The sequence below is a fragment of the Dicentrarchus labrax genome, unplaced genomic scaffold (genome assembly GCF_905237075.1).
Source record: "Dicentrarchus labrax unplaced genomic scaffold, dlabrax2021, whole genome shotgun sequence".
Taxonomy (NCBI): Eukaryota; Metazoa; Chordata; class Actinopteri; family Moronidae; genus Dicentrarchus; species Dicentrarchus labrax.
The window spans coordinates 10,494,268-10,638,446 of NW_026136721.1; the positions used below are offsets into that span (position 1 = coordinate 10,494,268).

The window sequence follows — 144,179 nt, forward strand, 5'->3', positions numbered from 1 at the left end:
TTTAATAAAGAAGACAGAATTATATTCTCTGACAAATGACAATGCTATAGATCTTTATCTAAAAGCACGTCATAATCTCTATGAATACGGGGAGCGCGTCAGTAAGCTCTTGAGCCATCAACTCAAACAGTCAGCGACAGCTGGTTTTGTATCTGCGATAAAGGATGGGGAAGGCAATATAGTTATGGATCAAAGGGACATTAATGCTCAATTTAACTCTTTTTATGAAAATCTGTAAACCTCAGAAGCAGGTGACAGGGAGTTGGTGGAGAATTTCTTCAGTAAACTGGAAATGCCCTCCTTAGACAAATTAGACAAATAAGAATTGGAAAGGAATATAACCCTAACAAAGATTAATAACGCAATTAAAAAAATTAAACCCGGAAAGGCACCAGGCCCTGATGGGTTTCCAATAGAATTTTTAAAACATTTGGTCCTAAATTAATACCATGCCTATTGAAGGTATTTGAAGAGGTCCTGGGTAAAAAAAAAGTCCCCGACTATGACACAGGCTTCCATCTCTCTCTCTTAAAATTCTTTATACGGCGCCTCAAGCTCAGGACTTTCCTTTCTCTGTTAGTGAGGATAGCTTTACTTACTTGGGTGTTTGTGTCACTTACAAGTACAGGGATCTGTTTGACAGCAGTTTCAAAACGGTGTTTAACAAGGCCAAACAGGACATGGAGAGATGGTCAACCCTCCCATTGTCACTTGCCGGAAGGATCAACTCAGTAAAAATGACTTTTATGCCCAGATTTTTATTTCTGTTCCAAGCAATACCAGTCTTTATCCATAAATAATTTTTTAAGGACTTAAATAAGTTCATATCTACTTTTATCTGGAATAAAAAAGTACCCCGAATACGGAAGGAATATTTGGAAAGACAAAAACGAGAGGGCGGTCTGTCTCTACCCAATTCTTTGTATTATTACTGGGCGGCCAACATCCACAAACTGATGTTCTGGGTCTCTGATGTGTCAGATGAGGAATCTCCGGTCTGGTGCCAAATGGAACAGTATTCAAGTAATTCTGTTCCACTTAGCTCTTTAATTTGTTCCCGACTACCCCTAAGTAAACGTTGTTGGACAAACAACCCAATCATTTCTGGCTGTCTGAAGATATGGTCGCAGTTTAGGATTCATTTTAAGCATAAACAAGCTCTTATCACCACCCCTATTCTAGTAAACATCAATTTTGCCCCATCTCTCACAGACCCATCTTTTCAATTGTGGCATAGGAGAGGGATTAAATGTGTGAAGGACCTTTTTAAGGAAGGGCACTTCATGTCTTTTGAACAGTTGAAGAAAGACTTCAGTATCCCTCAATCAGATTTCTTTAGATACCTGCAGGTACGGAGTTATGTAAAAACACACTTCTCTTTAACAACCCCTCAAAGTACATGGATAGATGAATGTTTGAACATGGATCCAGTTGACAGAGTTCTGGTGTCTGTGTTATATGATAATATCCAGAGAATTGCCGTCATACCACTTAATCGTCCAGCAAGGTTATGGGAGGAAGAATTAAGAACCACCATATCAGATGTAAACTGGCAGGCAGCAATTACATTGGTACACTCCTAATCAATATGTATTCGACATGGGTTGCTGCAGTTTAAGGTTCTGCACAGATTACATTTATCTGCAAGTAAGCTAGCCAAACTCTACCCTTGGTTATGCCTGGAACTGACTCTATTTTGGACAGGTATATATGATACATTTTCATATATGTGTGTAATAAAGTTATTAGTCCCAACCCATTAACTGCATTATTTGGGATCGTCCCTCAGGAGACACCAATAACAAGACACCAGGCTGAGGCTGAGAGAACAACTCAAGTACTCTGCCCGGGGCACTACCCATAGATACTATGAAGTTTGGCAACCATTGCTATCCTATTTCGAGGATGAACTCCCTTCCCTCAATACTCAATATAGTGTAGCCTAAATCTAACCCCCCCATACATATAAATGTGTGTATATGTGTATGTATAGCTACCTTGTGTATACTGAGTCATTTCTGTTTAATTTCCTGATTTCTGTTTTTTTTCTCTTTTTTTCTGGCGTAGGCGTTGCTGATATAAGACTATTCTGCAGAACCCTGGATTATGACCAATGACGTTTCTTACTGGATAAATATTTTAAAATACATTTCAGTCATTTGCAGGAGTGAATATGATCAAATTGCTGTTTTTCTGGGTCAAGATTTCGCCAGTGTGTTTACATAGAAAACTCAGAGTTCACTCAGTAGGGTGCAGATCTCAGTCAGGCAACAGATGGTGAAGCACCAACTGCAATGCCACCACAACTGCCAAAAGCGAAAAAGGGTTTAATATCCAGAATATAATTTTTTTTATAAAGTCATGATATCACACACTTTGGTACAGTAGGTGACAGCATGCACCTTAAATGTTGGTTTGTAGTCCTCTAGTAAAACCAAAGGTGAAGGCTCCTTTACATTAAAATAGTGGCAAAGATAACAAAAACTGGGATTTATTCATCTCGCTTTGTGCCTAACTAACTGGTGGATCACAACCTTGCAGACCAAACTTTTTTATTGTCAGTTTTTAAGGCATGACAATGACCAAAATGTGGCCTCCAACAGAATGGGTAAGCCTAGCAGTTGTTGATCATGTCAGCAGGCAATATGAAACAGAGCAGTCAGTAAAATATGTTTTTCAAATATGACATGTGAGTCACCACAACCACAAGAGGTCCTTGAACAAAAAATATGAGGCTTTTGGGTCCAGTAGTATGTGAGATTAACAGCGGACATATACACACAGACACATACATGACCAAACGCATGATCCCATACAGGCTTACACACAGTTCACATTGCCTACCTGAGCAGTGCATGACGGCCGCCTCGCTGAGCTGCTGCGGCTCTCACCCCTGAGGTGATCACATCGAGAGCTTTTCTGCTGCGTGGCCAGCACTATCTGTCTATACTAAGTCTGCCTTTCATAAATACCATACAATAAAAGCCCTGTTAACATATGAATTGATTCTGTCCAAAGAAACGTGAGGGCTTTTTATCTTGAACGGATACAGGAGGTGTTGAGTCTAGCTGGGAACTGCTTGTGGAAAAAATAAGTGAGACCTCGACTCTCTAGTGAAGGGTGGCTGCAGCCGCAGCTTGAACGCATGATTCATGCGGGAGTGTGGCTGCTCTAGTTTGTTAAAACGGGCACCGAAATAAAAAACAAGACATTCTGCTACTCACACGTGTTGCAGAAGCAGGCAGTGTGAACTGGGCTTTACACCTGGTGGAGATAACAACAGGTCTTGTGTTCTCATGCGCATTGTATGCTGTTGGCATCCCATAGAAACTGAATATGGGTGCACTGTGGGTCGCCGCTGTTTCAACTCACTATGCACACAGTAGATCCATTGCAGCAACAGCAACAGTTAAAATAACAGCAACTAAAAGTAGTTTTCATCACAAACATGAGGCTCTACACGAATCACACAGGTGCTATATTTTTCATTTAAAATGGAGAATATCGCTGAAAGGTGACAACGTCCACAGATTAACTTGCTACAAAGGCATTGGTACCTTGGTATTGGATATAAATCATGAGGTGCAGCATCATCCAATATTTACATTCTTAAATCCTCGGGATACTGGGATGATGAGGATTTACCACAAGACAGACATAACAGTGACCCTCACATTGTCATTTTATTTTCATACCTTGCCTGATTGACAGTTTAATGGAGACCATCTATGCTGACCCAGTAAAAACACTAATCTGGAGCTGCCAATGTGTTAAAAGAAACACCAAAAATTATTTTCAAATGCTTTTGACCCAGGAGTTTAGAGTAGTTAAAGGGTACATGTGCCAGAAATTAAAGGAAAGGTTAAAACAGCCAGTTTAAAGTCAGAGAAAAGGCTATGCACAAAGACTGCAGATGTTGTTGTCCTTTTGAGAAATTGCTTGTTTTCCCCCGTTTGAAGTATTGGTTATGAGAGTAAATCTGACAGAAAATTACCTTACTAAAAGAATATAACTCCAACACGTTGAGCGACTGAAACAGTGATGATCACATTAAAGGAAATCAAGCAAAAATATTCAGCCAATTCCTTTCAAGTTGATATGAAAATGGATTGTTGCGAAAAAGAAAAAAGGGGGCCAAAGAAGTCTTTTCTGGCTGTTAAATTGGATGTGCATATGACAAATTTCAAAGGCTGTCAAAATAAAAAAAAGGGGGGGAGAAGAAGAAAGGGTTGGAAAAAATACATTTACATCATAAATGCACAGGTTCCCTTTCAATAGGCCTCTTCAAAACTCTGTCAGGCTTTTAATGGTAGGCAAGTTCAAAGTGGCACTAGACTCCCACTGCTTCCAGAGATAGAAGTAGAACAGCTGTGTGTGTGTGTGTGTGTGTGTGTGTGTGTGTGTGTGTGTGTGCATCCGAATGTGGTCACACACACACACACACACAGTAGCACATGAACTAATACCTCTCCCCTCCTGTCCCAGACCCTCACACCACACCCCCTCTTGCTACTTGTGCTATTGTGTGTGTACATTTGTGTCATTGTACGTGTGTGTATCTGACTGAATACAGAGAACTGATAGCAGGCACTTCTTTGTCGCTCTCATTGTTCCCTTTCTCCGCCACTGTGATCACTCTTCTTTTAACCCCCCTCTACCCTTTCCTTATCCACTCTGTACCACTTTCTCCGGTCCCATTCACTTTAATTTTCTGTACGTGATTTCTCCGACTCTGCTTCTCTTCCGCTTCTATCCCTCCTTCCTCCGAGTTTGTCCTGGACTGATGGCGAGGGATTGCTCGAAATGGTGTCTTGGGGAACGTTGCAAACATTCTGAAAGCGCTCCGGATCCCAGTACCAGCCAGCACCAGCCAACCAGCCATGCCCCACGGTTATATCCCTGCATCAAAGCCACAAATCTTCCCCTTTTTCTTTGCCTCCCTCCCCTTTCTCTGTCTCTTTTTCCACGGTGGCACTTCCAGCGGCTCCGAATGTTTAAACTTCATATATCAGCCTCATTACGGAGCCTCAAAGCCTTCCATCGATTCTAAAGGCGCTCATTTGAATTTTTAATCACACGTATGTACGAGTGCTGCGCTCAGCAACTATCCGACGCAAGCGTGCACACACACACCCTGGCGTTCTCATCTCCGCTCCTTCAGCTCTTTCAAAGTGCTCTGCCTCTGAAGTTTTGGAGTTCAAACTTCCACTTAGAAAAAGTCTCTAATATTGCTCCGATGAGTTTGAATTTGGACTGATAAGCGCGGGCACACAGTTCAGACTCCATTGTGTGCACAGTGGCATTGCTTGTGGGCGGCAGAGTGCTTGGCTCGAGTTAACAGTAGCATTTGATTGCCTAGCCGAGGTGTTACTTTAGTGTTACTGTTCTCTTTGATGTCAAATATGTAGTTTGAGCGTAAAAAATATTATATATAAAATATACACTTACACATCACTCAGTCCCCTTGGTAGATGTACTGTAGCTATGTAGGGCCTACTCACGCTCAGTTACCATGTGCATACAAAGTCCTGGCTAAGCTACAGAGAGACTTTGTCACTCAAGCAATAACAGGGAGAGGGAGAAAGAATCCTTTAGATCTTCCTGCAAGAAGTACACCTTTGAATCTGAATTTCCTTGCAAAAAAAAAAAAGCGCTTTGAAAATCTAATGCATAAACATTATCTTCTTTCCCCCACCCTTCTACTTCTTGCTCCCTCCATTCCCTCCCTTCACCTAAAGCGCACAAGCTTCTGAGCGACTTTGGAAGAACTTCCCTTTTTTAGAGTGCTCAGTAACTTAAATAAGAGGCGGTCGGGGATTTGGATATTGTTATGTCTCATCAAAGGCAGAGATCCTCAGCTATCCTCCCTTGCCTGTTCTCTTGCTGTCTGTCAACGCCCAGTCTTCAAGAAAGATGCTTCTGCTCAAGACTGATGTACTGTAATTTGATATATCCCCCACTCCATCTCCCCTACTCTGGGGTTTTTTGAAAAATCTTTGTTAGGGCACAAGCTAGCTCAGGGGAGTGCAGGCGAAGATGTTAGCACTGGTTCAGTCAGTTACTTATCCTATTTTACCACGTAATAAAACACAGTAACCAATGAAAAAGGTTGCCCTTGGTTACTCTGCGTACAGTTCATGTGAAAATACATATTTTTCATGAAAACACAAGAACCACGTTGTTTTAATGTGAAATGTATGGCTTTCTTTACATGATTTTTTTTTTCTCCAGAATCACTGAATATTGTACTTGCAGAATTGCCAGCAGAAAGGAGAAAGCAAGCAGAACTGCCGTGGCCATATGGATCACATATTTCAAGTAGCAGGAAAGAATTATAGCTGGCATTTGCTGCACTCATCTCTCGACCCGGTCAAAAGGTTTATGTGTGTTTGCAACCGACAGCCACTCGCTGCTGTCGAGCGGCAGACAGTTAAGTGTGTTCCTTCCTGCCGTTGTCAGTGTTGGCTTTACTGCCTCTTGCAGTTCAGAGCGTCACCAGAGCTCCTAAGTTCAATAGATCATAATGAAAAGCTTCATGGTAGTGCAAAATCAAACGGGGATTCCATTTATTGAAACCCATGCAGGGACTCCATCTCATTGGCTTATAGTCACTGAGTTTGATTCAGTGAATTCTACCCATATGTTATCCCCCCCCTTGCATGCTCTCTTTCTCCTTTCCACAAAACCGCTCGTACACCCCTCACCCCCAACCCCCCTTCCCTTTGCACCTGCTGCTGTGAACAGCAGGATCCCAGTGTGTGTTTCTGTTCATCCCTCGCTTTTCTCCCCGCTCTCACCACTCCATCCCTCCATCCCTTTCTTTCATGTGTGCTCTGCTGTCAAGCCCAGCTGGATCAGGCCTGCCAGTCTAGTCACATGCAGTCTTTGTTGGTGTGGAAACAAGCAGCGCTAAACTACTGATAGTAAACCGGCAAAGCCTGTATCTCATCCAAGGCCTCTTATTTCTGTGTAAGACGTTAGCATTTATGTTGAATTATGAAAAAGTGCATAGTGACTTAGTTTCATAGTTAATTTTTTGTTGCCATTGTGCTGCAGTTACAGTAATGTTCTACATTTTTATGTATGTACAACCTTCATGGCACATAACATGGTTTATATAGAAAAGAAATGTAGTCTAATTTTGCCTCTCTCCCAGTACCTCTCCCATACCAGTACCAGACAGGTCAGAAATCTGGGCATAAGAGGCTTCTTGTCTCAGGCTGATACCGAAAAACTCTCCTGTTGGTTGGGCTATTGCAGTGTCCTCCCTTGTTGGTCTGCCTAAAAATTTGTTTTGTTTTGCTGATACAAAATGCTGCAGCGAGAGTTCTAACAAGGAAGAACAAATTACATCAGTTTCAGAATGTATTAAAAAACATTACTTCTATAAAGCCTACACAGTCAACTCCACAGCTTGTCCACAACACCTCTCTGACCTCTTAGCTCGTCTGGCTCAGGCATTCTGGATTTTTCCTAAAACTGAAGTTGATGAAACAGCTTTGCCTGATTGCATTAGATGTGCTCCAACACTAATACGGTCCACAAGCAGACTGAAAACATTCTTTCTCTCTGGTGCATTTGAGTATTTTGATTGTTGTTTTTGTGTTTAAACTGTATTTCACTGTTACAGTTATTTGGCATTTGTCTACATGTATATATACATACATATAACATACATAATGACATACATACATGACATTGTGACGTGGAGTGGGTTGATGGGAGTTGTTGTCTTCATTGTTAAAGAAATTACAGACTTCTCTTTTGAACATTGTTGGAAATATTTGGGATAACGTAAGTACACAACAAAACATATAACATAGGTGTAGTCGCTTTTAGACATTCACATAATTTGGAAATGTTGCATATTATATCTTTAAGCAGTTTTTTTAAAATCAATTTATTGTTCAACGCTACATATCAAGTCACACCAGTGAAAAAAGAGTCACATGAAAAAGTCATAAACTGTGTGAGAAATGAAAAATGTGAAAAAAAGTCAGCCAACATCACCAGCTGCGTGATGCTGCACTCAAAACTGACACTAAAACATACACGTTTTAGTTCACTGGGGGTCTGAGGGGTGTGTTAGCACCCAAGTCAGGCCTTGCAGAGTACAACAATACAATGTAATAAAGGATGACATCATTATGGGCTAAGATCAAACAGCAAGCACTGATCCAAATCACACACTCATCAACAGGTGCATGCTGTGTCTAGCTAACATCCATCCCTCCATTATTTATAACAGCTGACACTGGGCGAAAGGCAGGGTACGCCCAGTTCATCACAGGGCTGATACATAGAGACAAACAACCATTCATGCTCACATTCTTATCAATTACCTATTAACCTGCATGTCTTTGGACTGTGGAAGGCAGCCAGAGCACCCAGGGCAGCAATGCTGTAGTCAGGACCACCTTTGTCAAGTCTGAGGCTAGGACTAGTCGAGTTCAAGTCCAAATGAGAGAGAGAAAGTGTTTTCCATTGCCAGTGAGATGGGTTTTGGCAGCCAGACAATCAATGGATTTTTTAATTAAACCAATACCTGTTGTCTGAACAAGCACCCTGCATCAATGGTTTTGTTTTTAAGGACGCAGTTACTTCAGAAAAAACATATTGCTGGGCTCGGTCGAGACCAACTCCAATATTTGGTCAGACCGATGGCCAATCTGAGACAAGTTCAAGTGTAAGTACCAACGAGTCAAAGACAGGACAATAGAAAAAACATCTCAAGTCTGGGCTCGGTGCTACAGCACTGACAGGGAGAGCATGCTTTTATGCCTTTGCAGTGTGGTTCTCATGTTACAGATAAAACTGACAAATATTTTAGGGGTAAAATCAAAAATCTCTAACAATCCCTCACTGTACAGGGCAAAAAAGCGTGCACAGCTACAGCAGTATGAGCTGAACCTAGAGCTCTGTCTATAAACTGACCATTTGCCTTCGTTTTTTCCTAACCAGTATGTTTGGAGGTTTGTTTTACAACCTGCACTGCTCGTGGTTCTCACCTTGTCTGACCTATTTCTAGTGGTGACATGGGGTCAACTATCTGTTGCTGCCACTTTAACACACAGGTCTTTTTATGTTCCCACACCTCATTCAGGAGAATCATGCCCACTGACACACGCAGACTTTCAAACTTCATCCTAATTCCTTGCAAAACATCTGCCACTTTCTTGATGTTTCATTTACATTCGCAGAAAAAAGAGAAAAACATCAAACACTTCAACAATCAGCTATCACTCAATTAGTGCTCGACAATTTTTCTCTCATGCACTCCGCAAGGAATGTGTGGAGGGTGTTGAAGAGGAGCGGCAAAGTCTTTGAAAAATCATACTTTTCCCTTTATCGCTTCATCTCATAGCAAAACAATTTCTTCCTATTATCCTCACAGCAGGGGGTCCACTGTCCTGTAAAGGTGTACCGTAACACTTTATAGGCAGAGAGGAGAAGGCTCTTTTATTCTTTGCACCTTGTACCCCGGATACATTAAACAGAATCAAAGACGACATTTACATACCATTTGCGTTTCATGTTTGAGGAGTTGAGACAGAAACAGCGTTCATCCTATGTGAAAGTAGGGATGCTTTGACTTTCTGAACTTTTGCAGAGAGAGAGAGAGAGAGAGAGAGAGAGAGGAGGGAGGGATGATTGAAGGATGGGGAGGGAGAGAGAGAGGGAGGGACTAATAATAATTACTCTCAAAGTTTTTTAATGCATTTTTTTGTCATCTTTGTCACCACTTCTCCTTCTTATCCAACTTTACCGTGAACATGTCATAAATTAGTGACAAAAAGCCTTTGAATGAGATTCCCCCTTTTTTCTGTAATCGTTGTCTATAATCCATCTAAACATTCCTCGTGTCTGGAGTACTTCATTATATACTCGACAGGCGGCGCGACACATTAGCATTTCTCTTTGCTTGACTAATGTATGAGATTATCTAAAAGAGAACGTGACTCCTACAAAATGAGATCATCATGCAGAATTGATGACTTTTTGTTTCACTTGGTGAACATCTCTGCCTGTCTTGGTGTAAAACATGTTCATTGTTATTATCACTACATATCAATAACCCCATAACAAGGTTTGGCTACTCATGAAGCACTTTCTAGGATTCCATATGATCAAATACAGCTACACATCTGACAGCAGATGTCCATGTCTCCTCGTAGATCGTGAATTTGTGTCTTCTGATACGATCACGTATTGCTCCCCAGCGGCCTTGGTGTTATTTTAAAGCCTGTCATTTATGAGCTGGTGCTCTACATTTTCCATACGGAGTGTGCCGTTATGTTTACATCCCTCCAGCTGTTTGTGGATGGACGTTCAACATCAGACGGTTGCACAGGATTTCCCTTCAGTCCTGCATTTACCTTATATAAATACAGCATTTGAGAAGGCGGTGTGTCTCTTCTTTAAACTTTCACTGGATAGATGAGGTGGTGGGATTCATTCACGCTGTTACTACATGTGTTTCATATGATTTCACTCAGGCTATAATATACTGTAGACATACTGTACTGATTCAAAGAAGTAGTGGATTATAGAGACTGTTCTTTGGGATAAGCTGCACAGTCAGCTTTTAAATTTCATCCCACACAGTCTATGCCTTCGATTTGATAATACTCCATTTTTCAGCTTTTGAAAATAATATATATATGTTTTCTTTTATTTAACTCTAACACTGACTAACACAACTTTTTTTGGCAACTATACTCCTATATGATTGAATGCAATCCAGTACAATAGCCCTGCCACATATTCTTCCTTTATACTGGTCAATTTCTGTTAAATTAAACTATATGTTTATAATTTCTCATATTAAAATGTGTTTCTAGTATTCTTCCCCCTTCGTGTTTGTAAATGGGGTGGCCAAAACAAGAGAGACACCTCTCAGTATAATGCAGTCCAGTTCAACCCCACTGCAAACTACATACTCAATGATCAAATTAATACATTCACTACTACTACTCTCACACTTTCAATCAAAACTATTCTATTGGAGTGCATGTTACTATGAATGAATGGATAAATCAACAGAGACTTGACACCGGCCCACAATATGTAGCTAGTTGATTTTGTGAAGATATTTGGTGGTTATACTTTTGAAAGCACAGATTTGTTTGACCAAGTTTTGCCAAGATGAATGGTGCATTGATGCACTGATGTATAAACTGGGAAAACAAACTCCCCACTGGAAGGTAGAAATACATATTTTCAGAATAATTTTAATTATCATTCTTCATTTTAATGTTTATTGTTTATTGCTTATCGTCTATGATTGAAGTCCCATCAACACAGACTGTGAACACCACATGCTTTGAGCTGCTCTGAAGCCTCTGATGCCACAAGACTCAAGTCAAGTTGCTGTTCAAACTGCAAGCAAAAATGATAATGTAACTTTGGCATTAATTAATAAAAATGATGTTCACTGTAATGGCTCACCTACAGTAAAACACATTTCAAGTCTCTGCGGATTTATTGTAATAAACCTTTCTCACAGCAGATATTCTGACTTGTCAAAGCAGGAAAAGTGCAGGTGTAACTACAGTGAAGTTAAACTAAGTGGAATGCTGATGTTATTAACTGCACCTGTGTTTTCCTGCTATGACTTGTCAAAATGTCTGTACAGGTCTACAGTCAAATAAAATGGACTGAAACCAATGGCTGCCTGCATAATAGCAAAAATGGTTCCCACCCCAAACCTGTTGATGTTAGATAATACTGTGCTGCACTGTGGCTTCCCACTGCTCCTGAACAGTTGAGATAAGTCAGATGTGCAGGAGTATCATAGTATTACTTATAACAAACTTTCAATTTGGAACGGCCATTTTCTCTCCCAATGCAGTACCTGTTGCTGGGTATGGAAGCCCAAAAGGTTCAATATTAAATAAATTCAAATTTTGGACTATTGGGAAAAAAAGCCATTTTGAATTAAAGGATTATTTAAAAGGGGGTATTTTGAAGTTTTGGTGGTAAAATTGTATTACAGTATACCATTTAGAAATCCTTAAGGTTTGATTTAAATACTGTCAAAAACACAGACTCTCCTCTTTCTGGTGGATCGATCATACTGGTTCTAATATTGTTTCTTTTACATGCTCTCAGTTTGGATTGAGTATGTCTGTCTTTTGTGGATCTTTTTCCGCTGGCAACTTCTCTTTTTTAGAGCACACAATGTGAAATTACTTTTCTTTTTCTTTCTCTGACTCTCATCTCATCTCCCCTGTGTGTGTATTTCACTCACTGAGTCAAGTTGCAGTGCTTATCGGAACGCACAGATTGGCTGCGTAGCATCACGTGAGATTAACACATGCAATTGGCCTGTGAGTCTTCTGGGCTGCTAAAGCAGTACCGTGACGGTCAAAACAGAAACACTCTTCAGAGCGGTGTTTTTCCCATTGTGCCATAGGGTCCGCCAGCAAGAATCTATGGAAGATTCTATCTTTTGATTATTCTGTGGGTCATAAGTATATAAAAAAAAATAAAAGATAAAAAAAAAAAGCTCTGAAAACCCACTGAATGCAACCTGTTAATCACCAAACAGCGGACTGTTGTAGAAGAGCGTTTAGCAGGGAGCTACTTATTATTCTCAGGAGTTGGTGGAGAGTGAATATTAGATGAAGATTTTTCAGGATGCTGAAATTCTGTTAATTCTATCTGTAAATACCTGTATACAGTGATTATACTGATAATATATCAAATGTTGTGTTGCCTCCCGGTGGCCAAAAACTCATGATAACTGCTGTTGCCTGCGCTGTCATCTGAACATCTGAGGGTTACTGAGGGTATAGTTTGTGTCACCACCTATCCCATCATGCCATGCACATAGGGCATGCTTCTTGTAGACAATAAATGGAAGAAAACATGCTTGCCATTGTGAAAGTGCACCTGCTTTGCAACCACAGTAACCTTGACTCCTCTGTCCTCATACACTAACATTCGTTTTCATTCAACATTCAGCTGAGACTTTAACCCTCCACCCTCCGTTTCCACTTTCCTCACCCGCCCCCTACTCCTCCTGATATTTAGCCCCTCCGTCTCTCCCTCCATGTTCCTCTCTCCTTCCTTCCCTCCCTCCCTCCACGTTCCTGCACCTTTTTATCTCTCCCTCACCTCCCTCCATCCCTCCGTTGCCCCCCTCAGGTTTAATGAAGTCTGCTCTTGTGTAATCTTCCTGCGATCTGGCCCTCTCACCTCCCCTCTCTGACTCAGGTGTGTCCTCCAACAGAGAGCCATTGTTCTCCGGATCCTCCGCTGAAGCCTGCCTGGCACAAGCACACACCTGCAACCAACAATGATACCTTTATTCACCTTACACACACGAACACACACACACACATGAACTCTCACACGACACGCCGACACGCAGGGGAACGAGCTCTCCGGCGACATCTGAATACAGAGGGTCTGAAATCACCTATCGTTATCTCCAGTGGAGGAATGAAAAAAGAAAAAGTAGCTGGATGAGGGAGGAAAAGGAGGGAGTGGGGGGAGGGAAATGGCACAGATAACATGGCCAAGTTGTTGTTTGCACAAGCTCGTGTCATATTTGATTATGTTGGACAGAGGATCAGCTGGGCTGGTGCACAAGAGGAGCTATTACACCGCCGGCGACGCACAGTTAATGTTTAGTACATATCAGTGACAGAGACATAACTGTTTGCATTCCCTGGCTCACAGTTTGCTTTCACGTGCTCTCAGGCGATGCGTCTCAAAAATCAAAGGTGAACTCCACTGCACAAAAGCAAGACAGGGGGATTTCCAATACACCTGCTGCAGTTTATGTTTAGCGAAATGGTCAACTAATCCTCATTTTCCTGTGTCTACCACTGAAACCTGAAGTCACTGTGTACCTTAGGGGACAGAATGAGGGGAAAAGGCTAAAAAGAGGGGGGAGGAACAAGGCAGAAGAGCTGAGACATGATAAAGGAAAAAATAAGGGGTAATAGAAGAAGAGAAAGGAGAGCAAAGGAAGGGGCTCTGTCTCTTGTAGCTGAGATGTCACATCGGCATCACCTGTTAACGGGTGCAGGCCTGCAGGCAGGCTTTTCAAGGTCTCAGATATCAGTGTAGGTGTGTGTGTGTGTGTGTGTGTGTGTGTGTGAGAGAGAGAGAGAGAGAGAGAGAGAGAGAGAGAAAGACAGAGTCAGCTCCCCGTTGTGATAGGATTTCACCTTACCGTATACAGTAAACACACCATATTGCCGGAGGATGACATGCAGACACCAGGTAGAATCTCTCCACCCATCCCTTAGGTTAGATGGTGAGTGTGTGAGGTGTATTTTTCAACTTATAGCTGCACTGTTCTTCATATATTTACCATAACAGACTCAAAGGTGGTGGTGGGGGTTCAAGACAAGGCAAAAAAAAGGCAGATTAGACTGTTAACATGTGTACAAGGTGTGTGGCACAGTGTAACTACAGTATGCAGGAGGGTTATCGTTTTCTGAATATGGGAGTTGACTGGGATTAAATTAGGAGATCCGCTTGTTGCTTCAAACCACAAGAAGTTCACAACCTCAGCTTTCCAGTTCCAGCTCTTTGCCTGAACTCCAATTTGTGGTGGGAACACTGTAAAGTTGTGAAGTATTTTGAGAATAATCTAAGTGGGTTATATGCCTCTCTGACGTTGGAACATGGGGAAAAGGGGTGGGATACGAGTGAAGAGGAGGGGTATGGGTGGGGGGGTGTGGTGGGGGGTATAGGAGGCCTTTTGTAATTCTACATGTGACAGGAGCGAAGCGAGGGATGGAAATAGAACAATGGAAGAAATGCTGAGCTTCTGAGGAGGCCCTCAAAGACTTCCAACTCAGAGGCTGATAAAAGCCCTTCTACTTCATATCCCAGCACCCCCTCTTCTGTCTCTCAGACACACACATACACACACACACACACACCCATACACGCAGCTCTCTGAAGAGAATATCTTCAAGCTTTGTGCGCGTGCAGCTGAGCGACAGATCGCCAGGGTGTGACAACGATGATGGTTTCAAGCTGAGGAGACGTCTTGAAACAGAGTCACGGCAGTGTCACATCCTGATCGTGGCGTGATGAAAGTAGAGTAAACATGGTAAACATGCCAGGAAATTTTGGTCAAAACTCTGAGAGTGAGCAATACAATAGGAGGATGCGAGTGTCTGAAAAGTGAAGCAGTCTCTATCCACAGTTGGGTTGACAGTGGACTAACTGTACACTGTCTCTAAGGCACAGTTTGTGGGTGAATGGGAGTATGATTCCTTTACAATGCAATGTAAGGTGAAAGAAAAAATTTACTGTAATTAGTGCAAAAAAAGAAGTATATATATATATACACATATATAGTATATATAAGAAAAACTGAAGAAAAAAATCTCATAGGAAATCCTTTTTTATACCACGTAAGGGATATGTGGTGAAGACACAATTATAAAAAGGCAGTGAGTTCATATTTAACTAATGTCTGGTGTCGTGAAATGTTGTGTACACGTTTTTAACCCTAATAACATGTAATATTGTGTCAGTGTAGCTCTGTAGTTTGCAGCTATGAGCTCTGAATTCAAGTGCGTACTTTTTATTGTCACAAATGCGATTAAAATTGTTTTGTTTCATTTTGCCTGCATTTTCACTAATTGATTTTCATGTACAGCACAATATTTACCAGTGTTAAGCATGTTACTTAAACATTACACTTACATTATTTGTAACATTCCTTAGAATAGAAAACAAGTCAATGAGTTTTAACAAGCAGTGAGCATAAGTTTCTGAGGATGGTCTTTAAATCTGTGCACCCTTGTATACTTGACAGAAGTTTTTTTGGTGGGCTTCCACACCAGCCACTAATAGTCTCACAAGGTCAGCAACAAAGGATTTGGAGACGTCCACATCTCTTGGAAATCCCTGCAGTCAAAAATGTTGCTTTCAAGAGCAGCCGGCCGTATTATGATGCTGCTATCTGGATTTAGCTGGATTGGTCTACAAGGGAACGAACCAGTCTACAGGCTTGAACTATAATCCAGACACCAGTGCACTCAACAGGCTGTACACACTGTTTGGTACCCAGGACTCCCCGGAAAGCAGTACTGATACTGGGTGGATTATCCTGATGAAATAAAGTGAAGTAAACATTATTAGTAAACAGTAACATTCAGGGACATTTACTGACCGTGAACAGAGAGCCCCTGTGTCTGCACACAACTCTGCATCCTCTGAACCCCACCCAGGTGATTCCTGAATGTGGGCTTACAGAAGCTACAGTGGCTAGCTAGCAACCTAAGAAGACACAACATGTAAATGAGACAATTCGAGATTTACCAGGAGGTGTATTTCTTCTGTTTCAGCAGAGGCTGGCCGCATCCCCAGTCTAAAATGTCCATCAAACTCAACAAAAGATTTTCACAGCATCTCCCGTTCTTCCTAAAATGTGTGATAGTGGGATGTGTTACTTGTTAGCGTGTTTCATGTGTCTGCTGCCTGAGAGTGTATTTAGTGCCTGCACTTCATGCTGTTGCTGAGGAACTTTCTCTCTTCACTTCTTTCTTGGTTTCTTCCTTCTGAACCATGTTGAGAGAGGGAAGCTAATTAGAGTTGTGCAGCCTTGGAAGTTGAGGAGTAGGGGGGATAGTTAGCTGGCGGACTCATGGCGGCTCCCTGTGACATGATTGATTTGGACTGTCACAGCGCTCAGCTGGGTGTCATTGCATGGCGACAAATAAAGGATTACATCGTCTCACGGTAACGCCCCCCCACCAACGCCGCCACCATTGTTCATCCAACATCAAAGCACAAAGGAGGCACATTAGCATTTTTAATCAGAGGCGAGGCCGGGCGCTGTGCAGGCACCCAGCGCTGGATTGTTTCTTTAATCTCTGGGCGCCCCCAATTCTCCCCTTAAAATGATCTCACCCAAAACACTGGGTGCACACACATGCACACAGTCCATCACTACTCACACATTTAGACAAACACACACATTCACTCATATAAAGGGCCATGCTGGGGGTTACAGTGTGACCCAGTGGTGGAAAATTAACGAGACCCATCTGCAGTCAGACTTCAATTAGCACTTGAGAGTTTGCCCTCATTTCACTGGACAAAAGTCTGCGCTTTTTTTTCTAAATCTTTTTTTTCAGCTCTACAAACGAGGGCCAGCAGAAGGGCCAGAATGCATTTGTCCTCCTCTGCCTTGTGTATGGCCTCCCTTGGAACATGCAGATGGATAATTAGGGCTATACTCCTGGTGAGAGGACAAAGATGATGCTAATTCCATTCATAAAGGGGTCTTCCGCTAATTACACACGGAGTTGCTCTCTCTACTGAGTGAACAATTGCACAGATGAGTGGTTAAGGTTAAAGGGAGCAGCGTTCATGTTTGGAATCAAACGAGATTAGCTCTGATTGGTGTGTCCCTTCAGCCCTCTCAGGAATAATTTGCCTAATAAAGTACCTGAACTACGTCTTTCTTTGGAGTCAGCCTGAAAGGGAAAAAATAAAGCAAAACTCTCTGTTGACAATTAAGATGTTCAGGCACAATATCTATTTTCCAATCCTAGATTTAAGCAAAATAGCACAAAGTGAGGGATTTTATTTTTAATTTGGTGGAAATTAAATGGCTCACAGTCTTTCTTTTGTCAGTGTATGGACCTAAATAACGAGTGACTCATTAATCAGGAGATTGAGGAATAAAAGGGAGGAACACAGAGCAAAAGAGAGATTGGAGACAAAAGAGGGAGTGAGAAAAGAAATGTTCTGAGGCAGTTTAAACAATCTTTCTCTCTATTTAATTAATTATATTAATGCAGGACACATCATTGGTTTCTGGACTGATATCCTGCCATAGAGGGGCACCCATCCATTAATTTCACTATACTGTGAAAATGTACTTGCAAAGACAACTCGCATAGAGAAATATATAAATAATCATATATATATATATAACAAATATATATCACATACTACTGTTGTGTGATAATATGACATAAACATACTATTTTAAAATACTTCTTGGTGATGCATTCAAGGACACTCTGACATCCAAGAATTGCTAGTCTCCTGGTACAAGCCCTGCATTCCTGAGTGATTTTGTCAAGAAATCAAAGGCAACAATAAGCAAACATGGAAGCTGTCAAAAGTATACAAAGAATTTGAACGTTTATTGCAGTATCCAGGTTGCTGTTTGTTTTTGAAGGCAATGACAAGCTGAAACTTTTCAAAACAGTCCCAGTTTGCAACTGAATTACACAGTATAACAAAAAATAAATGAGACGAATGCAACACATTTTATTTCATCTTTATTTAACCAAGAGGCCTCTTGAGATAAATTATCTCTTTTACGTGTGAGATGTGACCAAATTGGAAACATGAAATAAAACACACAGTCACATGACAACACACATGGGCAATTTTTAACATTTACATTTAGCACAATAGGACCGCAAAATAGGACCTGAAAGGAATTAAATAAATGCTCTCCTTTGTCTATTTGAAACAATTCCTCATGAAACATTTTTTGAATATGCTGTTTGGATGTGTGATACAAAGGCAGCATTTCCAAATGAAGTAGATTATTCCCAGTGTGCGTAATATAAAAAGGCAGCTTTGCTAAGTACTAAATAGACTCTGGGGGGACATACAATATTATCCATCTAGATCAACTGGTATGAAAGCTGTTAAAAAAAACCACATGCTTCATTGGTAAACAGTGACTGATTACTTGTCTTAAGCCAGTTTCAAATGCCTGTCAGAGTATTTGATTATCTTATAAAAAGGATGAGAAACCAGTGGCTGGAAAGAAATCTTTGTTGGAAAATCATCATATAAACATAAATATATGTGATTTGCAGTGTAAAATATTCAGATAAATAATATTTCAAGAAATAGTGTGTAGGATTTAGTGACATCTAGTGGTGAAAGTTGCACATTGCATCCAACTGAATACCACTAGCCTCTCAAGCATGCAGAAGAAAGTATGGTGGCTGTGAAACTTGAAAAAAAGTGAAAAGGCCCTATTTTGAGCCAGTGTTTAGTTTGTCCATTCTGGGCTACTGTAGAAACATGGCGGTTCAATACGGCGGCCTCTGTAGAAGAAGACCTGCTCCCTCTGTAGATAAAAACAGCTCATACCAAGGTTACGAAAACACAATGATTCTAGAGTTGTGACGTTCATGAACGAACCGAATCTATTGAACGGCTCCTTAACATGAACGATGGGAACCGAGTGGCAGTTGAGAACCGTTCTTTTTCTTTTTTTCATTCTTTTTTTTGTAATCGCTGTCACGCACACAGCATGCACACACAAGCTCCTCCTTTGCTACTCCACTGAGACAGAGAGCATGCACAACAAGGGGAGGAGTGCAGCAGAGTACACGTGGGGTGCTAATTTGATATGCAAATTTCGCATGACGTCATCTGAGTTGTCCGACACAGTGCCTTCACGTGAGTGCGGAGTGTCAGTACTGCAGCTACAATGAGCCAAAAAAAGCGCAGGAGCATTTGGATGCACTTTTCGGAAGAAAAACACGGCAAACCAAAGTGTAACATCTGTCAAAATAATATGTCAAATGAAATCAATATTTCAAAATAATTCAAACTCAGATTGGTGGCATGTCTAAGTTTGAATGATTCTGATCCAAACCTTACCCTATTATTCCTCCCAGTGATTATTTCCCAGATAAAATGGGTTACCCCCAGGCTAGCTTCTTAAAGGACAATTCTGGCGCAAAATGAACCTAGGGGTTAATAACACGTGTACCGAGTTCGTCCGTTTTCTGGGATATGCGAATCGAACGTGACCAGTTTTAGCACAAACCACTAATTACCTTATAACGCTAGTCAACGGGGCACAGAGTAAAGTGAAAAGAAATCGCTATTTCTATACCACTAACAAGACTTTTTATTAAAAAGATAGTTCAGAACAACAGTAGCGTTCATGTATACAGGCGGGCGCCATCTTGGGAAAACAGTCACGCGACCAGTCGAACTCTCTGAGATGTGAAGTGAATCTTTAGCAACAGCAAGCAAATAAAGTTTAGTGTTGCACCTCCCCCACCTAGTTTCTACAAACGAACAGCGAGTTTATAGAATTACGGTCTAGTAGATCTATGACCAAACAAATTCACACATTACCTCATCCAGATTATCCGCAACAGGTCTCTCGGCTCTCGGTACAGCACTTTTCTTGAGGTGATTTTTTCTGGCAGGGTTGGAGGCTTTTCTGGGTATGATGAAGTCGTCCTTGTCGAAATGGTTACTGCAGACGCAGTAGTCCATCTCTCGCAGCGTTTCTACCGGTGTTTCGACATCGACTTGTAATACGACCAGCCACTGCTTCAATGTATCGCTGTCCTGCAGAGGAAGTCTGTGAAAACTTTCCGGATTGTAGCATTTCATTTTCTGATCGCAGGCGGGAAAAGCACAAACACAAACCATTTTCTTCTCTTCTCTTCTCTTCACTATGCACACGTACTGTTCTCCTCACACCTTCTGATTCATTCACATCTCACGTGTACAACGCCTCTTCCGGCAACAACGTTTCACGCGAGATTCACTTCACATCTCAGAGAGTTCCACTGGTCGCGTGACTGTTTTCCCAAGAAGGCGTTCTAAACTATCTTTTTGATAAACTGTCCGTACACTCACAAAGTTCTCAATGCTTCGGTTTACAGGTAGGGGCCCTCATTATGCTACCGTGTAAGTGTGGTGCTATTTTGAGCCTTGTTAGTGGCATAGAAATAGCTTTCTTTTCACTTTACTCTGTGCCCCATTGACTAGTGTTATAAGGTAATTAGCGGTTTGTGCTAAAACTGGTCACGTTCGATTAGCATGAAAACATATACCAGAGAACGGACGAACTCGGTACACATGTGTTATTAACCCCTAGGTTCATTTTGTGGCGGAATTGTCCTTTAAAAATAAATAAATATAAAAATGATCCAATCTTTTGAATGGCTCTTTGAAAGGAACGGCTCCTCAAGATCCAGCTCCCTTCAAAGAGCCATAAATTCCATCTCTAATTGATTCTTATTTTCAGGTGATATTCAATTTCTGCCAATAGATCCACCTAAATGTTACACACTGGACCTTTGAGATCACAAATTAACAGTAAACTAATGCTTCTATCAGCACAGAGTCACATAAAAGACTGACAAACACATTAGGTGAGCTCTTCTCATTCGCAAGAAGCCAGACGACTGCTTACCTTGTGTATACACAGTTTTATTGCTACTTAATGACCTACAACGTCAACCTTCCTTTGGAAACATATCGTTCTTGAAAATTCACCACTTTGGCTCATAACAACACTTGCAAAAGAGGCAAAAATGAAGATCCCAAAACAATAAAAGCAAAGGAGTTTAGTGGGGCGGCTGGAAGAAACAGGACTAATCTGCATGATCATCACTATGGCACGCGCTAGTGATCAAATACGGAGGGGGCTAAATAATAGATCACAATGGGGCTGTCACTGCCTTTTGTTTTGATGTGTGCACTGTGATGAGGCAGAGAATGTGCCTTGCAGTTTAACTTACAGACTACTGCTCATCTACAGTAGTGTGGCACATTTGCCCTGTCACCCAGCGCACATGACTCGATTTGGGAAGAGAAAGGAGCGGGATAAGAGAGAGCTGTCATACCGAGAGACGATATGATCGCTACTAAAATTAGATAGTGATAACATTTTTCTGGAGAGAGACTGAATGAAAGTGAACAAACTGAGGCAAAGGTTGTCTCACCCCACCGCAACTGGTAAGACGACTTTGAGACAGCGACTATGATGTGAGCGGAAATGAAAGAGACAAAAATACAGGAGGGAGCAAACGGGTGCTGATTACAATGTTGAGGAAGAAAGAGAGAAGAGGGGAGGGGAGAAAACAAACTCGAGTCATCATCGCTAATCGTGTTATCATACTTTGATGTGTCAGTGGCGTACACAATGTATTTCTATCATTTATGACTTTTAGTGAACACATGATGGCAGAGGATTACATTTGTCAGTAGGGGAGGGGGCTTTGAAAGAGATATGCTAATTTAGCCAAGGAGCAAAAGAACAACATCAAATATGTACCAGTGAATAGCCAAGGGACTTTCAAGTCTTAATATCCTTCAGAAGTGCTTTATCTTCGCACCACAACCTGCATTTACAGCACAAACAGGAAAAGAGCCAGTTGTAGCTTCAAAGCACCGCTGGTCCACGAGTTTAATTCCAGATCAGGCTCAATAAAGGTTATCAGCTGGACCACTAATGAAACAAAGGCGAGTGCACATATGCAAACGGTGAAAGCATGTTTCGCACCGCCCCCTCTTTCTCTTCTCCTCTGCCTCTCTCTTCTCCTCTTCCTCTCTCCTTCTTTCATGGCAGACGTTTGATTTTGGATTTTTTTTTTCTGTGCCAGCGTTTTAAGTTCTGCATCAAAGTGACTGGAAACAATACGCGACCCGCCTGACTCTGACTCTCTTCTTGCTCTCCCGCAGTCAGCGTTTGGAATCATAGCAGGGTGGTGCTTGTTTGATAGCTTGATAGTCATTTGTTTTGATCTGCGACTCCTTTGTCTCTGTTTGGGTCTGAAACAATAAGAGATTAGAACCCTAGACTGAGGGTGCAAGCGCACAGAAAGAACAAATGCTTTCTTTGTTGTTTTCCTTTCAAGTTTGCTTCTTTTTCGCCACAAATCTTGCAATCTTTTTTTCGCCTCCGAGTGACTTTCTGTGCTCTTAAAGTCCCCCAAAAAGCCTCTCTCAGAGGGTTTGGTATGAGTTTGAGCAATAATGATTTTGAGCTGTTGCATACGCAAAAGGTTGCCTCGCTAACTTTCTAGCACACACTGACAACAGGCAAAATTGGTTCCTGTGGTTCAGTGATGGTATCCCAATTATGAAACCATGAACACAGGGAGAAGGGATGCATGATGTGAGCATCACAGTGAGGAGAGTGGTAATCGAATGGGGACCATATTAAAGATCTTTTTCTCCGTCTTCACCATCAAACATCAAGGCAAGAGACAAAGGAGAACAGGAAGAGAGAAAGTGCAGTCTACCAGTAGAGGCCTTGACTGAAGATGAAAGCTTTCTAGGAATCAAAGAAGCCCCATCACTCATTATACCTTGGTGGGATGCCTCAATCCCCATTCTCCACAGTCACAGCACAGGATGCCACACGAGAGGTGGACAGAGGATTCAAGGTGAAGGTCAAAACTAATCGCAATCCTTTCTTGGAATGACAGTAGTAGAATTTCAAATATTTTGGTTTTTCCAGGTTAGAATACCGGGAATTCCATCCTCACTGGGATGGGAATGATCAAAATGAGAATCACAATGTCCTAGAGAGTGACTAGAATGGCTGAAAGCATTTGGTCAATAGACAGTACGGCTGAGACTGGTGGCTGCAGAAAGGCTGAAGCAGCACCTTCCACTCATATGAAAGAATTCAGACACAGATATCTCTGTCTCTTTACTCAGAGAGCCCAAAGATAAGGCTGCACAGAGAGACAGAGAGCTCCAGTGAGGAGAGCAGGAGTTATGGCAGGGTTGGCAGGGAGGTCAGCGATTTTAATAAGCAGGACACACAATCTGATAAGGATGTGACTCCACATTGACACACTTTGTCTCTCCGGCAATGTGAGGCTCGTCCCGGACAGTCACCTACCCTGCCTCATTTCCTCCCATCATGCCTTCTCCCCCTTCCCCACCTCCCCCCGGTTGTCCCCTCCCATCCCTCTGTTGTTTCGTTTTATCTCTGCGAAAAATAATGAAAGCAAGCACTTGCAACCGCGTCTCCATTGATGTTCGAATACACAACCAGCAGATTCAAAAACACATTCTGGGATCAAAGTAAAAAGGGGAGGGAGGGGTTGGTGGGGGGGGGGTCTTCTTCTTTCCAATGAAATTATGAGCGCAGAGGAGTCTCGGGTGCAGAGCTCATTTGCTAAGACTGTGAGGCAAATAGTCGTTAAAGAATGGCCCATAAGTAGGCATTAAATGGAAATGCCTGCGATTCCTGTGGATTAGCATAAGAACCTTTTCTTGCCAGGCCAGCTAATAATATTCATTTAAAATAAATACATGAGAAACGAATCTGTTTGAAAAGCGGGGCGATTGCACATATTTACTGAAGGGGCCGTCGAAATGAAAGAATGGAGATTCATGGAGTGCTTGGAGGGATGTGGACTTGCGAATCGTCAGTTCTTTGAAGTTCCAGAGACTGGAAAATTAAAGTCTTTACAAAAAATTAGAGGAGGAGAAAGGTTTTATGATTCAGTAGACTTGCGAGGGAACACAAGGCTAAAGATGTCAAGTACTTACAGTTACGTTAAAGGAATGTATTAATCTTGTTTGTCATGATTGTGCCACACTGCAGATGGTAACCTTTGATCTTGACTATACTGCCGTGAGTTTTTGTCCCTGATTCAGCATGTAACTCTATCAATAGATGTGAAACTTTTATTTTGTTAGCAAAGTCTTAAATCTTTGACATGAAAGAGTGAGTTCTCAGTAGTCCAAACACATCAGGCCTCTGTTGCTCATAGGTTCTCTGTTGGTCGTAAGTTCGTAGGCCAAGCCAATTAAAATGACCCCCCTACCCCCCGAAAAACAAACACACCCGCACATACACACTTCCGCAGGGCCTTGTTTATATACCCCGTGTCAGCAAATGTGTCAATGTGTGTCCTGTCTGCGCCGGCTTCTAATGATGCTGGCCCATCATGATGGCCCAGTCAGACACTGACAGCCAAGCGCTAAAGTGGAGGAACTCCAGCCGTTTCTATAGCTACTGTGGAGTTCAAAGGCGGCCATCTTTTTCTGAGCATAACAAGAGAAGAAAGAGGCCATCACAGAGCAAGAGACCAAAGACGACCTCCAGGGTTACACGTCAAACCTGGCCCCCGCGACCCGCAGCCCCTCGCAGCCCCTCGCAGCCCCCCTTACCCCATGGTGTGAAGGCATGGTCCCAGGATCTGTGGCTGGACTGTCAGAAGCCTCAGACGAGGTCAACAGAGCCAGGTAAAGATTCTCCTATCAGTATTATATTAGCCCACTTTCTTAAAGTCAAGGCTTTGAAGTGACACCAAAGTCTGTTGCAAGTATCTCTCATCTTATGTCCTTTTTTCTAAAACACTGCAGTGTCGACATTTCAAGCATCTTTCAGCGTTTAATGTTGAGCCTTTGATTTTTTTTAAGACACTAATTTTAACATCTTCAAGGGAGAAGTGAAGTCTCTGCATTTGGGTTCTTTTGTCTGCTGTCTTCTGCCCTTTCTCTCTTTACGATATGAAAAGATCTTAAAAGGAGAACTTGTTAAAAGGCGGATCTCCATCAAAAGTAATGCAGAATGTGCTTTTTGGTGACATTTTTGCTACTTGGCCATTTTAACACGATGCCTGTCATCCTAGGGCTACTTCTACTGCTCTCACAAAGACATTTTACAAAGCACACAGACAAAGTCTGCATTTCAAGAGGCAAACAAACTTAGATTGGGAAACCTTTGATATATTATCATACAAAGTCGAACAGCAACCAGCAGCCAAAAAAACTCAGTTGTGTTGTGAAATTTGGGGTATTCAGCATTGAGTGCTGAGGCATCTGCTACACATCTGGTAAAGAAATCATCTCAGTGTCTGCGGGGTGAAACTGAATACATATGGATTTACAAATGGTTATTGACGAGGGAGAGGGATAGAGGAGTGAATGTTGAAAGAGAGAAAAACTTTTATAGTTAAGTTTCTATCACTATATCCAATTGTAATGTGAAGACTGGGTAATTAAAGGATCTGTTCTCATTTTTTTAGGGTTGTCTTATTAGAATAGACATGTGTCAGTGACACTATGATAATTCCTCCTGCTCATATGGGCTGTGGAAAGATCCTTACTAATTCATTTACAATTTATCATGTTTGTGTTGTGCTTGTCTATCGCTTGAGTCATTTGTTTTTATAGTTTAGTCAAAAAGAATGCCTTGTCTTTTACTGCAAACCAAATCTACCTATGGGTACAAAGAAAGTAACCTTGAACCATGAGCCTTTAAAAAATGTGTGGAGTGAATTTTACACGTGACATGATAACATAAAAAGTCAACGTAAAGACGTTACCAGATGCAAATTTTGCGCTACACGGCACAAATTGAGCCAAAGATGTGTCTGCACAAGTTGAAAATGACAAGTGGAAAAGACAATGGGTTGAGAGTTCAAGTGAGATCCCATACACAGTGTGTGTGATGCTAGCTAACTGCAGCTAACATGTGCAGTGAAGACAAATAAAGACTGCTTTCTGTCTATATCTATTTCCTGTTTATCCCACAGTATATACTATTCATTGTACATATTATACCCATTACTCTATGCTTCACTGCTTTTTGCACTTCTGCTTAGATGCTACATTTCATTATCCCAGTTCTAAAGTAGGGACCAAGTTGAGTGAATCGACCAAAGCTAAATCAGGCTTCAGGAGGTTCCAGAAGCTTCGTTCAGACTGTCTTTAGTTCAATTTCAATTCATTAAAAAAAGTTAAACTTGGCTCCACTTTTGCCACAATGCGAGGCAAAAGTGGAGCCAAGTTTAACTTTTTTTTTAAAGGAGCTGTGGTGGCCAATAAATTACATGCAAATGCACATTCCTGGTGGATTACTTTGTAATATTTCTACTTTTTACCTCAAAATCTTCGCAACAAAAGATAATGTAACTGCCACTGTGATACCTTCCCAGAGTTCTTTATCAGAATATTATGAACCACTCTACAGTGTTTTTGCATCTGACAAGCCTTTACACTAATGGATCTGTTACTCAAACTGGACTTCCTGTATCGTATTTCATTGTCTCACCAGTATACGAAAAACATGCCCCCACCACCTCTGTGTTGTTTTAACACAGGGCTGTTTTTGGTCTGACACAAATTCTAAGACAGATCATTCCTCGAGGTATCTTCCAGAGTTATTGTCTTATTAGTTTGAAAGTCTCATATTCATGAGGACTGTGAATTTCTTACAGTGTAGTCACATTAGCAAAGGATCAATTCAAGGCCTGCATGGAAAAAGGAACTAATAACTGCGACCAACTCTTTCAACATGCGTATATCATGTAAGTGTTGTATTAAGACTCAGAAAGAATCAAAACCTTCCTTTAAAACTCGTTTGCCTCAACCTCAACTACACACTCTGTAACAGGTGTGATGTCAGTCTTGCCCCTTTCCCATCCTCCCTTCCCCTCTCTGCTCTGTTTCTCACTCTTTTCCAGCCAAGGATACCAGTTTGTATCTATGTATGGAATCATCAAACAAAAGTGAGCTTCACATCACATCAGGTAAAGAAGGCATGCCCGGGCACTTCTAACAGCCTCCCAAAGATGCCTGTTTTAAGTCCTCACAAGAAGGCTGCCTCTCATTGAAGTTCAAATGGATAGCTCTCGGGCACAAGCTTTCCAGGGGGGAGGGAGGGAGGCTTGCTCACCTCTATACCAAACTCACACATCCTAGTAGGGAGCTACGTGAGGGGGAAAAAAAGAAAAGAAAAGTGCAGCTCATGGGCAAAGCAACTGATTCCTTCTTTTCTGTCTCTCAAGTAGCCCCCCCATCCCCTTTTATCACCCAGCCGCACGTCGCTGCCCCCATCCCCTCGAGCCACTACTGCAATGTCAACAAAATTGGGTCTGGGAATGTGGCCGTCTGATGAAAATCAGCTTGCTCAATGGGATCCTCACATGAAAAGAACGGCGCCTCAGCACAGATTTCCGTATCTATCCTTATGAGCCCCATCTATAGTGAAAATGAACTAATTGTCTAGTTATTGGTGCCTTGTTATCCACAGTACGCCCCAGCTGAATGGTCTTTCGCCACAAGGACCTGCCATTGAATAAAGACAATTAAACTACAAAGGGCTCGATTACAACTCTGCCACTTTGATGAGGGAACAATAATTCCGCCAATACCAATCCTTATGAGTTCCTCAGGGTTAAACATTTTGGGGGAAACAGTGTTAAGCTGTATCAAATTAAGTCAGAAGGGGGAAGTTCATTTAATAGCTTAGAACTCCAGATCTCAGTCTAAATATCTTTTCCCATGAGCCTTTGCCTGCTCTGCCCCTCCTCCTTCCCTGCAGAGAGGCCTAATTTTCCTGTTTTCACCGAGGAAGATTTCACGGTTCACAAGATCAAAAGCTTGCATAAGCTCTGCGTTTGTTTACATCAGCCTACACCCAGACAAATAAAGCAATGCTGACTATCTTTCTCTTTCGCTTTCCTGGCTTTCACTCGTCCGCCATCACACATGACCTCCCACCTCCGCTCACTGCACACGCTCTGCCTTTCTTCTCCCTCCAACAGTCCCAGGTGGACAGGGTTGAGAAACCCATTCCTCTGCCTAACTTGGTCCATATTCATGAGGGGATTCCAAAGAGTTTACAGCTGAAGCTAACGCTAAACTTGGACTCTCTGAAACTGCCGTCTCAGTCTGTGAGAGCAGTGACAACTTCCTCCCAGTCTCCATGTGGTGCATTTTGACACAGCCCAAATGAGGTCCTTTGACATTTGAAATGGAAGTGTGACAAGAGGGACAAAAACAACCACCAAATCAACACATGAATAAATAATCTGTTTGCTTTTTCACTGTCCCATTTTGACAAACCACAAGCCATCCTTCCTGAAAGATATCTGTGACTCATTTAGCACTGAACTGTTTTGAATGAACACGTCTCTTTGATGTTTGGCTGAGGTTTGACATGTCTTTATAGTTCTATTGTTTTATAATTTTCCACTGATTGGAGTCCCTTAAACTATAAAAATCAGATATCATGCCAGCAAACATTGTGAACAAACTGCTTGAATATTACATATTGCAATAATTAGTGTGTTTAAAATCTGTAACTTTTACGCACATTATCGCCCTCTGATGGCCGAGGGGTTGTTTTATGTAAATGAAAGATATGAAGTCGCAGAGAAGGGTTAGGCCACATCAGTTGTCAAATTTGATTGTGCAAACAAAACAAATACATAGAATCGAGGCAGGCAATGGCCCAGACTGCAGTAAATGTAACGTGCTCACACAACCTAATTTACAGTCAAGTATGACTCAAGACATTCTCAAGAACTTCCTGAGTTTTAAAAGGATCCCTCATTCCTGGTTGCAAATAAAGTGTAAAAATTGCATTTTATTGGCCTTGCAACATTTCATTTGTCACCAGGCCAATATATTACTCACAAAGTGTTGGCTTCAAAATACTCCTAACATGAAGAAAATTATTTTTTATTTTTTTTATATATTAAATTAAACACATTCAATCCAAATTCAAAGAGCATTGGTGAGGTCACATATTGTCAGAGGGAAAGTCAGGATTCTCATTTTTTACAACTGTTGGTATCACATCTGTTAGATATGTGCATCTGTCATCACTCAGTGTGGTTCCTTCCCCTAGCTATCATCCATATGAATATTAAGCATTATCAGATGCCCCAAACCAAATATTCATACAAAAACTCAGTCAGGGGCACATTTCAAAAAAGTGATTTTCTAGCATTGCTTGCACACAGACACAAAGTGGCTGATACACACAAATTGCAGATATAAATAATGTTTGTTTTGATTTGTGAAATGTATTAAAATGATTTCACTTTCTAGAAAAAACACTGAAACTATGGCATGTGGAAACTGTTAGTAATGTAATTATTGATCCTGTACAAAGGGATACTGTAATTATGGTACAGCTGGCAACAGTATATTGCTAATTAGCATTGGCCCTACACCAGCAACACCTCCCACATTAACTGATATCAGAAACAGGCTGAATTAATGAATCAAAAAACCTTTCACGGAAATAATGTTGGGTAATGACTAGGAAGACACGGTGTGACAGGGACGAATGCCATACATAGTGTGTGTCTGTGTGTCTGTCTCTCTGTCTTGTGTGTGTGTGTGTGTGTGTGTGTGTGTGTGTGTGTGTGTGTGTGTGTGTGTGGAAGGCTGTTTTCAACGCCATGCAAAACTTGTGAAAGTTTGGTGCTTCCATATGTGAAAATACACACATATGCAGCTCTTGTAAGCTCTCTTTTGAACAGTCTTTACTGACACTGTCAACAAGGACAGGTGGGACCCGACAAGCCAGGACTAGCCGTTCAGTATTTCTCTCTAGAGCACAACTGAGTGTCCAGAAACAGTAAATGTGCCACACTGTGTGTTCTTTCACCACACAGAAGACTGTATTAATGCTTTGTTTGTAAGTATAAACACTTTTTTTGCATCCCTGCCAATATATTTCCACTTCATCTACAAGCAACTTGGATAACTGCAAGCTTTTCAGACATCAGAACCATCTGCAGTGAAATTATTTGGTGTCAGTCCCTCAAATCAAGAACAAGTGCTTCTTTTTGACCTTGTGATTTGTGCTTTGATGTTTAACAATCACGAAGGGAGAAATCAATTCAAATGTCATAATGGGAGATATTGATTTTGATAAACAACAATGCAAAACAGCTACAAGAGAGGTTACATTTTAGCTAAGAGGTTTGGTTAAAGGGCCTTAAACTTAAATCATTAACCAAAGTGCTGCAGATAAAGTACAGTAGGTGGAGAGAAAGTGGCTACGCCATAAAAGGTAAACCACACAACCTCTAAAATGCTGTTACATCACAACATAACACCTGGAAGTACTGATTGATGATATTTTACAGTGTAAAAGTATCTAAGGGTGGAATTCCTTCGATATAAAACCAGGCCAACAGGTCCAGTAAATTCACACAAAACCTTTACCTCCCACAATCTGTGGAAATTACGAGGATCTCAGACAAGAATACTTCCCACAGAGTACGTAAAGTCTGGTCTTGAGCAGATTACAAGCCAGAGGTGTGCACAGGAGAATGGAATGCCCCCCTAACTCCCACTCCCACCCCTACAATGCAATTGGACAATATCATGTGGGTAGGGGGGTGGCACATCTCAGAGATAGAAGAGGAAGAAGGGGGAGCAAAGTACCTGGTTCTGGTTCTCATGAAGGCTTTATAACGGCAAGACCAGTGCCAGCAGTTGAGGTGCCCAAGGCGTACAGAGTAAAAGAGTTACAGCAGGGGAGTGTGCACCACTGAGCCTCAGCCAGAGAGAGAAACAGAGCATGTGAAAGAGAGAGTTTGAATTACTTTTTAATAAGCAAAGATGTTCACTTTACAAAACCTTCAGTCAAACTGTCCTTCAAAAGACCAAAACTACAACGTTTCGGCATCAAACAAGAGAAAGCAGTGCTTGTTTAAATGCACAGTATATTTGGAAACAATGTACTGTGTATTGTGTATATATTTATGTAAATATCTTATTTCAAGGAAAAGCCTAACCACTGCCTAGGGAGAAGTCAAACTTGAAGATGATTACGAGAACGTATTTCCCCTGCTCATCGCAGGAAACAAACAGTCCGACTCTGAATTTAACTCAACAAACAAGAACCATATGCTTGTCTTTCCTCTCCCGTCATCCCCTTCCACCACCCTCTTTTCCATGAGAAACATGTAAATACAAAGACCCAGAAACACATGTGGTTAGTCATAAAGCTGCAAATGTAACCCCCCCCCCATCGTTTTTCTTCTTCTCTCTGTTCCGCCCCCAGCCTCGACCTCCTCACCCGAGAAACAAACCCGCAAGAAGGAGGGAAAGAGGGAGAAAAGCTAAGGAACAGGAAAACAACAAAAAACAAGAACAAAGAATGTTGGAGGGGATCACAGCATTGGGAAACTGACTTAATTGCCTGTGTGTGAAAAGCAAAGGAGAAGAGGGACAAGCTGGCGACAGGGAGCCAGGAGGAGAAAAAAAAAAAGACAGAGCTGCTGTGGGCTCCTGCCGACTGCAGAGGCATTTCCTCACAATGGTGGCCTCTTGTCGTGCCAGGGGGTGCATGTTGGCCCATCAGTAAGTGGCATGTGAGATGAAGAACACAAACAAGGAAAGACAGGGCCACTACAGTCCTCATTAAGAGACGACTGGATTGCGCGGCTGTCCGTTAGCTTGTTTGGAGACGGACAGATTCCCTCAGAGGCTGCCATTTTGCGCCCGCAACTTTCTACCTTCTCATCCAACTTAGTCCCTTCCCATCATCAAGGCCGATTAGCCTAATCGTTTGTGCTTAAGGGGTAGTTATCTTCTTGGGTGTTAGATGAAAATGGCTTGCAGCTGGGTTGTGTACAGCTCAATCTCTAACAGGTGCTGGGCTCTGTGGGTAAAGAGTAAACAATGGTGGCTAAGCCCCGAGCTTTGCCAGGCAGAGCGTCTACGATGGGAAACAGTCAGGCTTGAGGGCTCACACACCCACAACCCAGGTGGTTTTCAGAGGTTCATTTAGGCATGTGTAAACTCTTGGTGTGGTTTAACTTGTTTTGGATGGTGAAAATCTATGAAAAAAAAGAAAAAAGGGAAGGTTTAGATCATTTTAGCCACTAAATGATGATCTGGTTTCCATCGTAGCTGAAGGGGAAAAGACATGAGATAGAAGACAGTAGCTTTATGGAATCATTGAATAAGATACTGTGTATGACATATGCACAGTGAAATATTGATTGAGATGATGCAGATCCCCTGCTGCCCCTTTGCCTCTCCTCATCATAGGATACCAGTTCCGCGAGAATCACATGACTGCGTCACATGATGGAGGCTAGTTTTTATCCCTGTGGTGCCTGGGAGGCCTCCAAACCCAGAGTGGCCTCACCACATTTCCCACAGCCGTCTGGGGAATGGACTGCGGACCTGAAGGTATGTGTGAGGCACAACACTGAAGCACTAAGGCTGTCTCAGGATAAAAGCGCAGAGAAATTCCCCAGTTTCTAAATAAGAGCTCAGTTCAATATTGTCTGTGGCAGCCACACCCAAGCAAGACAACATGTATGGATGACAATGTCTGGTCGCTGCTGCAGGTTCTTTGCGGTTTATGTTGGGGTTTTGGAACATAAACAGTTTTTCGAATCGGCTTGAGCTGTAATTTGGGGCAAATTTTGTATATTTAAAATATTGCTTTATCAATACTCATTTTGTACTGGGCTATTTATTGATATATCCTGGTCATCTTCAGCTATCAAAGAAAACACAAATAGGGTAACATGTACATGTGCACAGTAAGAGCAATGCTGAAACAGTTTTAACGCTCAATTTGGTTTAAGCCGAGTTAAACTAAAGTGATAATATGACAATAATAAAATGAAATCACAGATTGGATAGCCAGCTCAAAGTTATTCATCCACACCCAACAAAAGAAAGGAACAACCACAACAGCAAAATGGTAACAAATCTTATTCTAGCAACAGCGTAATGACTTTTTCTTATTGACGCCTGAATGAGAACTGTGTTCTACCTTAATTCCAGCTTTCGTTTCAAATTAGCTTTTGCACTACTGACAGAAAAGTAACATTTTTAAAAGGAACTGCTTGGCCACTTGTAACAAAAAAGGAAACCCAAATCGCAGAAGCAGCCTTTATCTGTGATAGATTTCCCTCTCTTGTCTAGGCCACCAACTTATGACTGGACTTCCATGGCTTCAGTGTGGGGCTGGTTTATTGGTCTCATCTGTCCCAGATATAACTTTATGACAGGAGTATGTTTAGCTTCAAAGCCTTTTCTTACCCCAAACTCCAAACCAGTTCTCTGTTTTCATACCATGTTGCCCGCAATGTAATGTGGGCCAATGTGTTAACAAGACTCAAGGTTGCCATATCTTGACACATTAACATACTTTGTGTGTGCACAATGGCCCAAGGGGAGTTCGGTTCGAGCATTCATGTGAAAAACCACAACGCCTTAATCATTGTATTTTTAGAAATGCCGCTCCCAATATTCAGGATCGTACAAGAAAAGACAAGAGTCTGATGGATTCAAAATACACCACACACCCTCCAAACGGAGGCCACAGGCGAAGCCTTTCGAGGGACTGCATTCCGTTGGGTCACTGAGGAATGTGGACAAAGTTGCGTGCCACGACAAACTTGTGTTATCGGATCATTTGGCCCTTCTTAAGTTCTAAACAATGGCGGTCCGAGCGGTGGTCGGCATAGACCAACTTTGGGCCGCATGGCATAATTCTATCTCTGTTCCTCCTCTTGAGATCTGAGACAGATACCGTCCTGTGGTGTTTACTGACGAAAGAACACTGCTAAATGGAGCTGTGGTTCACCGATCTGTAAATATGGCCCTTGCCAGCCAAATTGTTCCCCTTGTTGACAGTGGTTTGGGCCCGAAGCTCTATCTTGCCCAAAGAACACAGGCTTCCCTTGGGGGTGGTTTGAGACCCGACAGGGGGTAGTTAGACAAAATAGATAATGCCTATCCACTGCTGACACAGAGTTGGCAGAGGTAGAGAGAAAGGGAAAACAGACGGATAGATGCTCCCAAAATAAATGAACAAAAGTTGTCCAAAAAGAGTGCTCTTAAATCGGAGCGGAGAGGGCCAGAAAGCTGCTATATGCCTTTTCTCCTTTGAGTTTGTGTGGGCAGTCGTACAGTTTCTGATTAGTGTAGACATAGAACTTCTATCCATGAGAGAATCAGTTATCCACAATTTCTCAAGACAGTGGGAAAGTTCACCCTTGATCTTGACAAAAAATGTAACAAAATCAGGGTTCACTTACTAGATCTTTTGAGAGCTGTCTGGAGATGCAAAAAAATCATCTTTAAACACACAGCAGTTGTATGACCCCCTCCTCATATAGTTCCTTACTCAGGTCACATGATGATAACTGAGGGACTTCCATTCACTGATGAAGAATGTCAGATATGGTTCAAAGCTTCAGAAAAAGCTGGCAAGTAGACCCAGAATATTTTTTTATACATTTATAATATACAATACATTTCTTTCATATTTTCTTATAACCACGGACCAACAGTTTAGATGCAGATGCACAACCTCTAGTCAGCCAAGTGAAACTCAGATCTGGCATCTCCAACTTGCTGACAGATTTCTTTAAGCCCTCTAGATTTTTCTGAAAATGTGAATATTTGCAATTGCATAATGGATAATCACTCAAAATATAGGTGTCGTTTGGCTATCGATTTACCATGCACACATTATGCAAAATAAGCAGCTTCCCATAACAAGTGCATATACATTTAAATTGTATTGACAGTGAAGACAAAGCCATTTTCTATCTCTATTTTTAACCTCATATCTCGTGCATATAATCTGCTAGGGTAAAGTCAGTTAAAGGAGCAGAGTTATGTACTTGCTCAACAGGCACAGATGCTAGTCAAGGTTATGTTGAATCTAGATGTTCCCTCCAGATAACAGATACCCCCACTACACCCTCACACCCACATACACATCACCCTTACAACAGAATGACAGAGAAACAAGATAGTTCAGGGAAGCTGGAAAGATAAGTAAACTTGACAACACAAGAGAATTGGAGAGTGGGTGAGTGAGACAGAGAGAGAGAGAGAGAGAGAGAGAGAGAGAGAGAGAAAGATAGAGAGATCTCCAGCAGTGCCAGCCGAAAGAGGATCAAGGTGGTTTTGGATGAGTTTCAGAGGTAAGCTGCAGTTAAAGCCCCTAGCTTGGACCGTTCACACGCAAATGCCAAGCCCCACCGCACACATCATGAAACACGAGACAACATTCAGGTGTTTGGTGACAGGAGAGAGGACAGCATCCACTGTTTGGGGTTCATTTCCAGAATACAAATGCCATATCATATCCAGGATCCTTCCATTCTGTGGAGGAAATATGCTCATATTGCATTTTGTGTCTTTTCCGTCTAGTTGATACTGACACTAGAAACTTACTCATGTGCATGTTAACAGATGATTTCCATTGCAGAAAGGTTCCATTTAGCTGCCCGTGGTGACAATATGTTCCTATATGATGAACACAATGGTTTAGTCCAAAATTTCATGTTTAACATGAAATTCATCTGAAGACTGGATTTTAAAAACAAACAGTGCAAACATTTGCTAACTCTAGTGCACAATCAACAGCTCATTTGGACTTTTTGATAATTATTCTCTTCACTTTTTAATAGAAGCATTTTCTAAACTGTCATCAGCATTGAAAATGCAGAAAATATAATAAATGTTGGAAGTATAGAGGCATAAAATCCTGGTAAAACTTATTTAAACCAATCTGTTCTGAATAGTTTTTGGTGAAAATTTTTGTTTCAGATTACCCTTAAAGGTCCAGTGTGTAACAGTTAAGATGACTATTGGGGAAACTTATAAAATAATATCCAGAGGTATGTTTTCATTACTGTATACAGGTAATCATCTTAAAATAAGAATTGTGTTTTTGTTACCTTTTTTTTTTAACTTGTGACACTGTGGGTCACAAGTTTGTCTCTTGTGCTTAGAAAGGGAGGGTTAAGTGAGTGAGTTATTGCAACTACACCGCTAAATGCCACTAAATCCCACACCATGGTCCTATAAAGCCGCTATAATCAATATTTGTATGACTAGGAATGTGAAAGTTGTTGCTCATAATAATGAGGCCTGCAACTCTGAAGTTCCCTTCTGATCTTCAGAGCGTTTTACCATCTTTCAGCTCATCGTTTTGGTTCTACGGCCAACGTCTTACTGCTGTTTTTTTTCACTCTCACTGCTCTCAACAGCCTCGTTTCTAGCAGCAGCAGGAGGATATTTTCAGTGGAAAAGCTCTGATCATTCAACAGTACACTACCTGCTCAGCACCAAACAGCAGGCAGACAAGTAGCTGGTGACCATAGTGGAGCATTTAGCAGCTAATGAACCCTATATTTCTCTCAGGGAATGGTGAAGACCTAAACAGGGGCTAATGGATAGTTAATATTGGACTACATTCATCAAGTGAACAGAAACACAATTCAAAATGAATGCTACTGATCTTCTGTGTCTGCTGGATGTGTGAATAGGCAGCTGTGTGCTAAAATGGTCACGATCAACTTCACACGATCAATATTTACAGTTTGTTGTACTGCCTGCAAGAGGCTAAAAGAAATCCATTCATTTAGGTTTCGGTATACAATACCTGTCAAACTGTCTTAATAAGACATCTGAATTTCAATCATTTTAGCAGCTTGCATTTTTATCATTTGACTATGATTATGATACATTATGGGATAACGTATCATATTATGGGATGCTATAAGTAAAATCTAGCAGTGTAACATCAGTTAAACTAAATGCTTTCTCTGACAATTCCCTGCATCTACAGTGTTGCTCTATCAGTACACGCTAATAGTTTTAGTTGTGATGATGACATATACAACCTTATGTATTGTTTTTTTCATGTCCTCGTGACTTCAGATCCATTAAAACACTGGATATTTGAATCTTCTGGTCTTTTAAGCTAAACGTTTAACATGGCGATAGCCTCCTAATCACTGCCAGCCTCCAATCAGGCCATTTGACCCGTCTCCTCTCTGTTTCTCGCCCTTCGGTCATTACAGGAAATGAAAGTGAACAATCCAACTAGCTTCTCTCACTCTCACTTTCTTTCGCTCTGTTCAAGCCCTCTATCTGGCACCGGGTTCCAGTGTTTATGCATTTACTGAGATTGCTGGCGGGATTGTCAGAGAAAAAGGAGGGTTTATATTTTTTTTCTTTTCTCTCTTTTTTTTTCCTGTGCAATCTCTTGCCTTCAGAAACCATTAATGCCCATTCAACATCAACATCAAGGCACAGCTTTGATGTCTATTCTGGCAACAGACCTCTTTCTTTCTCTGCTGCCTGCTGCTCTCTCTCTGTCTCTCTTCTTCTCTCTATCCCCCTTTATCCCTTCCTCTTCCCTTCGCTCACTCTTTACGGTTACTGTACAATCAAATAATTAAACGGATTGTCGACAAAATGATTTTACCTGGCAATTAAATATGCAAAGCGAGTCGGCAAGCGGTGTATGAGAAGGCGATTAAAAAGGGGCCCACTGCAAATCTACAAAGGCTTCACCAGCACAATAGGCAGCAGCCCCTGCCTGCCTCGCACACTAGCTTAGCCTGGGGAGTGACTGGTGCCTCTTTATACCAGTCTCACACAGCCATGTTTACAATAGCCTCAACCATGCTATGCCAATTACCACAATGCAAGGAGAAATGAATGCCAGTGTTTGGAGAAAAGACGGGGATGAAGGTAGCAGCGTTTGAGACATATGGGGTGTACAGGGTGGCGGGGAAAGAAAAGCGTATGCTGCCAATGAAATCAAAGTTACACCACAGAATTGTTCCCCATTGATGAAAGGATGCTGTGAAACAATCGTCTGCTTCAAATTCAAATTTAAGTTTAGGGAGCGAAAAGTCAAGTTTCCGTGAAGGCAGGAACTTCAGAACCGGTGTATAACCTGCGCTGCACCTCAACAAAGCACCTATTAGGACTGGAATGCCACAGAAAGGCTGAGAGAAGATAGCGGGGGGGGCAAGCTCCTGATGTGCAAGAGAGGGACTGCGACAGTCAATGTCCATCTATCAACGCTTCAGTGGGGAAAAATGCAAGCAATTTTCCTGGATAAGTTTCCCTTCAAAGCCGGAGCCCCAAGAGGCTGTAAAAATAGAGTTGGGGAGAGGCGAGGAGGGTGGGGGTAGAAGGGTGGAGGGTTACACCTGCCCCGTTCCGGACAGTTCAACAGAAACTAGCTGGTTCAGCCTGATTAAACCCTCCTCATTGTAAAGTTAAAACCATGGAGGGATTGATTTTAAGGTTTGGGGAGTATGTAATGCATTGATTATGTGTTGAAGTTTCCCCGCACTGTGCCTTTGATGAAAAGGGTCTGGAAAATTAATCTGCTATTTGCGGTGTTATTGCGGTAAAATATAAACTGTTCAGGGACGGCTGCAGTAAAAATATATTTTAAGGCAAAAAGGAGTGTATAAGAAAGAGAAAACCTACAGTATCTCATAGATGTGACAAGCATTCTCAGCTTGTCTGTTTTTCTTTCTTTTCTTTGCCATATTGCCAGGAACAGCTACCAGGGGAGAAAGAAATGAGAAAATCATTTTGTGGGAAGTGAAAGCTTGTCAGTAATGACTGTTGTTATCTTTGTTACGTGGCTACCTCTGCTTTTTTCCAATTGCAAGTCTCTCTTTATGTCAACAATTTGTATTGAGCTGTACAAGTGAGTGAGCCTGCATGCAGCAGACAGCCCGAGCTCCCCACCATTGAATTATTTCCTTGTATTAAATGATTTCTTCCCCCCACTGCTGAAATAAAGCCAGATAATTGAGGCAAACATGGCTTGGCCCTACGATAGGGGATGCAGGGTGCTTCATTAATGTTTGTGTTGACTGTCAGAGAGTAGCGCTGGTCCTCATTGCTCTTTAATAAGACCAATTAGCCCATGCCCCCATTTCCATGCTTAATGCCTCCCATTTAAGTGCTGAATACAGAACGCGCACATTTAACCACTGAGGGGCTGTAATGCATCAAAAGGTTACAGGCTTTTAGTGATTCCTGTTTACACTGTCAATTAACAGCTTGCATTCATGAATTTAAACTTCTTCTTTTTTCCAGTGGCGAGATGTGTTTTACAGGTTTTCATTCAAGCTGTTTGTCAAAGTACTGGTAATAATGGCCGTATGACGTGACTACAACAATGAATTTTGTTGATCATTTGGTTAGATAAGGGGTCAGCACTCCACCTTCACTCCGCACTGTGCCGTGATCACAGCACTGCGCTACTGCTCCTCTTTAATGGGGACGGCTGTAAGTTTTCATGTTCTTCCTTACTGATAGAGACATGAAGGTTATACAGAAGGCAGGTAACTGTCAAGAATAATTATTGGGAGTATTTAACAACAGGTTCCACAGACATGTCCGACATAGCCGATTCTGTCATTTTCAGTATGCGTCATTTCACTATAGCACAGTATGGAGTGTAATTTCCACTTCTCATTTAGTTAATGTGCTACATTTCTAATTGAGCAACTGATACTGATGCCTTTTAGTGGGTTTTAACAGCATTACATTGGCTTACATGGCTTTTACAGTATGCTTTAGAATTATAATATTATCAGGACCTAGTTTTTTGTTTTTTTGCCCAGTGTGAGGGTGTACAACATGCGACGAAGGTCTCTGCTCAGAATCATACCGGTTAATATGTTACGTGTCATAAACCACTCGGCTGATTGGACACCCTGACACTACTGAGGTTTGGTGTAAAACACTTGATTGGTTAAATAATAATCTAGATTTTCGCTTTTCTAGATTTACATGACTACAAGGATCTCCTGTATCTAACGCATACATATTTATCTAGTCCACTCTTGTCACGTCTAAATAACTGACATAATAGAAATGAACTCTTACTAATGTTGGGAAGTGTGCTGTGCAGTAAGAACTAGCCATGATATGGTAAGATATTAAGATGGCATTCAGAGGTGCTATAACATGTTATTCTGTACAATCATGAAAGAAGCAATTCCAGGCACAACAACTTTCATTTGAAAAATATAAAACTTTAATAAAGGCTACATCTCTCAATAATTACAATAATTATAGGTCCATGTAAATCTTTAAATGAAACTCTTTATATAATGTATAATTTACAGTTTAGATAGAATGAAACAAAACAAAACAAAATGCTGTGGTGTAAAAAAAAAAAAAAAAAAAACATGATTACAGGATATTATTAAAAGCATAAAAATATCTTTTCAACATAAAACCCTTCTGAAAACCAAGGGATATATATTAAAACCCTGAAACAGGGTAGCACATGGTATGGCATCCATGTAGGCACAGGTGCTGTACTCATAAAACACCAGCGATAGTGTGTGTGTACTGTTTGTGTGTGTGTACTGTTTGTGTGTGTGTGTGTACTCTACGTGTGCATCACATGTGTCAGTATCCATACTTCAGAATGCATAATTACAATGTATACAGGAGCTCTGCTATATACGATGTTACTGTAACAACATTCAAAGGATATCGGAGCCATAATTCTTCAATGTTCACTTTTTTTTTCTCTCTTTTTTGTGTTTTTTGACACGCTAGCTGACTTCCTCAAGAAGTCGTTCTCAGTGACCCAAACTGGTTCTTGTTAGCGCAAGTTATTTTGGTGTGCGGGCTGTAAACACTGCCATTATTAGATGGTACAACTTGTGCTCCAGGTCTCCTCTCTGTGTGTATCTGCAACTGTTTCCATTCCCCCCTGTGCAATGCCTGGTTTACAAACAAAGGCACAACAAAAAAGATTGAGCTCTGTCCCCGGACTGAGAGAAATAGAGAGGGAGGGGGAGAACGAACGAGGGAGTGTAAATACTAGTGTGACAAACTTAACATTACAAACTATCAGCAGCATATAAGACTGGGATTGACCATTAGAATAGTGGAGGGAGTGCGCCTCGGAAAAGACCACTGCTAAGGTTGTTAGTTTGGGTCAGACGGGGCTACAAGGCTATGGGAGGTGCTAGGCTAGTGTCACGTCCTTTGTGTAAAGTAAAAACAAACATAAACAAACACTAAACAATATCACCAAAGTTTTCTCCCAACATTCAAAGCAGCTTGCCCATTGGCTGGAAATAGGGAGGGGGAGGGGACACAGGTTTAAGAAGACTTAGAAGGGACAACAGGGAAAAGAGTGGGTTGTTTTTTTTTCAATAAATACTTAATAAAAACTTTCAACTCATGACAAAAAGCATCTATATATATAATACATGTATATATACATATATGCACGTATGTATATGCACATGTACAGACGTTTTTGTAACGATGTTGGAGTGTAACATTAAGAGCAGGTTGGTGGCACTGTATTCAGCGCCCGCTAGTCCATTGCACTCGGCCGGGGAAGCCGGCGTGAACGCACCATCAGTCTCTCATTACATCACAACAAAACAGTCATCTACATCTTCAGTGGTTATATTCAAGAAGAGGCGGGGTCTCCCCCCCACTGGCCTCCAATCATCATCATCAATATCATCCTTGTATTGGTCTTTTAAAGTCTCTCGTGTCATTCCCTTGTGTTTCTAAGGCTGATTGGTTGATAAAGTCAGGGAGGGGCGGCACCTCCTCTGGGTTCGGCATACTTCATTGGCTCGTCTTCCTTCAATCACTCCTCTTGTGCTGGATATATTAACTCTGTTTAGCTTAATATTAAGAAATAGAAAAAAAAAAATCAAAACAAAAAAGGAGTCCAGAGTGTTTGTTAATTACAAAGAGTCTCTCGCTCAAGTTTTTTTAGGGACAGTTTAGCTTTTGGTTGGGCGGGGAAGGGCATCGGTTGGTTGGCAACAAAGTGGCTTTTAGTCCATCCTCTCCACCTTGCCCAGGACCTTGCCCTCGTACATGGGCAACACGGTGGCATCCTCCCACACCTCCTCGAACACGGCACCACACTCAAACTCATCACTGGCTTTCTTGAAGTAGTACCTGAGGAGGAAAAACAAAAAGAGAGGTCCGTGATTAGAGAACGTTGAGCGTAGGTGTACGTGGAAAAAAACATAAAAAATTGAACTCAACAAAAACTGACAGAGTGGCAGCAGGAGTGCATCTGATACATTTCATCGTGTTTTAAAGCGCTTTGAGGCACCTACACGACTACTTCCATATACAGGCTCGCGCACAACTCCCTTTAGTCCAAATCAAACACAAACACACACACTCTGAGAGCCAGAAATGGATCCTGCTCAAAACAACTTAGTCATAGCCTTCAATGCCATCCCTGCACACTTCAAAGGCAGAGCCTGACTCCACATCACACCGCTGCACAAACAGAGTTGAACCCTCCGTTTAAACACTCCCTGTGATAATTCAAGCTGCTAGAAACAGCCTGTTTGTGTGTGTGCTCATCCATGTGTGCTTGTCTCCTCATCCACTTGTTCATCTTGACTGCTGGCCATTCTACAGATGCCTATCTGTCCTGCAAGGTCTTATTAAAGTTGAAGGGTTAATTAGAGGCTGTCTTAAGGCCCCCCCCCAGCAGTGCCCCCTCCCTTTCAGTGTCTCCATGGCTTCTAATTGGGCTGGCTGTCAAATGAAGGGCCTTTCTGTCACACAGGTTGACATTTCAGGTGCCTGAGAGTCTGCCTGTGACTGCAAAAGCACATTCGGTTGCTTGCACATAAACATGCACAAGCCCTATGTTTCTCTCTTACACAGCGCTCGCTATCACACACACACACACACACACACACACACACACACACACACACACACACACACACACACACACACTCACTCTTCGGGCAGCTTTCCGATCACCAGCAGAGAACAGAGGGGAAAAGAGAGAGCAGGAAGGGAAGAAAGCGGGGGGAAGCGGAGCACAGGCCTTCCCTGGCTCGGTGAGTGGGTGTGATAGATTGGATGTGGGCCGAGCCTGAGGGGCTTTACCCTGGGAGGGGGGAGGGTGGCGACCGCTCAGACGGTCTCCTGGAGGTCACAGGTCACCTAGCTAGCCCACTCTTCTTCTTCTCTCAAGCAGAGATAACTCCCGGGGTTAGCTTGGTCCCAGTGACTGTGAAGTCTCCTGGAGCTCCTAATGATTTCTCCTCTCTACTTTAAACCCAGCAAAAGATCAGCAGGAGGGGATTTAATGATAAGCTTTGTAATGGAAAAATGCCTCATTTTGCCCATGTGTGTCTGCGTTCAGGATACAAAAAAAAGCTCTGTGTTTTATGAGCAATCGCTCAGCTTAGAGTCATCCAAACATCACATGTAAGGAGGGGCGTACAAAAACGTACATATAGTTATATTTTCCTTGTTGATTGTAATAACACAAATGAAGGAGGAGGAGGCTGCGTTACCACAGCTGCAAGACTTTCTACTCGAATGTGCAGCATTGTGACAGAGGGGTGATGGCTTTATTTAATCATAAGGCATTTCAGCAAAGTTTTTCTCCGTTGTCAAAGCTTTGCTGCCCAGGATTTTGCCTTTTCATCTTCATTAGTAGAAACCAAATAAATGCATTGCCCTTCTAAATATAATTGGCAGATTTGTTTTCAGGAGAAAATGCTACATTTTCTCTCACAAATAGTTCAAAGTCATCACTTTGTTTCAGAGAGTGAGACTGAGAGAGACAGAAGGAGTCTTTCCATTGGAACATGTTTTATGTGGCAGGATTTTTCTCTCTTCGCAACATCTGGCACCAATATCGTCTGGCAGAGCCGCGGCGTACTGTTCTCCACTGTACCGCTGCCATGTCCAAATTAACCAACTCCACACATTCTGCTGCCATTGAAGCCAGACGCTTCATCCCCACCTCCCCCTCCTCTTTCGCTCGCTGAAGAGTTACGGGATAGCAGGGGTGCAATGACTTGTTTGCAGGCCTTCTTCTCTCTTGCCTAACAAGCAGATGTGGCTGTAAACTAATGTTGATGTCATGGCCATGCATGCTTTGTGTCTTTTCAGTGGCATACAACTTACGCAGTACTTGAACAGTTGCTTGAGCAAGTCTGGACTTCCTGATTTAAATGTCTTCAAACTGACTGGCCATTATATTTTAATTTTAATTTTTTAACTTTCATTGTTTAGGAACCCCCCCCATCATCTGACATCGACAGGAGGTATTTTTGCTGTGTTAACTGCTATCACTCATTAATAGGAGAAGGTGCTTGCGGCATTTGATTTTAATGCCTGATGCAATAGTGTGGAGGAGGAATTTGGGGGCCTTGCAATGGTCTTTGTGCGCAAAATAAAATGTCCCAGGCTTCAAAGCCATATTTATTAAGGCTGCCTTACCATGGAAATCAGTACCAGATGTGAGAAAAAAATTCACTCCAGAACCCCCTCCTCTACCCTCCCTCTGTAAGCCCTGAATACAGTGGGATCAGCCCATTTTTATTTCAACTATTGCACTCCAGTAATTCACACTCCCACTCAGCAGACGAGCATAAACAAGTACAATAACAAATGCACATACATACACAGATAAATAACCCTGCTACAGCATCAAGCCCATCCGAACAGGTGTGAATAAAACATCTATCCGTATACGTGCTAGTGTACTGTGATCTGTGTTAGTGGTTCATATTTACCGGTAGTTGCCTTTCTTGCTAAGCTGTTCCTTGAAGTGTCCCAGGGTGAGGCAGTGGGTCTTCATCATGCTGCGATAAGGGATCTCCTCACCACAGAAGAAGTAGGTGACCACTAGCTCCTTCGACCTGCAAATGCAAAATGAAAACTTGTTTTAAACGGCTGCACTTGTAGGAGAATGGGTCAGATTGTTGAATGTAGACAAAGAGTCTTTGGAGTATTGTTAATTAAGGATGCCAACAGACAGCTGGCCCGCCGAGGGTCAACCAATTAAAACTAAAAGAGGCCTCACAGTCAGGTGGCTGTAGCTTAACATCAAACACCACAACCCATTCAACAACAAATGTATGAAGGGGGCTGATTTGAGTTACCAGGGGCTACTTAAAACATCTTTGTTGGGTTCCAGTGGTGAATGTGTGTGTTGGGAGACGGGTGGGTAGTTAGGATTCCGTATTAAAGCATGTTTAATCTTAAATGATTAAAAAGCGAGAGAAGAGGAGTTCAAAGACATAGCTATGCTGACTCACAACATCTCTCTTTGAAGGCGAGAGCGAGAAAATCTGTGAGGAAGAGGGCGAAAACACAAGCTTGGAAAGAGAGGGAACGCTCAAATAAAGCGTCTATGTGTATGAGAAATGAAGCAGAAAGCTAGAAAGCAATTGAGAAACAAATTAAGAAAACTGAGCTAGAGAAACAAAGACAGGAATTTGTTACAGATTCAAAAGGAGAACAGTCAAATAAGTGTCCCGTACTCGTCTGTTTGGAGTCCGGGGCTGGCTAGAGGACTGCCTCCAGTGGGGAAGGTAGCTGCTGGATGGCTCCTGTCTCTCTGAAGGCTGCTGGCTGCTGTTGATTGCCTGTCAAAATCACAGAGATCAATGACTAATTAATACTCATGTCAATAAAACATGTAATCTGATGTGGGCAATCAAATGTCAAAGATGGGGAATATGTATGATTGGCAGTTTTTGTTCAATATGTTACGCTGAAAGTGTGCCCTGAATATGTCTGAGTTTGCCTACCTCTGTTTTGGCGGCTTGGAGACCTCTTCTAGTCTGCGGCAGGCCTCCTCCAGCTGTGCCAGGGTGTTAGGCGGGGGCAAGGGTGGCATGGCCGGGTCCTGGATGAATGGATGGCCTGGGTGGTGGCCACGGAGGTGAGCCCCACTGCCAATGCCACCACCACCCCAAGAGGAGTGAGTCCGACTGGACAGAGTCTTGGAGTCGAGCGGGTTGGACTTCTTTAGGCCTTGAGTGCTGTTAGGACAAAAAGGGTCAATATATAACACGAGCCGGGAACTCAAGCCACTAGTGTTCTCTGGTACAGATGATGATGAGACGGCTCCTGACGGACACTTACCTGTTTGGCTTGTGCTTGCCCTGCCTCTCACTCTCTAGGATCCACTGCCAAACATTCTGAGAGCGGTCGGTGGCATCTAGGGGAAGGCGCGGTGAAGACACGCCCTCATCGGTGGCCTTGACTGGCCGTCTGGACAAAGTGCTGCAGCGACTGGAGGAAGAAACAGAGGCAAGTTGAGACCAGAGTATGAGCAGCTTTATCACTGTAGGGCCAATGTACAATGCTGACTGACAACCGGTTTGAGTGCAGGTCAGATGTTACACTCACGCAGGGGTGAAGTCGGAATAATTGGCGCCCCCTGGAGGGCAGAGGCACTGCACACGCTGAGCCGCCTCGGCCTCGATCTGCTCCTTGGTCTTGGGCCCAGCGTGGTGATGGTGGATGTAGTGGTGGTGGATGTGCTTTGTGGATGGCCTGCCTGTCATCAGAACCTTAGCGGCCCCAGGATAAGCACCAAAGAAGGGCCCGTGGCCAGAGGACACCACTGCACCCGTCCGATCCGGGGAGCTAGAGCGCGGTGAGTGCCGAACCACACCTGGTGACTGGCAGCCAGGTGTCTTCAGGACACGGGATAGGTGCTCGTCCAGGATAGCCTGGGGGTCTTCCTCGCATTGGCTGCCAGACGGGAGCAAAGGGTGAGTCAAGGAGGTGCTGCTGGCAGGGTCGCCGCTCTCCTCCCGTTCCTCCTCCTGGACAGGGAAAGAAAAAAATTAAAGAGTTATGGCAATTGACAATGCATTCATACACAGTCACATGTGGGTAAGGCAGCAAACAGAGGAATTTATGTCTCAACTTACACCAACTTATATCTATCGTCCTCTGAAGTCAGTGAGAGCAAACGCCTGGATAACTTGATTTGAGTTTCCTTTTTGCCGCACTGTTATCTTCACTAACAGGCTTTGGGTGCACTTCATCTATAATGCAGAGTGTGCCTGTGCTTCACAAAGAGACTGGCACTACACATACTCAGCAAACGTGCCACTGGAGAGTAGCTAAGTGCTAACTATTTGAAGAAACTTCAAGTGTGCCTAGAAACATAAGTTTGAAAGTTCCTCCAGATGAAGTAGTGTAGGACAGAGAGGAAAAGGGAAGCAGTAGCTAAACCAAGACAGACTTTCAAATCCCTTGGTCTTTTCCCTGTTCTTCGACATGTTAAAGCTGGCATAAAGGCTTTTGTAGTGCAATATGGAAATCGTCCTGAGTTAACTTGGATGCAAGTTAGAATTTCCGAGTGACAGCCATGCTTAATGTTGGAAGTGTTGGAACAGGTTTATGTGCATCCATACCTCCTGAATCTGCTGGAGCCTCTCCTCCAAAGAGCTCATAGTGTCCTGCTCTCGCTTCAGCTTCTCCAGCCGGGCTATGAGCTGGGCAGCAAAGGCTGAGGGCTCAACGGGGGTCATCTCCTTAGGCAGCCGGTGTGTCCTCTGCAGGATAAACAACACAGGCGGAAGGACACTTTAGTGTGTGTGCGAGTGTAACTGCGTAGTGTTTCTGACGGATGCAATATGTTGCATTAATCCACTGCCCTTGCCCTAATCCTATCTTGTTCCAAAAAGCCTGCTACTATTCCAAAAGGCCTAATCCAGATGCCCTTGCCCTCGAGCTAACCTGAACCTTCTCCGCCACCCATCCCTCCCCAGATCTTCTCATGCCCAGTGCCCTTGGCAGTGCCAGGCTGCTGGGCGAGGGGGAGAGAAGGGGGTAGTGATGGCGGGGTAGCAGTTGGTCTCGCTCGGAGGGGAGGCCCCCTGCCTGCACCCTCTGTAGCCCGACCAAGCCATCAGCTAGGCAGCCTCTGAAGTCAGCACACTTCAAAGGGCCCTTGTCAAACATCAAACGCACACTAGGGGTGGGAGGGACACGCAGCTTTAAATCTCCGAATAAAAGCCAGATATCGACAGAGAAGAGAGAGTGAGGAGAGGAGAGGGGAAGAAAAAAGGGAGAGGGGGACAAAATTAACAGCATGAAAAAAGAGGAAGAGGATTGAGATGTGCGTTAGTGAAGTGGCAATGGTGGCAGAGAGAGAGAGAGACAGAGAAGGAGGGGAAAGAGGGAGGGAGAGGATAGAGGAGTCAAATACTGGGAAGATCTGAGGGGAAGTAGTAATTTATTTCCCGGCTGCATGCAGGGCAGCTCAGAGGTACTCTAGTCACATTATCCTCCCTTTTCTTTAACTATATGCGCCGGCTTCTCTCTCTCCCTTTCTTACTTTTTTGTTATTTGGCACACTGGCTTTCTTGATTTTGACTCTTTTTTTGTTGTTCCTCTCATCTCTTTGTAGACACGATGAAGGGAAGAAGAAGAAAGGCAAGCAGAGCTGCTGGCAAAGGAGCGCCAGCCCTGCACGGGGCCCCCGCTGCCTGGGGCTGGTGCATCATGGGAGACAGAGCCATCTCCAAATCAGGAGGGAGACATTAAAGGAGTGCAAGTGGGAAAGGAAAAGAGAGAGAGAGATTGAGAGAGAGAGAGAGAGAGAAGAGACAGAGAGGAAGAGAGAAAAAAGGGGGAGCAGGCAACACTATCAAATGCATGCACAAACACACATACACATACATACCTGTGTTTGGATATGAAGACAAAAGAATTTCACATTTCTTTTCTTGTCTCAAACAAATCCACCTCCTAACCTGTGTCAATCTGCTCTAGCCCCACCTCCCTAAACCTTCCCACAACAACTTCAGCAGGTCAACAGAATCTTGAATTCAAAGCTCATACACTGTATGACCCAAATACTAATGGGACCAGATATCAGTAGCTATGAGTAGAGGAAAGTGGAATTGAATGTGCCTCCTACTCATCTGCAGGGATGTAGTTTTGGTATTTATCCAGTTCAAAGAATAATCTTCATGTTGAATTGAATCATTACTATCAACACTGTTGTGATGTCTATTACCGATGCTATAGCCACAGCTGTCATCAATGCATAAAACATATAAAGCTAGGACACTCTGTGACATACTACAGTTACTGAGACAGAATACAAAAGGCACAAGTTTATATTTACAGCGCTACAGAAGCTGCTGGGATGGGGGAAGAAGGGGTGGGGTGGGCTTGAAACAGCAGAAGAAGTTGTGAAGTGGTATGCAAATCCTGCCTTTCATTTACCCCGACTTTTATATGAAAACGAGCAGGGGAATGAAATAGAGTATTCTGACACAACATGAGCTCTGAAAAAAAAAAAAAAAAATAAAGCACAACTCCTCGAGGGAATTAGGGCCCAGTTGTCTGTCAGTGTGTAAAAGTTTGAGTTCAGCAGATTACAAAAAAAAACAGGGAAGCACTGAGACAGGAAGTAGAACTTAAGGAAGTAGGACTTACAGGAAAGTGGGGTAGCGTTATCTGGCCATTGATCTTGACACTGCGATGCATCTCTCGCTGGAGCTGCTTCTTTGTGCCCAGTTTGTATGGAGGGATTCCATCTCTGCAAAGAACAAAGATATTACACGTTTACATTTTGGTTCCTTTTTTGAAGTTGATTTGGTCTGTTTGGTCTGTGTAACCAGCTTTGATCATTTACTGCCACTCATCATGCAGGTCACAATACCTCCACACCAACTGTTGGTGCATTAGCGCCATTAGCCAATCTTTGTGGAGAAAGAGCCCTTAGGAGGCAGTTCATCATTGAAGTGACCGACACAACGCCACCCAGTAACCACCCACTAGGCACATTACAGCTAAATCAAAAGGCCGGGGAGCCCTTGAAGCCAAGGCAACAAAAACACACATAACAAAACACACCAGGACAATGGGAGAGATATGCTAAACATCCCACTGTGGGCTTCAAAAGAAGAGCCCCACTGATAAGATTACATCAGTCCTTGTCAACTCTGACAGTGGTTGTTTAAAAAGCAGTAGAATAAGCGCTAACCTCAGTGGCTGGTTAGAGTCGGAAACTACAACACGCTAGCAAATGCTGCTCAAGTGCTCCTGGCTTTGTAGCTCTGATATATTAATATGAAAATAGAGATGTGGCTAGGAATACTAGTAGTCTCTGGACAATTAAGCATTTATTCTGGGAATCTTATTCTCCATTTTTCATTCTGTGTCTGCTAGCTTTTCCAGTCAGCTGCCACTTAAGCTGGGCCAATTATCTTGGCCGTTTTGGCTGCTCAGAAGTGTCTGACCTAGCCCAAACGCTACTTTTTCTGCTGCCTCTTTGAAATCTCACACTCATGCACATATGCACCCGCTGCCATCTTCGTTTGGCAAGCGCTGTGCTGTGAGCCTCTGATCTCAGCAACATCAAAAGGCTGGTTTGTAAGATAAGGTAATGTTTGAAGTTGGTGCAGCAGCATTCCCCAGCGTCCAAGTAAATCCATAAATAAGATATAAGCAAAAAGAGAAAAAAAATCCCCCCACCCCTTCTTCCACCCCCCCTTCCCAAATCCTCCTCTTCTTGTTCTTTATCTGGGAAATGAGATTCAAATTTGCAGTGTGCCTTTTAACCACTGTAAAAGGACACACTAATCAAATTGTTCCCCGAATGAGAGAGGAAGAAGCTGCGTTTTTTATTAAAATCAGTTAGAGGTGGCGAGAGAGCTGGGGACAAGGACAGCCGAGATCTCTGTGTCAAAGACCTTGGTGAGAACTATTAAAAGAATATGACTTTGACACATGATGCTGTTCAACAAAGACTCCATCTTCTTTATTCATCTAAACAAGTTCGGCAAGTGACATTTCAGAGTGACATTGTCAAGAAGAACAGATAATGGAGCCAAGCTGCCGATATCACCCGTGTTGCAGTAAGCTTCTTGTAAGCGGGGCCTACTACCAAAATCAATGCTTCACAAACTGTACCCTTGAGACTACAACCCATCATCCCTCAAGGCGCAGGAAGAAACACAGGAAACTCTTCAAAAGTAAAACTCAACAGCCCAGAGGAACTTGTGCGCTAACAAGCACCCAAAAGTTGCGCGGCAAAACATTATTCCCACACAAAGCTCGCCAACTTCCCAATCACTAACAATGTTTTTATCAATCCAAACTGTCCCCACCCTGGTGAACCATGTGATGGCTGGGTGCTTTGTCCAGGTTGGGGAAGAGAAAACAGCCTTGGACTCTTTCATGGTTTCATGGGCCCTTACTTTATGGGGATCTCCTATTCAGTTGTGCAAGTCATTTTCAAAGCAGCCAGCCACCCTCTTATCCCCCTAAGCTCCCCTCACCTAACAATAGGCTGAAAGCGATTCAGTTAAGCCCTTTATACTCCATGCACTTTATTTTCTCACTCCCTTGCACTTCGAGCCTAACCACTCCTGCTATTGGCTCTGGAGGGTGGAGGAAAGAAGCTATGGAGGGTTCGGGTGGGTGGAGGTGATTTTTTTTGGGGGTGCCCTAGTCTGGCCAGGGGGAGTTCCTCATGCCTCGTCCCAAGGTCTAGAAATGAGTAACCCCTGTGAAAGCCTCACAGACACATGATCTCAGCACGCCGCAGAGGCCAGTGGCAGGAAACCGACCCACCATGTGAGTAAGCCTCCTTTCATTTGGTGCCAACATTTTTCAATGAGTTTGTCTTGAGGCCCGAATGGCCATTTCCCTCCCCCTCTCCTCCAGCTCTTCAAAGGGAAAAAGCGATTAGATAATATGAAAAAAACAAGTCTGTTGTGGCAGAAGGGTGGGTGGGATGGATACATTTCAACTTTGAGGAAAATGAGGCAACGCCCCCACCCACATCAAGACGTTCTCATTTTTTTCTCCCTTCTCTCCAGCCTGTAACGCATCAGAATAAACTTCAAAAGGTCTTCAGACATAATGACTTTCCCAGAGTTATCTCCCCGGAGGCCACAGTAACAACTACACATTAATAGAGTTACCTGCAGTCAATCATAGACGATAATTAAAATACATTACAGACCATTATTTTGCAACAGTGCAGCCTGGCCCCAAGAAAAGCTGAGTCTGTTGAACGACAATGCCAAATATTTTTCTTCTCACCCCTAGACTTTTCCCTGGAAAGGTGTTGACTGAACTCTGGTCCAGGCACGTTTAGATACTATGGAAATAATAAAATTCACAGAGCTTTGGCCAGGATCAGCTGAATGGAAATGAGCCTTTTGAAGTTGCTACATTACCTCCAAAGCAAGGTGGACTGGAATGAAACTGACCTGCCAACTTTTTGATTTCAATAAGAACTAAAAACACTTACACGCTACTGTCTGTCATGGACATGGAATCATCTGTCGTGGCATCACTGGAGATCTCGCTGTCATTGGCACTGGTGGCAGGGGCAAAAATGTAGCCAGAGTTGACAAAGTAGGGACTGGCAGGGTCTCCTCGACGGTGGGACCTGCAAAACACCCAGGGAAACAGCCAAGTTTTAATGTGATATCTCTCTCAGTTGTGCTGTAAAGTGAAGACAGTGGAGAATAAAGTTTATTTTCTCCATGTTTCCGTTTGTTGTTCATTTGATCAGATTTTAAAATCAAACGTGACAGCTTGGAGTTTGTTTTGTTAACGTTCTGTGTCATTAGAGTCACTATCATGAGACTTTGGGGCCTGAGGAATGTGACAACAGTATTAGAAATGGAGGTATGGGTTCTCTTTTTCTTTCACTCTCTTTCATGTCCCTCCTCCCTAACGTACAGGGGTTGTGTGTTTGGGGGGTGATGGTTGCAGTGGGTGAAGTGAGCAGCCTTGCTGTGTGTGAATGAACAACAGCATTTCCCTTCGTTTTCTCTCCTTTGCTATATCTCCACCCTTTTGTTTGGCCCAGGCCCACACTCCTGCACTTTTCCACTCTGAAACTCCACTCTCTCTTTCCTTCAAGTGTTTTCTCCTCCATGCTCTCCCACTTCTATCTCTCCCTCTCTCTATCATCCAGTCTGGGGCCCCTCCTTTACCCACTCTCCCCTGCTTTCCTTTCTAAAGTCTCCCTCTCTGTCTTTCTACTCTCTCCTGCTGTGTTGCATTCCTGTTTCAGTAGTGAAGGGGGTGGACAAGGAAGAGGGAGGGAAGAAGAGGAAGGGGGAACTTGAGCTTTAGAGAGGGAGGGAGAGAGGGAAAGGGGGAAGGAGGGCCCCTTTCTTTATGAGAATGCCTTCTGCCGGGAGTGCTGAGAGGAGAACCCCAGCATGACTAAAGCCGTAGGCCCCAAGCACAAACCTGACCTTTGGAAGGTCCGCGCAAAGAGTCAGGTATTTAGCACAGCTGGGCTCTCTGCCCCCCCTCCTTTCTCCATCTCTTTTCTTTCTTTCATGATCCCCCCCTTCCTGTCTTTCCCCCTTCCCCTCCTCTTGTCTCTCCCTGTCTCCCTCCAAAGCATGCTTAGTCCCTGTCAGACAGATTTTTTTTTTTCAAAAAGGAGAGATAAAAGTGCTGGATAGAAAAGAAAGAGGAAGGAAAACACTGAGACACACACACACAATCTATGGCAAAGTGGGATCAGTGGTTGAGGCTGCGGAACTGAGCTGAGGATGTTTTGTTGTTGTGTTTTTCTATCACTTTGGAGTTGAGCATTGGAGGTTTCTCAAAAAGAGGGGAAAAAAGGAATCTGTGCAGTGGCAAAATTAGTTCCACATGTTTGAGATGGAAATTGGTTGACCTAAAGAGATGGTGAGGGGCAGGGGGAAAGGGGGAGAGAGCGGGTGACGGAAGGAAGAAAGAGAGGGCTCTCTCCCTCCCACTTTTCTTTTAGAAGAAAAACAAGAATGCAGGGGATCACACCAGGAAACCAGGAGATGCCCACATGTCAACAAACTCTGTGCTTATTGGTTCCTGATGCAACACGGCCAACTGTGCTATGATGTTATCTGACATCTGCTCACATGAAGGATAGAATCCTCAAGGGAGTGTTTAAGTTGAGTTATTAGACTTAATCAATTAGTCATTACACTGTTAAAAAAAAAAAAATCATGCTGGAGACAGTTTTGAATTTCTAGTTTGTTTAGCTAACTTGACAGGGAAAGTACGGATTATCTATAAATTGCACTTCTCCTACAAAACCAAAGTAAAAAGACACTGTCAAACCTCTAAGTAACAATTGCGTCCAGATGTGAGGACAAAGTAGTTGAAAGTTGAAAAACTTTTGAAGTGCCCTTTGATGCAGGCTCATGCATAAAATCCAGTTTTTGAAAATGTTCCTGGCTTGAAAAGATTTCAGCTGTTGGACAATGTGTGGGACGAGCTCTTAAGATAAAAGCCCAAATGCTTTCCACAAACAGTTTTGCTTTCATCTCTGACCAAGAGAACAATATCTCCGCTTGGCATAAGACTGACTGCACAAGTTCTTTTAACTCTGTATTAGCATTTGGTTGGGTTAGGGAGATTTTGTGACAGTGTACAATCTAACTATAAGGCTTAGTGAGTAGAAAAAAAAGGAAAATCCAGCATAACTTTACAATAGCATCATACTGTTTCATGTCGCTGTAACAGTCATGAGGCTTGGTGTCTGAATCCGTGCCTGAACCAGAGGAAGGGTTTCAAAGCACAGGAAACTTGAGCAAGCCAGCAGAGGGCTGCCTGCAAGACACCATTTACTTAAAAGGAAGGCTCAGATCCATTGATGTTTTGTACCCACCCCGCCCCTCCACCCCTCCAACCCCTTGACTAACTGCAAGGCAGGAGGGCACAAATATACAGGCATGTTCCTCTGAGAGCCTTTGATCAAGTGCCTTTATCTCTCTCTGAGGCATTTGTGAAATAACTGCCACACATTCACATTAGTTTCACTAATGAAGGAATGGTGATCACGAGGAGGGTGAGCAATACTAAAAAAATAATAATAATAATGGACATGCACTCACTAAGATGTACTAAGAGGGGCATGCATGCTCTAGGTGAGCTCTTACCTGCAACTGTTCTCCAGCACTTCAGCTGCTGTCCGGATGGTAGCAGTAGCCCTCAGGGTTTTCGCAGACAGTCCAACCACAGACCCTAATGCTTTTGCCTTCAGGTCATTACAACTCCACTCCTCTTCCTCCATGAGAGGAGGAAGGTATCCGCACATCAGCTTGAGGCTGCCGAGACTGCCGTGGTTCATGTACGCCGCGTTCTCGCAGCCCGTGCGCACATATTCGAGGTATATGTCAGAGGTCAAAAACATCTGGTATGCATTCTCTTCCATGTTGGACTGAATTTCCGTCTGCGCCTGGTCAAACATGGCAGAGTCTATTTGTTGTTTCTTAATACTATCCCTTATGAAGGTCTTGGTGGCGGGTTTCAGCTGCTTGGCGACAATGCTGTTGTTCTCGATGTACCGCTTGAAAATAACTTTGGCAACTCGCAACGTTTTGGTATCCTTTAAGTCCATTTGCCTGAAGCCGTTGCAGGCGAACCAAAAGTCCAAAGTGTCCACGCAATTCTCCCGCTCCAAGAAGGTCCTGAAGAGGTGAGCGCCGTCTTGGTCGCCCAGAAGAAAATGCAGAGACTTTGTCCACCGGACTAGGGGCGAGTCCGGGGACGCGCTGCCCTCTGGCTCCCCGAGACCATCCTCGTTCCTCCGCGGTGTGGAGCCGGGAGGCGCGGCGGCGGCGGGGGTATCTTTAACCTTGCTCTGGGCTCTCATTTTGGCAGATCTGCTGGGGTTGTAGCATGACGCCTCTCCCTCCTCCCCCGGTACCGGAGGACGAGGAGCATCTTCTCGGAAGCTACTGCTGATGTGCTCCGTAAGCGCCCTGCTCATGGCTCCAGCTCCGGTTGCCGTGTGAGAGTGCCGTCGTGCCTCCACTGAGCTCCAGCCTAATCCTCCTCACTCTCTAAAAGCAGCGGGGGAGCTTCTCAGCTCCTCTTCACTCTGAAACACAAAGTATTGATCTGATCAAAGCCAGATCCTGCTGAACTTCAAAGAAAGACATCAAGTAAACAGTCCCTTTCAAAAACCCTCGCCGGGTTCACAGAGAAAGGAAATATGAAAGGCTTTTCTCGTTTCATTTATCTATTTATAATCTAAATGAGAGATCAACTGCAGCCTACATTCTCAACGTGCATTCATCTGTCACATCAAAAACATTTAACAAGAATAATCACCTCGCACCGCCTCACTCTTCACCAAAACCATATTCTCACAACTGTGGCTTACACGTGTTTTCCTAACGAGTCCATGTCACAGGCTTCAACTCCAATTAATTCCCAATCTGTTTCGGACGACCGTACCCTACCCCTGTCTGCATCGCGCACACACACACACACACACACACACACACGTTTCCACTCGGAGCCCACACTTGTCCTCACCATCCCAGAAATGCACAGACGAGTGGGAATGCATCTGATCTGCACCACAATGACCTTAAACGCTGTAATGTACGAGGGGTAAAAAGCCCCGCGGGAAAAGCCAGCCGCTCATGCGTAAATGTAAGCGATCAATCGCCTTAATATCTGCCCAAGAAGGCTATTACAGCACATTATTAAAGCCAAAGCCCGGGCAACGTGTCTGAACTACCAACACGGCACAGAGACTTGACATATTTGGAGTAAAACCTCAGTCAGAAGCTGATTGCGATTTTAATCGGAGCCTCAGCGCCAAATCTAAAAGAGACAAGCAGCTAAAAACGGCATAAACCGGCAGCTACAAACGCTACATGATCATTCACACAGTCTCAACAGGCAGTGTAACACGACATCATAAAGTAACCGACTCTAAAATCCGACGGATGAGGGCTGAATAAACGTGCGTAAAAAAACACACACAACATACCATCGCAGAGCAGATCCAAACCAGAGTAAAAACCCGTGAAAAAGTTGAACAATTACTCCATTTACAGCCGAGCTAATGCGGTCCAAAACTCTCCAAACAGTAATCCAGCACAAAAAAAAGAGAGACGACTGGCTATGCGCCGTGCCACATGTGTCCTATCTCACTGCAAAACAAGCGCTGTAGTTCGCTGTACCCTGTCCCATTCAACAACTGACCTCAGAGCAGGCAGGCTCAGTCCCTATGTAGATCACTAGGGGTGTCAAAATCTGGAGGAGGTAAAAGAGGAGGTGGAGGGGGGCTCCGATTGAAGAATACATCCCACTTTTTTCCCAGCTAGAAGACGCACCACCCGACAAATATTCGGTTTTTATCTGTGCTCACACACACACACACACACACACACACACACACACACACATAAGCTTCTTATCTATCTCACCGTATTTCTCGCCCACAAACAAGAAACATAGCCCGCATTTCTCAACTTCAAAGCTCAGCAGCAGCACATCAAAGCGGCCAAGAGAGGGGGCCTGTGGAACAGCTTTCCTACAACTTACCATCCATGTACCCGAGTAGCCTCCCTTTCTGAAAACGTTCAAGTAAAGTAGTCCAACAACAGCCTGTGACTACAACCGCGCTGCTCTCTGCTCTGTCCCGTAATGTCCTGTCACATTGGGACAATGTTAAAGCAGCCGCGAATAAAAGAGAGAGAAGTATTCTCCCTTGGACTTTTCTCCCCAGGTAGTGCTTCAAGAAGCCATGGCAGGCGGTAGAAATCCTCCGGGCTTGTTTCTAAACCAACTGGGCTGAGGGTTTAACTGCGGACTTCAAAGTAGGGAACCGCTGGCCTGGTCCCGGAAGATACATAAAAACACAGCGTCTCATCTTCGCAACAACCGATGACATAAAACCAACTAGAATAAAGATAAAAGGAGGGAAACGGCTGAAAGTGAGCGCATAAATCCCGTTCGACAGCCTATCGTTCGCAAACCCGTCCGTTTAGACGGCCATTAACGTTCATTAAACTTTTCTAGAGAGGGTAAGGATTTACGTGTATGCCAGGACCTTATCAAAGACAGGCAATCTAGAGCCAACTCCCCGAGGCTTTAGAGCGTCAGAAGTAAGTGATCTACCGCGCCAATAGCATTATTCTTACAGTCCGCCTGTTACTACACAAAGTTTCAACAGAAACACAAAGCAAACAAAAGCGATACTTCTGTTGCCTGTGGCCTCTTCGAGTGACAGGAGCGAGTTTAGTGTGTCCACCTAGCTGAGGAGAAAGCCTTATGATAGGGGTTGCAGTCATTGTACAGTTCACTGTGGTATATATGTGTCTGTTGTTGTGCAGCATGATAGGTCTTCATTTTTTCTATATTGGTTCACAATGTATAGGGAGTTTGGGCACATTATCCCTGTGTAATTCCAGTAATATTACCTCAGAATGACCAGATTAAGGGCAGTGACAGTAAAGAATTTGTGGTTAAATATAATTAAAATCAACTATTTAAAACGTATTCTTTAAGTTATGGCCCTGATTTGATAATCCTATAGAGTGTAACTGTCAAATAATTTACATATTAGTCACAGGCTTTTACCCACAAAGATGTCAACCTAACACACTTGCCAGTTCCACATTCAGGGAAAATGGCACAGCATGACATTTTGATTGAAATTGGACAGAGAGCAAAGGCAAGAGCTGTTCTCTAGTCTTTTAATTCACATGACTCTCCTAATGTCATTGTGACAGAATCTTAAAGAGTGGGTTAGACAGTGATCCAATCCCATGGTACTTCAAAGGCTATATTGTCCCTTTGATGTTGGAAATCAACTTTAAAGGAGAATATAATTATATAAGTCAGAGGATTCAAATTCACAAAACTCTCCTGATGGTACAGGACAAGGGAACTAATGAAATCCAACTTCTGAGGTCCCCAAGTGGTGATTAATTCATGTTGCTTTATACATAGATAAATAAAGCCTGCTGTGCATCAGTTACCATGTGGATTTACAGTTGTGTCAGCATCTTTGTCCGTTTGTCCAAATCCTTAGACTCGGCCACATGGTTTAGGGCGACATGTAATCTCATCCAGTCTCATCCAGCCTGTATTGGCCCTGTTGTTAGCTGAGTATTCAGTGACCATAGGACCTTATTATTTTCAATTTACATGCTCAGTATTTTCTCACTGCTTCCTGCAGCCACACTGGATACAAGTTTCCAACTTGTACGTTTTAGTTCTGATACATGCTGCTCAGTAACGTTAACAAACTCTAGCTTTCTTCCACAGTGCGAGCCCTTCTTGTTTTCTTGGTAAAGCAGAGGAGTCCAGTTGATTACATTGACATCCTGCCAACCACTTCCTGCATGCTGTGAGCTTGTCTGATGATCGAGTCCAGCTTATTTCAAATGTAATCTTTGAAGACATTTTCAGTGCAAGGTGTTAAAGCCGTAAACAAAGCCGTATGATAACAGACGGTACAGTCCCTTTCTCTGTCTGTCTCTGTTTGTGTGCACCTAGTGTGTGTGTGTGTGTGTGTGTGTGTGTGTGTGTGTGTGTGTGCGTGACAGTGTGAATATGAAGTGGTCATTCATAGCCACTGTTTATACTGGAGGGCTCTGTAAAACAAACATTGCTGCCACAAATCCAAACAATCCAGCACCCAAAATGCACAAAAAGCCTCCAAGCCTTCGCAATGGGAAGTGCCCGCTGTCTGCGAGATGGAACCCGAAATCACAAAATGGGTCAGCAGCGTTGGCACTGTGACGTTCAAGGGGCATTTGACTGATCAGTGCGGCCCAAATTAAAGCAATGAATATGTAGCCATACTGTTATCTGCACACTAACTTCTTTAAAGCCCGCTTTGAAAGGAGAATTGAGATATAGAGGGGTTATAAAATGTAATTTTTGAAGTGCAGGACAATCTTAAAAGTGGGATATTCACATTCGGGATAAGATGTTATCTTCACTCAAATTAAATTAGGCCGCACATATCACTGAAAACGGAAAAAAAAAAAGTCCACAGACAGTTTAATTTTTGCTGACAGGCAGGAAGCTTCGCTCATGCTTTGCTCAGTCTGCTTTTAATAACATGTAAAGTTCGGGCTAGTCAACTATTCAGGATGTGTTTGTTTTAATGCAGTGATCACCAAAGATGCAGCCAAAATACAAGTTGCTGACTTTTTAAAATTCATTCTGGAAGTGTCATGAGACGCTCAACCCATGAGACCACACCTGTTGACCCTCGAATGCCCACTCTTGTGTTTAGCAGTGACAAAAGAGAGAGGGTGCTGTAAAGTAGCCATAAGAAGCTTTTTTTGATGTTGACCCTGCCCTGACCCCTTTGTTGGGGCCCTAACCATTTCACAGGAAGATCCAAACGCTTTAAAAGCACAATACAGGACGAGAGTGCCGCCACTGACTTGCTATGAAGCCCCAATAAAACGGGGTGACCTGGAGGCTAATTGAGAGCTTGTGGTTGGGAAGAAATTAAAGGCATCTGGTGCATCACCAAAGATTGGAAATGAAGCTCCTCTTTAATTAGAGCCTGCATTAAAGGAAAGTATGCATTTCACTGCTGTCAGTATAGGTGTCGCATCCGGAAACGTGGAAACAAACAGAGGTCTTTAATTATAGTAGTGTGTAGGAATGATTTGTTAGGAAAAAAAAACTTCTTTCTTTCTGTTAGTATTGTACTGCAGAAGTCTTTGATGGTGTATCATTAGTTGCATCAGTCAAACAGTAGGCCTGTGTTCTCCCCTTTTGTCGCTTTTTCATAAGAACTTTTGGATTTGCATCATATCGCAGCTCACAGTATATGTTCCCACAATGTGAACAATAAATTCTGTACAGCCCGTTTTATCGCCCTTCCCTCCGCTCAAATCCTACACTTGTGCTAAAATAGCACAGAAAAACAGAGGAGAGGGTGGCTAATTGCAAATAACCCAATATTTTGGAGTTCAAAGGCTGTGGTGGGTTTGAGTGATAATTTTGGCTGAAGCATCACCATAAACACTAATAAAATTAAGTGCGTCGGAGGGAGGAGGGGGCGTGGCCAGGCGTCCCTTTGAACAGACCCTGTGATCAGTTCCCCCTCTCAATTAGCGTATTGTCCACTTGTCCTTTCAGCTGGGAGGGAGGGGGCAGTCTCCCCCCTAGCTTCCCTTTGAAGTGATTATCCCTTTATCTCAAGCCTGAGCGAGGAATATCTTGGGGGACAATGGCAAATTAAAGCCCATATGGAGAGAAGCGTGAATGTCTGTTTGTAGGCTCAGAGAGAAATAGAAAAAAAAAGAGCGATAGAGAAATAAATAGAGTGGGGAGAGAGAGAGAGGAAAAGAGGGGAAAATAGCATCATTCTGTTTGCATGAGCTGAAGGGTGAGTGGTAGATGTCAACACTCATCCAAAAAAGTAATTTAGGGCTCGTGCCTGAGTTGACACTTGTAGCAGAGTGACTATAGAAGAGCTAAGGGAAAGAAGAACGGAGGGGGTGTATCTGTCATGACAGATGGAGAAAGACGGAGAGGGAGGAATGGAGAGATAGAAGGATGAGCATGAAGAAGAGAGAGGAGTGCAGTTGTCAGCAGAATCAGATGGCGGTCAGGCAGACAGGCTTGAAGAAGATACAATTAAAGTGTGGAGTTAAGACGGGCTTTGAAGTTGGACATGGTACATAACACCCTTAAAGTTTGAGAAGCCAGCCATTCATCCGCTTGTTATGGCTTGTTAAGACCATTCCTTTTAAAAGGGCCAATTTGAGAAAATAAACTTTAATTTCAACTTTTTGAAAAGTCTAAATAAAAGTGACAACAATCAGGTAAGGTTTTCAGCTAGGTTAAAAGAACAAAACAAAACCCAATGGTCATCTCTTAAAACTGGAGTGAGGGATTTGCTAAAGAAGGTGTGGGGGTGCGTGAGGATGAATAATTACTTTCTCTTCCCACTCTCCCTCTTTTTTCTTACAATCCTGTTTTTCGGTGGCTTAAAAGTTTAATAATGTATAGAAACAATGTCTGTGATGCTTGGCCTAATCCGTTTGGGCTTGGCAAACCTTTGTCGTAACCGAAACCCTGTCTGATGTGAACAAATGTTTGCCAAGCCAGCATGCACAGACAGACAGTGTGTGTCTCTTTCCTCGGTGCAAGATAACAAGTACAGCTGAAAAAATAATATAAAACAGCAACATTCTGCACATTACACTACATGACTGCACAAAATGCAAATAACAATAGAAAACTTAGTGTATCACAAATGATATTTATAGTGTAATGACCATTGTTAGCACACTATATACCCCAGCGCCCTGTATAACTGTGTCAGTTGTTCCTGCAGTAATTCCATTAAACAATTTCATGTGTAAGAATTGTTTGTCGACGCATCATGCTCAACAAATCAAATGATTATTCTGATTGTGAAAGCGAGAGAAATGTGTTCACTTTGAGCTCAGTTAGCCATCCTTAATGAGCATCAGACCAATTATGTAGAAAAATGCTTGATATGAAGCAGCAGTCAGGCCTATTAGAGGCTGAACAAAACTTGTTACAGACCAACGCTGGTTTAAACTGACAACGGCTAACTGGCCGAGACTCAGCCTGACAGCAAATCCATGCACTGATAAGGCAAACGAAATAGCCCCTAATGATCTAATGATTCAACTGTTTGACTCCTGGACAAGACGGCAGCGAGAGACAGCAGTGACACCATAAAAACAAACAGACGGTTGTGCCAGTGGTTCATTGTTTAATTTTCTTTGCAGGCAGCCATTGTGATATCAACATATCTGCATCCTGCCGTTTCAGACACGCTCCAGCAGAAAGGCCCGGGTGTCCACACACAGTGTCAGATTCTGTGGCGAAAACCAAACAGTTGAGTGTGTGGTTAGCACTAACCAGACATGTATTTCATCACCTGTGTGAATTGATGCACAGGATTTGTTGTCTTTATAAAAACCTGTTTTCTCTCCACATGTAGCCCTTCCCGCCTGGAGCTGCTTCCCACTGTTTGCCACAAAGCATTTCACAGGGCACAACAACAACACTCACAATCATAAGATTTGAGGTTGATGGGATAAATAAATACCAATAAATAAATAATAAATACCAAAGGGTGGACAAAATACTGCAACATTAAAAAGGTGGTTTGCACATGAAAAAGCAGAACTTTTAAGTAATTAGACCGCAATAACAAAGGCAGCTGCACTTTAAAAGACAACTGACACTTTTATATGTGATTTTTCAAAGCAGCTATCAGTTCCAAAGGGCCAAACTGTCTCTGGATTATAGATACAACTGTTAAAACAATAAAAATGTACAAAAAAGTGAAAGGCTGGAATAGTCTAAAAAATGAGATAATGATGGACGGTAGTCATAACAGAAATTCAAAGAACAGTGTGGATACGTAGGATTTAGTGGCATCTAGCGGTGAAGCTTCAGATTGCAGCAAACTGAATACTGCTCGCCTTCCAAGCATGTTGGAGAAACTACAGTGGCCATGAAAGTCGCGAAAAATGCTAAAGGCTCTTATGGTTTTTCTGTTGGGGGTTACTATAGAAACAAGGTGACCTCCGTAGAAGAGAACCCCTCTGTAGATAAAAATGTGTCATTCTACGGTAACAAAAACATAATTCTTATTTTCAGGTGATTTACCAGTAATAAAAACATACCTATCAATATTATATTCTATTTCTGCCAATAGATCCTCCATCCTAGATGTTACACACTGGACCTTTAAGGAGGTAGCATTATAAAGTAGTACTATACAACCCTATCTCCAGTCTATAAAAACCCCAGAATATGTTGAGCAGCTATGATTTTTAACATCTAGTGTGAATGCATGGCAACTACAGGAACCTGTGTTTAGGCTAGGGAAAAATCATGGTTATGGCAAATAAAGAATGGTTAATGTTTGGCAACTGAAACCGTTACGGTTAGGAAAGGACTGTAAGTAATAAAAAATGTAACAATAGTCACAGTTTTCTTACATAACCCAAACTCTGGTCTCTCGCACGCCATCCACTATCTGCACAACCTTACTCTGCACCTTGCTACATAAAGGGCACACTGCTTCATGCACTGGCACTAAACATGACATTGGACATAAATTATGAGCTTCAGATTAATCCAAGATAAATGAAATTCCCAGTGATAAACAGCAAAACTTTAAACTGAAACAAACTTAGGTAAGTGTTTCTTATTATTTTCTACATAACTTGTTTTCAGGGTAATCATGGATGATACAGAAGGAAACAGGAAGGAGGAATACCTTCTATCCCCCCAACAGGTACTGTTAAGTCCTTGAGCAAGGCATTCATTTGCCACCTTTTCCAGTGAATTAGTTCAAGCTGAAGCCTATCATAAGCAAATTCCACTTTATGTGTTGCTTTGTGACTTTTTCTTTGTGAGTGTTCAGCAAAGTTCTTTATGATAAAAAAAGAAAATCTAGTAAAAGAATCTGGTGTATCAGAGCACAGAGATGTAGAAACACGAGTCTCTGATTATCATGCATACAGATGCAAATTGCCTCAATGAAACAAGAGGGAACAAATACGCTTGTCATAAAATTCCATAATAATTGTAGCTGTCAGCTGGATGTTTTGGCATATGAGATGATTACCTGTCAATCATGTGTGGTGTTGGTGGCTTGGGTTTATTTATCTTAAATGTTACAGTATGTGTGTGGCTCGCTCCGCTCAGCCAACTCCTAATTGATTCGATTTGAGAACAGCTCTCCTATTGATTGTTTAAAACATGGTTTTGTTCATTTACATAAACATGCCTATTCATACACATTACACATACACTCGCGTTTCTTTCCTGATGCTTTTGCTGACTGTGTAGGCTAATATGCACGAAAGTAGCATGTACATATCTAAAGGATACAGTGTTTTACTAATGTATAGTCTGTACAGTAATGATAGTGTTAACCTAACAGACCTAACAAGAAATTCAAAGCCAGGAACAAGATTGATTGAATTTTGTAAGGAACTAGTACTTAAACAGACTCTCATGGTTTTGGTGTGAGTCATACACTTTTAAGGCTGTGCCTCACACCACCCTGACAGTCTCTAAAAGTACCTAATACTAAATCACAAACTGCAATTATAATGAAAAGTCGCCTGAAAAGGAAATTGGGATTTTTGATTTGTGCAGAATATGTTCTAAACAAACACTGAAATCTTCAAACCTCATAGCAATAGAGTGGCAGTCATGTTCTTTCATAGTCTTCAGTTTGCACATGGTGTAGGACTTGTACCGCTGGTAAGATCTGTAAGTTTTGTATTTAGAGAGAGAACGAGAAGAACAATGTCTGAAAAGCAACACCAATGACTTTTTCTTAACCTCAAGTTTAAGACTGTGAAAATGAAGATGTGAGAAAGATCATTCACTTTAGGCAAACCTGGTGTGTCTGCATAATCCACAGTTTAAACTGTGTGCATGTTACTATATAATGTACACACATACGCTACGTGCATGCATGTTTGCTTTATTAAGTTCTAAACATGTGTGTGTGTGTGTGTGTGTGTGAGTGTGTGTGTTCTTGAATGTTTTCTGTAAGGATATGATATTTGTACTAGTTGAAGAGTTAAACCCACCTACTGTGAATAAAGGAAGTCCCGGATACAGCAAAAAGAGAGCAATCATCCAGGACCTCAGCTCTGGCCAGCTGCATATTGTTCGTTTATTCCTGAGAGAGTTTCTAAATCCATAACTAAAACTAAGATAAAAGTGTTTTGACCCTATTGTGAGATGTTTCCCAGTGTCATGCAGCTACTCAGCAGGTGTGCAGAGGGAGGGTGAGTTTCAAAACACTGCACAGCAGATAGGCAAAGAGGAACATCAACAAAGCACTGCTGCTATGCACCTCACTGACTGCTCTGACAACCGACAGGGAAAACATTCCCACAGAGAGAAAAAAAGATGGAGAGAGGGTGTAGAGAAAGAGAAGAGAGATGTAAAGTGAAAGAAGAGAGGTGAGGAGGGTCAAAGAAGAGAGAGGAAGACAAAGGCAGACAATGAAGATGGATGAGAAAGAGAAAAAATATATCTACTTCTTCTCTTCATGTATTATTTCTTGTCTATATGCTTTGACAACACTCTAGATCACAATTTACATGTCATGCCAGAAACAAGGAAAGTGAAATTTGAGGTGTCTTAAGAAGGGAACAGCAGAGAAAGGGAGGAGAAATACAGGCATTGTGGGACAATAATGGAAACAACTGTACATTGTTTGTAGGTACAGCAGCCGTAGAGCAAACAGTACATTCTGTCAGAGGTGTTTGACAACTTTAAACGCCATGGTTTATGTTTTATATTTGAATTAAATTGTACTGTAAATGTACTCATTATTATGCTAATGAAACTTAGAGCTTCTGTGTGGCTTCAAATATTAAATACTTCTCTATAACATCAAATATTCATGACTAAAAAGGAAAAAAAGGTTTAATTTACTAAGAGTTTATCACTCAGAAGCTGTGTGGGCGTGGTTTGATCAGATTTAATTGACAGTGACAAAAAAACACACACAGTTCAGGTGATTAACCAGTAATAAAAACATACCTATCAATGTTATATTCTATTTCTGCCAATAGATCCTCCGTCCTAGATGTTACACACTGAACCTTTAAGGAGGTAGCATTATAAAGTAGTACTATACAACCCTATCTCCAGTCTATAAAAACCCCAGAATATGTTGAGCAGCTATGATTTTTAACATCTAGTGTGAATGCATTGCAACTACAGGAACCTGTGCTTAGGCTAGGGAAAAATCATGGTAAATAAAGAATGGTTAATGTTTGGCAACTGAAACCGTTACGATTAGGAAAGGACTGTAAGTAATAAAAAATGTAACAATAGTCACAGTTTTCTTACATAACCCAAACTCTGGTCTCTCGCACGCCATCCACTATCTGCACAACCTTACTCTGCACCTTGCTACATAAAGGGCACACTGCCTCATGCACTGGCACTAAACATGGCATTGGACATAAAATATGACGTTCAGATTAATCCAAGATAAATGAAATTCCCAGTGATAAACGGCAAAACTTTAAACTGAAACAAAGTTAAAAGTGTTTCTTATTATTTTCTACATAACATGTTTTCAGGGTAATCATGGATGATACAGAAGGATAAATATTATATTCCATTTATGCCGGTAGATCCTCCTAAATGTTACACACTGGACCTTTATCAATCTATGACCCAAAACATTTCTGTAGAGTTCAATCAACACCTCTGATACTTTTTAAGTGAAAATTATTTTGGAAGTTTCAGGATCTAGGAAGGCAGTGTTTGTTGCAAGGTTGCTGGGATGCCCTGTCCACAAATAAGGACTCAAACACTGATGAACCTCAAAAAATACACTACTCAAAGAATCAAAAGTCATCCAGCAAGCTTCAGGCTTATTTTCCCATTCACTTTCATTAATACCCAAATGATGACACAATCTCCAGCCAGCTAGTTGGGATTTCAGTCGGATTGGGCAGGTGTGTTCTGTCCAAAAACCCCCCGGAGCAAAAGAAAAATAGCAGTTAGTGTAGTGTAGTTTTGGAAAAATAAAAATAAATTCATACACTACTAAAACCTTCCTTCTACTGCTGTCAGCCAATAATGCAACGTCTAGTCCAAAAATGTGAGTATTTCAACTATTGGGAAGTCCTAACAGTAGGGCAGGAGAATAACAGACACTGTGGGAGTGAGAAAGGTCAACAGAGTTCACCGAGCCCAGTATTAATGAGTAGCACCACCTTGGAGGGAGCACAGGGAAAGGCCGCCAATCATCACTGCTCCTCCAGCGCTGCTGAAATGTGTCAACAAAGCAGTGTGAGAGGAGCATGCTCCACTATTTGCCCTCCCACACCTGACGATGATGGGATGGATGGAAGCAAAGAAAAAGAGTGTAGAAAGAGAAGGGTGACACTAGAAAGCAGGAGTACAGAGGACCCTCCCACCACCCCTCCTCCCCCTCCCTCCTCCCTCTCAGAATAAAATCCGGTGCCATAAAATGTAAGAGCGGGCAAACAGCTCCTCCCCAGCTTGTCGGGGAGTTTGTTTTAAAGTGGAAATGAGGCTGATGGCGCACTTGGCGATTAGCCCCGCGGCTAACATGAAAGGAGAGGAAAAGACAGCTGCTAATTTTCTCCTTTGACCTTTGGCTCCCGCTGGTATTTCATACAAACGCTGATTTATGGAGGAGCCTAACAGCTCACTGCTACTGGAGGGATTACCGTAAGAGAGAGAGGGAGAGGAGGGGAAAGAGAAAAAGAAGCTGACCCCTAGGACTCACAGTATCTCAATTCATTCATTTCATCTTTTTGTTCTATCTCTGTCCTTTTTACTTCATATGTCCTTCTCCTCTCGCCCATATCTCTGTGTCGATTTTCCTTTGTTTCTCTGTCTGTCTGCCTTAGTGGATTTCCAACTCTTTATCTTTTTCCATCTTTATTTGTAGTCTGTTTCTGTCTGCATTTGTCCTTCATCCTGCACACCCTCCCAGCCCTCCCTCTTGTGCTCTTTCTATATCTATATATCCACTGTGAAATAAGCATTTAGATAGATAGATAGATAGATAGATAGATAGATAGATAGATAGATAGATAGATAGATAGATAGATAGATAGATAGATAGATAGATAGATAGATAGATAGATAGATAGATAGATAGATAGATAGACTTTATTGATCCCAAGCTATTTACAGCACATTAGGTATATGTATGAGTCTGTGTCACACTCTTCATAGATTATCATTACAAACTGGCCTTCTAAAAACAAACCCAGACATCCTGACGCCATGTGCCGCAAAAATGAGAAAGATGACACCCTTTTCTGAGCGGAAGCTCTTTCTCATCCACCGTGCAGTGCCCAGTTGTGAGTCCGAACACACGTTGCGTCCCAGCACTTTAGCTGCAGGGAGATCCCATCAAAGTCAGTTTCATGCAAATCCCATGTATGGATGGCTCCCATGTAAGGAGGCCCTGAAATGCCTCTGGGGCAGTGAGGACCCAGGAAGTGTAGAATGTGTAGCACATTCCCTTCTTCCCCTCCTGTCTCGACACTATTGCCCCTCTATTGTTCCCTCGGTTTTCCAAAGGGGGAGAGAGCCAACCACTGGAAAACCCCCACTTCAAACATTCAGGTTGGATATTAGCTTGAAAATCATAACACAAGTTGTTCCTGTTTTGCATCCAGTGGATCCATTCAGTCCTCATAAGATATACAATTATATTAAACTAAAACTGTGTTTATATGAAAACCAATTGCTCCAGATCCATATGAATGTTTCACTTGAAGCAGTATGCTGAAAATTGTCTTATTAGGTCATTTGGTCTTCATGGCTGATGTGTCTTAAAACAAGGAAAAGGTTTGTTAATGCTAAAAATTTTTGTATTGGGTTGTTAGCACTGTCAAAACGCTTCTGACCTAACCTTATGGATAATGTATCTTTATAAATGAAGCTGCGGCGTGATGACCAGGGGAAACACATCTAGTGGAACTAAGTGAATGGGATTTATGTAGGTAAATAAACTAACAACAGTTTGCTGGTGCTCTTGTGCTGACCTTTATTTCACTAAAATTCAACTTGTATCCTTTTTTATTAGTTACTTCTAATACATTTTTGGGGGAAAAATGAGAACCACTTCCTTTACTTAAGACACTTTTCTAACATTATGTGGCAGACAGTAGTTTTTCAATCTTTGAATCTTGAATGTTCTTTTAGACTGTGATGTTCAGTTTAATAAGCAGTAGTACAATGGTGTGCCCTTTGTCTCAACTTAGACACTGCTCCTAAAATATGTATATCCCTGGATCTCAGTAGAATTTTGTTTTTGTTTTTTTAGAAAATTTCTATAAATGAGCGTCCTCATCTTGGAACAAGACCAGATGAAGCAGATCACAGCAAGAAAATCCCCATAGAGTGCTGAAAACGTACTTTCTTGAAGAAAATAAGACATACGAACTCAGTAATAGACAAAATATAAGCAGCATTGTAATAGCAACAGATGGAATGGCTTGTTAAAGTTATGCGTGTTGAAGGAATGGTTTATTGCTCCCATACAGGCAAATTCTTTTAACATTCAAATACAAAACAAAGCTCAGTTTTAGGAGACAAAACACATCAGTAACATACAAAATAAATAATACCAGGAAGTGAAAGAGTCACAACAAGAGCAGCTTGTCACCAGCCAGACACAACAGCCATGACACAACTTGGAGGCAGATGTGCAGCATGTTGGATGCAAGTAGAAATTCAAAGTAGATACAACTACTCTACCAGCTGAAGGAAGAAAAATGTATCCCTGGGCTTTTGGGCAAGAGATGTGAACATGAAGGACATATGAATTTCCAAAAGCTGTGTAAAAGAGAGCCAAGACTGTGTCAGTGATGTGCTGAAGTGGTGTCACATTCATTTAACAGGGGAAACATTTACAGTAATGGACAGTGGCCAGAGTGATTCTGCACTCATATGCCACATTTCCTGGTCCCATCGTCATTAACTCATTAGCCTGTTTCAGTTCACTCTGATTTAACAAGGCTGTCTCTCTGGTTCCCAGCGTTGGGAAATCTCCCAAATACTAACTAAACCAACAAATATCACGATATTCGTAGTGAATTCAGTTTTAGGGTGGAATGTGTTCCTTTAAGACAAAACCATTGGCAGTGTTTAACCCCAAATTAATAAAATACATACAGTTTATATAATGTACTATTACTAATAACCTCAACACATTATAATCTATATATCAGGGTAATGACAGGGCCAAAATGTATTTTGCTGCCATGTTCACACTGAATGGTTTCAACTGTATCTCTCCCTCGCTCTCTCTCTCTCTCCACCTTTTGTTCTCACCCTCTGGGTTTCATTCAGAGTTCAAGCAGGTCATTAGCAGAGTGATTACAGTGGGAGAGAAGGCATCCATTAAGAAAATGCGAGTGTGTGTGTGTGTGCATGTGCACATGTGCTTCTCTGTGATCACCCTGTGAATGTGTGCATGCATGTGTGTGCCTAACTGTGATCCCAATGTGTGTGTGTGTATCAATCACTCCAGTGTGGGTGACGACGAAGAGCTGTTTGTCTTTCTCATAAAAGGGAAAGGGATCAAAAGGGCTGGTCTACCAGCTGGACCTTCAATCACACTGGGACAACATGACTTTAGAGCCCTGGGCAGCTGGAGCTCTGGGGACTAATGGCGTGTGTGTGTGTGTGTGTGTGTGTGTGTGTGTGTGTGTGTTTGGATGTGTGTATGTGTTGAACCCTTTTAATCAGGGTCCCTGCACATATTCCATCTCCAAATTCCATGCTTATCCTATACTTTAAAGGATAACTCTGGTTGGGTCTTATATTTAAAGTTTTGGCCTATCAGTTAGGATAACGTTGTACTGAGATCTGGCAACATGGCAACATCACTCCAACAGTCGAGTCAAGAAATATGATGATCAGACAGATTTGGAAAAAAGCCAAAAGTTTAGCCAGATTATATAACTAAAGATACAACTGAAAAGTGAGTGAAATGTTGCTAATAATTTATTTTCATTATTGATTCATCAATTTAGAGCACAAAGTGACATCTTCAAATTGTTTGTTTTGTCTGACCAGCAGACGTAGAAGAAGTACTCAGATCCTTTACTTAAGTAAGAGTAGCACCATAAAGGCCTGAATTAAAAATGTTACTCCACTTCCAAACTATTTGTGATGTCACAAATCATGCTGGTAGGCCCCGCCCCTTAATTTTCAATGAGCACAGAGAAACTTTCCACTTTCAGCATATGAATGTGAAATCATCCTTCTATGTCAAACTCTGCACATATAGCATTCAAACAGCAAGGATCAAAAGTAAAAGTACCCATTATGTAAAATGGCTAAAGTAGCATAAAATAGAAATACTACAGTGAAGTATATGTATGTCAAAATTATACTTGAGTGAATGTACTTAGCAGTCCCAAACCTAAAGACATTTAACATTAATTTACTATCAAACCCTGATATTTGAAAACCTGGAATAAGCTCATGTCTGGCATTAAAGTATGAAAAAAACTACTAAATCGTTTCTTTCAATTGAGTAATTCTTGCAGCTTTAGGTCAAAGTTGAATCAAGAAGTCCATCTATAAACTGTGATGGATGTTTACGGACTGGTTTCTAATCATGTTGATGATGCTGCTGTTTTTTTGTTCTTCTTCCTAATACGTTTGGCTAACCTGCGACTTACAACCTGTCTGGTCATCTGACAGTTTGTGGTTATTGCTCCGCCATGTGGTCATGTCCCCAGATCTCCGCAATGAACTTGTCAGTACGATGTTGTTATAAGCAATATGAATGATGACCGAAGATGAAATAAAGTGAAATTATCATAAAGATATTCTGTATGATGTTTGCAGATAGCATGATTGCAGGAATACAACACTAATAGGGGATTGTTTTGTTTTTCGAAACAGCGAATATGACCATCACTGCAGTGGCGCAAGTTCAAGTCTGGCTGAAGACCTTTGTTGCATGTCTTTACCCTCAAGTCCTGTCATTTCTTTACTGTAGGCTACATAATAAAGGCCAAAAATGGCCAAAAAATGCTTGACACAAAAAGAATGACTATATGTCCAGGCTTGAAAGGTTGAACAATTCAGTGAGAAATGGGAAAGAGAAATGGATTATTTGGTCAGCGTGGCTACGTCTATAAATGTAACATGCTTGATCATTCATGTACCATAAACATGCTTTTCAGAGGAATCAAAATGCAGATGCACTGACATATTATTACAATCAAGTTACTACAAACTCCACCACCAAACCCTCAATTTCAATCTCCTCAGCGCGCTCTAAAGCCATGAACATGTACTTACCCACTGCTGCATGTAAGATCCACTCTGATGATGTTTCCTCCAAAATGTTAGCCGCCACCTGTAAGAAACAAACACAAAAGCTAGATTATTTCCCAGTAAACAAACTGCCAATTACAAATCCAATCATGTTTTATAACTTTTAGTAAATCGAATCATCTACTGATGCCAGCACTGGTTGTTCCCACACTCAAGCTCATTTGTTGCTGGCTCCGTAACCCAGTGAGCTGTGGGATAATCTATGATATGGCACTGACTCGAGTGTTTAAAAAAATACTAGCTGCATGTTGTCAAATGAACAGGAATGCACAAGCTACTGCAACCAGAGTTCACCAGCTACACAGATGAGGTGAGAGCTCAAAATCCTTGCACATTCTTGCCAAGACATTCCACAGACATAACTGAATATATTTCCCTTCAAAGCCTCCCCCCATCCCAGCTCTAAAGCTCCAAAATGTCACCCTACTTGCTTTTCTCCCCGATATAAATCACCTCTCTGCCTCACAAAGGAGAGAGGATTTTACCTGGTCGTGTGTAAATGCATACATGTGCATATGTGGGAGTGTATGAATATGTGTGTGCGCATACGTTGAGGCATGTCTGCAGAGTGTTAAGCTCTTAATGTGCCTGTTGTGCCTGCCATGTTGACAGTTTTTGTCTGGAAGCCTTGTCAGGACTGTCCCTTGTTCTAAGAAGATCATTTTAGGCCCTGTGTTTGATTTGATTTTGTATGTTCATTAAACAAAATTATTTTTTTTGTGTTATGTGTTGAATATTATAAAGGGACAGAGTTAAATCACTAAGGGTACATAAACAACGCTTAGGTCTCCAAGCAATTCTGCCCTCAGATGTCAGTCAACAACTGCTGCTAAGTGAAATGGCCCCCTAGCTTAGACGCTGTTTCCACAAATTTCCAAGTTTTATCCTCTGCTTAAGCACAGAAAAATATGCATATTATATATATATTACAGCAATACCTTAAAATCTGACCTAATATCCATCCATATTCTTAATTTGCTTATAATACATGTGCCAAGTGGGAGTCAATTGGAAAATTTCAAATCTTTGTCTATTTCAAGAGTAGGACATAGCTGAGCTGGAGTTGAACTGCTGAACTAATAAATAAAGTACGCCCAGGGAGAGAAGGTACAAAGGTGAAACCAACAAATCTTTGAGACATCTGTGTCTGTTTTGTTGAGCCTGTGACAAACTGAAGGTAACATAACCTGTTGAGGATAGGAGTCGGTGCATCTTTCTCTGTGTGTGTCATGACATCACCAAGTCTGTTCCCAGTATTTTTCGAGGACTCAGTGGGCAAACAGGTTGTGAGACAAGGTTTCAAAAACACAGATCAAAGGAGGAGGTGTGTTACAAATGAGGTGAATTACAGTGTAGGAAAGAGATAACCGGTGTGGCGACTGCACTGCTGCCAAAACCCTTTCTTCGTAACTCCTTCAAAGGTGGAAGAGAGGTTGACGCAACATCTAAATATGTTCCACTGTGTGTTTATATAAGCAGCCCTGTTGTTACCTTGTATGTCCAGTTTTAGTGGAGGTTTGAAGGATTATAATATGTCTTCTGTGGATTTATGACTTTTTGAAGTCAAGATTCAGACAAACCTTTCAAAGACTGTTGTGTAATTTCAAAAAACGCATGGTCACCAAAGCGAAACTCAGAATAGTGAGAAGTTGGTGGAAGCTTTTTGACCCTGCAGCAGTGATAGCTAAATGCATGGAAGCAGCTTGGGAATGGTTTCAGACACATTCTTTAGGCTGCCTTTTTTTAGTCCCTTTGGAATCTGAATGATATTTCAGTCAAAAGGCGAGAGCAAAAGCCTGTGGTTGTGTGGGTGAAATTCGGATACCATCCAATGTTCAAAGCCTTGAAATACATATGCCACACAATGTTAAAGCATTCCTTTTCACAATTTACAATGCATAAACATGATGGTTTACAGAGGCCCAGGGTGATTATTTGCACAGAGGTCTAGTTTCAGCTATTTCAGGTTTTCTTGAGGCTGCCCCACGATGCCGCCCCACAAAGTGATTCTTGAAAGTGTTAAACCATGGGGCCCCCAGCCTTGGTGAACACAAAACACTGACTGTTTAGACTTCAAATATCCAATGCAGATTGTCCAGACTGCACAAGCTACAAAGAGCAACACACGCCTGTATGAAAATAAAATAAACTATTTGGGTATTTATGTTGTTTTGTACCAAAAATGCTGCCCTCCATTCCTCTAATATGACAGCATTTCACACATTTCTGAGTTTTATGAATGAGAGTGGTCTGCTTAATATATCAAGGTAGGCACCACTTCTGTGATTTCATGACAGCAATATATTGTTTCTCATAAAAGAGATGACATATGAGTCACATACTGCGTAAGATAAAGTCTGACAAGGTGCACTTTAAAACTCGACTTTGCTCTGGGTCATGTATTCATGGCATCGTCTTTCTGCACGTACCGAACATGAACTTACTGTCAGCAGCTCTGATAACACAAGAGAGAATGCACCAATTTCTCATTTTTCTAAAGTTGTGAAAAACCTAAGCAGAGCAGCATCTCCACAAGGGCCCCACTGATGTATCATGAAAGACTGTGACTTCTCAGTTTGCATTTGATACGGTGTCTTTTTAGCAGCCACGCGAGAAAGCCAGTTATGGGAAAACTGCAAAAGGGAGCGACAGGACGAGCTCCTGGGCCTTCAGAAGTCTTGTCAAAAGCCTTTCCTTTCTATGCTTTGTCCCACCGATATTCATCTTGCCAGTTGAAAAGTGAAGACGGCAAAAACTTCGGGCTTGAAAAGAACTTTTCAACTTCTAAGAGACACCTCGCAACAGGACTGAGTATTTGAAAAAAAAAAAAAAAAACTGAAACAGTGGGAATGGAAAGGACTTACAGACTGAGAGACATGTTAAAGAATCAGATACCGCGTTTGGAAAATGGAGCGAAGATGAATATGGCATTGTCCTCTGGTGAAAAGAGGAACCAGGCACATACAGAGTGTTGATTCTGGCTTGCTTTGTGTGCCCACATCCCTAAAATCAATTTGACATATCCCAATAAACATGTACTTAAGCATTCTATATATTCTCAGTCTGAATGTGCTTGAGTGTGTGTGTGTGTGTGTGTGTGTGTGTGTGAGGCAGATACAGATAGATATAATAGAAAGAGAGAGATTGTGTGCATGTGTGTGTGCTGATGTGCATATGCTGATGCATTAGCTACAACCATCAATAACATCTTGTTAGACAGAATTCTTCTCAGAACTGTCGTCCTGCAGCATGCTGTTAAAAGTAAAGTTTAATAAAGTTTGATCACCATTTATTTTATCTCAGAGATCAGTGGGGCCTTTCAAAATTTGCCGAGCAAAAACTTTCACTCCACATCTCTTTACCTCAACTCTGCTCGTCTCGGAAAAGAAAGCTGACTTCATCACCGCACCTCGAGAGTTTGACGAAAATGAACGCTAAGCTCTTGAATCCTTTCTTTCTTTCGCTCAATGGCAAAATGAATAAATGATATTCCTCCCTTTAATCGACGCACTCAGCGATAACAAAGAGACTTTGAGACACTTTGAGGACACCTAACGATCAGAAGCATCAGGAGGTGCTCTTCGTTTTCGGTGACGGACAGGCAGATCAAAAAGCAAGCCCCTTAAACGCTTCTACCCACTTTAGAATAATCTTGTTTTTTCCCTCTTTCAAGCACAAAGTGGGAAGAGAGAATGATCGTTTCATCTTTACTCTTTTCTCCAGTTTCAAAGTTATTTTGCCCGTGATAAAGCGCTCTGTATTGACGACTTCGAAGGTGCCTTGTCTCTTGAAAGAAGTGACATTTTATCTATATATAGTGTTAGAGCGTGCTTCAATTTAACTTCGTCTGGCGCAGAGCGTGTCTAGTGTTGATGTGGCTGACAGCTGCTGGTTGAAAGACACGGGGAAAGTACTGAAGATTCAAATGAAGTTTTGCCATGACGACAGGGGCTTGATGTATGCTAATCAATAGATGGGGTAGAAAATATGCTTGCTGGTGGAGAGAGAAAAAGGAAAAAGCGTGAGTGACAGAAACTTGTCAGACAGCACTCACCGAGATATCAAAAAGTCACAAAGTTTGCATCGCCACACAAGAGCCCAAATCGCATGTGGTATAGGCTACAAAAGGTTTGACTTGAAACGCATTGCATTTGATATAAAGGAAAAGAAATTGGGACAATTCTCCATATGCTGTGGCAGCAAGCAAGATTCTTCTTTTCTTGACAAGGGAGGGGGGCAGGCTTTGTCTCTGTGACACCTACGGTGAATTTCTGAGAATATTCTCTGTCTAGGTCTGTCTGAGCCTCTTCCAACCTTTAAAGGACACGGGCCATAGGATGTTGAATTTACATCATAAAACCCTGAACTGTCTAAGCAAGTAAAGGTGTAACACATCAGATCAAATATATCTAATTGAACAGACTGTGAAAGATGGACAAGGTATACGCTTTAAGAAACACTCTTCTATTCTTTATAGTTTATCAGAGTTGTTTAGAAGCTTAGTAATAATGTAGCCAGATGCTTACAAGTTTACCACCGTGAAGCTGCTCTCCAGGCTACCTGACGCAGAGAGTTTGGGTAAAAACCACAACATGTGAGCTGCTGCTGTTCATTTTAGCTTTCAGCTCAGCAGCCGGAGCTTTCATAACGCAGTAAAAAATCCCTTCCAGATGTGGATCCCTGTGGAATTCCAGGAAACACACACCATCTCCACTGATCTGTTCATCCACACGTATGTCTCGTATGTGTCAAAAACAACAGGTTGAGATGACTGAGACGGCAAATTCAATCACCAGCGACAGAAGACACGCCACTCTTGACTTCCCTCGTTTCATCTCTTAAATGTGGATTTATCAAAGTATTTCTGGGCTCTGCTCTATATGGAGGCTCTTAATTACATGTTGTTAAGCCACTACATGTGAAGATTTAATCACGCGCCTCTGTGTTAACCAAAAGAGACCCACATCATTAACACAAAACAAACATGAGAGTGTCATAAAAATGTAAAAGCCTGCAGAGGAGATTGAGGACACACACCAGAGCCATGAACGCCCAAACTCCAAACTCAAATGTTTGAACAATAAATGCTCACATACTAAAATCATGCTCATGTATACAGTGTCTGACTCAAATTTACACAAACAGAATAGATGTGTTAATGTGGGTACACACACACACACACACGCACAAGGAGCTATGTTATCACCAAATGTGATTAACGCTGTAAAACGATTAACATCAGGGTATTTATTCAAATCTAGACATCAAACACATTCTTTCTTCTTTTTTATCTCCGCAGATCACAGAAGTTACTGTCAGGGGAGAAAGGCGCCTTCCGATCAGCTCTGCGGCCAGCGCGGTCGGCCAAACAAGGGCCGCACTTTCAGCCCAACTCTCTCGCTCTCTTTCATCATTTACAGAGGGAGCGTGCCGCGCCAGCGCCGTCCTTCGCCAGGACAAGGCCGCTCACTGTCAGGCACACAATGGACAGTAGAGCTGGAGGTGGTAGTGGACTCATTGTGAAGGATGATGTCACCATCACCAGACCCTGACACTGGCAGACACCAAGCACAGGGTCGGCAGGGTCAAGAGTGAGGGTGGACGGCAAAGTGGTAACAACGACACAGGGCTGTAAGGTCGAGGGGGGGGCATGAATGGAGAGTGTGTGTCTGTGTGTGTTCAAAACATATACAGTCATGCATAGAAACAGAAAGAATGAAGGAGATCCAGACCAGAGAGACAAAGATGAGCTTTTGGACCGCTGCAGAGCTGTGATGCCGCCTGATAAAGTGGCATGTGAACATTGTCTCAGTGCACAGCCCTGAATACAAACAAAACAAATATTTTGTCACACAATTCAACTCTGACTACAGAGGAAGGCAGCGACACTGCTCCAACCAGGAGTCAGGAGCAATATTCTCTTCACCAGTGGTTCTCAACCTTTTTGGTGTCAAGGACCCACAACTTGACACACATCAGGCTGAGGACTTGTATTTGATAAGACATAGTCTCAGGGATTCCTGTCTGATAAGATTTAGTTATTCCATAAGTGTCTATACTGTAGATTGGAATATGTTAATGGAGAAGAGAGTGATTCTTATACAGTACATAATCTGATTGGGCTTACTTCTAGCCAATGAAATAACAGTGAAAAATTCCCCATTTTTCTGGGAATGCCCTGGAACCCCCTTATTCTAGCATACTAATCATCATTTACTAATAAGCTCTCAGACAAAACACATGCACTGTTTTCTGGCTCTGCCATGACATATCAAGCATTATTTATATACGCTGGGAGGCAAGAGGAGTTCAAAAAACATTTCCCTATCCATAGTTTATCTGAGAGTTTAATTTCATAGTTTTGTAGATTTCAGCTGAGAGCAATGGGGGGTAAAATGAAAGTGTCAGATACTTTTTAAGACCACAAAAAGCATTTTTAAATCTATTAGGGGCCTCGCCTCAGAGGCATTTCACTGTACTAGAGCAGAGCTACTGACCTAAAATCATTTAACACTTTGTATGTTTTACTCCAACATACAGGAGACATTTCCTAGTTTGCAGCTGAAGAACTTACACACAGACAAAAGCAAAAATGTGACATAGCTGCTATGCTGCGTGAAGTATTTCAACTATGGAAACATTCCTTGTGTGTATGTGTGGGAACATCAAAACAGTTTTAATTGTGGCTAATCCTGGACTAAGATTATTTCTAATGGGAAATCTTCAGTGGAGATGCGCCGACTCAATTTCCATCTGGGATTATTGAACTCTTTCATTCACAGGCTTACATCTCAGTGTGGATAATCAGCCTTTAGTGTCTTGGCTTGCCATTAAAAAACATGGAAATATGATATATATGGTGTAAACACACATGCTGGTGTGCACCCCCACATGTACACACACACACACACACACACACACACACACACACACACACACGCACACTTGTTTATCTACTGTAATGTGGTGATACTGTAACCTTGCTGGATGTAGCCTAGTGTGAATTTGAGATGTGTTCTTTGCTTTTTTCGCTTTTTGGAAAGGAACATGAGGCCTAGGACGCCCATGTAGGTCAAAAACAAATCCTGCGCCTCAAGCTGGGAAGCCAGAAACTTCTTTGAGCATCTGAGGGAAAGGAGCAGGAGCACTGAGTTTCTTCCAGGTGCTGCTTTTCACAGTGGTAATCCTGCCACGGCGTGACTGTGATTTTTACAGAAAATCTCTCCAAACAGGGCCCAGATGGTGGGAGGTAGAAGCACACACATACACAGAAAACACATTCATTCACAGCACACACACACACACACACACACACACACACACACACACACACACACACACACAGGACTGTATACAGACGCAGGCGCACACTTGTGCTTATAAAGTACAAAGCTTGCTCGCGCGCACACACTCAGACTAAAGGTGAGAACTGACTTGTTGCTCCTGGGTGGTCTCTGTGTAAGATAAGGGCAGGCAGGAATAAAGCCTGTTGGTTACGTTGAGGCACAAGTTTGGGACTGTTTCGTTATGTTCCTCTTTTATACACATGTGGAATGTCTGTGGCAGAGTGAGAGCTCGTTCCTTTCTAAGTTTAGCTCCGATTACAGAGAGCTTTCTTAATGACAATGAGTCAGGACTGACGCTATATAAACCTCCTCCTCGGCTCTATTTCTACTCTCATCAGCTCTGTTTGTGGAGGAGTTATATGTGTCCTAATACAGGAGACACCTCTGCTTTGTAGCGCTGTTGGTCAGGCATGAAGATCCTGACAGTGGTTAGCATGTGGAGGATGTGGATATGGAGGACGTTTGAAATGAAGAGATAAAAGAGTTAATCTTCTACCGTTTCTAAACCGATTCCCTCCATAGCTCCCTATTTATGTGCAGGGAGAGAAAGGGAAAAAAAAAAAACTTGCTCCATCTCTCCCAGCCTTTCTCCATCTCTCCCTTTCTGTTTCATGTGGTTACTGGAACAACAATGTACATTCTGAGTGCTAGGCCTTTGATGTTGTTGCATTCACCGAGCCGTCTTAAACCGGAGGAGAAAAGAGAGGGCGAAAAAGACGCAGGAGAGATTCTGTGGTGTGCTTTTTCTCTCCCTCTTTCCATCTCTCTCTCTCACTGGCAAGGCATCTGACATCTCCCGGCAAAAGACAAATTCGGTTTCGCCTGTTAAGTCGTCAGTCAAAGCTGCGCAGGAGTTTTTTTTCCTCTTTCTTGCTCTCTCTCTGCCTCTTTCTCTCCCTCTCTCTCTCTGTCTTTGCTTCATTTCCGTGGATGCGGTGTTGTGAAGGCCGCTTACACGCTTTTCAAACAATAACAGTTCACCCCCCCACCGCAAGTTTCCTCTCTGCCAGAACCCTACACATGCCAGCACATCCTTTAGAGAGCCTTGAACCGACAACAAACGCTAAGCATTTTCACCGCAGAGAGAAAAGAGGGGCCCATCCGCAAGCCCCTATGTAATTAAACTAGATCTAATACTGTTATATGTTTCTTTTAGTGAGAAAGAGCATTTCAGGGGCCTCTTTCTCACAGCAGTGAATAGCTGTTTCCAGGTCAACACAATGCCCGCCACAGAGAGGAATAAAGCTATAGGAAAAGGACATTGCACTTGCATTTGGAGGCCTCAGAGAGTGAGATGTGCACGACAGCATTGACCTCAAAGAAAGAATGATGAACTTTACCCTGTCCTTGAGCTTCAACTGCCTGAGCTTACAATCACAGCATTTACATGCACTTATATTTTCTAGTAAATCCCACTATAACACCCCAACCAGTGTGTAAGTCTGTCTCTCAATACTTTACGACTTCCCCAGCCCATTCATCCCTAACAAAGACGCAAATCTTTAGAAAAGAGTTACAAATATACACTTTTATTTTTAAAAAACAAGGAAAAACAGGAGAAAATAGAGCATTTGTTGGGGGCTATTCTCAGGTGTGGATATGGTTCGCTAGTGAGTATTTAGGGCACCAAAACAGTGTATATGAGAGTCAAAATAAACTACAGAGGCAGTGTTCATGTTAATGAAGGAACATGTTAGCAAGTGCAACAATGGGGCTGATTTATATGTTTTAATAGTTTTTGGATGACAATGGAGCTCTGTGGCACAGAGGAACATATCAGCTTTTGGAAAATACAGACAATAAGTTAGTGAGGTCAATTCATTGTTGGTTTTTCATTTGTCGACAACAGGAAAAAATATAGCCAGCCTTATCCTCTTGGTAATTTGATTATTCCAGGCTTTCAGCAGTAACCTCATGTCTGAAACATGAAATGGAGAAATTCCCTTAATAAATTATTGGTTTAAAACTACCCTCATAGTGAGCCATCTGTTTTCCAGTACATACAGTAACACTCCACAGTGAAGGATTTCTGTCATGATGCTAATTGTACTTGGCGTAGTTTTACCACCAGGGCCTTTTGCAACTCTCTGTTACATATAAGAGACAGCCTGGAGTGTCTGAAAACCAACATCCTTCCAGTGCCCCTGTCCATCACCTTGGCAGAAACGCATCACATCTCAATCTCTCGCTTCCGCGGTAGTCTGCTCGCCATTGGTCCACCTCCAGCCCGGCCTTGCTGCTTATACTGAAGGCAGGAGGAAAACATAAAAGACACAATCAAACACGAGGCATCAGAGCTGTCACTGGAGCCTGCAGAATGCAAAGTGTTATCAGAAATACAGCTGAACCTGGTCCTCTGGTGCTCTGTCCTTCCCACAGGCAAAGTTATCCTTTCAACTGACTATGGCTTTCAATAACACACAAACAAAAAAATAACGCCTGCATCGTCAACTTCAGAGATGGCTGAGTGTTTGAATATTCAGACAACATCGGAACACTGTTAATGGTGTGATATCTTATATCCGTTCTGAGTAAAGTTGCTACGGGAAAGGAAAATGAGAACCAAAAACTGATAAAACACTGAATATTAAAGCGTGCCTACGTGCTGGTATTTTTAGTATATCCATGATAATTTCCCCTCATACAAGTCTGCGACTGTTAACACTTTTATATGACAATAGACTGAGCTGAAATTGTTAACCGTGCATTAGGCCTATAGCCTCTTTGAAACGCTGAACACAGTGACACTATTGTCACAATAAGGGGAGGTGTGAGGATGTGCAGAGAGAATACCCAGAAGCCTCAAATACCCCACTGTCGCTGCAGATGAAAGGACCCCACCAAGCCAAATCACTTTATCAGCCCAAACAGCCTCTCTTATTGTGGGATGCCTCTCAGACGTTGGGTGCTGAGATGTCACACCACTAATTGAGAGTCACAACAAGGACCCTTGTTTGGCCCGCTCCACCGGTTGTGTACAGCTACTGTAATCACCACAATAATTTGGCTCCCTGAAACATCAAATGGTGGTGTGGAAGCTGCAGGAATTTGCATTGCACCCTTTGATCTGGGAGATTTAAACAAAGCGAGCTCCCAGCCTGCGAAGGGCGTGAAGGTTGCATCGTCCTGCCCTCCCTTGTCTGCCTGTCATTCCTGCCTCTGTCTGAACCACCTCTATTGTCGTTATTATTTTGGCTACAAAAGCAACAGAGCGATAAAAATCACGCATTAAAGACAAATATAACCTAGGGTTGACCAGGAGCCTTGTTTGTCTATTACACACAAGCGGAGACAGACATCAAATTGGCGACATACCAGCAACCATCTAAAAGTCTGCGGATTACATTTCACAGAGTAGGAACTTTTGGGTCTGTAAGTCAGTGTGAATTCATGAACATCAAAGCATCAGTTGATTTAAGATATAGTTATATATATAAATTTTTCGGGTGGTAAAGTTGGAATTATACATGCTTGCAATACAGCCATTTAACAAGATGAATACAGCCATACTAGCAGCTCTGTGAGGCTGTTTAGCTAAACAGTGCTTTTAAAGGTCCGGTGTGTAACATTCAGGATGATCTATTGAAAAAAAAAAAAAATAATCTAATATGAGTTATAAGTATGTTTTCATTAGTGTATAACCCCCTTTAAGTAAGAATTATGCTCCACTAGTCCACCATGTTCCTACAGTGGCCCAGAACGGACAAACCAAACACAGGCTCTAGATAGGGCTGTAGTTTCTCCTTCTCACTTGGAAGGGGAGGGTGAAGCGAGGGAGTTGCAATCTGCAACTACACCACTAGATGCCACTACATCCTACACACTGGACCTCAAAATGCTAACATTATCACACTAACATCCTCACTATGACAATGTGAAGCAGGTTAAGCAGGTGTTATGTTTAGCATGGTCACCATCTTACTAACATCAGCTAGTTAGCACTACAAAGTACAGCTGAGGCTGCTGGGAATGTCATTAGTTAGGAAGGTATTCAGTCATAAACCCATAAACGGTCACCTTCCATGGAGTCATAAAGTGTTACTGTAAATAAATTAAAATTGTAACCTGATAATGACACTCTCCGGTCATCACCAGTGTTGTTACAATTCATCTTGAGGCAGACTTACATGTTTGTATCACATGTATTGACAATCCACTATACAATCTGTACACATTTCACTAGATCATGATGGCATGAGAGGAAAAGTCGGGGGGATCAAGTCAATGGAATCCGGGAAGGTCTGGGCTACATTTTGTGCCATTCCATTTAGTCGATATTGAGATATTTCACAAGAGACCTGGTGGTGGCACTAGAGGAAAAGTCAGGAGATCTACCAACTCATTAGCATTCATCTGTATATAATGGCAATCCAATTTTCATCTGGACCAAAGAGGTGGACAGACCGAGAGACCAACAGACCAACATAAACCTAAAAAGCTATTGATCTATAAATAAATGATTAACTGAGACACACCATACAACAAAAAGAAATCCAGCATGTTCAAGTATTATTTTATCACCATGGTTACCTTCTTTTATTCATGGCATGATTTGCTTTCAACCTCAATTCTGAGCCCAACTGCTCATTTAGGCAGATAAAATACATCTACATGTTGCCCCATCTACATTCCTTATCTGCTTCCCAACCAGCTAAACCCACCGAGGAGGAACACTTGACACTGATTTCACATCATTGTCTGTGAGCGACCTCATCCTTTCCTCTTCTCCCTCTGTGGCCCCCTCAGTGAGATCTGTGAGCTCACCCAGCCATGCGTACTGACGTCTAATCAACAGCAATTAACCCTGGCCTCATTCACGGGCCGCGGAGCTAGGAGATAATGAAGACGCCACTGTGTTTTGTTTTGTTTTTTCACACGCTGCTTTTGTCACCCGGACGCTTCCCTCATGGCTGACTGACAATGGAATGTGATCAGCTGACTCGGGGAAAGTGGACCCTCGATACTGCTGCTGGGTCAGTGCGAGCAAAGGCTGTGATGTAGGAAATAAGATACTGTACAAAGTGTGAGGCTGTCTTGATTTCCAGAGTGGATTCTGGGTAAGATGTTATATACATGGGAAGATTGGAGCCAGTGTTGCTGATGTGTGACAGACCTTGTTTTGGGTGTTTTAATTCCATTTCTCATTCCTTGTTGCAGAGATAATGGAGTTCCTGGCCGATCCTTCCCCTGCATCTTTGGTCTCGCTTCAATCTCGCTAGGCCAACCTAGACAACAAATAGGCACAGGACACATCCACACAGTGTTACAGTCTTTTGTTTGAAGCAAAGGTGTTTTGCATAACAGAGCTAGCAAGCAGATCTCAGATGGAGTTTTGGAAACCACCTTCTAATCTTGAGCAGAGAAGGACGATTCAAGTGTCAGTCAATCTCCCCTGTGAAAAGCAGGCAGGCTAGTTGGAGCCTTCGATGCAAAAATAGCACGGGAGATAGAGGACACCCCTGCTCTACCCCCACATCTGACCTTTGAAGAAAAATGTCTACATCAAATACTCTGAATTATCTATTCAAATGCCTGGAAACAATCTTTAGACAATGACACATCAATCAAATGCTCCCTGAACCGGGGATGGTTGTTTATATAAATGCTGTCCATCTGGGGGAGAGATCTCAGCAACGTTACATCTCTTTTTCTGTGGGGAGATGGCAGAAAAAAGAAAGAAGGAAGTTCATAGAAAAACTTAAAATTCTGCTTTTTTTTCTCTCCTCTCCTTTTTTTTTTTTTTCTCAAATCCCAGCGTGAATGTGTCGGCGAGCTCGTGGTATGCACCAAGATGAAAAGTAGAGGCCATCCCTTTGAAATCCTCCTCAAGTCAAAATTACCATTTCATTTCAACTCCAGCCAGGAAACGGAGAGCGGGGCCACTGCTAACTGCTTTGGGCATATCGTTATTTATTGTGTGTAAACTTTGGAGGAACATTGTTGCCTGGGAAAATGTGTTGTGTGGGTGGTGGAAGTGAGCAGTTGGAGCAACCACAAAGGGAGAGATCAGGCCTATTTTCTCTGTAGGAGGAACACATAAAAGTGAAAATAATGCCCATTATTACAGAAAAACAACATCAGACTTCTTTGCTCATAATTTTCTAACAGCTAAGAAGTTACCACTGAAGACAAACAACCAACCAGTTGACCCTATTTAGGTAACTGCATTATAATTTTTTTCCCTGCTATTTTAATTAGTGAGCTTTCTGTGTTAAGTGGGCCATTATCTGAGTTGGAAGTAACTGCTTTTTCCATAATGGTCACATTAAGTGTGTCATGTCGTTTTATTTAGTTGGCTTTATTTACCTCTTCACGACAGGGGGTTAGCATTGCCTGAACTATATACAGTGGTCCTACTCGCAGAGACCTACACTTTTAACAAAGTGATACTTTAATCAAGTGTTTGGAGAACAACTACAAATTAAATGACTTTAAAATTCGTGTCCTTAATTTGAGCCAGATAAATGATCAGGAAAAATGGAATACTGTGACAACTTGTAGCTTGATGGTTCTTGGTCTTTGGTATCTTCTTCTTTGGCTCTTAGTAGCCATGCATCATATTGTAGTTAACAGTGGTACTCCATTCAATACCACTCATCCCTCTTCAGGTAGCAGTTTTAAGTTTGTCAAACTTGAGTGGACACGTTTGGTTTGCATACATTAGGGCAGTGGTTCTCAGCCTTTTTGATGTCAGTGATGCCCAAATTGATACACATCAGTGTGCAGACCAGTATATGACCAAGAATAAAACCTATTAAGAGAACAGCCAATCTTTCATTCGGCAAACTTCTAGTCAATGAAATAACAGTGAAATTAAAATTTTCCTAATTTTTCTGGGAACCCCCTCAAGGACTTGAGAACCACTGTATTAGGGAACCTGCTCTTCCTAGCTCACCGGCTTGACTGAAGCAGAGCTAATTTGGGATGAATATTTGATTTCTCACGTGGACAGAAACATTGCTTCAAATGAATGATGTTGCCCTGTGTCTGTTGGATGTGTATGTAGACAATTGTTCCTGTTTCTAGCATATTTGATATGATATGATATGACAACCTGTGTTTCCAGCTTGATCTGTGGCCCCCTAGTGGTCAAAAAACAATGAATGCAGCTTTAAAGTTAGCATGATTCAGTATCACTTTAATCATTTGTAATCACCATTCAAAAGAACTAAATTATTCTGCTTTAACAATAGGTTAATGTAAGGGGGGGGGTTTACATGACACATACTAGCAGTAAAGTAAGCAGTAAAGATTCTCTCATCCTGTTTTCTTCAGGTAATCCACACATTAAACACATACATGTCCAGAAATGAACAAAGCACACACTGCTTGTCAGTTAACGTTAAGAAACATATGATTTATACCATCAATCATACTGTAAATGTTGTGTTATTCTTCACACATATGATGGCTGTTATTATAGTATTTAATAGAATTAAGACCACAAAGAGAGGGTGTGGACAGAGCCCAGTTGATTCATGACCAGCGGGGAAGCAGCAGAACTTTGTTGACTGTGTTCTCGTCTAACAAAAAAGTACATCTAATCTTAAACATATGGCTGAAGCCGGGGATTCATGCATGACAGCATGCAGAGTGTGGAAAAATACTGCTGTTGTCTTCTTTTTTTTTCTCCCCAAAAAATGTACGTCTGCTCCTTTACGTCCTGGATGTTTTTGCCAGTTTTAGACATTTTAACATTATGAAAATATTTTTTTAAGCTGAAGTTAAATTAGTTTATCTCAATTTTGGTCACAGTAAATATGTAAACTGGATATTTTTTAACAAAACAAATGAAAAATCTGAAGAAAAACACAGGAGTTTGTTACAGAAGGCAACATAATGCAGATTGTTTGATTGATTTCCTTAAAGACCTTGCCAGGCATGATAAAGGGAAAGATTTGTATGTGCGAACAGTATAGATCTCAGGACTCACAAGGCTGTATGGGTGTATATGTCTATATATTGCAATTTCCCAACTGTAATACAGATGAGAACTGTATTGGAAATGTATGAGGAAGGTTCTGACAGAGAGGATGTGTTTTGGTCTTTTCCCATCACTTGTTACAATTTAATGAAGTGAATCACAATTGGTCTGTAATCCAAGAGTGCAACAATCCTGCCCTGACTCAGTAACATCAGCTTGGCTGTCCTCAGAGAAATTCTGCAAACGTGTCGGTTGAAGGAGTTGAAAACCAAGCTGGGTGTTGCATATATATTTGGACTATGAGGGCTTGTTCATTTGTTTTATCTATCCCACTTTTTGTTTCCTCCACCTCAATTTATTTGTACTGGCCTCGGAGACATCGGACTTGGCTGTAGCGCGTATATATTTAAACAAGGGCTATTGAGGGTAGAGGGAAGTGTTCGACTAAACTCTAGTCGGGCCTTCTCAAACATTTAAACACAGTTCTGTCCGTTGGGGCAAGATGTTTACCTCAGCTGGTTCTTTTCCCGCTACACAGACCCGCCGGTCTTTCTCAGCTCTGTGCCCTGAAACAGCAAAGAAGAAGACAGAAAGTCAGAGAAGATGAGTGTGTGATAGGAAGAAACAAAGACAGGGCAGTTGCAGGAAGTAAACAAACCAGTTGAGAGAAACACAAAGCGCAAGGAAAAGACAGATGGAAACAAAAGGGAGTCAGTCGCACAAGACTATATCATCTTACAGGAAGCACAGACTCTGATACTTTAGCCACTGACCTCTCGTACACAGGAGTGGGGGTGGAGGCGACAAGGGTTCTGCAGGCCCCATCTGCATGGCTTGTCCCCGGCTATGTGGACATGTGCAGCACCTGGCCCCACGCCAGCGCCCAACGCCCCTTTGTGATGGCCAGTGTGGCCGGTTGGGGTCTGCCTTTGATCCCGGGCCAAGTATTCATCTCTAAAGGAAGAGGAAGAGCAAAAAAAAAAAAAAAAAAAAAAAGAGAGAGCGAGAGAGAGAGAGAGAGAGAGGAAAAAAGATAAACAGAAAAAAAAAGGGGGGAGAGAAAAAAAAGTCAACCTCTGCTGCCAATTATTGGAAAAACATCAAGGTCTTTTCTGTGTGTGTAAAGAGAAAGAAGAGAAAAGAAAAGAGGAAAGGGGAGGTAGAAGGAGAGATAGCCGTTTGATGGCTTGGCTCTGTGTTAGTTGGAGGATTGTGGCGAGTCGAGGCGAGGCGAGGCAGAAGCTGACCTGCAGGAGGTGATTACAGGTGGAGAGAGGTATTTGTCTGGCTGCTAAGACTCGTTTTTTGGTGTTTCCTTTTTTCACCCCTGTATGCCCTTTTTTTATCTTTGCCTCTCTCTCTATCTCTCTCAGACTCACCCTCTTGTTGTTGCCATCCTTATCTGTTCCTTTCTTTCCGTTACCACCGTGTGCTGTTAAACCAGTTCACAAGGACAAATAAAGGTCATGTCTTTGTCTCTGTTGGTGTCTGTCCATCTATCTGTCTGCACCGTTCTCTTTCTCTTTAGTCTTGAACCCATACACACACATTAACCGTGTCACTAAAGCAGGAAGCAGCCGTGAATGACAGCCCATATACTGAAGGAGCATGTCAGACAAATGATGAGGATGTCATGACAACAAACAGAGGAGAGGATTACAGTGTTGTCAGTAAGCAAGACACATTTTAAAGCCCGTGAAGAGCAGAAATAATCACATAAATGATGCAGGTTACACTTTCACAGCAACTCTAACTTGGCCTAACAGGCTCAAGGCTCTTTCTTTCATTTCTTTTTTTTTTCTTATTCAGGCGTTTGGCTCTATGTACATGTTCTTTTTCATAGAAAACAGCCTCACATCACTAGTCAAAGCATATTTGCTCAGTATAAATATACTCTTTTACTACTGGCTATATAGGTTCAAATATGAAATGACTTGTTTGGTGTAGTCTTTATGATAGGGGAGATAGGAGCATTACTTTAGTCACAACCTTTTAACCTCTTTAGGCTGTCATCACCTCCAGCTTAGTTATAAACAGAGGAATAACTTAAACTCTAGGATTTAAAGGTCCATTTTCATGGTTTGTTACAATTTTGGTCCTATTTTATAGTCTCTGTATATGTACACCAAACCCTTTTTGTTGCGTTTTCATTACATTAGAATGAGCCATTTATATCTATAGATATAAATATATTTATCCTTGGAGTCTACTATGTTGAAATGACATGTTTCTAAAGTAGTCCAGAATGGACAAACCAAACACTGGCTCTAGACAAGGCCTTGGCGTTTTCACAAGTTTTGCAGGCTGTTCTCATTGAATGGGACATGAACAGTGTTCACTTAGTTGCAATCTGCAACTTCACCACTAGATGCCACTAAATCCTGCATACTGGTCATTTAAATAATAATTTCCAGTTTATTACAATTTGAGTCTTACTTTTGGCTGTTATTTCCATCACATATGATAACACTGTACTCTCCACAGTAACTGCTGAGATCTGGGAATATGGTGATGTCACACTAACATAGGACAAGAAACAATCATATGGTAAAATAATCAAAAGTTTAGATAAGATTAGATTATCTAAACTATAGTCTGACTGATCCTCTGGATATTTGAGGCCAATATCGAGATAATATAGAGAAAGAGAAATTATAATGGCTTTCCTCAATCTGGTTATTAAAGAATTTATTGAGGAGGATATTTCACAGTTGCAAAATAAAGTTTTTTATATTATAGCAAACAGTTTATTTCTGTACTGCAATTTCTTGTTATTAGCTATCATTTGCACCAATAGCAATTTATCTGTAATAAGCTATTATCGGAAGATAATAATAACAAGCTGCAGTAGACAATTAAAGATTACCATAATATTATTTGGTTCAAGCAGCAAAAAAAAGTCTTCCAACATATTTATACATACAGTATATGTCCTGTATGACACACAGATACACCTACATCAGTTACTTTCATATCCAGCTTGAGGTCAGGCATTTGGCATGAGGGGCCTAAACACTGTTCATATGCATCACTTGCTTCCTCTCCTCTGCCTCCGTCCTTGTGGACAAAGAAACAGAACAGACAATAGCACATGCATTGATCACCAAGGACGGGTTTCTATCGCTCTCTCTCCCTCGGCCTCTCCCTCTGTCTCTCTCTGTAATTTTCCTTTCATGGCTGTTTTTCCTGCTGTCTCCCGAGACCTTCTGAGTCGACGAGAGAAAGCACAAACTGAACATTAAAACGCCCCGCAGCCCTTTAAACACTTGTCATTTGTCCTTTGTACAAATCATGGCGAGAGTTGCTATAGAGACTGCTCTTTTTTTTAAAACATTTCTTTTTTTACCAATTCTTGTTTCATTAAGTCTGCTGGTGAGACAGAGAGAAGGAGGGAGAGGAAAACAGACAGTGAGAGAGAAAACCACAGTCAATTATTAGTACAGGGGAATGATCAAAAAACGAGCCGTTTAAAAATCCAATTTGCCACGGGGGTGTAAGATGAGAGATGAGTGAAGGACAGTCAATGTACTGCGGATCTCTGTGGACATTGACCAACATACAGAAGACAGATGAAAGGGATGAGAGTTTGCTTGGATGTTTAGTCCACAGTTTAATCATGACGGATGAATATTGTGTATATGTAACAAGGCTGTGAGTATTTTCGGCAGGTTCTCGCTCTGTTTGTAACATGTAAGTATCTTTCTTTTTGTATGTTGTATGTTTTTGCATGTCTCATTGTTTAAGTGTATGTACCGTGTACGGATGCCTGTGTGAGTGTGTGTTCATTAGACTCCTAGTACCTGCGCCCAGCCATGGGCGTTTAATTCAGTGAGCAGGCAGGGGCATTATCACACACTACCATCACTAATCCCCGTGGAATGAAACACCGACACTTTGATGTCTGCCAAAGAACACTGCTGTAGTATTTGGAGGCAAGACCGTGCATCACGTACAAGCCATAATTAACAATCTATAGCTGGACTGGAGCCAGGCAGAGCGGTGGAGGTGCCATGAGGGCGGGAGAAAAGAGAGTCAAAGGAGAAAGAGAGAAAGACACTGGTGGTATAGAGCCAGAGGCAGGATGGTACAGCTTGAAAGCATGTGCTATATGTGTGTGTGTGTATATAAATGTACATATATGGGGGCTGAGGTCAGTGGTGGAATCCATCTGTAAAACTATACTTACATTTAAAGTATTTCTATTTTATGCTACTTTATACTTATAATTCACTACATTTATTTGACAATATTAATCATTAGTTACTTTTCTGATTCATATTATTAATACAAAATATAAATCACCTTATAAATTATAATGTTTTATTATGGATTTACTTACCAGCAGCATATAAAGTAAATAAAATAAGTCTTTACCAGTTTCAACATTAGTGATGCTTGTATGTATCTTGATGCATCACTGAATTGAATACATCATTCCTCACAGTGGTCTTCATCATCACCATCACTGCGTACATTTATGATGTCTTATTTATTCTCCTGTACAGCACTTTGGTCAACTTTGGTTGTTTTTAAAGTGCTTACCAAATAAAATTGGATTGGATTGGATCACTGATTATAAGCTAGTGATATATAGTCTTCTGATGGGCCATTCTGCATAGAGAGTATTTGAAATGAGTACTGGAAGTATATTTAGATTCTTATGCATATTAACTTTCACTTAAAGATCCCCTGCAGACATGTAGTACAACATAGACAAACAATCTGAATTGAACAATAATGTGTGTCTGATGTGGTTTTAAAAATAAAATAAATAAAATAATATAATTTCCACATTCAAATCCTTGAAAAGGCATCTACTTAAAATCAGAAATGTCCACTTTCAGCAGATGAATGTGACAACATCCTAGTGTCAAACTCTGCACATACAGCATTCTGCACAGTGAAGCTCAAACATCACACTGTAGGAACAATAAGAACATATATATTTGAGTGGAGGGGAGTTTTAAGTAAGATTTTCAATGCAGCAATTTTATTTGAAACTTGTACTTGAGTATTTGTATACTGTAGTTTTGCTACTTTTTCTTAAGTAAAAGATCTGAGTACTTCCTACACCACTGGTTGAGGTAGCTTGAAGACACACCATCAGTCCCTACCAGTGTGGAAGTGTTTCTTCAGTGATCAATGCTGGACTCACACTGACACACACATGCTGTAACAACAGTGTTGTTGTCTCGGTAACAACCTGCCCGGAGCTCAAAGAACACAGGACGGTGAAGTAAGTTCTGGACAACAAAATGAAGCCGAGCAGCCGGTGGGTAGAACACAAACCCCTGTACTTTTTGTACTTGATGAGGACACGGAATGAAACATTCAGGCTCTCCAACGCTGACTGGCGCTGAGAAAAGTCCCTCAAACACACACACACACACACACACACACACACACACACACACACACACACACACACAAAGCAAGATTCCTCATGCCACCTACACACATTTTGGTGAGAAAATGACATTGCTGCGTGCCAGCGTTCATCACAACACGTGTGAGTGTGCGTGTGTGTGCAACATGAATACACACACACACACACACACAACCTATAATACATACACCTCGTGTAAGAGGATAAAACACCAAAAAACCAAAGACTTTCATCAAAGCAAGTGAGAGAGGATGTCAGAGATTTTTTCTAAAGATGAAAGCGAGGGATATTCTCTCATTTCGGCTCATCTCTCCCTCTCTCTCTTTCAAAATCCTTGAAGTATCATCCATGTTTCTATGACAAAGAGAGAGAGAGTGAGAGTGAGAGAAGAGAGAGAGAGAGAGAGAGAGAGAAGAGAGAGAGGGGGGGTAAAAGTTATTTACGTCCCACGCTGTGTTATGTGGTCTGTCACTTCTTATTTTCTCCCAGGGCTGTCCAACTGGAAGACTTCAGTCAACTCTCTCCAATCCTGTATTTGCTGAGGTAATTACAAAGTGACAGCTTCAAATCCTCTGCCACACACTCTCTCTCTCTCTCTCTCTCTCTCTCTCTCTCTCTCTCTCTCTCTCTCTCTCTCTCTCTCTCTCTCTCTCTCTCTCTCACACACACACACACACACACACAGCCAAATATGGGTAAATACGGGAATATGGCTCTTACAGATTCTGAGCTCAGTAAGGTAAAACCTGAGACCCGCATCTCTTGTTTAAGTCAATCAGCAACTAACATAACTGCATAGAGGACCTTTAAATGTTCTATAGAGCAGTCAGCAGAATCCCAAACAAGTATTCAATGATTAATAATCCTGAAATTAAATATAATGTCAATGGCATTTTTGTTGGCTATCTGAAAAACATATGTGGGATGCAAACACACACACTCATACACACAAACATGTCCACCTCCCATATTCACTTAGAGGTGATTGTAAGAACATCTTTGATCTTTTTTTCCCCCTTTCTTCTTCAAGGAAATGCATTGCCTGTACACGTAATCCATGACAGACATAATGTGATTTGGTAGTATCTCTAAATGGCAGGGAAAACCAGCTGACAGAAATTAATAAGTTACCGCAGCAATGAAGGAACTGGAGGAGGAGGGGTTGGGAGGAGATGGTGGAGGTGGTGGGCTAACCTGGCAGCAAAACACACAGATCATCAAATTATCTTTTGAGGCATATCGTCATGGTAAAAGTCGCGCACAGAGCTCAACCTGCCCTATCTGCAGCTGCACACAACGCTGGTCTGTCGTCTCCAGTTTGGATCATTACTCCAAAAAATGAGGACGGTAGAAGTCAAAGGTGCAATGTTAAGAACAAGATGGAGACCTGTGGTGACCTCTGTGCCTCATTTCAGTTCAGTCCAGATCTACACGTGGAGGGCTTCTGCTCAGCAATCAGGCCTCATGATTGAACAGGAATGTTAATTAATGTATGAATATGTGTGCTGCCCGTAGGCTCTCAGAATCTCATACATTTGGCACTGGAAGTCATGGCCATGCAAACCCGTGTATAGGTACAAAGGTGTGTGTAGGCATTTTAGTCTAAAGGTAGCCGTATGCTTGAAACAAATGTGATACACATAAATGAGTTCTGTAGCTCAGTTGGTAGAGATGTCTTGTACAAAGGACACAGTTTGGACCAAAAGCACTTTATTTCAATGTATTCGCTGCAATCAGAGTGAAAGGGGGAACTTCTCCTCAACCACCACCAATGTGTAGCCCCCACCTGGGTGATGCATGTTTTGAGCCAGAATGCTGACCACACATCAGCTTGAGGTGGAAAGGAAGGGAAACATAGAGCCAGGTGGAGAGAGCCTGGTTGGGAATTTTTCCAGAACACCAGGGAACTCCCTACTCCTTGCGAGTAGTGCGAGTGATTGTCATGGAATCTTAAATGACCACATTGAGTCAGGACCTTGGTATTACGTCTCATCCGAAAGACGACATCTCCTACAGCTACAGCATCCCTGTCAGTGCACTGGGGCATAGGAATGTTTTTTTTTTTAATTTATGACCATAGGTTAGACTGTAGCCTACTGGCACACCTTCCAGCAACAACATAGCTTTCCAAGGAGGTTTCCCATCCAAGTACATTAAACAAAGTAGGGTACATGTTGGTGTGGATGCTTTCTTTGAATCGAACTTAGACCTGCGAAAGCGCAGCCTTAACCAATAGCAAGACATGTGTGAGTCTAGCGGATGGTCACTCCACCACAGCCCAACATGGATATAGACATAGCATATCCAACTTGTTTTGACTTCTCTAAGATCCGTTCTAGTCAAACTGTGCATTCTTGTCGATGATAAGAGGTTTCAAAAATGCCGTATAATATTTTAAATTTATCTTAGACGATGTCACTTCTTTGCCGGCCATCCTGTCAGTTCTGCTCATGTGGCTCCGCCCCCCCCTACATTGTTCTCCATTTTTCCTGCATAGGTCAACAACATTGTTTCCTGGCAACAGGGGTAAACAGCCGCACTTTGATGGGGAAAGCATTACGTAAATGTACCACAAATTGGAACAACAGTAAACAAGTGTGAAAGGAAGAGCAGCAGGATTACAGGGAGGGGGGGGGCAGTTGAACTCTGGTGTGTGCTGAATGTGTCGTCTCATTTGCGTGCCTGTATGAGCAACATATACCTGTGCATGTGTGTGCATGTAGTTAAGCTACTGTGTGTGTAACAATAAACGATGATATGCCAAACTTGATCTAACCCTTGAAATGTTTAAAGAAATATCTGTTTCTGGAGCATTGCACAAAAGTTACATCACTATCAAAATGCAAAAGATAAAGGAAAGGATTTTCAAGGTGGCAGTGTTGTTCATGTCCAGTGGGAAAAAGTAGGCCAGATGTGGCTTTATGGGTTGCTGTTGGCTTGGATATGTGTGTGAAATAGACAGAAAGACAGACAGAGAGAGGGATGGAAAGCAGAAAGAGAGAGTGTGAGGGAGGTATGTCATGCTCCCCTAACCATTCAGCAAGACTGATTTATCTGGCAACTGCTAGATGGTGGTCTGAGTACAAGAGGCCACCTACACCAGTGTCTGACCCCCGACCTGCTTCAACTTCTGAAATGAACTCAGCTGTCGTTGTTAAATCTACACCCAGACAGGAGAGACAAGCTGGTATTGGGGGAGAATGCACACATACAAACATGCTCACAAACACATGCTTGCATTTAGGCCATGGCAAACACACACGTACAAGTGTGTGTGCAGGTACCCAACCACCCACATTTGTGAATGCAACACCTGGACATTGTCAAAGGAAGTGGAAAGAGACTTCACATGAGAGGAAGAAAGAGAAGAGTTCAAGTGAGCTTATTTCATTTTTGAATTGTTTCTGTGGTTAAATAAGCAAAAATTAAAGTTTAAGTTTAATCAGAACTGTGTGTGTGGGCAACATAAGAAAACAACCCACAGACCAGATGTGGGAGCAAGTCATTGTTTTGAAGTCAAGATCTACAGATGCCGCAGGTCGCCTTACAAGTCTGCCATGTTGAACTGCCATGTTTCTACAGTAGTCCATCAGGGTCAAACCAAACATCATAGTTTTCCTTTGCACTCAGAAGGGGAGGGTGAAGCAAGAGTTACACACTGGACCTTGAATTGATTAGAGGCACACTTTTTGGATAACATACTTTTTATTCTTTTGGTTTGGGGATTGAGTGATCAAGTATTTCCGAGTCAAAAGGCTTAAGTTCAAGTGAAGTCACAAGTCATTGGTGTTCAAGTCAAAGTTTTTATTTTATTTTGTCAAGTTTAGTCTAAAGTCATCAAATTCAAAATCGAGTCTGACTCGAGTCCAAGTCATGTGAGTCAACACCTCTGCCACAGACAGTCATCAGATTTTGATTCAAAGGCGATTGACTGATGGTTCACCATAGTGTTTAACATCACCAGCCCTGCTCACTTCAGCCCAGTGAGAAAAAAAAGACAAACACACAAATAGAGAAATCTGCCATGTGAAATTACCAACACTATTCCAACTTTGGCAGAAATTTGTGTTTTTATGTCGGCTCACATTGCTGATTAAGAAAATAGGTTTTCAGGGTCTTTGGGGGGTCAATTTATCCAAATTACATAACATGAAACGATTTTTTCACCAACACTAGTGATATTAATCCATGCAGACAGGTTTGGTTTTATTTGAACAGGTTTTGAGACAACTATCATTCTCAAAGCACTGACATTTTACCATTTAAAAAGTTCACCAGCAACATGTTTTTCCAGAAACTGTGTCTTGGTGTCTCTAGATTTTCTGGTTTATAGAGACTATTTCTTCAGCAAAATGTTGCTCCTGTTCACAGTCAGGGCTGTGGATTATTCGGAAAAACAGGAATACAGCTTCTGATGAGACACGTCGCAGGTGAACTTTTTAAAAGTGAATTTTTAATACTCACACCTCCAACAAAATTGCATTTATCTCTATTATAATGAGGTGGAGGTGGAGGTCATGGTGGAGGTCGGACATCTCAAAACCAAAACTATCTGCCTGAAGTGACACCGCTGGAGGTCAGTGAGAAAATATGTACAAATTGTAATTTGGGAAAGGACCCTTTAATGTGGCCCTGTCCTCCACCATCCCTCATTCTCCCCTTTCCCCATACAGATGATTCTGGGCTGTGACCTTGGGCAAACACACACACATACACTCACTCGTCCATCTGCTAGCACTTAGATTGGCGTAACTCTTGTTCTCTCTCTCTCACTCTTTCCCTCTCTCTCGCTCTGTCTCCCCACTTCTCGTCTCTTCCTCCCTTTGTCGTCCCTATTGTTGTTTCCAATCCTTTGAAACTTAAAAATATCCCACCCCGATTGTGTTCTGTACATTTTGTTACCATGGCGATTGCCATGTAGAGCAAGCAAAATTAGTGTGTGTGTGTGTCTGTGTGAGTGTGTGTGTATACATGTATAATGTGTGTGAGTGTGCCAGTAGCAGTGCTATCAGCCAAGCACAGATTCTAAAGCTATTTTCTGAGGAAACAACAATAAAAGGAGAAACACCCACCATCCCCTTTCTTTGGTTTTTTTCTTTTCTTCTCATCTTTCTCATTCTCCATCTTTTTTTTTACTGGCCCTCCTCACTCCCCTTCATCCCTATCTGTCTCCACTGCCCCATTCCTTTCTCTCTCTTGCCCCTCCCTCTTTGCGCCAGCCTTCAAACACCCTCCATCGCCCTCCTGCACCCCATGGCAACAGCCAAGAGAGGGAGCGAGGAGGAGAAAGACAGAGGGAGATTGACAGGCAGTGTCTCAGAGGATCTTGTGGGAGTTGTACTGTGTGTGGTATTGATAGTGAGTGGATGGCTGGCCTCATCTGGCCGGCACATTGTAGCCCGCTGACGACAGCAGCATCACGACATCACAATGTCGGCTTACTCCTAAATACCACCAGTGGCCTGGGAAACCAACACTGGCCATACTGTGGAGCCGGTTGTTAATGAGGGGTACCCCTCTGCATGTGTGTGTGTGTTGCCATCTGACATCTAATTTTGGGCTCTGTCTGTGTGTTTTGGGATTCATATTTTATGTTTTGATATTTCTCCTTGAAATATGTGCATGTGTAACTATATGGCCTCAGTAAATGAGTACACACATTTGGTGATGGATAGATATTTCAATTTGTATGTATTCTTGTGTGTCATCAAATTAGATTCATTACTCTGCCATTATGATGTTCCCTCCTCTTTTGTGTACATGTAATTGTGCACATATGCAGTTCTCGGTTTGTTGTTTGTGTATGTTTAAATCCATGCAAGCGTTCATTCTCGCTGATCAAGGGAGCAATAGGGCTCTTTAATACAGGGGTGGTCCCCATGTGCATCTACCACCCTGGGCTGATCAAGGGCAGAACAGCAAGGGAGGAGCAGCCAAAAAGGCCTGGTGGGTCTGTTCATCTGACTGAGTCAGCTTGTAGAAAAAGTGGATCTCAGCAGCCTATTACACTTATGCAGGGATTACCCGAAACCACAGAAAGATATTGATTGATTCATTTCTTCCTGGTTTCAGTCTGTTAGGTGATAATATACAGCCTCAGGGAGTTATTTGAGACACACAACAAAGTGCTGAAAGAGATAATGAGAGAGAAGCGTCCGCCAAAATACAGGATCGGATGTTACTGCCCTATGGTGAAATGACACCTGGCTTGGGTGTTAAATGATAATTCTTTTTTATTACAGCTTGGGTCTCATTTTTGTAGTTTTTTGCCATAGTTTTACAGCAATTCTGCTCACAAAGTAATTGCTGAGATCTGAGACCATGGTGACATCAGTACAACAATCTAACTGAGCAAAGAAAAGTGTTGAGTGGTGAGACTTCTGAACAAGTCAACTGTTTAAACATGTTTATTTGGAGGAATGGAATTGGAAATTCAAACTGTGATAAATGTTTACAACAAACAGTCTCAAATAATTTGAGAATTTGAGGAAATAGTCCCCTATTAGACTGAATTTTGGCTAGCCTGGGGGTTTGATTAAAGGACCAGTGTGTCCAACTCAACACTGCTTGCATCTGTATTTGACAACCTGGGAATGAGAATGGGCTGTAAAGTCTGTTGGAGAAGCTGGTCATGAAATGAATTTGTGAAAAATGTGAAAGGCTCTATCTACAACCAATGTTTGGTCTGTCTGTTCTGGGCCACTGTAGAAACATGGCGGTTTGACATGGCAGCTTCCATGGAAGGCGACCTGTGGCATCTGTGACACTACTGAAAACATACCTGTGAGTATTATATTCCATTTCTTTCAATTGATCCTACTAAATGTTACACACTGGACCTTTAAAATGTGTTTGACTGTTTGTGTTTCTTCTCCTGTTGAAATTGTTAATATATAAAAGTTATGTCACAGATCTCAGTAATAAAGTTGGCCAAAACTGTGAAAATAAGATCCAAGTTGTAGTAAACTGGAATTATTCTTTAAATTGGTGTTAATAGATGTTTTGTCCACTTAGGGACAGCACAACTTAGCTGCTGAATGCTCCACTATGTTTACCAGCTAGTTGCTAATGTTGTCTGCCGTTTGGTGTTGGGAAGGTAGTGTGCAGTGGATTTATTGGAGCTTTTTCACTGAAAACAGCTGCCTGCTGCTGCTAGAGACAATGGCTAATAAGAACAGTAAAGAACAGTAAAGATACAAGCTTTAAAAAACCAATACAATTAGCTCAAAGATGCTACAATTCTTCATAGAGCTGAGGAGAGCCGTAGAGTCGGGATTCTTCCCTACAAACGACACCTTTGATAATAAACATAATTATTTTCCTTTATTAGTGCAGCTTTAAGAGAGGACAGGAGTGGATAAGGTGAGAAAAATAAACTGTGGTCATGCCTTTTTTGTGTATAAAGAGTAAAAAACAGGTAAACAACTATAGCGGGGAAGAGGGCGATAATGTAGCTCCGTGCTGTCAGTCCCAGCTTGCCAGTCACATTTAAGACAGTGGATGGTGTGTGTATTCCGATAAGCTTCCTCCAGGAAGTCCTGTGTTTCCTTGGTTAGTAATTACCTCTCCTGGAGACTGACCAGGGCGAGAAATAAATCTAGACGTGTGGGGACTGGATAATGGGAGATCTAGAGGGATGATGGCTTTAGCGAGAGGTAGAAGTGACACACACACACATGCATACACACACAAACATGCACTCACACGCGTGTAGAAACACTATTGCTCAATCTACCTAGTGACAAGCAGCGAAACAGGGATTTGAGACGGGAGCTTTCTCCTTAGCCAACTGATAAACTCCTGTTAGCAAACCCTGCAGCCAAATACAGTCTCCACCCTGCGTATATGTGTCCACAGCAGATAATGTATCCTCATTCTCTGCTTCTCTAATACTTGCAGCACTGTGCAGGCATTGAGCTATTGGGTCTGATCACTTCTGATACTGGCTCTCTCTCCTCCACCTACCCAATCCCTTCAAACAAACTTGTTTTAATGAAAATACATTCCGGAGTTTGGCGGATTTAGCGGATTTTCCTCCCACTCTCATCTCTCTGTCTCTCCCCAGGTTTTTTTTTTTTTTTTTTTGGGCGGGGGGGCAAAAAACTGCTGAAGCTCCAGCTGGAGCAGCAGTGGCAGCACAGCAGCCCATTTTAAGAAGTGCTGACGCCAGAGCACTGAGCATTTCTGTGTGCATTCAAGGAATGAGGAATGCATCTCCAACCGGCTTAAAGAGAGGCAGAAAGAGGGGTGGAGGCAGGGAGTGGAGAGGTAGGTAGACAAGATAGGAGAGAGAAAGGGAAAGGTAGAAATAAAAGGAGATAGAGGGTGGGAGAGCGAAAGAAATGATGAGAGAAAGGAGTCCGGAAGACTCCAAGTCATGCACTGTATTGCACCTTCACTATCATTGTAGCTCTGTTATGGTTAACAGTCGAGGACCCCCCTGTTGTCAATACCAGGATAACAGCAGACTACTGAATCCTATTTCTAGACAGTGGTATTGAGCACAGCATAAACCTGGTTTATTTGTCCTGCTTAATGTGGATTCAGAGCCCCGTGTATTACAAGCATGTAGGGGGCCAGGTCATATTTTTTATCATGAATTATGAGTTGTTCCATCAAAGCCAAGAAAAAATACTACGTGAATAGAATTTGTTTCAGAACACTCTGCAGAAAGAAAGAGTTTGTGGAAATTCACATTTGGTGGCTTATCCACATCATACAGAATATATCACAATTATTCAAAAGCTATAAGGGGTGACATATGGTGACAAAATGGTGGGGGCTGGATCAACCCACAGACATTCCCAGACCACAATAATTCACAGCAGATGATGCCTGACACACACATGTGCTCCATGAGGACAGTGGCTTTGATGGAAACCATCACGGCCACACAGCCATGATCATTATTTCCTGCACACTGATTTACTGTACATTCATCTCTGATGTATTTCTAATTACTGATATTATGGACTGTGACTGAACCCTTCCTAAATATGTCTTAAAACCATGTGAATGCACCTAGTGGGTATTTTGATTTTAACCCAGAAAAATAAAACGTCACATCACTAGCCAACTGGCAAGAAGATGCCTTCTGGACGGTTAATGCGAGGACTGACAGCAGCTACGGAAACAGCAATGCATCAGGCCAAACCACAACTCTCTTCTTCCCAGGGCTGTTACACACAGTCCCTCACCCTCTACAAACTCCATCCATCCATCCATCCATCCATCCATCCATCCATCCATCCATGCATGCACTGACACTTGCCAAATCCTCAAAACCTCATTCGCAGGGATCGACGTGTTGAAGAGTTGACCTCCTACACAGCTGTCAGTAGTGGTGGAATCCCTTTTCAAGGATTGGTGAGGTAAGCCCTACAGGCCACAGGTCTGTCAGCAACCACTGGTATGAGGATAAGACAGGGAGAGCCGTCATTGATAAGACTGCTTGCACTAGTTGAACGTAAAAGGTTCACGAAAAGGTGAATACTGTGGGATCAATACCACAAATCACTATGGAATGAAAACATGGACATCTACAGAAAACATCAGTGGCTGGAATGAAAAAGCAAGTAGAGGACACTGAACATCACTTGGTATCTCTCACTGTTCACTGCGGTCCATAGTGTCTGCTCAGAGAGTGAAGACTCCTCCAGCTGTCCCTTGTCATCCTTCAGCGTCCTTAACTCTCTGCTTCAGGCAGCTCTCGGTCCCATGGGAGCCCCTGGCAATGCCAGCTGAGCCACCTTGTCGACAGCTCTCTCCCATGGCTGCCCACCAACGCCTCGCTTTGTACCCTGGAACAGACAGGAAGAACACATCACCCCTGAAGATAAGCATGGGAACATTTCATCATGGGGAGCACAGGTGACAACGATGGTCGAAGACAGGTAGATATATTCTATTATTCACAGCCCAGCAAGGGTGTAAGATCTCCCTGGCGATCGCTACAGAGGCTGGTGTCAGAGGTGACATCAAAAAGACAAGGGCTGGGTGACAGCCGCCGACTACGGCACTGTCGAGGTAATTCCCAGGTGCCCCGGCAAGGGTCCCTCCTCTGGAGGCACTGGTGGGATCAGAAAGGTCACCTGGCAACACAGGTCAAAGCTTTGATCCAATCAGAGGAAAATCCAGCAGGGAAGGGCTTTTATGAGTGAGGGGTAGAGGGAAATGGTTGGCTGTCATTTTATATTTCAGAGGCAAAACATGGAGCCAAAGGAAGGCAGGCAGCAGTGGCAGCAGCCCCATCATTATTTAATACACAGCCTGCTTTAGATGCTTCTAGACTAAAACACAGGGTGGAAACAAAAAAGGACCCATGATAACCGTTATTATTAAACTGCATATTTTATGAGGCCCCTCCCAATTAGAAAGTCAATTGTCGGTTATGTATTCACGCAGGCAGTGAAAAGGCACTGAGAGAGTGACCCTCAAGCTTGACCTCACATGCTTTGAACTTTTTCTCTTCAGCCCCCCTCCTGTCTCTCCCTTTTCTCCCTCTCTTTCTGCCTTCACTTGGTCCCCGGGAATGAATGCTTTGATTCGGGCCGTCCAGCTGCATAAGTAAACCACATTACATTTTAGGAATGTAAATAGCAGAAAGTGCTTTTGTGAAAAATTCATTGGATGCTCCCGGCTGGACCACATAATTATTTAGAGAGCATATTTAAATACCTCTTACGATTATGGAGGAATGCACGCAATTTCCCTTTCAATGTCCCAACCGGTCATTTGGTCAGGAGATAGGAGGTCACAGAGACAGAGTGGGAAACTATAGAAATGCTGTGCGCTATGCAATGAACCGCGGCAAGGGAGGTGATCTGTTCAAGGGTTCCAAACTGCTCTTTGGACCCCAAACAAGAACCAGTGTCTATTACTGGATTATCATATACATCCACAGAGCATGCGGCGAATGCTCCAGACTGACACAGCTGCAGACAAGCTATGATATCATTGCAACTGAATACCATTCGTCAGGGTTTTAAGACACAATTTGTCAGGATTGTCAGCAGAATGCAGCGTCACCCCCCTCGCTGGCTAAACAGACACGTTAAGCTGGAAAACATACATGGGTTTGTGCATGTCAAATACAATTCCCTACAAGATAACTCTAATAAACGCATGATATGCTGAGCTGTGTATATTTTTGCAGCGATCAAGTGTATACTTCACACTGCACACCACATCTGCCATACGTAGAAACATGGCTGAGCTCAGATCGGCTGCCGTCACTCATCACTTCCTCCTCTCTACAAACTTCACACATAGACAGGGCTGACTTCCTGTCTGTCTGGAAGATTGCCTGTCTCGGGGGGAAGGGGATATGTATCTGGAATGACAGCAGTGCTGTGTGTGTGTGTGTGTGTGTGTGTGTGTGTGTGTGTGAGAGAGAGAGAGAGAGAGAGAGAGAGAGAGTACTTATGTGAATTCTGCTATCAACCAGTAAAATATACAATAATTCTACTTTGCAAAATACAATCACCTTCAAACATCAAGCTGAATCTCTTCTCATGTCCTCCTCATGTCCTCTACCATATATTCTGTTGTTATGCAGACTAACAAAGGTACATAGTCTGAATCCTCCGCCTCATGATCAAATGCAACAACACTGACAACCAAACATCTCCGCAGCCAACACACAACATCCCAAAGGTAGGCTGATATAATATGAGTGAATATGTGGATAGCTGTGATCTCTTTCTCTGTCAGACATCAGTGTCTTCTCCCAAGACAAGAGATTGGTGACAAGACACGAAAACACTCTCAAACAATAAATGGTGTTATTGAGGAGGTGATTGAGGAATAATAATTAATGATGAGCATGCAGCAGGACAAAGATGCTCTCTAAAGACTAGCCTGCTGTCCCCCAAGGGACAGAATGGGGCTTCAATTAACTGACAGGCGGATGTATTAGAATTTCTATCATGGGCCTTGGTGGGCTAGTGAGATGCAGGACTACAATGCTTTGAAAACCAGTGTGGTTTCCCCATCAAACACGTCCTCTAGGTCCTTTGATCTGCTGGGTGGTATGTGTCCTTGGAGATACGTGTCTACTTCCTCAAAGCTCTTTGTTGCCAGCCCCTCATTTTCCTGCACTGAGTTTTAGTGGTACAGCAGCACAGGCTCTGCTGCATTCACTCTCAGACAACAGAAACAGCACATCCACATCATGTGACACCAGGTGATTTTAAACATGCATGATGAATGCACCAATGTGTTTGTGTGTGTGTGTGTGTGTGTGTGGGTGTGTGGGTGTGTGTGCATACTGCAAAAGCATGCAGCCCATGAATACAGGTGATATGTTCTCAGGAATGAACATTCAGTAGCTATTTTTTGGGGGGATGTACACACAAATGCAAAATCTCATTTGAAATAAACCACATTCGAATAAAAATGCAGTTGGCAATATTTCCTGGCCATGTAGGATGTCCTTTAGCTTTGCTAATATTACAAACCTGGACTGCTTCTAGACCTCTGTATTGCTGCCCACATTTCTGTTTGTTTTGCAATTCTTAGTGGTCTGGTGTTGTGCCAACTGACAAGATTTTGGCCACTTGTAAAAACAGTTAACCAATCAGAGCTTTGTAAGACTAGACAGATGTCATCTTTCTTCGTAGCTAGCTAGCTGCTTAGCTGCATCCATGAAAAATAGCAAAAGAAAAATCAGTAGAAAAATAGCAACCATGCTGGATGACATTGAGACAGCTGTACATGAGTCACCTTACTGACCTAATAACTCTTAAATAAACATATTTCTCAGATCTTTGTGACTGACGTTAGCAGCTCCAAGCAACTGCTACTGCAGCTTTACTGTACTGCAAAAGAATGGATACGCTCACTATTGGTTAGTTAGGGCAGAACAGAACAAAGTAACAAGAACTACTACTACTAGTACTACTCAGCTTGTGAAAACATTCTATAATTTCGTCTAATAACCGTGGAGGGTCTAATGAAACACACTACTGAGTTGCATTATAGTGTAAGATCCAATGTTTTTGGAGCTTGACCCATGGGCTGTTTTACTTGACAGTTCTTTCTTGAAAAATGGGTTAATGGATCGTGTTTTGCAGCCAAATTTAAACCAAACTAAACATTAGTCCAGTGCCATTCCAGCATTGATAAGAGATGAAATTTATGTTGGTGCCAATGAAAGAGGATGAAGATAAAATTCATTTGTGATTGTTCACATTATTTTCTGCATTGTGCTTAGTTCTACACTCTACATCAAGAAACTCACAAATGCTCATATATTTGATGTAAAACCAATGTTAGACCTGCTACAATCAACTGTAAAGTATCAGGAGTGATAGCTTTTGGGGCAAAAGCCAAGCGGCCTCCTTGCCTGTGCCAGAAACCCCCCACATGATCACTGACGTCAGCAGGCATTCTCACCAGCCGGCTCTCCCTTGAACTGCTGGGTCAGTTTCCTGTTAGGCCCTGACACAATATGCATGAATGCTCCATCTCGCAGCGCTGCCTCCCTGTGAAGTGGTGTTCAGGTTACATTCCTCCCAGCTAAAGCCCTTGGCCCTCCCCAGCCACAGCAGATCTGTAAACTGTTTACACTTCACTTCCCACACCTGGAAGAGGGCCAAGGCAAACCTGGAATGAGGCCCACAAGAAGGAACCAACAGATAGGCCCTTAGATTTCAGCAGGAGAGGAGCGATTGTGTCTTGGGCTGGAGTGGAGTATTGACTCACCACCACAACCAACAACATCACCCCACTCTTTTTCTCTCTCCTAAAGGGAGAGCAGAAGAGGAAATTTGGATTGGAAACAGAACCATGTGTTCAACAGTCTGCTGGCCCACAAAACTAAGACGCAGTGTTCCACATGAATATCTCCTCACACCAAGTGTTGCCATTAACACTTTTTCTGATGCACAGTGACTAAACACAGGTTATATATGGAAGCTTCATTCATGAAGCATTTTTTATTTATTTAAATGCTTTAAAATAAAAAACGTATGGATTATATTTTTGTATAATGTTTATTTCCATCTCTCTCTGGACTCTCTTTCTGAATGGGATTAACATTTCCTTGAAATCACAATAGCAAATCCACCACTGGTCCACAGGTGCTCCAGCGTACGTCACAGATTCAGCCCCAGCGGGGATATTATAGCTAACTTGTGCTTAAGCCACACACCACTTCTGCCATGTCAGTTTTCATGCACGCCACACCTCATGTAAATGCAAGTCCAATCCCTGACATATTGTGCAAGCGTGATGTAAGTCTAAGACAGAAAGAAATCCTCTGTTCCCCTGGTGCTCGCAGTGAAGCTGAGGAAAACAGGCAACTGAAAGAATGAGGGAGGACCCGCTGTATGTGCTTTACAATAAATAATATGAATCAATGTAATAAGGGCAGAGAGTGGGACACAGATAATATGCAAAAGTGTGCCATGTGAATTACAATTATAATGTTTGATGATTATATTTACAACTGAAATTATGAGAAAAAGAGATATACAGTATATGCACTAAATCTACTGAGGGAGAGGGAAGGGAATTAGAGAGACCTACATTTTATGTTATAGTGTATAATAAAGCTCCCATGTAGAGTTGGGCTTGTTTTCTATAAAGTCATCTATAAAACATACTGTAGCCCTTTACCAGGCAGTGAGGGGAGGGGATACATCCACATGTAGTGGACTGTCTCAAAGCCATGCTACTTAATACAACAAAAATGGAAAAAAATATGTCAACCACATTAGCAGTACAAGCCTTGCCCAGCCTATTAATTGCCCCTGTGTCCAATTTTCTGTCTTCTTTGTAAGTGACAGTGGCAAAAAAAGGCATTTTCTTGGAATTAGGGGAGGATGAGAGAGGATGACATAGAGACACAGAGAAAGAGAGAGAGAGAGCGAGAGAGGAGAGAGAGAGAGAGAGAGAGAGTAAACCCGTAGCCCCAAACTAGCATGTCCTGCAGTGACATGTATATTGAATACCAATCAGAGGCATGGGGCTTGCCAGCCCCGGCGCAGCACTCATTTCCAATGCACACACTGTTGCTCAATCAGTAAGGCCCTGGCGGATAAAAAGGGATCGCTTGCCTGGCTCTCTGAATATTAGCTAATGCCACATTTGCAAGTCTTCAAGAGCAAAGGGAGAGCGGGTGAGTGGGGGGCAAAGAGAGAGATGAGGAAGATATGGAGGGATGGAGAAACAGAGGGATGTGAGAAGGGGAAGATAAAGATAGAAATAGAGCGAAAGCAAGAGAAGGAGGAGAGAAACATAAAAAAACTGTGCTCTGTTTGGGACTGCAGAAAAAAAACGAGATAATTTCGTACAATAAAAAAAGCTGTGAATGGCTTTGTAGTGCACAAGCGATGGAAGTGATGCCTGGATGGGGATTATGCTCTTTTCATCATAAAGCCCCATCTGGTATACTAGCAGGACCACGTCTGTCCAGGCCTCTCGCCCTTTAAAGTGTCGGCTTGGGTTACACATCAATCCAGTCCAATTGCAGCTGTGCTGGGAAAATAAGGCAGACCAATTCTGCACATACATGGCAAAGCACACGCTAGCATGCACACACAGACACACAAAGAAATGCTCATCCATTACCAAAAATGTGTGTACACATGCAAATTGACAGATGGATGAAGAGGGAGGCAGACTGAAGGAAGTGCAGACAGAGAGATCTCACGCACTCACACACACACACACACACACACACACACACACACACACACACAGACCCCTTGCCCCCATGTGCAAAGTCCCACAGAAACAATGGTAAAACACAAAAAGGACAGCTCTGTTTTTGAAGCATGCCTATTTCTAACTTGAAAGAGCCAACCATAATTAAAACCAATGGGCAGCAATGCGAGATAAATGAATAGCAGAGCGTTCACCAGACCCCTCCTCATCTTTTAACTAAACCACTGGTCCGGTGTCTGACAGATGTTCCAGTTCTATTTGATGTGTGCATGTGCATGACCATGTTTGTGTGTATGCGTGTATTACTATGAGTGTGTCTGCACAGACCGGCAGGACATTATCATTTGTCATTTCCTTCTACTCTTTCTCTGAAAATCCATCATGGCCGCTTACATACATAAACCCATCATGAGTTCTGATTTTTATAAGAACCAGATTTGCTTTTACTACAGTGGCTGCATATGCAACACGTACAGTCACATGGTGCAGAAGTGGTCTAGTAAGATATGCTCTACTACATTATAGGACTGCATTTGTGAGATGATATCATAACTACTGTACTTTACAGTTACAGTACCTTCTATCGAGGGATCTAATTAAAATACAAACAGAATGTTCAGTCTTTTATCGTCTGAATATTTGCCAGTGCAACTTGCACCACGCTACAAGTACCAACAAATTTCTTTAGGCTGTTGGTGCATAAATCCTTACATGTGTTTTGGGAATCCGTGATTTGGAATCATTAAATATTAAAACGCTTAGAATACTTAAAGAGCAATTAGATTATTCTACAGTGATTTATACAATGTAGAGAAAGCTGCAAAGGAAAGTAAATCATCATGAGCTCAACTCCAGACAATAATGAAGATGGATTTAAATCACACTATACGACCAAACCCTCTTTTCTACATACTAATTCTTTAAAAGAGATGAGATTTGCCTGATAGGTCACATTTATCCTGCAGATGTACAATTACTCTTTTTATTAAAGATATCTGCCTTTAGCCACAAATGATATTAGATGTCAGACGTTAACCTGAAGGACATGATTCACTTTCTAGCTATGCTAGACCTTTAATTCTCCAGTCTAAATTGGCTGGGGAGAAGTGTTCTTCATCTTTCGAATGTGTCATCCTCACATTGGGCCTCATCACTGGACGAAAGGCCCACCATCATTATATCATGATCTGCCTATTCCTAGGCGGTCCTAGACCAATAGGATATGAACAAAGGGGATAATATTACAACTAGATAAAGATAAATGGAACTCAATTTCACTGGAATTAAAACAAGCCTTTGATTCATTTGAAGAAAGAAACGATAATAACGAATTCAATTTGATTTGTTTGGCATTAAAGGTAGTTTGAGGTCTCTTTTCTGGATGTAGAAATTAGTGTAGCTTCTCTTTCAGTGCCTCCAAAATAATGAACAATGGAGGAAGAGAAACAGAGAAAGATTGAGATAGGGAGGGGGTTAACGTTATGACTCTATTGAAAATTGTGCTGTTAACAAATTGGTGGGTCTCAGCTGTTTTCCGAGACTTTAGCCTCCAGGTGCATTTGTCTGCCTGTTTGTCTGTCTCTTGCTTCATTGTAGTGCTTTTTTCAGTGCCGGACTTTCAGTTGTATCCGGACAGCCCAAATGACAACGCTGCCGGCAAGAGAGAGGTAGTTGACTGAATAAAAGGAGCCCAAATCACCGCTCCCCCGCCTCCTCCCCTTCTCCCCTCCTCCCCTGTCAGCCGGTCTGGACAGCCCGGGGGAGATCAAACCTGTTTGTAATCCCGCTCTTCCTCTTCATGTCTGTGTGTTTACAACCTGACCACATTGCTGCTGTACGCGCTCTCACAGCTCTGTCTGTGGTCCACGTCTCTCTCTATTAAATCAGATGTAGCAAGGTGGGGAAGAAATAGGATACATTCATTGTCCTTGGCTGACAGCTTCTCAGAGAGACAGTTGCACAGTCCTAGATTTTTCTGCATTGCACTGACAACTGATAGGCAATTAATTTGCACCAACCACTCCCCCCATCTTCACATGGTCATAATAAACATTTCCAGCCTGGGGTCTGAGTGAATGGTGAAGTGTCTGCTGTGTGACTGTCATCAGATGATTTGTTCTAGTTCTGCTTTCTTTTTGGGAGGAATGCAGACAAACTGTTAGGAAGGACAGTTTGGGGGCCTTGTTTCTTTCTTGTCCATGCTCGGGTCCTTTCAAATGCAGTAATTTGCGGAAGGGGACCCCAGTCATAGATCACAGGATCTGGATCTGTGGAGTTGGTGGGCAGGGGGAACGGCCTTTGGGGTGCAACCCTGGAACTTCTTCAATGAAAACCGCATGGCTTTTAATGGCAACCTCTGGGTGGTCCAATCAACCTCAAGATGACATTTAGTGACACGTGTCTCTGGCAATTGGTTTTAGCCCATGAAACGTCAGCTTATTATGACTCTGTCTTAGGATGTTTCAAATTGTGAAGTATTTGGATGACAGCAGCAGTTGATTACATTATGCCATAAATGAATTCCAAGCAGGTTGCGTTGGGTTTCCCAAGGGCCTTTGTGGCTTCTTTGACATCTTCATCAAGCCAGCTTTTACAGCACTTTGGATCTTTGGAAAAGGGGACAAGAATCTAATAAAAGCTTAAGAAATTCATAAGAAAGCAATAATCTTGCATGTAAACATGATTCTTTCCTTGCTAACACATCATTCATGTTCAAACTACACCATTTACAGAGAACACAATGCTCTTTAGATCTTCCAGAGCCTCAAGGTCAGAAAGTAAACAGGACGGTGCAGAGCTCACCACATCTGACCCCAGTCACCAAAATGTTACTAATCTGCATCACAAGAACAGCAATCATCTCACGTCAGCGGTTTCCCTGCTACAAACCCTCTCACCCTGAAACAATCTGACATCACTGTCCGCAGACTCTCCAGAACATTTGTGGTGTGCACTTTCAAAGCAATGGGAAAACCCCTTCGCTCCAACTTGTAAGTGAATGTGAATAAGCAATTTTTCCCTGGGATAGCTGGTTTCACATTTAAATGACATCCACAAAAATGATATCCACACCCATTGAGATGCTTTAATGCATGGGAAATTGTAAGCATGGATGAATGTATGTGGGCTATAGTAAGTCCCATATCCCATACATATACGTATACATACATATATACATATAATTCATATTCAGTCGATTAAAACACAAAAACAATATTGTCAAACAAGTCTGTGACATTATAAAACTCTAATTTGAGTCTCTGTGTTAGTTAATTCTCAAGGTTACTGTCAGCAGTTTATTCCACTATTTCCATCTTGGCTGCCATTAGCTTGGATGTAGTTGACTTGGGGTTGTATGAAGGTTAAACAAGTAAAGCATGTTTTCCCTGTGCCCTGGCCAGTGCTGATTGCCATCACAAATGACATAATAGTCCTGCAATCAGCCTGCAGTGATGAGCTGCTTTTGGCGTCTTTACCTAAATCCAGTCTCCCACTATTAAGCTGAAACATACAGTATCTGCTCAGGCCAAATGGCCAAATATCTCGTATCAAACTGTCTGACCAGACCTCATATAGAGTTCTTTCATGTATGTTCAATTGGTTTGGTTGGATTAAAAATGCTGAGTTGGTGGAAAAAGTGACAGCCTGTCTGTGTCTTACTGCACTATAAGTCTGTTATCACTGTAACCTGAGCCAACTTTCAGACTCCACAACTCTGAATTCGCTTAACCTTCATATTATACCTTCAACATGTAATCAGAAATGGGGGGTTTTGCAACTACATGCTGAAATCTGGACTGACTGACTATTACCATGTAATTTAGCCTGCTATTATTCCATAAATTACTTCAAAACAATTTAATATACTTGTGGAAATATCCACAAAAGAATAACTAACATTGCATACAACATTTTATCAGTCATGCTCACCATCAGTGAGGCCCACACTCACCACAGATTTACATTTCTTTGCATTGTGTGAAACCAATCATTTGTTCCAAATTACCAAAATACAGTTGAATAAACTAGTACGAGACAACAACATAGGCAATGTTTTCCAGATATGCAAAAGTCTTCCCAGTGTGAAATATAGTTTTACATCAGCAAAAGGAACTGGTCTTTAAATTGCCAAACCTTTGGTTCAACAGTCTTTAAACAACACAATGACCCCCAAACCATCCCGCTGGGCTGATCATTTCACTGTGGAGCCGTCATTTGCGAAAATGTTCAACCAAAGAGAACATTTTAAAAAGAAAAACATGCTGATATCCAGCCAGGAGCTAATAAAGGTGGTTTTTCCATGCTGACAACCTACATTTGATTCTCAAGTTTGAAGAGTCAGACACAACCACTACTGGGGGTCAGTCTGTCGAATGGCGTCCCACTGAGACCCCATGATAGAGGGACTGGAGCTGAGCGAGGGAGGGGTTAGAATAGGGTAGAAAAGGTTTGGTGCTCAAATGAACAGCTAAAAGAAATAAATGCAAATCATAATCATCTTATGAACAGACCAGCATTTGAAAAAAAAGGAATATTAATTGTAGACGGCTACTATTCGATAGGATAAGCTTAAGAGGACGATGACCATAATGGCTACCTGCAGTGCTTGGAAAAAAACCAGAGTGCGCCCCCACCAAGCCCTCCATCTTTCATAGAGCTACAAACAGCCCCGGCTTCTCCTTTGGTCAGCCAGCAGCAAAATGAAAAGAGAAATACTCCCCTGGGTTTGAAATAAAAGGCCTGAATCAAATAAACACCAGGAGAGTTTTTCGTTCACTTTGCTACCTGCAGTTTCAGTATATTAGCCTCTTCTACTCCTGGTCCACATCCCGCAGTGAAATGAATACAAAATTACATTTAAGTTAATGCTACATGACATTTCCCCTCTTTTCACACCATTTCCGTTGCCTTTTTGTTGTGGTTCTTGCGGTTGTTGCACATTTGTAAAAACCACCTGCAGGAGTGATTTGCCAATTTGGTAAAGTGCACCTGAAGCTGTCCGATAGCTACGACCTACATCCCGAAACACCATATAAACCATATTAATAGAAATGTTAAATAACTGCATGCCAACAACAAAAATAAATAATGCATTAATACTTTGTATTGATAGCAGCAAAGAATTTCGGCTCTAACAGCATCAGACTTGACGGAGACCCCCTACCTGGCATCCCCTGTTTCCACGACCCCCGCTGTTTGTGTATTGTCGAACCATGGCAGCCCATTGACAGCCTCCCCCGGATTGCCAATTTCCCGTTGGTGGTCCAGGGTTTCGCCTGTCCTTTCTCAGCATTGTGCAACTGGAATAGGTGCGTCCTCCCCTGCTCACGCTGCGGTTGTAGCTCCACGATCTGATTGGACAGCGCTAAGCGAGACTTCATCAGGAGAACATCCCTGTCGTCATGACAACTTGCCAATATCCCAACAGGGGTGTGTTTGTGGGAGGGTGGGGTGGCAGAGCGTGGTTGCATTTTTGCCTCCGACTGGAACGACAACGATTCATCATCGTTACCTCACTGCTTGCTTCCCCCTCGTCAGTCCTAGCGGGCTAAGCTAATCTGTCCAGTTTGCGATCTCGTAGAATTTATGGGCCACTCTGCCACAATCTGTGAGTCTTCAACCAGCTGTCCCATCAGGGTTTCTTAGCCCAATGTCTCGCACCACAGGATACCAAATCAGCTTAAAACGATGGCCATAATCACTATTCCGTCACACGAGATTCAGGATGGTGATAGCAAATACAAAGAGGGACTTCTAACTCTAAAAAGTTCTTGGTCTTTTATACCAATATTGTTTATTATAATGTTCCTTCCACACACACACAAAAAAATTCTTTTCCAACTGTAGTTTGGCCAGGTTGGTTTGAAACCATGGTAACTTGAAAGAAACTTTTGAAAAAGACATTTCACCTTTTATCCTCAAATGGCCTTTGTCATTATACCCCAACTCCTCTCACCCACATCCTTCCCATGAAAATGTGAGGACGACTTATGCCAGACTAAAAAGACTATTGTTCCAGTTTATCATTCTGATAACTCAACATACAGTTTAGTTTAAAGAAAGAAAACCAAATCCCACAGAATCCGACAGGAACAGAGCAAAAGAGATCAACAAAAGATGGAAAGACGAGAGAAAAGAGGGGGAAAGTGAGAAGAAAGTAAAAGCAAGGCATTATCTTGTTGTCAGCCATGCTATCAGCAGCACAAACAGATGAATGTTTGGCGGGTGAGACACCTGCTGTGCTGCTAGCCTGCTAGCCGGCGATTAGCACAGAGCAGGCGGCTGGTTCCCAGGGTTCTTTCCCAGTTACCTCCTGCCGAGCTGGAGACGTTGACCTTGGCCACTGCTGGAGCTCTCCTCCCCTGCTAGGAGTGAATGGCGGGCCGGGACGGAGGGTCCTAGCCTCCGCACTCCTTTGATTGCTAATCCCCCAAACATTATGCACCACCCGGCACCCTACCTGGCCTTCTAGCCGGAGGCGGCTTGGTGGTGGCCATTGAAAGCAGGTGATGAATGGAGTATAGCTGCTGGAAGCCAGACTCCCTGGGTAGCAGCGGAGCTCTGCAGGCCCACAAAGCTGCTTAAAACAGTCCAGTGTGGTTCTCATCTGTTTTGGTGGATTTCAGGAGAAAAAAGGATGCCCCCGCTTAGTCCTTGGTATTTTAAGTCTTGAGGGGTGGACAGCATTTTTCCAAAAATAGCTATAGTGAAGAGTATTGGGTATTCACAAAACGTAAACAATGTCTCCCATAACCCTTGAAAGGGCAGCGTGTGACACGAGATACCCGTCCACAGATTATCGTACAAAACTATTACATGAATGTACGGAAACACAAAAGCTGACAACTGACAAAAAAAAAAATCATAATACTGCTGCTAACCAGAGGAGCCGGCAAAAATTGATCGAGCGTGGTTTGGGAGAGGACGTGGATCTCTTAAAGCGATAGCATCCTTTTTATTCTGACCACCGCCCAGCAGGAGTTAGAGCTTGAATGTAAACCCATGTCAACGCATTGATAATGTGTCAGTCCTTAGCCTTTTATTTTGTGTGTAAAGTCACTGACAGTGCTTCGACCATTTCGATGGTGGCTATCACAGGATATAATCTATGGAAATTCCAAATGACATACATAAAAAAGCGATTTCCCATGAAAACTTTTCAAAAATATCCCTCAGGACAGACTAGCAAAAGGCACATTGTACAGAATTCACCATGACAAACAGAAGGAACCAATACAATAACACTTCTCACAGGGCAATGGCCGTAACAGTCGATTCTGCCAATTCAGATTTTCACCCCAGTGACATGGAATCCCAAATCGTTCCCAAATACATTTCGGAGGCAGCGGCAAAAAAAAAAAAAAAAAAAAAAAGAAAAAAGAAAAAAAAAAACAAACTAAGACCGATGCCACGGAGTGAAAAAAATGAAAACACAAACCTTCTCATTGTAACGTCAGCAGCATGTTCAGGAGAGACTGCTGGATGCCAGACTCTTAAGGGGACCGGAGCTGAATTCAATGCCTCTTGTCAGGGGAGCTTGATGTGATTATCGCCCCCTGCTAGGGCAGGGATAGTGAAGTTGTCTGGCGCTGGCAAGGACGCTCAAACAGCACTGCGGGATGCCCTCTCGCTGTCCCCACTCCAGGAACATCGCTCCGGACGCAACAGGGGGTGGGAAGCATCCACCATCTTCACCAAAGAGTCTGTGTGTACTGTGTACATGTGGCTGCGTGTGTGCATGTGCGCATGTGTGAATTCACATTGTGTTGACATTATTTTCTGCAGTTTCTTGCTGTTATTACTGCTGATGCTATAGAAGTAAATGGGGGTTTCAAGACAAGATGGGCCCCAAAAACTTGTGTTCAAGGTCAAGGTGCTGCTGAATGGCCACTTATGGGCTTATTACTTTTTAATGCATTACGCCTCAGTGTGTGAAGAAATTTTAAGGTAGTCCCCAGTGTGTGTACATATTTGTGTTTGCCTGTGAGAGAATAAAAATCATTGTTTGGTCTGCCTAAGGAATATTTCCCTCCCCCTTCTCTCCACTGAGGGGTCCTCCGCTCCCGGCTCATATCGACAGACCCTCTGCTGACTATTGATCTATGAATTTGTACAATATGATAATAACAATATGTCTTCTTCAGTACTGGGATTGTGATGTGTCTGTTTAATTTTTTCCTCTCTTGTGTGTGTCTCTTTTTAAATGCTTGTGGAACAGCAGTCAATTACAAAAGAGAATGCATCTAAACAGCAACTTTGCACTGAAAACTTGAGTTCTTTTCTGTATGCTGTAGTTTTTCTTGTAATACTGCATATATGAATACACCACCTAGGCTTTAAGCTATAAAAGAATTACATTTGACTTAGAAATTGTGAGTGCAAAATGTAAACAATCCATAAATAAAACAGAGAGTAATAAAGGCCTCAGGATAATGAAACTCTCTCCTAAGGACATGTTTATGCATGCAGAAAGGAACATGAGTACCACAGTTGGCATAAAAAGACAAATCACACTACAAAAGCAGGCTGTGCAGTATGTGACACAGTGACATACATATCAGATCTGACTGCTGATGCATTTCTATGCGCTTTGACCACCCAGGCATGAGACCAGGAGAGCAATGCCTTTTGGGTTATCAGGGCATTTCAGCAGATTTCTCCACAATGTACCACCCACACCCCCCTCCCACTTTGCTTTCTGTGCTGTCCCCCTGGAGGCAATGGGGGCAAAATAAGACTTCAAAGCAACTCCAAAATAGTCCTGACACAAACTCATTTCCTCATGTTACATGAAGGGGGCTGGCAGGCTCGCTAGACTGCTCAGACTCTGGTATGTCTCAGCCTCCTTCTCTGCGCTACCTCATAACAAGCGGTGGTGACGGGATGCCATTTTGACAGAGCGATTATGGACAGTCTGACATAGACTTAAAAGGAGCCAGATGGGGGGAGAATTTACAAGGGCCTATCTGTGGGTCATGCTGGGCTCAGATGAGATGCGGAAATGGGAGCTCATTTGAGGAGATGCTATTAGCAGTGAAGGACCACAAATGACTGCAGCTTGGAACTATATTAAGATGAAGCAGCGAAGGGTGGGATGGCCTGCACATTCAGCTGTTAAAACTTATTCTTGACATTTTGGCCACAACATGTGCCAGGTTTGGTGTAGTGTTGGTACTTAAAACATAAAACATAGGTAAATGGGTCAGTTTATAAAACAAAGAAAAAAATAACTTCCTCGAGTGGTATCCAACAGTGCAGATAGTTTTGGTTTTATGGACTGTGGTTTGGAGATATCTGCTTGTAGAAGTCCTGATGCTATACCAATGTAATGGAGGTGAATGGAATTTAATTTTTGCTGCTCAACAGAAAGTAGTTCCATTAAAATCTGTTAACAGCTAAATTTGTAGATTATCCACAGTATTCTGGAAACGTTGTTATTTTGTTTATGGCAGCACAAAGGAAATTTTATTGTATGGAGTGACAGTACAAATGATATAATTATTTATCTTGCACACAAGTTAGTAAAAGAGTATAAAAGTAATTTAGCATTGCACTATAACATTATCAGATTCACAGAGGGCAATCTCAAAATCAATTCAGCAGAATATATTTATATATTTTGTTTTGTTTTTTTTAAATCTGTATTTTACATAATAAAGAGTTAAGAGAGAGATACGTTTACATGTATAAAAAAAGAAGATATACATATAGCACACAAAGAAAAGAGGAATAAATAAAAAAGGAATAAAAACCCATATTTTTCATTGCATGCTTTCCTCTTCCTGTTTCCTGCAGTTACCCACAATGCAACTTCTGGAATTCGGGCATGCTAATGTAGCATGTGCTACAGAGGTTTGGTAACACATGACACATCACTTGAGGCAACTTAGTAGATTTAACGCAGTTCTCTCTGGAGCCACAAAAGGCTTATGAAGCATTTATCTCGGAGTTCTCCTTTAACATAATATTGTCTTGACTATTATCTTGATATTATCAGATTGAACACTGAAACTATCGGCAGTGTTAACGTATCCTAGTGTCATGACCTAATTATACTGTTCTGTAGCAGGCATAAAAATACAAAGTATCAAATTAAAACAAAAAGAGACGATGTGACATTTATGTTCTCACAAATGTTTAATGTCTAAAACTCACAGGTCCCTGTATAGGAAAGGCTAAATGGTTATCCTCACGTACCATTTCTTTCATTTAAAGTGTACTATCTGAAAAATGCATGTGTCTACATCATGTGAATTTAACCAGCCCAGTATTCTTACAAATATGCTCCTATTAGACAATGCAATTGTAACCGATGCCAACCATCAGTAACAGTGCAGGGTGTAGAGTGTCCTATGTGAGACTGTATGTTGGATTGTACTGTAAGAGTGTGAAACTCAAGGTAGTGGATGGGCATGTAGCGTGTGAGAGTTTCATGTAAGAGAGCAAAGTTTGTAGCTAATATTTTCTTTTTACTAATCCTAACCATGAACTTTTCCTAACCTTTCCCTAACCAAGTGTTTGAGCCAAACCCTAACTATAGATTGTTTGCCATAACCATATTTTTTCTCTAATCTAAATCATACGGAAGTTGCCATTTGCAGATATCATAGACAGCAAGAATTTATCTTTTTTTGTATTGTTCATGATTGATTTTTCTGCTCAAACTAAGCTTGAAATAAGGAAGATCTAAGTAACATACTGAACATTTGGAGGCTAATGTTTTTGTTTTGTAATCATTATATAATTAATTGTGTTAATGACAGTTTGTGTGTGTGTGTGTGTGTGTGTGTGTGTGTGTGTGTGTCTGTGTGTGTAAACACATGGCCCAAAAAGCTGTGCAGATTTACATGGCCCTGAACTTGACTTGGCTAGAATTCAATCAAGAATTTGACACACTTATTACTAAGAAATTATAAACTGCTTTCAGATCTGAAGTATAATTTGAAAGGAGTCTACCCTCCCCAGACCTCTTCCCATCAAAGGAACTTCTTCATTTAAAAGTTTCTAAATGATTTCACCCTATTTTTTTCCACTAAGTCTGTGCGGCTGTAGCAGGCGCATGGTGCATTGAGGGATACGTGATATTCTGTCAGACATGCTGTATTTGATGGTAAGAAAGGACTCTGCAGCTTGGAATAGATGCCAGCAGCACTATTTGGCCAACAGGTATCCAGCTGTTGCTAGGGACTCCTCCTGCTGCAGCACTCTGATGGTGATTGGTTAATGCATTTTATCCAGTGCGGTTAAGGCTGCTGCATTGTATACATGTCTAACCACACAGGCACTGAGATAATGCTCCAGATAGGATTTTAATAGGGAGTTCTTCCTTCAAAAGAAACCATTTACCCCCAAACAATAGAAGAGATTCCTGCATATATTACTCGGAGTCATCTGCATGATATATTTCAATCACAGAATGAAATGAGGTAAGATTATTAATCAAGATTAGGTGATACTAATATTAGATAAGTCCAGGATGTAATATAGCTCATATAATGAAAGTAGGAATGAACCTGGGAAAATTCATAAGATAATAATTGGTACAAGAGCTCAATCTGCTCGGAAATTGATAGCGTCGCATTAGCATCAGCAGCAGCACCTCCACCACTACCTCCTACACATCAACACACCCAGATCTATGCATATACATGCCTGAGTTAGATGGGGGAAAAATACATTTACAGTGTTATGATTCATAAAGCAAGAGTTCAGGAAATAATGAATGATGAATAAATGAATGTGGAAAATTTGATCTATCTAAATTGCAGCCGGGCAGAACTGAGAATCTCTACATCACTCTGCACTAAATATAGATTCTATGAAAGCTATTGACTTTTTTATTGCTTGAGGATACATTGATTTTTCTCTTTGATTGTGTTTTCCACAGACGCAGGAAGAGGAAAAAGCAGCTTCAAACTGATAGCACAGACGTTTCCACAAAAAAAAGGATCCAAAAACAGATACCTGGCGGGATGGAGCAGCCAAGGACACGCGGTGAAGAGCTGCAGAGTTAGAGGAGTGACACGAACCTGTTGAGCGACTCTTCCTCCCTCCTGCTCGGCTGCTGGGAGGAGGACACTTGTTTCTCGCGCAAAGGGGTTTTGATCTTTTTGCAACGGCATCCGCTTCCTCCATCTACAAAGGCCATGAAAGAGAATGAGTAATTCATCTATCTGTGTGCATGTGTGTGTGTGTGTGTGTGTGTGTGTGTGTGTGTGTGTGTGTGTGTGTGTGTGTGTTAGGGTTGACCTATTTCTGCTGCACTGACATGAGGTTGGCATTTCAGCCTCACAAGTATAACTGCAGACACAGTTCCATGAGACACTTGCTTTCCATGTGCTGAAAAAGCTAATGTCAATACTCATTTGAAAACACTAAATATGTGCATAACAGCACTTTTTATAAATCCACTTTTATTTATTCATTAAAGGTTCTGTCTGTTTTCTACCTCTAGATAGGCCTCTTTCTCTAGTTATCCATCCTGCAAACATGAAATGTTTGTATAAATTATTACTGGACATTTTTATCATTCAGCATGAGATCCATTATGCAATTTTATTTTATGTATTTTAATTGTTTTCATATTTTCAGTTTTCACAACTCAAGAGCAAATAATCTATAATAAAAATATGTTACTAGAGCAGGGGTGTCAAACTCGTTTTGGTTCAGGGGCCACATACAACCCAATTTGACCTTAAGTGGGCCAGACCAGTAAAATTAAGGCATAATTACCTATAAATAGCAACAACCCCTAATTGTTCCCTTCGTTTTATTGCAGAGAAATAGTAATACATTCTGAAAATGATCACATTTAATAAACTTTCTTTTCACAAAACATTATGAACAACCTGAATTTTCTTAAGGAAAATAAGTGCAATTTCAACAAAATATTATATTAATTTAATTTACACATGTGCATTACAATTTAAAGATCAGTGGACAGGGACATTGAGTAACATGTACCTGGAACTGAACAATAATATCTGGGTAACATGAAATAATAATTAAAACAACTTGTCAAGATCTAGAAATTATTTTAAATGTACATACATTTTCACATCTGTGCAGTAATCCTGACCACCTGAACTGACTCACTGCAGCATACAAACTAAAGTGGGAGCTATTAGGAAAGGTTCAATTATTCTACTTAACCTATCCTTATAAATGTATAAAATGTATACATAAAAATACATGAACGTTGTGGCAGTGCATGAGCAATAGAGTTCCACCAAACCAAACTATTTTGTACTGAAGCTACTGACTGACATATTAGTGCACAACGTTCAGTAAATAATGAGTAAACCTACTTCATGTAAAATGCTGCTTCAGACACTTTTGCACACTGAAGAATAAAGCTCTGTGAAAATGCATACTTACATACAGTAAGTATGCATTTTCACAGAGCAAAAGTGTCTGAAGCAGCATTTTACATGAAGTAGGTTTACTCACTGTTTAGTTTGCTAAGTTTAGTATCCTTTTTGACAAAGTCATTTTGACTAATGAGTGTTATAAGAGGAATAGAGCAGCGTAACGTGTGTGATAGAGCGAGAGAAAGAGAGAGAGAGCGCAAAGGCTGTTATATACTTGCCGTTCCCGACCTGTAGTGCGACAATGTGACGTAAAAATGCTGGCGCGCCAGGATTTAGGCCAGGTCACGCCAGGTCGTGCACCACTCTATTTTTTTCAGGTGAGCGCGCCAAAGCGGAAACAGGAAGATTGACGAGTTCGAGGGCAAGCTTTCCAAGCAAGTGCGCCTCTACAGGCATCTGTACGATGAAGGAACACAGAGATGCCCAGAGGTGCCAGAACGTTGGAAAAAAGGAGGCCATATGCCGGAAAATTTGGAAGAACCTCCGCGACCGATTTGGAAAATCAAAAAAGAGGTGGAAGTCATCTCTCAACCCCCTCCAGATTGCTGCACACACCTCGGAAACTATGCGGGAGACAGTTGCTGTTCCTGGTTTGTAAGAGATAGTGACTGCATTCTGACTGGTACCGGATGCCAGGACTCTCAGAGTGACGGCAAGTCTCTCTTGTAAACTTACTGGGTTAAGATAAGTTCTTTTATAGTGAATGAAAGGCTTGATCCGACGAAGTAGGTCATCGAATCGGTGTGCAGACATTCTGAAGTACTCAAAGTGCTTCTCTTTGTCTATCATCCTCATTGGTTTCATGACGAGATTGAACTCACCATATTTATGTCTGCCGTTATGCAAAGGACGAACATTCCACCTTCGTTTTCTTCGCTTTTGCAAGCAGGCTCAAAAGCAGCTGTTGTTCCTCATCGATTGACTCCATTATCATCCTAGCCAATGTTGACATTGACGTCAATGCTGCTGACAGTTCTGCCATTGTTTACCCTTTTCTTCTTCTTCTAGAGCGTAGAAATAGCAAAGTAGGTAGCCTTTCCTCTGTTCAGGAGAAGACTGCAACTAGTGTCGCGACCACCACGCGCAAGTATAAATAGTTACGGCCCTCTGGTGATGTCACATTGTCGCACTACAGGTCAGGAACGGCAAGTATTTAACAGCCTTAAGCGAGCGGGCTAGCGGAAGAGCGTGGAGGTGAACGGCAGCAGAGCCGAGAAGTAAGTTATCAGGTCTAGCAGTAAATGTACAGTGTGAGTTACAGTTGTCGGTGAATAAAGTTCAATAAAGCATGTTAGCAACTCTGTCTTCTCTGTAATTTTCACACATCCCGTGGGCTGGAATGAACCCTCTGGTGGGCCCGTATCCGGCCCGCGGGCCGTAGGTTTGACACCTCTGTACCAGAGGAACAATAGAGGGGCAATAGTTTGTCTCTATTTAAAAAAGTCAAAATAATGCAGATTAATAAATAAAAGATGAATGTGAATTGGTTCAAATATTCCAGAACAGGTTCCAATTTCCAAGCAAAGACACCAAAACATCCAAGGCACTTTTCTGTGTTTCAGAATCAAATTAGTGTGTTTCTTACGTTTGAACGACACATTTAACCATTTCATAAAACACAGAGAAGCATATAATTTCCAGTTCAGTAATACTAGCTAAAGAAAAAAAATATTTTTATTGTCATTTACGTGTTCATTGTTTGGGCTTTCACAGACTCCACTAATGTGTGTGTAAATCTAATAATAATTGCAATTTATCTTTTTTTTCTTTTCTTCTGCTCTTATTTAAACCCACTATTTAGTATCGAAGGCCTTCAGTTTGCCACAAACTGGGCTTAGTGCACAGCTCATGATGATAAAAATACAAAGATGAACATAAAGCATTGTTCTCATACCAAATAATGAAATGGTTCATGTTTAATGCATTACATGGGTTATGCATCAGGAAACACATTAGTTATCCAGCAGTGAAGATCTTAATGTTTGGAGTAAATCAGACCCCACAGAGGTCTAACACCCTGTAAGATCTCTTTCTGTTATAAAACTCCAATAACAGAAATCTAAACAGACCTATTTGAAAACCCATTGTCCATGTTTTTAACCATGTTTTTTGTGTTTGTTTGCTCCAGGTCTCCAGGATTTGGGGGCTACCTTAGAAAGCCACCTGAATAATTTTCAGTAAGTTATTACAAAACAAGTAAAGACAAACTCTAATATATGGATTTTTGTTACTTTGGGTCGCCTTCCATGGAGTCCGCCATGTTGAACTGCCATGTTTATACAGTAGCCCAGAACAGACAAACCAAACACTGGATCTAGATCGGGCTGCTTGGAAGGGGAGGGTAAAGCGAGGGCATTGCAATCTGCAAATACACTGCTAGATGCCACTAAATCACACAATGGTGATACTGATACTCTCAATTTAGTTTTGGAAGATTGAAGTCTATGAACAAGTAGTGTTACTAACACATGCATCACATTTATGGAGGAAGGAATGATGAATAATGGGCAGAAAGCACCTTCATTGTTTTGGCCATCTCTGTACACACGAGCACATGGAGTCAACTCTTCACCTTGAGAAGAGGAAAGAGGAAGCCTCCATCAAAGCTTTGATGTGGGACTGGAGACTGTGGGAAGTTCAAAGGGCATCTCAAGGAAGAGAGAAACAGAGGGAATGAGCGAGAGACGGTGGGGATGACATGGGAACACTCTCACCAGGCATCTCCAGGGGATAGCAATGAGACTCCTAATAAGGACACGGGCTAATGAGGTCCAGGGACATTTGATACATACAAACGCTCTGAATGGTCCCTGTAACCGTGCTTCTCTGTACTGCTGATATTTCGCCATCAAGAGCAAAATGATGTTCTTCATGATCTTATGAAAAACAGGTTCTGGACTTGATATAAAGACCTCTAATAGGAAAAGCAGGGCCATGTGAGCAATATGTTGTTGTTTACTAGTGTGCAGTTTCCTTCATAGCACAATGTTATTCAAAACAGGATGCTTTTTGAAATAATTATGCAGGGATGTTTGCAATTTCATCTGGCCATACAAAAACAATCCATCTTTGCAACCAGATGGAACATATCATTTCAGAAAGCTTTAGGATGGAAAAATACACTGTCCTACTTTTTTTTCTTTTTTTAGTTATCAGTGCAGGAAAAGCATGTGAAGATCTGCGTATAAGATCGGGAACTGATTTGGGAAGTTTGAGAGTTTGTCAGTAAGAATTTCTTCCTTTTTGGCTGTTGAAAAGCTTGGTTCCATGCTAGCTCATCAGCTCTGGTGGAAAATATTAAAATTGTTTATGATTTCGCTAATGATTGCGATTAACTTGTGTATGAATTTTAGTTTTGGGGCACTACCGATGGAAAATGATGTGTGCATTGTTTCCTCCTCATCATTCTGCAAAAAGCCCACGGGGAAAAGGTGCAGGGTGAGAACCGACATTCCTACATGTAGCCCTCATTAAGCCAAGTGTAGAGGGAACGACTGGTTTAGATTCATGGCCATTCCCAACCTCGACTCAATTGGTGCATCAGAAAAGACCTTGTGATAGAAACAGCATGCTGCAGGAAATTGAATGCAGCTGCATCCCTGTTGTTTGTTTCAGCGTTATGGGTCTATTTTCTTCTCTTTTTTTCTGCTTTTTCACACCTTTTTTTTTAAATGTGGGAAAAGAATTAAAACGTTCTAGCCATCATGATCCTGGGCTGAAGTAAAGGTTTTCTGCACACACTGTAGCCATGTTTCCATGCATCTGATTGGATGGCATCATCTGCCCCCCACCCACCCACCACAAGCCCTCTGTGGGATTTCTGTAAAATGTCTTCGTCAGCCATTACAGGGAAAACCAGGAATTTCACAATCACAACCCAGCTCTTTGGAAGAGGGTGTCAGGCTTGCAGTCAATCAGTGGTGCCTCAGTTTGATCTTCTGAGCAGGGTGACGCAGATACAGAGTGTGAGTAATGCTGCTGACACATTTCCCCGTTGCCCCTATTATATCTCAACCAAACCATTGGAAGTCGACTTGTTTATGTCTTCACAAGTGGGGATTTTTTTACGCATCTATACATCCTGCTAATGCTCTATTTTCACTGGAAACAGATGAAGCTTAAAGAATGGCATACAGAAGAAAAAAATGTGAAAAAGACACTTTGACCTTCAGTGCAGATTTTGACAATTAGACATTCATCTGCTGAAGGGGGAAAGTTCAGACATACTATACCACTGCACAGGTTTAAGTAGTAAGTAGGTAAGTAAGTAGTTTGGAGGCCAATCATAGTCTAATATGCAACTTACAGAAGTGTGATGTGAAAGCTTGAAACCTCCAGCACTCATAAAGTACAGTGAGATTGGAATTCATTTTTAGTGTAACAGAAGATTATTTGTAACCTTCTGAAGTGGTATCATGAGATCTGGTGAGAATCCATCTTACCAGGCTCCAGTATATGCACTTGTGTCCGAACCACAGCGTCCTTTGAGGATCTACTGGCAGCTACGGGAGTGGTTTAACGCTATGTGGGAGTGACAACATGTGGGAGAGGTGACTTGAAGCTGAAGTGTTTCTTCATTTGTTTTCTTCTTGTGTGCTGGTTCTGTGGAACAAACCATCTGTCGCAGTCAGGTTAGCTATATTGTGTCCAGTGATTAAATCCGACAGTATATCTAATGGACGGAGCCTCTGGGTCTGCTAAGTGAAGCCCATACGAATGTGTCTTACACCAGCATTCTATGTAATGGCCAGCAGGGGGCAGCTCCACTGGCTCCAGCTCAACTAGCAGCGCATCACCTCCGCTGACTCCGACAAACTGTCATGGCGACAACCATAATGCCAAACTCGAGGCTTCAAACTGTGCTCTTCAAACCGATGGGTGACGTCACAATAGGTTCACACTTGGGTTAAACTAAACATTTCCATATTCACACATTCTAAATTGTTTTAAATGGGGCAAAAGGAGACACATGTACTTTTGAGAATTTTTAACAAATGGAGCAAAGCCTGCGAGCTAGTTCAGGCAGGTCAACTCGAGCTGCGCTGATTACACACATGACATGCCTTATTCCATAATCACTAACCAAGCGCTCCCTCCCAATCTGGCGGTCTATTTAAACTGCACAATTTCCCAGCTCTCCCTCTTCTCTATCAATGCCGCTGTTGCCCTGCATCCATATTGCTGCTGCTGCTGCTGCTGCTCGGTAAGCTATTGCTGCCTGCTGCGCTGTAAGCCCCACCACCACCCCAGAATCCACCTGTAGGCTCCGACTGGGGGTTTAAGGTATTTGCTCATCACTCCCCAATATCTCTATGTAAACATATCTGCGGGGAGTGATGAGGTCGGAGCCTAGACGCCAAAATCTAAATATGCTATACTGCTGTAATAAACATTCCAAACATGAGTTGTCTGACTGTTGTCTGAAAAAATCTAATTATTACGTGGAGGGTGTTCAAATAAAAAAAATTTATTTTAAAATACAAGAAGAAAATCATATTAATCATATTCAGTTTAAATGTTCACCATTGTTTGACTTTCAGCCTTAAGTGGTGGTATACTTGTTGTATAAAGATATTAAAAAACATATATATTCATAATTAAATGTTCATGATTGATTGATTATATGAAGACCCAGTGTTGTGTCACAAATTTAAGAATTAAAGTATTAAAAAAAAGTTTAATTGTTGTGACTGCATACCAAGACTTAAACTGTGTATGCAGCTTTATACAAGGTTTTATCACCAAAGTCTATCACAAACAGTCGGAGTTCCTTGTTTCTATGAATGAATCGAACTGTGACTACCAGCAGGGTATTGAGGATAAATATATCTTAGCTTTGAACCTTGATTTGTCATTAGTCCATGAAAGAACAGCAGTCGTCAAGGTGTGCGAGGTCGTGACGTTACAGTCGACCTCTCTGTGTCCGTCTGCGCCCTCACAGTTAAGGCCTGGACCTCCTTCCATCCCACCTGCTGCTGCTCGTCAGCTCCCTCTCCGCCCGGCACACACACCTGCTCCATGTGCTTCCACTGCTGCTCCTACCTGCTGAGTGAACAGCTGCCCACACTTTCTGTAAACCAGCTACTTCCCATCAACACTGCTACCTAATGTCATCCCTGTGACTGCGGGCGCCTTCACACCAAGCATGTCTGGAGTGGTTAATGTGGGCTTTTATTTTTGGAGATAAAGGTGGGGTATGTGATTCTGGAGAAAGATTGTTCAGACAGTGTAATATAAAACGTCACCAAACAAATGACATGCAAGAACACAAAGTTATTTGTTTAGACTGTTTTTACGAAACTATGGTGACCAAAGAGAGCACGGTAGCTTTGTGGCTAAGCTAACAAGGAAGTTAACGTAAGCAAACTTGTGTTTTCAGCATGTGCAAGTACACAACTGTTAGCGACTCTCCTGCTACTATAGCTAATATCACAACGACAGCATATGTTGGCAAACTAGAAAGTAAGCTGAATATCCACGGCCAGGTCATTTAACAGCCGACACACAAATTCTGGCTGAAATAACAAGTTAGTGCTGTGCGGCTCAGTCCGATCCACTTTGTTTGTTTCCCATTTACAGACCAGGTCTGTGTAAACACCGGATTGTATTCAGTACACACACAGACAAAACTCGTAGACTGTGATGAGATATTTGCTGAATTTGACAAAAGCTTATTGGATTAGATTTACTGACCTTTAAAGCTCTATTGTGTATGATTTAGTGATATCTAGTGGTGTAGTTGCAGATTGCAACCATTTTTAAACCACTATGCCTACCAGAGGTGTAGGATAAACTACACTACTACCAATAGTGGCTGCGAATTGTGCAAAAACACGTGAAATGCCCCTATCTAGTGCCAGTGTTTCATTTGTCTCATCTGGGCTCCTGTAGAAACATGGTGGTTCAAGATGACAGCCTCCATGGAGGGACCCACTCTCCTGTAGGTAAAAACGACTCATTCTAAGGCAACAAATACGCAACAATTCCTATATTCAGCTGACACTGAAACATACCTATGAATATTTTATTTCATTTCTGACAACAGATCCTTCTTAATGTTAGACACTGGGCCTTTAATTAAACTAAGTTAGAACAGTAATGCTGAAAGCAGGTAAGCACTCCTTTCTGTTTATAAAGCATCCTAATTAACAGGAAACAACCACAGTCACTGAGAATGCTATCATGTTAGTCCCCAACATCATCTAAGCTGTATTACAAATTTGAAAGTCAAATTTTTAAAAGAGGTAATGTCAGAAAGTCCTAAAGCTCCCTGTTTTCATTAACATCCTAAAGATTGTCACCTTAGCATAGCTATCAGAACATTAATAAGGGGTTTCACTGTGTTAAATACGGTTCATTCAGTTTGAGCACTTCCTGCAGCTGTTTCCGTCAGCAAGTCACTGGAAGACTTTTATTGTGAGGCAACTGTTGCCTTTAACACCAAGGTCAGTGACCCATTTTAACTTCTGGTCCAGTTCAAGGGTAGACTTAGATCTTTTAGCACTTTCTGTGGGCTGATCAGATCATTGCAAAGGGAAAAGAAGATGCAGCCACAACTGGTTAGATGAATACCTGCAGGTGCTTACTGAGAATTAAAACTATATGAACGAACTGAAGTTCAGTTCCAAAATCCTGAAAAAGTTTTCTGCTCTAAGTGATAGAATTTCAAGTACATTTGGTCACAATATAATACACTTTAACATAACATTGTCCTCACCATATAAAGTTGATACACACTTTACACACAGTCATTTTTCCTTTTTTGATATGAAAACATAGAATATGTGCAGCTTTAACCTCAACTTTTCTATAACTAAACTTAACAGCTGTGATTTATTAATATGTAAAACAGATGCTACTGTCTGTTGTGGTAAAGCAACTCATTTATATTAAAACCAGTTTGTGCTCATTTGTCAGAATGTTATAACAGTGTTACAAAATGATATGGACACTGACTTCTGATTGGGGTCTGTTATTGTTATCTAGAAACCCTGGTGGAACATGTGAACACAAGGCAACACACTGTACATGTATAAACATAGAGATTTAGTCAATTATCAATTAAACAAACTACTTGTAATTAGGTCAGTTGAACATAAAAAAATCTATTCTGTTTTCAGAAGCAAATTTTCAGACACTTTCAAAACAAACTTAAGGTTTGGAGCCTGCCCAGTTACTGACTGGACGTTGACTCTACGTATTCAGAGCCTGTGTTTATGTCACAGATTTCAATCAGATGGACTCCATATGACAGGATGTTCCAATATATTTATATTGTTGTTTTTCCCAAATACAAACAGATACAGGAAAATAAACAGAAGACACATCAAAAACTGTCACAGCCGCTCCAGATGACTGTTGTGTTTTCAGCAAATACTGTACATCTGCGATGACGTGCCAACATCCGTCAAACAGGGGGCTCGCTGTCACGATTCAAGTACAATGTGGCTGTCCCTCGGTGTCGTCTTAGCTTTGACGTCTCAGTTCCTGTTGTCACGGTTAAAGCACACAGTGTAACACTGCCGAGCATTGTTTTTAAAGCAAAACAAGTCTTTCCATACTGACACCTGTCAAATTCGCTGCTGTGTATCCAGAATGTCTGCAGAGAAGCTACAAGTACTGCAAGTTTAACACAGATAATGCCAACACTGACTTTTCTCTCACCTTAAAAACTCCATTTAATGTTTCTTACTGTGTACGATAAAATATATGAATTCAGCCTCCACAGCCGCAGTGTCTGTATGGTACAAAGAGAATGTGAAGGGTAATTCTACATCACACAGTTGACACATATAGAAGCATTGCATTGCTAGCGGGACTTTAAAAATAATAAAATCACATTTTCAGTAAGCACAGAGAAACTTTGCACTTTCAGCAGATGAATGTGAAAACATCCTTCTAGTACTCAAACATACAACTGCAGGAATGAGAAGAAAAACACATTTTTGAGTGGATCGGAACTGTTATTATATAATTGTAATCATTAGTGTTTCCTCTTGTGTAATAAATTATCTCACAATAAAATTAAATATATCTGAGTAGCTCATAGCTACGGTTTACACTGGCTTCCAAACCATCACTTAGCACACAGAGATAACACTCATTTATGTTTTTTTGTTGTTAATGGAAGAATTTAATCAATTGTGCACCAAAGACTGAGTACTAGGTGTTGATTATGCACCCAATTGAACCAAGATCCAGAATAAGTGTGACCTCAATAAACCCAAATTAAGGACTGGTTTATGTCAGAGGGGATTTTCAGGATCTCACAGGAAACATGTTGGGATTTCAGTTGTGGTTGTGGTCGCTTTGATTGTGATTTGTTGATATTCATTCAATATTATTATTAAAAGGGGATGATAATCATCTGTGTTTTGGGCTTTCATTCTGTATTACACAAGACAAAAAAAGTATTGGTTTTGTAAAGTACAAGACAGGAGAGACTGTAAATTCTCATTCCAATGATCCATGGCTTTTTCAGTTATAGGGAGTTTCATAGTGAAGCAAAGGAAAGAGCACCCTCAACCTTTCAATTACAGCCCATAATCATAACTCAGGGCCACGACAGCTCTGTCCTCCTATATTTGGCCATGGTTTCTACTTATCCTAATGCTACACTAAACAAACAACATCTCATGAGCTTATTGATGTGCCCAAACATGTAAACAGATGGACCAAATCCTATGAAACATTATATATAGCTCCTTCTCATCTTCACTGACATTGTCACAAAAAATAGTTGCCATGCCACTTCTCAAATATTGCCCTCCGGGGGCAGACGCCTCTCTCTTTTAAGTCTTCCTTAATGCTTTTAATGCACTACGAAAACAGTAGAAAGCAACAATAACAGGAAATACTGCCAAGAGAGAGGGAGACAGAAAGAAAGACCATCTTTCAAGACCTTTCCTCGTCATCCTTTTTTCTTTGTAATTTTGGTTTCTCTCATGTTTGACATCAAAGATGTTGAAATTGTTTTCCCCGATGTTGTGTACTCTGTAATTATTAATCTGCCTTGCAAGACGACTGCCTTTGGGGCAAAGTCAGACACAAAAGGCCCCTCTCTGGATCTCTGATGTGGAGCAACACACAAGGAAGAAAGGAGTAAAAAAGAAAGAGCGAGAAGAAAAAAATGTGCAACGCTGCCACCAAACTAGAAGTGTGAACTTTCAGACAATAGTTGTAAACTTTGAAAGACAGAGAAAGAGAGCTCCATAGAAGACTGAAAATGAAAAGTGAGACACAGAGAAAGAGGAGGTGAGGCAAGGCTGTTGTTATGACAGAGCCAGGTGACGGAATAGAGACTAGATGCAGTAATGAGGTACTCATTTCTTACAGGCTTACTCAGCTCCGACACTCTTCTTAACACCATGAACTGATTAGTCCCCATTCACAAAACTTCAGTTGGTGGGTTGTATGGATGTGGCAGTGAAAACACTAAAAGACTGTGGCGGCTTTACACTGATATATTTCACTATCACTACACATGATAATGTCATCCTCAAAATCTGTTGCTATAGACTGCAAGTTTCCAGGATGTCCAACTAAACCACAGTTTTAATTAGTAAGACAGCGTGATGTGCATCAATGGGGTTACCAGTGACGGTCCCCCTATTCAGTATTTATAAGCAGTAAACAAACATTTGTTAAATGGTTTATAATGCACTATAGTTGTACACACCTATAAGGATAAATAAGATAAGGATAAGGTTAAAGTGATTATAAGTCAGAAACTGAAATCTATTGTATTATATTACAACTGTATTTTCCTGTATTGGCATTCATTACCTTACAACTACATTATAATGTTACAATTTATAAAATTATATGATGCTTGTGAATGCTAAATGGAAGGCTCCTCACATCGCACTACATTATTTTATAATATTTCATTTTCATTACTTTACACAGCCTAGCTCTGTCAAAGGTGCCTTTAAACAGCTCCAAATCCTCCACACCCACACACTTCTTTATTTAACTGGTGTAGAAATAGAAGACAAGACCTTGTGGTTTTAACAAGCAGCCAGCCAATCAACAGCTAACGTTAGCTTAGCCCTGGTGACTGAAAGAGAAGCCCCTGTCATGTCCATGGCTGTGCCTCTGTTTTGTTTTCCTCTGTGTCTGTATCTGTGTGGGCGTGGTCCCCTCCCTCACTCTGGCTGCTAGACCTGCTCTCTCTGCACACCTGCTTGTCATCTGCAATCTGCACACCTGTCTGCCATCAAGCGATCACCACTGCCTTCAAGGGCTCAGCACTCACAGCCAGTCCCTGCTGGATCGCAGCTCTAGTCACGGTGGTTCATATATGCTTCCTGCTCAGGAGCTAGTTTATTTTGTACCAGTCTAGGTAGTTTGTTTGTCCACCTGTCTGTCTGCCTGCCTGCCTGTCTGCCCGTCTTGTCAACTCAAGTCTATCAGTCAGCTCTCATCCCTGGAACCTCACCTCACTTCAACCTCCAGCCAGCTACCATCTGACCTATCCACCAAGCATTAAAAATAAAAGACTTGTTTTCATCTTATCTGCGTGTCCAGCGTCTGAGGATGGTCCCGTCTTCGGATTACCAATCAAATGTCGGCAAAGCTATCGTGCAAATAAGACAACTTTTGAGTTGCCAGCAGATAAATGAGTATATCTCCCTTTTTGGTAGAGGCAAGCTTCTTCCTCACACCCCCAAACCCTGCATCAAGCCAGCGCTTCCTGCAGCAGTCTGTCCTCTGAACACACACAGACTGATGTCAACTCCTTGGGCAAATTCACAATCCAGGTCACACAGCAAATGCCAAACTCCCCTTTTTGTGAGTCACTGTAATGTAATTACTGAATTTTAAATTGTAGTCCCTTTTAGATCAGTGGTTCTCAACCTTGGTTCTGGGGACCCTCAGGGGTAATTTCATTATTAAATATTGATTACAATTTAGTCCAAAGAGAGAATGTATAAGAATTACTATTAGAAATACTGTTAATAGGTTTCACACACTTCACTGTAAATCTACAGGATCTAGGTATGGAATAAGCAAATCTTACCAGATGAGAATCCCTGAGAATATATCTTATCAATTACAAGTCCGTGGCCTTTTGTGTATCACTTTGGGCGTCCTTGACATGAAAAAGGTTGATACCCACTGCCTTACATGATGTGTTACTGAAAAAAGGACTCACATATATTACTGTGAAATGTACACCCGTTACTGCCTGACACTGCTGGATATGATATGATTAGGTGACCTTGACAGTTCACTTATAGGTTGGTTTATTTCTGGGCCCCCAGTACCCCCATTGCTTGTGAGTCACCATTTGCTTTACACTGTCTGTTTTTGAAAACTGCATTATGTTATGTCGAACGTCTTATGCCTTTCACCATCAGTCTTTAGCAATCCAAGCCAAGCAGTTTTACCTTGCTTGACTGTGCGTAGCGCTACGGAGGAGGGAGAGCTGACATGGTGGCTACACTGAGGTGCTGATAGCGAAATCCCATTAGCTGCCCTCCCACTGACGCCAAACTGACATCAATAGGAAGAGCCAGAGCAGGTGGGTGGTCTGTCACTCTCTCAGCGCTCACTGGCAAGAACAACCTGCTCGCGCACACACACAGCTGGGACAGCGCTAACACGTCGCCGCTGTTTTGCTGTGCCTGTCAGTGATAGTGTCTGTGTGTGTGGAGTGGCATTGATGGTGGTGGCGGTGGGGTTTTGTGTTTGTACACGAAGCCCACAATTTAATATGATGGACAATAACACAGAGCGGAAATAAATTCACTTTCTAGTTTCAGCCAAAACAGAGGTGGAAGGAGACAGATTAAATAAAAGAGAAACCAAGAAAGAGCCACAGAAGTGAACAAACCATTAAAAAAGGAGGAAAAGGGGAATGCCAGCTCCTACGTGGCCACCAATTTAAAATTGTTTCTGGTCAGGGGAAGTGGCAGGAGTGGATGCCCAAATTAGAGAGGTCCCGGTCGGATCTTAGGAAACCCTGTTATCCTCAGCGTGCCGGCATTCCAGGGAGCGAGGAGCATGGGAGCAGGAGCCACCCGGACAATGTTTGGTTCAGACGAGATGGGAGGGCCCCGCTTCGTGGCGGATTTTCCGAACCTCCAAAACCACAAGGCACTTGGGAAGACAGGGGCCGGGAGTCTATCGATCACAGTCAGGGCTGTTTGCTGTTTGCTGTCAAACATACTGCCAGGGAGGTCCCCATCAGCAGTCAAATGTAATTGTCGCTCACAGAGATGAATACGCTCCTCGCCCTCATAAAGTTTTTTTGATCTACGTTTACACAGATTCCAAATGAGATGCTGCAGGGCTTGGATTATTTTCTTTGGAGGAGTACATGCTTTTGAATAACGGCAACAGTTTTAATCGCACAATAAATTCAACAGGCATTGTGGAGATCTTGTGTTGTTTTTCTTACTCATATTATAGTGTCACAATAGTTTTAAAACTCTACTTTCATTCTACCTTCTAACATTTTAGGCCACTGTGTAGAAATGAAAGAGCATCTGCTCTTTTTTGTTAGACCCAGTTTTTCCTGTTGGAGATATGATTGCACTGCTTATCATCGTGAGTAAGTGGGAGTGAAATGTATGTGGTTTAAATTAAAGCACGTGAAAATATGGAATTATATTCCATATGTATTTATTTGAGTGTTTGTGGAGAGAGAGATTCATCCAGAGTGAACTCATCCAGATGGTATGACATTCAAACCAAAGCCAGATCAAAGGAACTAAAGGAAAAGAGAGAGGACTAAAAGGCAGACAGCTACAGCACAGAAGAAAATAAGAAAAGCGAAAAATAATACAAAAATTATAGATTCATCAGCATCAAAACAGGCTTTCACTTCCACCCTGTGAGACTACAAACTACCACTGTCAGCTCTGCAAGGCTTTTGCTTCAAGGCCCACGTGTATATGTATGTATGCACGCATACATTAGCCAAATGACAATCACAACCATAAACAGGAGGAGGAGGAGGAGAGGAGAACAAATACCCACAACAACCGCCTCTCATTGTACGCCTGACAGCGAAGGTCATGAGAGTCAAGATGAAATATGACGCAAGCATAAAGTGACGAGACAGCTCGCCACAGATATTATATCTCAGATGAAGAGCCGGGGAGAGAAAACAACTCCCCTTGTAATGAACCAAATCTTCTTCCTCTTGTTTACAGCTGAGGGGCCTTGATGTACCAGTGGAAGGGGATGAGGGCTGGTAATGGCGAGAGGGGGGTTGAGGCGGGTTAGTTTGGGAGGGGGGCAGCGAAGGGGGCTTATGTTATCTGTTAGGCTTTGCCTGTCCAGTGCATTACGAGTCCTGCATCACTCATTTCATGGCAAGTGTACTGGAACAGATTATCACCGGCTGGAGAGAGAGAGAGAGCGAGAGAATTGGGGGGGTCGGGCCTGGTTTTGTAGTCAGAAGATGAGCAGCAGAGTGAGCAGCCTCCAAATCCCTGATTATGCACACCCCTACAATTGCTTCACATTATCCACCGATTTATTTACTTTATTTATTTACTCTGGCATTCAGCAGGTTTCTCTCTCGCCGCTGTCCATACTCCAAAATAATTTCTCCGGCTTTACAGAACGAAAGTTTTCTCTGTCTGAATAAGCAATCTAACTTTTCTGCACGCACTATCAAAACCACTGAGACTGATTCATTCACTTGGATTTCGGAATTGCACCATTAACAGATCTTGCACTCCTTCACACTAGTTGTATTGTCATCGTATCCACATCACCTGTCACTAATTTTCACCAAGACATTCCTCAAGAAAGTAAATTTCACTCAGGCATAACCTCAAAGTGCCAGAGAACACAGTATTGTGTTGTGTGTTGTATGTTTTCAGGCTCAAAGGTTTATGATGGCAGAAGCCACATGGCCAGCTCAGGAGGAAGCCATTTTGTGGCTTTCCTCTGCATCTGTTGATCCCCGTGGATACTTCCTGCCTCTTGTGTTCTATGAAAGATGAGATGACAGCAGACCACCGGGTGAGGATGGGATGCCTTTGCCCCGGGGAGGCAACAACTGGAGTCATCTGGTGGCCTAAATTTGGCCAAACGGCCTAGAGAGGTAATACAGTTGTTTGGGGGCAAAGGCAAGGATGACCTAGTGTCAACGGCTGTCCCATTTCTCAGATAACATGTCTCTTATGTCTTGACACACAATGCTCAGGTTCCGGAAAAGATATCTACTGCTCCACTTGCACTGAATCAAATATGAGTATCAGACTTAAGTATTCTCCATGCCGATGACATACAGCTTTTTAAGTTTTGGGTCAATCCTTACAGCTCCTTGGTGTGCTGTGATCAAACATTAAAAAATAGAGAACCTACTGGGATCACTTATCCCAAGACAGTTTATTTTACTTTCTTGTCTCTATAATATATGTTTAGTTAAACAGTTTCCTCAACATTTCCCACTGACAAATTAACACCTCATTAGAGAACTTTCAGTCAGTTAAAGGAACAAAGGCACTTTTATTCTTTAAACTGAGTTGCTCAGATGACAGATAAATCTATTTTTTCGTGGCTCTAACACTGTATTCATAAATGTTCTAAAGACAGTGTAGGTTGAAGATGTTCTATTTAACATGCTGTATGAGAGTACAAATTTAACATAAGGCATTTTTTGTCAAAGTATAGATAGACAGATTAGATTCCCAAATGAAAAAGTCCTTAAAATCAGATATATCGAGCTGATCCTATGGATTGGTATCAAGCCAATCACAACATGTTTTAATGGATCAGTATTAGCTAAAATAGATGATCAAAATCTGTGTTTTGTCCACCTCAGCCTGCTAATTTTAAGGTGACAGGCTATATAGTGCAGCTTTTCACTGCATAATCAGGTGAGAATTTGAGTGTGTGAATTTGAAACCTTAGTTGGGTGCACTGGATACTGACAGTGAAGATGGAAAAATGCAAAGATTCACTCTAACGCCACTTACAATTAGCTAGCCAGTTAAAAGGGTCATATCAGCTGTCACCAATTAACTAAATCATTCTGTGAGCAGCTCAACAACAGGCCCAAATGCCTGTCTGTTGTCTGTTTTAAAGTGCTTTCTGCAAGCTGGTGTCTGTTCTCAGTTAAAGATTGTTTGTGAGGAAAGAACATCCACTTTGGCCCCACTGTTCAATTGCAAGTGTTTCTGTAGTTCTCTCTAGCAGAAACTTATTTAACATATATATTTGAACCAGGACCTTTAAAAAATTAAGGTGTGTCAGGTTAAGTAGGCTGCACCTGTTATTTTAATGTGCCAGATACTTAGTCAAATGTAAGTATCACGCCAAAACATTTGACTGGGACATCCCTAATCAGTACTATATCCAGTAAACCATACAGTCCAGCCAAAGTGAAAACACATGACACATGATGTCATTACCATGCATTTGCCAATAGCATTTTACATTACTCATGTATACTGGTGGGGTTGGTGTGGTCCCACAGTGCTAATGTATATCTGGAAGTCTCTTGAAGGGGCCACATTGCCTTCCTTGTGGTAACTATATTTGATTTTCAAATCAGGAAATTGTTGATTTCAGAGAATATATCAAATTCAGCAGGTACCCGACATAGATCATCCAGCTATGAATGTGCTCCGTTGCAAATTTCTTTCTGTGACTAATATCTGCTGCAAAATAGCTATAGAAAACAAAATCTGGAAATAAGCGCAAAGACAGGTAAGAATTTAGAGGCCTTAAAAAGTGTGCTGTGTGTGCTCTTTGTATTAGTTTCTGCTGGTCCTCCTAATCAAAAGAAGACAATGATGGTTTGAACCTGCCAGCTCCAGCTAGAGGACTAATGACCTGCTTGATGAAACATGGATCCCGGGATGCCAGAACTCCCTGAAAATCCTCTGCATTTGTTAGAAACAGAAATGGATATTTCACTGGAAGCTAATGAGAAGAATTATGGGATGTTATCTCCTATTTACAACATGTTTGCAGAAAATACTAGTTTTGATAGTCATGTGTCTGTTACCAGTTCCAGTGTGTGCATGATGTGCATATAGCCAACTCTACAAACACCTTTTACAAATTGATGATGCTTTAGACACAGCTTCTGTGGTAAATCGACTTGGTTTAAGCACAATCGCACTCCAATGTCCTAATGTGGAATATAGCAGACTTGGCAAAATATGAAATGATTACAAAATGGATTATATATAGTCCCATGATAAGCCCCACATTTCCTCACCATTTAGCTCTGGTTTGGCAGTTTGGTCCTGGTTTGGTGTGCTGCTGCTGCATGGTTGTGTTTTGATTCGAAAGGAAGAGCAAAACTTGACACTGCAGGGGGTCATTTGATACAATATAAAAATGTCCTTTAGGGGAGGTTTAAAATCTCTTTAGACATGTGTTGAAATGCCTAGTAGTGTTGTAAATGAAGCTTGCCTCCATAGGCTAGCATCATCCATTGTCATCTCCCTCTGTCTGCTTTTGTACGAGCATCCACCACAGGGGTGTGCCAGTAAAACAGCTCTCCTCTTTCTTCTCCCTTTTCCCCCTCATCTGACCAGAAGACAAAAGTATTCAAAGAAGAAGAGAGGTTCTTATCTAAGGCGGGGAAAAGGTTTTAACCCGAGAAGCCAGAGCAAAGTGACTCAGAGGTTGCTTAGCTCTCTCTCTCTCTCTCTTTCTCTCTCTCTCTCTCTCTCTCTCTCTCTCTCTCTCTCTCTCTCTCTCTCTCTCTCTCTCTCTCTCTCTCTCTCTCTCCTTTAGTGTTCCACGCTGTGGGCCACATATTTGTGTTGCTGTGTGCCCACTTTATACCGCGCTCCCCTGCCGAGCGAGGCTACACAGCATGGAGTGAAAGGCCATGCTGGAATGCCTATAATGCACTGTGGAAACTGTGACTGCTTTTGATTTAAATGGTTTCAGATGCGCCTTTTGGAGGTGCACAGTGAGAAACAGCTGGTTGCTGTGGCTATTGATATGCACAAAAAGAGTGTTGAGGCTGTTAAAGTAGCCCCGTAGGCTGGATTCAGGCAGGATCTTGCCAAAACATGGCTCTTATCCTTATATGTATCATGTTTTGTTATGTAAATTGATGTTTTGAGTAGATTATCATGATACTGATTTGCAGGAGTCCTTTCATAAAAGCTACTACCCAACACCCTGAACTGATACATATTATACTGTCAAATTACTATATGAAAATTACAGTTAAGCTTTGAACTGCAACAATGAGCATCAGCCTATCTGCTGCTGAATTCCTTTCAAGAAATTTCTTTGAAAAATCTTCTAAAAGACTGTAGATTGCTTTTGATTAAATGGGTTTTTAGTAGATATCCCAGAGGGGGAAAAAAATCACATAATGGCGACTCTGAAATGCATTCTGGCAGGATTCTATATTCCCAACACACTTGAAGGCACAGTTTGAACACAAGAAAAGTTTGTCACTGACTTTAAACCTTCTTGGTGAGCACATATAAGAAGAAAGAGAGCCTATAAAGTTTTTGTCTTTTGGGGGATTTAAGAGTCAGTCGGTGGTGAGCTCCAGTAAAGTTCAATTTCCTTCCGGGTCCTTTGGCTTTGTCAGTGGTTGGACTGACCCGATGTGATCGCTCTGACTCAGGGTATGTAACTGGGGGATTTGGAGGCAAAAAAGCATGCTGCCACTGAGAGAATGACCAACCCAGACGTAGTCCTACCCGATCACCTTTGATGGTTCTCAGTCACGCTGCTCAGCTCAGCCAACGGAGCTCAGTCAATTTCAGCTACCAACTGAGCTGACTCGACTGAGCATAGACGAGAGGTTGAGCTTATTATCACCTACAGTACTGAGCGTCTTCTGAGATGTTCTTTAATGTTCATATGGCATCTTAACTCAAAGAAGAGATACAAACACTATGAAGCTATATTTGTCTTCAGATGAAAGACTTATGTATGAGCGCTCACTTTTTAGGATAAAGAAAACAGATTTGTTGTCCACGCTTTGTGTGATTTGAACTCATTGTACTGTAAGTCTGCAGATGTAGTGGCTGTTCTAAATATTATTACACATGAATATGGTTGGTAAACAATTGTGGTTTGAAATGCAGTATAATGGGTTTAGAAACAGGCTGCTGTATATTAAATTAAATTAAATGGTTAAAACTTACCAATAATCAGGCTGAATTGCCATTTTGTTTCTCTTAATTTATTTAGCCTGGCATTGTGTTTATGTTGGTCAATTTCTGTTTCAGTGGTGTTTTGTGTTATTTCGCCCTAACAAATTAGTATAGTAACATATCTGTCTCACCAATGTCATTTTCAGTTGACACAGAAGCTAACATTTCCCAGCAACAGTAAATGTTTTTCACATTTATCAGAGGATATATGTTGACCGTAGAGTATCTGAAACTGCAGTTTTTTCTCATCTGTGCTGGTGAATTAAGGATTTTATTTCACCAAACCAGAGTTGGAGTTTTTGAAACAGTGTAAAGACAAACCAAGACAGTTTTATATTCTTTCTGTCCATTTTGAACAAGGTTATGATGTTATGTTGATCTGCATGGTTTTTGTATGGAGTCTGGTGGTGAGCGAAAAAAGGTCTATCTCTGTAGGGAATCTTTCCATAAGGTTGTCAGACACTTAGAATAAGAAACTGAGCTGGTCAGTGGCAAATAGGAATTTTAGTGGGGGCTCATTTGTCCTCAAGGATTAGCCTACATGATGCCAATGCAGCCCATATCGAGAATGTTCACATCTAATTCAGTGAATTAAGGGTTTATTTTAACCAAACCAGCTTTCGTATTAGAAAGACTAATAAAAAAAGTTTTTGGTGAGTTTTAATTTCTGTGTTGATTATCTGTGAGGTAAAATGACTGGTTTTGTTAGTGGAGTCTGGTGGGCTGTAGCGCCCAGTTGTTTCGGTCTGAGATGCCATGCGCTAGACCGATATCTAGTAGTAGTGAATTTTTCATGTATAACCTTTAAGGGTTGTTACTGTAAGTCTGCTTAACTTTTGGATGCCTGAAGCAGTCTGTTAAAGCTGGAGTAAAGAAGAAAATATTTCATTAATTCATGTTGCCAGAATCACAAACAGAACAAAAATCCTGTAGAGTATGTTTTAATTTTTCTTTTAATTATCCTCAGAATCATTTCAAACTGTTTTCCTTTCTTTCTTTAGTCTGGCACACAAAAGTAATTTACTTCATGAAGAGGAACTATTGTTATGTTCCAAACACTGAGAGAGTGTTAGTGCTAAGCGCACATATACCCGTAGACACACACACAAACACACATACACAAACCTCCCTTGCCTCTACCTGCAGACAGTGTGGAGAAGAGATAAGGCTGCATCAAATGCACAACGCAGTATTGATTTCCATGCCAACCAATCTCACCCAATCAAAAAAGGTCACGCTGTGTAGAAATCAAAAAGAGGCTTCTTTGTTTCAGAATTGCATGCTGGGTAGCCTTCAGGCAGACAGATTCAGTGAGTGAGACAGTTTGAAGCGTAACGTTTTTCATCTGTGGCTAACCACCTCGTGCAGCAGGCAAAATTGGAAAACAATATTGATATCTGACCAATGTAATGGCTCAGATACCAGTGTGAGAAAAGGCAATTTTTTTTGTCTCCTTTCTTTTCAGAAAAGTAGTCTGGGCTCGCTCTCATGCATGGCGAAAGTACACCCATTACACACTGGTGTTGGCGTGAATCTAATTTTGTCAGCCCCATGCCATGCCTTCCAAACTCAATCTGTAGCCTTTGTCTGTCTCTACGGCTCAGTGAGACATGATAAACAAGACAACAATTCAAATCTATGGTGCTGGTGGGCGGATTTCACAGCCTTCCTATGGCTCGGTGTGATGATGGTCAAGATGAGGGCTTTGGAAGGCGTTTTTGATGTGTTTGTGTTGTTCCGTGCTGGGTCGGGGTCACCCCTACATGCATTAATGAGCTGATGTGGCGTTTGATGTTGGCCTTCAAATCTCCTTTGGTGCTCTGGCCCCGGTGTCCACCCCTATATCCTCCCTCTTCCTCGCACACAAATGCACTCTTTACACACAGTCAACATCACACACGCAGGCGGATACTCGCTCATTTACATTGCCAGTAGGAAAACACGCTGCTTTCGCTGTCCTGCAGCGCTCTGCTGATGATGAAATGAGAAAGAATGTGCACCTATGTTTGCTTTGTATGTTTGTATGAAAGAGCGAGAGGGGGAGGGAGAATATGTGACAAGTTTGTTTGTTCACATGAACATGTATATGTATGATGACAGGATGACACGTGCAAACAGTACGAACATGGATGTGAGATGCCATGAAACTCTCTCCTGACAAAAACAGAATTATTTTTTCCTCTGCTTCTCTATATTCTCCCCATGATTATTTCCTCTTTTTTCAGAGTGCTTTTCCCCATTCATTTGCCAAGTCCCCCCAAAAAACCCAATTTTTGTTCAGGCAGCCAGTGCGGCCTTCCAAATGCACAATTGCTTTCCTCTGTGAGCTCTCCTGTTTCCCGGTATGCTAATTTCCTGTGATGATCAGAGGGACACAGGGATAAAAGTGCTGCGCTTTAGGCACTTTGTAGTTTTTATATTGTTGCCATAGTAACATGAAACTGGAGGCCAAATCAATGTGGCTTCTCTCATTTGCATGGAGAAATAGAAACCTTAAACAGAAACAGAAGGGAAAAGAGAAAGGGAAGGGTAAAAAGACGAGGCAGAGAGAGGGAAAACAAATGCCATCCCACACTGCAGAGCATCACCCTTCCTTCAGTACAAGCTAGTTTAACAAGAACAGCCGCTATTCATGCATGGCAAACACTTCCACTACAACAGGCCAATCGTTTATTAGAG

General features: G+C 42.0%; 1 protein-coding gene across 6 annotated transcripts; it reads right to left on the reverse strand.

Annotated features, from left to right (window-relative positions):
• Positions 1-40,304: 40,304 nt before the first annotated feature.
• Positions 40,305-114,311, reverse strand: LOC127355296 (axin-2). Of its 6 annotated transcripts, XM_051386030.1 has the most exons (16): positions 114,189-114,311; positions 102,966-103,155; positions 88,743-88,923; positions 88,480-88,535; positions 85,159-85,270; positions 72,664-72,721; positions 54,987-55,930; positions 52,346-52,486; positions 49,519-49,621; positions 47,484-47,624; positions 46,465-46,886; positions 46,198-46,347; positions 45,861-46,094; positions 45,591-45,695; positions 44,841-44,966; positions 40,305-42,237 (listed from the first exon to the last, which is right to left on the reverse strand). In XM_051386030.1, exons 7-16 carry the CDS (start codon positions 55,817-55,819, stop codon positions 42,111-42,113), a joined length of 2,382 nt encoding a protein of 793 aa, XP_051241990.1. In that variant the 5' UTR covers positions 55,820-55,930; positions 72,664-72,721; positions 85,159-85,270; positions 88,480-88,535; positions 88,743-88,923; positions 102,966-103,155; positions 114,189-114,311; the 3' UTR covers positions 40,305-42,110. The 6 variants fall into 6 exon arrangements, with proteins under 6 accessions (XP_051241990.1, XP_051241989.1, XP_051241992.1 ...); XM_051386029.1 differs by lacking the exons at positions 72,664-72,721; positions 85,159-85,270; positions 88,480-88,535; ... (1 more) ...; positions 102,966-103,155; positions 114,189-114,311 and adding an exon at positions 57,391-57,825; XM_051386032.1 differs by lacking the exons at positions 72,664-72,721; positions 85,159-85,270; positions 88,480-88,535; ... (1 more) ...; positions 102,966-103,155; positions 114,189-114,311 and adding an exon at positions 57,049-57,188.
• Positions 114,312-144,179: the final 29,868 nt, after the last annotated feature.

Coding starts and splice junctions, on each gene's coding strand:
- LOC127355296 (XM_051386030.1), bottom strand. CDS start 55,819: ATGAGCAGGGCGCTTACGGAGCACATCAGCAGTAGCTTCCGAGAAGAT. Junction 44,967..45,590: donor CCCGGACTCCAAACAGACGA/GTACGGGACACT, acceptor TTGCATTTGCAG/GTCGAAGGAGCTAGTGGTCA. Junction 42,238..44,840: donor AGCAAGAAAGGCAACTACCG/GTAAATATGAAC, acceptor TTTCCTCCTCAG/GTACTACTTCAAGAAAGCCA.